Source organism: Pinus tabuliformis, chromosome X (assembly GCF_031772625.1).
Source record: "Pinus tabuliformis cultivar Carrire ecotype Pingquan chromosome X, CPIR1, whole genome shotgun sequence".
NCBI classification, from domain to species: Eukaryota; Viridiplantae; Streptophyta; class Pinopsida; order Pinales; family Pinaceae; genus Pinus; species Pinus tabuliformis.
This window is the reverse complement of record NC_142308.1, coordinates 268,613,604-268,757,782: the sequence shown is the minus strand read 5'-3', so window position 1 is coordinate 268,757,782 and position 144,179 is coordinate 268,613,604. Positions and strand designations below refer to the sequence as shown.

General features: G+C 37.6%; 1 long non-coding RNA gene and 1 pseudogene across 4 annotated transcripts; both read left to right on the top strand.

Annotated features, from left to right (window-relative positions):
• The first annotated feature begins 37,639 nt into the window (after positions 1–37,639).
• LOC149139422 (uncharacterized) lies at positions 37,640–70,160 on the top strand. Of its 3 annotated transcripts, XR_016264613.1 has the most exons (8): positions 37,640–37,997; positions 38,084–38,246; positions 38,339–38,599; positions 38,819–38,951; positions 39,044–39,527; positions 39,663–39,792; positions 39,958–40,131; positions 70,013–70,160. It is a non-coding gene; the product is annotated as an uncharacterized LOC149139422 (long non-coding RNA). The 3 variants fall into 3 exon arrangements; XR_016264614.1 differs by having other exon boundaries at positions 37,640–37,991; positions 38,339–38,951; XR_016264612.1 differs by having other exon boundaries at positions 38,339–38,951.
• Positions 70,161–70,275: 115 nt separating this feature from the next.
• Positions 70,276–92,577, top strand: LOC149139421 (protein TOPLESS-RELATED PROTEIN 2-like; annotated as a pseudogene). The gene is made up of 35 exons (XR_016265046.1): positions 70,276–70,754; positions 70,955–71,059; positions 71,351–71,440; positions 71,531–71,607; positions 71,787–73,948; positions 75,441–76,170; positions 76,315–76,427; positions 76,582–76,756; positions 76,885–76,975; positions 77,135–77,472; positions 79,579–79,713; positions 80,154–80,308; positions 80,457–80,569; positions 80,724–80,898; positions 81,027–81,117; positions 81,277–81,612; positions 86,937–87,135; positions 87,239–87,349; positions 87,445–87,527; positions 87,761–87,828; positions 88,077–88,221; positions 88,361–88,470; positions 88,626–88,674; positions 89,044–89,053; positions 89,310–89,473; positions 89,905–89,981; positions 90,254–90,266; positions 90,364–90,401; positions 90,502–90,612; positions 90,758–90,937; positions 91,199–91,321; positions 91,353–91,428; positions 91,544–91,708; positions 91,812–91,984; positions 92,090–92,577. The product of XR_016265046.1 is annotated as a protein TOPLESS-RELATED PROTEIN 2-like (transcript).
• The last annotated feature ends 51,602 nt before the right edge of the window (positions 92,578–144,179 follow it).

Sequence of the window (144,179 nt, the reverse complement as noted above, 5' to 3'; positions counted from 1 at the left end):
CATAGGTCTTTGATAAGACCTAGGCATCTAAATTTGCTGGAATCAAAGGAATACAAGTCTTTATAAGGTCTAGTAATGTCAAGTCCTAATTTCCCCATAACAACTTTAGGGTCTGTACATTTTTTTGCTCATTAACTCTATGAGAAGAATAGGGATTTTTAATTTCGCTAGTTCATTCTCAATGTTGAACAATGTTTGAATCTTAATCAAGTTGGGAAATTCAGATTGATCTGTGATTTGTTTTTTCATAGGCTCTTTTTGTTGACTGGTGGTTGGGATATCTGTTTGAGTAGTTTCGGAAACACTATCAACGACTTTCTTGACAAGGATTTTTACTTTTTTTCTTGCTAGAATTATCTACATTTTTCTTAGGAAGAGTATCTGTGGTTTTCCTAGGTTCAATTTCAGATGACTTTTTAGTAGGATTATCTGAGTTTTTGGTGTTGAGAGTGTCTGGATTGTTTTTACTCTTAAGGTTATATTGCCTATGGACTTCCATTATGAATTTTCAAACCCTTGTTTATATTCATATGATTCTTCATAATCTAGTTCAGTTTGGGCTAGGAGAAAAAGTTTTTGTTCCTCTTGAGTGATGAAAATTGTTTCATCATCATTTATACCCATCAGATTTATTTGATTATCATCCAAATCTTCAACAATATTCCCCTCATCATCTGTGTAATTTTCTTGAAAAGGAGGCCGAACCTGCTGGTTTAGACCCTTTTGTTCTCTTTGTTTAATTTGGGGAGCATTCCTTCTAAAGTTTTAGTTTCTACTTTGAGGGGCATTTTGGTTCTCTATTACTTGAGTTTGGTCATTGATGTTTACTCTTTGCATCATTTGATTCACTACTCTCACTAGGCCATCAATTTTATGATCAACAACAGGAGTAGAAGGTTCTTCTTTTATGGTAACTCTGCATTCAGACTTCAGTTTGGCCTTCTTATTCAGGATGATAGCTTCAACTTTAATAGCATTTTCTTGCATTTCTTCCAAAGTTGTTGGGTCTCTCTCTCTAAGTTGATATTCCATGTCTACATCGAAACCATTTGGAAAATCAATCAGAACCAGGCCAAGGGATAGCTTGATGTCTTGTGGAATGGAGTTGTAAAAAATATTAAACCGTTCACAATATTATTCCACACTTTCATTTGGTTTTCTTGTCAGTATTTTATATTCATTTAGGAGTTGAAGTGTATTTTTCTTAACCTCCCATCTAGATAAAAAAAGTTTGATGGAAAGCATCAAGGTTCGTTATACTTCCTGCAGGTAAACTCGTAAAGAATTTCTTGACATCACCTCCTAAACTCTGAGCAAAAAATCTCATTTTAATGTCAGCTTCATCTAATTCTTGGAGGTCAAACACATCATTCATCCTATCCATATGTTGTTGAGCAGTGTAAGCACTAGTGTTATCAAAGATCACAATTTTAGATTGGTAATCTCTAGGCATAGAATTTAGCTGGCATGGTAACACCAAAGGTGCATACCTACCTGCCATAACTGTTCTGGAAGATTGGCTTGAAGATGGACCTAATGGAGGTGTAGTTTTGATAACTATGGGGATAGTAGGAATACTAGTTTGCGAGATCACAAGTGAGGAATTTGAAACTATGGAATGAGTAGGACTGGGAGGCTATAGATGAACAGAATGGGAAGACTGACTAGAAAAAGAGTTTGTTGCAACTGTTAAAGCAAAAAATTCAATAGATTGTTGAATAAAAGCTTCTTCAATAGCTTGGTCCAACAATGAAATTAGACCTTGTAATTTGTCAAATTTTTGTAAGGATTCTAGATCAAGATCTGCTTAAAAATGTTGGGTCTGGGGTATATATGGTTGCAATAGGGCTTTATCAATGACAATCTGATCTATAAAAGCCTCAGATTTTGATCTAAACAGACTATGATAGAAAGGAAAATCAAAGTCTATACCTTGAATAGTTTCAAATTTCTCTGGAAGAGAATTAGACCTTGACAAAGGAATATTCTCAGGAAGAGAATTGAATCTAGACAATGGGCTATTACTACCTTGACTCTCTGTAAAAAAAAAAAAAATAAAAAAAAATAAATAAATAATAATAATAAATAAATAAATAAAATAAAATAAAATCTCACCAACTGCTCAGGGTTATCTACAAATTCAATAGGGTTGGGGTCAAGGTGAGATCTAGTGAAAATTATTTTGGGAGCTAGGTCTATTAAAAATCATCACACAAATAAAAATCAAATCAATGACACAGTAGAATATTTACAAAATAACAACCTCAAATCATGTATTTCATAATGATATATAAGCCTTGATTTATAGAAATATTGATTAGATACCAGGGATTAATAATGTTTTAGATTAAAAGGTATTCTTCCCCAGTATGGTCGCACCTGTGTTGTTGTGCTATATTTTTGAGGTTGAGGGAGTAAACACATTGGACAACATCAAAACCACTTTGGAAGCTGGGATCTAGCCCTGCCAGCTTCAGAGAGGGATCTCTCTGTTTAATTTAGCTTAGTGTAAGTTTTAGGATAGTTATGATTGTACTCGTTTGTTTTGTTTGAAAGGTTTGGTTGATTTGAGTGTTATAATTCCATTGGGCCATGGAGTCTATAAATAAAATTGGATTTTGCATCAATTTTTATAGGAGTTCTCACAAAGCAAGCTAGGTTGCTCTAACTAGATCTTTTCAGAAATTAAATGAATTGTGGAATAGAATAAATGTAAGGTTCAGTGGAAATCAAGGAGAAATTAATAATTCCTTGGTTTGACTTCAGTGGAAAACATTAAAATTAACAACAGCCAAAATAGGGTGCTCTAAATAATGAAACCTATTTATCACAGTTTATGTTGATTAATTCAGAAATTTAGAATTACAGAGAAATAGAAACAATGTTTAAAATAGATAAATAGAAGAAACACATCACCGTTTAGTACACCACATGAATCTTGTGAAAGGTCCTTGTATTATTGATGCTCCAGTGCTTTGAAAATTACAATATGGGAAGGAAATTACATTCGGAAATCAACCCTTAATACTTCAAACAATGAAGTACTTATAATGAAAATTACAAAAATACTTTACAAAATCGATGTCACACTGTATTATTAGCCTAATTACAAACTATATCATCTAATCTTGGAAAAAGAATAGGCCACGTAGGCTATTGAATGGAAAGGTGGCCCTGTTTTGATGGTTTCAGTCATTGAGTCAACCTAGAACAGTGTTGCAATGCTGAATTAACCGTCATGTTGGTTGTTGCGCTGACAAGTTATTTTACTGCTCCTAAATTATGCTTCAATCCAATGGATCAACCAATTCTTCCCATTTCTTTTCATATGGCACTGTCAATTTTATTACCCTGCGGTAAATTTCATATACCTCTGTGTATTTGGCAAAAGTTGGTTTTATGGTAAAAATGCGTTTTACCTCATTCTGTACATGGAAATCATTTGACATGGTTTCCATAAATGCCTTTGTTGTCATACTTCCCTTAATTCCACTTAACTTAATGCTTCTTTTAGCCACTTCTTTCATCTTCAAGATATAGTCTTCCTGAGTGATCAATTTATCATTTATAACATAGATACTGGGCAATCCCTTTTGGATTAAGGATTCAATTTTGTTTGTGAATATGTTTACCTACAGCTCTAAGTTTTCACACCTTTCTTCCAACTAATCAATGAGATTTCTCTTTGTCAATACTTTCTTGACTTCTAGAGTGGTGGTAGTTCTATCACTGATTCCCACCCCCTCCAACTCATACTTGGACTTTGAGTTTAATAACTTGATTATATTAGAAGCTTCTGTGGGCATCTCTCCCAACTTTTCCCTTCCTTGCACAATAGTTTATGTAGCCTTCTCTATCAGTTCTTTTTGCTCAAATATGATTTGGATAGAAGGCCAAATCTCATTCATAGAGTCTAATATATTCATCCAAATAGTTTCCTTGGCTTGGGCCAAGGTCTGACCAATTAAAGTGTCTCTCTCTACTTGGCGCAACTTCTCCAACAGTTTTTGGGATTTCTCCAATTCAGCAACCTGAGCAGCTTCAACTTTGGCCTTTTTCACTTCCAAAGCTTTGATTTGGCTCTACAAAGTCTCAATCTCCTTTGACTGTAGTGACATGTTTTGTAGTGTCTATTTTACCTATTCAGCACTTGCATCCTGAGTGGAGGAGATAGGTGCAGTGGTTGCCCCTGTTGATGGAAGCTGAGAAATAGGTATAGCATCCAGGGGGACAATGGCCATCTTCAGACCATCTTCCTTCTCCTTTATCAGTTTCTCCATATATGCCTCCATCTGCCTAATTTGTATATTTTGTTCTATCATCAATTTCACCATATCTGCTTTTTGTGCTTCACCTTCTTCAATGTATTTGGTTATTGGATCTTCTGTGGCTGGCAGCTTGAGATGCTTCCTCAGCTTTGCAATGTCCAGGTTCTTTTTTTTTAACAATCTCTTCAGCAACATTGACATCTTTAGGGTCATAACCTATCTTAATCACCAAGTTTTCCAAAGACTTGATCCTGTTATCTTTGGCCAAGGAGGACACTTTCTCCATTTTCATCTGTGACTAGACATTTGCAAAAGAAACCTACAATTTAGAAAGTGTCATATCAGTGTTAGTTAAAGTAGAGGATATCATTTCACCCATTTTCTTGTGCATCTCCATTTGATCAATGGGATGTATTTCCTTTGTGCTGAATTCAAAATTTGTGCTCTTATAGTCTGTTGTTGACTTTGGCTGTGGAATTTGGGCCTCAAGAAAAGCCATATGCATTTTGCCATGCTCTGTATCAAACACTGACACCAACCTACTTTGTGAGCTGGAGGTATGTTTCCAAAATTGGTTATAAGTACTATTCTTCATAATTTCATTTCTGAGCTTTATCTCCTTGTACCTGTCAAAAACTGTCTTCTCTTTTTCTGTTTGAACATTCTGTGATCCCAGCTTAGTTTCCTTGTGACCTTGTGAAGATTAAGATTCAGAAGTGGATGTTGTGAATTTGGTAGTTGCAGGTGGTGAATCTATGATGATGATGGTTGTCTGCTCTTCAATTTCTTTGTCCAATTATACTCTGGGAGTTACCTTTTCTCTCTTCCTATAGTTGATTCTGAATTCTTTAGCTTCACTCTCAACTGTAGAAGATGATCCTTCCTCCCTCTGTCTTTTACTTGATTTTTCCTGAGGAATAGGAGTCTGCAAACTAGAAGTAGAAACAAGTTGTTCTTCAGCTTCCTGCAAGGTATTTTCTGTCCACTCCAGCTAATTGGCATATTGTTCTATGTCTAGCCTTAAAGTATGAATGTAAGGAGTGTTTTTGTTCTCCACTCTAAGCTTTGAGATGATGCCACAGGGGTCATAAGACCATGTAAATATCAAATTGAACTTCATTTCTTTAAGCATTCTATCTACCTCTTCAACTGTTGTCCGTGTGTTGCACACAAATGGGCCTACCTATGTCTTTATTCTGAATTATGCCTTCTTCTTGGCCACCATGAAGTGGATGTCATCTGAATTGAGCATCTCCCTGATATACTCCAGGGCAAAAATCCTCATTGTAAGGTATTTGGGGAGTTTATAGGGGGGCAGTTCACAACCATATACCTTGATTTCTGTGTAATTTTGGTATAAATACCAATCCCCTGTCTTTGCTTGGTTTGACAAATGAAAAATTATTTTGATTTCCTCACTGATTCTGGGTTGTACTGCACTGTTCAGAATGTTCATGGCTGGATGAACAAAGTCTTTGATAAACTGCTTATAACTGAATTCTTGTTATTCTCTCATGACCAATGAGGTCCAAAAAATTACTGGCTGATGGTTCCCTGCATCCTCCAGCTTCTACAATGCAAAACTGAATTTGTCTCCCTAATAATAGAGGAACGTATAAATCAAAATAGAGGTGTAATTGAACACCTGTTCTATTCGAAACTTTATGAACTGTTCACGGATATTATTAGCCAAAAATTGATTGAAGTTGAAAACCAAGGAGGGCTTGCTCTCTGTGGAAAATATGGAAAGGAATCCTAAAATGGGTTCATCTACCCATTGATCATAATGATAGCCTAAAATGTAAGAAATCATGGAAATAATTTGCTTGGTCTGATTAGGGAAAATGGGAGAAGGATATGGAGGATTCTTTTTAGGTAATTGGGCTTTCTCTGGCAAGAAAATCTAATTTTTTTTGGCTCTCATGGAAAATTCCAACTTTTGATAAAGCTGGGTGAGGACTTCTAGGGAGAAAGGGGCAACATTTTCCACAGTGGGGGCTAGCATCATTTGGTCTATGGATTGGGCTGTAGTGGTGAAAATAATGTCACCTGTAGGGGCAATGATGGCTCTTTGGGTAGAGACATAGCAAGCTTGACACCTTCAGGTAAATTTTGGGGCTTGGAATGTCAAGGGGAAAATATAATGTGGGAGCTTTGACTACCAGAGCCCAATTTCATCAGTTTTGTCTGTGTGCTTATCCTCTAACCAACAATACAATTCCAAAAAATCGCAGTCACAGAGAGTTTCATTTATCCTGTAATCCATATTAGCTAAAGGTATATGATCTAAATATATAGAAGGGGGAATTAAAGGATTTATGGGCTTATATTGAGTCTTAGTTTTAGGAGGCATGATTGTAGAAATCTATGAACAGGATGAATTTGCAGAGGAGGCTTACCGAGCGCAGAAGAATAATGGATCGACAGGCGAAAATGAAAGGGAATTATCATTTTTTGTCGTAATTTGGCCGCAGAATTTCTCTAATAGAGATGTTGTGGGAAACTGTGAATAACATAAAAACAAGAGTGGAAAGGGGTGGGAATGATAGGCTCAGTAGCTTTAAAACGCTAAGAATAGTCCCGTTAAGAATGGCGCAGGACCATTAGGCTAAACAGTTACCCGAGAGAAATCAAATTGAATGGAGAACAGACGTTTTGGCCGCAAATGCATTTAATTGGTTCAATGATCATGCCATGTGGCAAGCGGAGAGTGGTGGAGGGACAGTGGTGGGGCATGGTAGAGTGGATGAGGGAAAGCGGTTTCCGGAGGGGCTAGTAAGCAGTTAATGGTTTTAGTGGGGGGGGGTGAAATCACCAAAGAGTGACATGTAAGGGATGGGGCCCGACGGAGAAACTGCTTTCCGGACCCCCCACGGCGATAAACACAAAATGGAGAGGGGGGGGCGAAAATGGATAAGGTCCATTGATCAATTACGAGATCAAATCCCGATGCCTTCAAACAGTTGAACTTTATCAATAAACGACATACAAGATTTGCCCATTTGCGCCTTTAATATTTATTTTCAAACTTAGGATAAGGGAAAAATGAAACATATGAAGTACGTTGTTCCCAGCGCACATATTTCCCTTTTTCGTATATCCTTAACTTAGGATAATATATATCTATATATATATATATATATATATATATATATATATTTATTTATTTATTTATCTAATCTGCGTACCCTTATCTAAACTAGCATTTTTATTTTTATCTCTAGGGTGCACTTAGACTAGTAGACCCGTTTTTATTTTATTTTATACATAATGAAAAAACTGCCTAACCTATCCCTTATTTCTCCTATTGATCTAGATTAAGCAATTGGATAAATATAATTTTCTACCTAACTAATGATTTACCTAGATTAAATTTTTGGGTAACTCTTTATTCTTTATATCAATTTACAGAAATTTAAAGGAGTTTAATCATGATTATACTGTATGATTAAACTAAAAACTAGTGATTGTGGCATTTGAACAAGCTGCACACAACTTTTATTTTGAGTAATGAAGCAAAACTATCTATGAGTAGTGGCATTTAGACTTGCAACACTTTCAATATTATTCTTTTTTGTTTATTTTTCTTTTGGTGGGGTTCAATCTTTTCTTCTTTTTCAATATTCTTGTTTTTCTCTTTATTTTTCTTCTTTATACCCTCTTTTCATTTTTTAATTCTTTTTTCTTTTTATTTGGAAATCATTGGCAGATTGACAAGTATTTACAAAATAAGATTCCTGAGATAGAATACTCAATTACCTTGAGATCCTATAAATTATAGGACCCTAAGATGAAATACTAAACATCTTTCAAAGAGGAATTTACATCGAGTGAAACCATGCAAAGAGAAGGATTGTTCAAGGGAAACCAAAACTTACTTAGTTTGGGGGGCTTACCAAAGTTGCGAGATCCTGAAATAACCATCAACGAAAGTTGATGTGCCTCAACTTCCTGTCATGTCTCAGAACTTTCAAGGATTGTAAAATCACATTTTGAATATTGAACCAGATCTTGCATGGTGTGAGGATAAATTCTACCACCAGTTTCAATATGACCACTAGTCACCGGATGGCAGCTATCTTTGTCACTGATTTGAGTAGATTTTTCAAATTCAACAAATAGATTACCCAATGATCTGTTGTTGAATGTTAGTTTTGTTGTGCTAATTTCAACTTCAGAATTAAAAACAACTGCTTATCATTTGCTTGATGTGCATAGGTTCCCTTTATGCTGTTTATGAATGAACAGGTAAATTTATGTCAAGTTTTATGTCAAATTCATGAGAAAAATAACATAAAAGTAAAGTGTTGAACAACAACAAACAAATGTACAACAAACCATTAAAATGAACACTCAACTTAGTATTTTGATGAAGGATTTCACTCCTCCTAGGCTACATCTTCTTGGTCCAGCTTCCATGGCTTGGGCCTTTGTATTAGCTCAAAATGGAAAAAATGTTGTTTACAATGCTCTGTTTCTCCTGAAACCTACTTCAATGTGCTCATAACATCAAAATTATCCAGGAATACCTTTTTTCTGATCCCAATTTGGTCGAATTTTGCAAAAGTTATGACCAAAATTGTTTCTCCTAGTAAAACTCCAGTTAGTCCGGCTAATTTTGGAGAAATCCCTGAATTTGTCGGTCCACCAGAAATGCCGCCAAACTAAACTGTAATTTAATTAATATTAAGCGCAATTTAATTAAATGTTAATTGGTGGTTAGCACATAATCTGCAGTTAGGTTAACTGTCAGCCTCCAGGTGTTGTGGTAGTGGTCAAATATGCGGTAAATGCCAATGGTTACGTGGGCAATTTTTGGTTAACTATAACCATTATCCATTAGTTTTTATGGTGGTGTTCCCATGGGAGGGGGATGGCCCGCAGGTTGGCTCCCTCCTCCCCCAACCACAAACGTATTACAATTTAAATATAACATGCGACCTATGATGGTTAAGTCACAAAGCTGTGGTGTAATGATGAAACATGGAGTTTATTCGGGAGAGGTCGCTGGTTTGACTCTATTGACCTACCCATTATTTTTCCACAGTGTGCCAATAGCCTGACCTTTGGGGAGGGACACGTGGTGGCCTCTGAGCTTGCCGCTTGTCCCCTCCTCATTAGTCCACCTCCAACCAATGATATGAAGCCAAATCATCAACCCGTCGACCAACCACAATATGACACTTGGCGAAACCTTACTGGCCCTTGACCATCCCGTTGACCTGCCCAGTCACCTACCATGTCAGCAATACGAATTGTTGACTATGTAGTGACTGTACTTTTTTTCTTCAAAAATTGCGTTGTTTGGCAAAGCAAATAGAATACGATATATTCCTCATATGAGATTGGTTTTGAGTGAAACAAGTTGCATTGGGATCCTAACACTAAGATGGACGCGATCGTTCATGTTTTGAGAAATTCCGAGCACTTTTACTTTTGAGCAATTTTTTGCCCCTAATCCAGATTCCGATCACTCCTTCCCTCTGACAGGATTTTGGACCCACAAAAGCTGGTTATCTGATGAGAGTTGAATACTCTTCTCCTTCCTAAGTTCTATCAATTGATTCTACTTGGAAAAAGCTCCATGACAACCACTTGGGTTCACTGACATGCCTTGCCTTGCAAATGGCTTGGTACTTCAACCAATGTTCTCCTTTTGCTGCTGACCCAATCCAACACTTGCTGGTTGCTTGCTGATTAAACACCCTGTTGTACCAAAGTGATCCCTCGATGCTTAGAAAGCTGAATGATGGCCTTCCCACTGAGAACCATGTTCCTCCTTTACAACACATGCATTCGATCCAAGCTTCTCCTTGGAAACCACTTTTCCAAGTTAAGCCGATCTGAGTGAACTATAGCAATGAGTTCCAATATCAGTAATAACAAGAAAAGAAATGAACATTCTTTTACCTCCACAGTTCTAAATTCCACATATGGAAGAATGCATTCTCCATCTCTTTCGTTTCTTGGCGTCAACACATCATATGGAATTTTTGTCCACTCTCTCTTACTGATTCCATCATCCTCTAGTATTAACATGTTGCTCATGTCATGATTTGAGAATGAAGGCTAATCATGAGCCTCTTGCTCAAGCTTGGACCTTCCAAAATCCCACGACATCTTATCACAAGAAACACACTCATCTTGTTTTCCAAAGTTAATGGTGTTTTAAAAACACTCATGCAAGAATATAACTTGATGATCTCTTCCTTTTGCTTCTTCAAAGCAACAAATGTCACAATCATCGATTAAAAACAAGCTGGAAAAACATGCTTCTTCAAACAACTGACTTTCAAGTCAGCGAAAGCATGTACAACAACTTAACGATTTACAACAAGAATTCCACATTCTCATGAAACAATTCGTCACATTTCCCTTTCATCTTTGGAGACAAAATCAAATCTCCCAAATCGATATAACATACATGTAACAATCAATCGACCACACAAGCCAACACTCATGCATGTTTAAATGATCAACATCTTAAGTTGAAAACATACATGTTAGCAAATCAATCAACCAACACAAGTCAATCACTCATGCATGTTGAGGCATAATGAAACTCTTAAAAATTCTACTGTTCACACACAAAAACTCTCATGCATGTATAACAATTCTCAACTCGCTCACAAGTACAAGAATCCCATTGGTATGTACCAGTACTTAAAGAGATGAAATGACCAAATTTGTTCTAGTAAAGTGAGTCAACATACTCCACTTTCGAACACCTTCCTGGCATAAACATACAAGTTCAAGAATGCAATCATGCATGCAAATTTGTAGTTGCAAATTGCCATCTTTGTTGCATCTAAGTGAGTCAACATAACTCTACTTTTCCAACATCTTGCTTCATGCAATATGCAACATACTTTCAAGAGAAAAGAAATGCATCCAAATAACAAGGAAATGTATCAATAAGGCAATATTTGCATCAATTATCAAAATAAATGCAAGGCCTTAATTTGTTAAGAAATCTAACCATCTCCTTCCAAACCATTTCAATGGCGCTTCTTTTAGCTGCACTTCATCATGTGTATCATCCTGGTGCACATCAATTATGGAATCCTCTTTTCCATTCTTTCCAAAATCTCTCTCCACCTTCTTCAAATATCGTGGATGACTTGTTGGATGCAAAGTCCAACGCTTGTCTACAAGATGACCCTACTTATGGCAAGGAGTGAAAAATAATTGCAACCTCTTTTCAACATGGTTTCTATTATCCAATGGACCTTTGGCTTTCTGTCTCTTTTGTTTTGAAATATTTTTGTGTATGGCTATCCTCTTCCAACACCTCGAAACAATATGGTTATTCAAACCATAAAAGGAACATGTAAATGTTCTCCAAATCTTATGTGAAGATTTACCATGTTTATCATAATCAAAAGAAACTTTATTAAAGGAAGATTTATACCTTGCACATTCACCTCTGTCTCCTTCTTGAGGATGTGAATTTGATGAGGTAGTCACTCTCTTCAGAATACCAACAATGATTTCAATGACCTTAGATCTTTCAACATCCTCTTGTTTTCCATTTCCACTAGTTGCATGCTTATAAGCATGTTCTTGCAAAGTGGGTATAAAACTTTTGCATTCCTCATGAACACAAACTTCACAAGCTTGAGGTAATGAACATGTAATGAAAGTCCTTCTTGGAACACCTTCATGTGCCTCCTTGGCTTTGGAGCATTCTCCATCATTTTGTCCATAACCAAGACCCAAATACCTAAGCATTTCCTTAACAACAATTGGCTCAACTATGCCTTGTGCATGTTTGCTTAACCCTTTATCTTCATAGCCCATATTCATCAATAATTTGGACCCTATTCCTCTAGTGTGTCTTTCAAAAGAACGAAAACATTCATTTTGAGAGAAAATTGAAGATAAACATGAATTTCATACCTCATTTTCATGCACATACTTGGCTAGGGTTTCCTTGGCATCATGGAGTTGAATCTCTATCTCATGCATATTTTCAAGAAGCTCTTGCTTCTCCTCCTTCATGGCCATCAACTACTCTTGAAGTATAGTGTTCTCCTTCCTATCTTCATACAGCTCTTACACCATATCTCTCATGATGATAATATATTGCAACATCTCTTCATCAAAGAGTCTTGCTAAGGAAGATGGATTATAAACATCACTTGTTGACGCTGCCATCACATAAAATTGCACACAGTTAAATTCTCCTTGCACAAATCTCAATAATTAAGAAAATAACCTTTACTTTGATACCAACTTGATCTGTTGTTGAATGTTAGTTTTTTTGTGCTAATTTCAACTTCAGAATTAAAAACAATTGCTTATCATTTGCTTCATGTGCATAGGTTCCCTTTATGGTGTTTGTGAAAGAACATGTAAATTTATGTCAGTTTTATGTCAAATTCATGAGAAAAATAGCATAAAAGTAAAGTTTTGAACAACAACAAACAAATTTACAGAAAATGATTAAAATCAACACCTAACACAATGTTTTTATAAAGGAGTTCACCCCTCCTGGGCTACATCTCCTTGGTCCAGCTTCCATGGCTTGGGCCAATGTATTAGCTCAAAATGAAAAAATGATGTTTACAATGCTCTACTACTCCTAAAACCTGCTTCAATGTGCTCTGAACATCAAAATCATCTAGGAATACCTTTTTTCTGATCCCAATTTGGTCGAATTTTGCAAAAGTTATGACCAAAATTGTTTCTCCTAGTAAAACTCCACTAAAAATGGAGGAACTCTAGTTAGTCCCACTAATTTTGGAGAAATCCCCGAATTTGTCGATCCGCCAAAAGGGCCGCCAAACTAAACTATAGTTTAATTAATATTAAGCATAGTTTAATTAAATGTTAATTGGTTGTTAGCGCATAATCCACGGTTAGGTTAACTGTCGGCCTCCAAAAGTTGTGGTAGTGGTGACATAGGTGGTAAATGCCAACAGTTACGCTGGTGTTTTTGGTTAACCATAATTTCTATCCATTAAATGTTATGATGGTGTTCACATGGGAGGGGGTTGGCTCCCTCCTCCCCCCTACTGCAAATGTATTACAATTTTAATATAACATGCGACCTATGATGGTTAAGTCACAAAGCGGTGATGTAATGGTGGAACGTGGAGTTTATTCAGGCAAGATCATGGGTTCGACTCCAGAGACCTGCCCATTATTTGGCCACAACGCACCAATAGCCCGACCTTTGGGGAGGGACATGTGGTGGCCTCCGGGCTTGCCACTTGTCCCCTCCTCATTGGTCTACCTCCAACCAATGATATGAAGCCAAATCATCAACATGTTGACCAACAACAATATGACACTTGGCGAAACCTTACTAGCCCTTGACCATCTCATTGACCTACCCAGTCACCTACCACGTCAGTAGTACGGACTGCTGACTGTGCAATGACTATACCTTCTTTTTTTTTTTCAAAAATTACTTTGTTTGTCAAAGCGGACATAACGTGATATCTTCCTCATACTAGCTTGGTTTTAAGTGAAATGAGTTGTGTTGGGATCGTATCGCTGAGACAGAATCGTTCATTCAGGTTTTGAGCAATTCCAAGCACTTTTAGTTTTGAGAATTTTTTTCCCCTAATCCAGATTCCGATCACTCAAGTTGAAAGATTCTTCTGATCACAAATCTAAAGATGTATGGATCTGAGAAATTTCATGAGTAAGCTGATTTGAAGAGTTATCTTCATGCAAGAGAAGAGATGATGAGGGATGGAAAGAGTACTCAATGATTTGATGGTTTTCATTCTCATCATGGATAATGTCACCACCCTGTGTCAATTGAGAATTTAACTCGACGAATGAAGAAATTGAAGAGCATGGAGTACCTCCATCGCAAATAGATACATTGCAAGCAATAGAGCACAAGGGATAGTGAAATGAAGAGGAAGTTTGGATAAGGACATCTTCTTTTACCGAATCAGATTCTAGATCTAAACCAAAATATTCATGAGAAACCGAAAGTTAAGCTAATGTACATGGGCATTCATGATCGCATACATCAAAATAGTCATCATCATCGTCAGAATTATTGTTTCCCAAGACTACAGATTGAATGAAAGAATTGATTGCATTTGATTGACCACCAAGATTACCATATTCAATACCAACCAAGAATGAGGAAACATCATCTTCACACAGAGGATTTTGAAAAAGAGAAGAATGATTGAAAGAATATTCACCTTCCTGTTCCTCTACCTATGTAATGTGACCACCTTGAACCTGATCGCAAGTTAGAATAACAACTTGAAAATCAAGAGAGTGTGAAAAATTGGCTGGTGGAGCTGATTAATCAAGAATATCATGGTACAAAGAGTCATGGCATGTAGATGATAGAGGATAACAGAAATCCAAATCATATTCAAGACTAGATTTATGAGTGTTAATATCCTCTTGAGGAATGAAATAATTAGCCCTCACCCTAGGCTTCATGAGCCATTCTAGGGTTTCTTCCATTAGATATGAATCATGAAAAGCGGGAGGAGGATGAAGAGATGGATTAGGAATTTGATTTTTAGATTTCCCATCTTTGTTATCCTCTCGCGAAGGCACCCTCATCGAAACTGGAAAAGGAGGAGGACAAGGAACAAAAGGAGCAGTAAATTCCTCCTCTGAAATTAGAGGTGTCGCATAATTCACAAGAGCTGAGGAGGTACAAACATCAGGGGGTTTAGGTTCACCGTAAAAATAAATTTGAACCAAGAATTCAAACTTGTGCTTAAAGAAATCCCAATCCATATCTTCTTCAAGAAATCCACAACAAAAGTGAAGGAATCGATCACATAAATTCTGAACTGATTCATTAGGCTCCATTCTGAACTAATTAATTCTTTTAAGAACATCTCGGTAATCATACCTATAGAAGGAATGATAAAGGTCCTGGAGGAAGTGATGAAAAGAATGGATGGAAGTAGATGGTAAGGTATGACACCATCGATTAACATGACCTTCAACGGTGAGAAAGAAATCCACACAAGCAAATATTCATCATTGATTTCGTAATATTCACAAAATTTAAGAAAATTAGAAATTTGCTCAGTTATGGATGTTCCATCCTCACCATCAAACTTCAATTAAGACAAGTGGTAAAGAGGCTCATCGAGGATTAAAATTTTACGAGGGAATAGGTTGGAAAAAGACCCAGGTAGTATGATTTGAGGTTGAGCCATTTATGATGAGAGATTAAAAACATATTCAACAGGCACAACTTGTCATATGACCCTCCTTTTAGCGCAATTTTCTTTATAGTGCTGGAAATCCGTTAACCAAGGGGGTATCCTTGATGTGAAGTCCCAATTAGACCTCACAGTATTTGGAATAGGAGCCCCATCTAGAGTATTGGCCTGATTGCCATGTATTCTTACATATTGTCCTTGGCTCTAACTATCAGCAAGAGAGAGGAACGCATGTGTGCCTTCGAAATGCAAGTAAGTGTGCATGGTGAGTGTCCGGTTGTAGGTGTGTAAAGTTTATTCTACTACGTAGAAAAAATGAAGTGATCCTCTAAGAGAGGTAATAGTACCACCCTAGCAGAGACACATGCAACCAAGAAGGATCCATCTAACATCCAACAGAATAGTCCACAAAGATGCGACGATCACTACAACCAAACAACACGAAAGATTGTTCTAGTATCCAGTGGAATAGTCAACAAGGATGTGACAACAATAAAAACCATTTAAACACATTCTGAATATTATAAGTACTAAAATAACCAAAAGCAGTTCAACTACTTTAGCACAGATGAAAGCAAACATGAATTACAAACATCCACATAATAGTCTTACAAATATTCATAATCAATGCATGAAGAACGTGTTGGCCATGAGCCTTCCGACATTAAGTAAAATTTCCAAGACACATGTATACAATGAACACCACTATCTCCAATAGTGGAGCGTTGGAGCCACCACTTGCTCCCCAAAAGAACAAGCTTGTCTCTCTAATGCCTTGCGGGAGGAGCTAAGGTGAAAAGTCCTTTTCTTGTACCATGAGGGTTTATAAATAACAAATGGGGTAATCCTTCACCTCCCTTGTGACTCTTGGGTTACCCTCATGACTATTTGACTTCTCTATGACATTTTAACTTCCTACATGACTTTTCACATTACATGAATGACTCTTGGACTTCCACTTTACATTATATTTCTCTAATATTGAATTACATATTCCACAAAAGTATGTGGCACATGATGACTCCTAACATGACATGACATGACATGACACTGATGACATGGACTTGCATGATGACATGGAAATGTCAAGCCATTAGTTTTTGATTCTTAATTTGTGTCTTCTAAAAGATGGTCATGATCTTCTTCTTTGTCCTCCAAATGGATTAGAGATGAGGAGTCTTCAGTGGAACTTGATCTCCAACTGATGTCTCAATTTGACGTCCCATTTTCTTTCTCTTGATTGATCAACTTATCTTTGCAGCTAATATTGTGTCTTTTGGCATGGTCTCCTTCTCCATATCCTTCTTCATCATCTTTCCATAACATGATAAAGCACCTGCATTTTCAATCCACTCATGAAAAGACGACATCAGTTCGATAAACCCTTAGTCTCAGATGTTGCATGATGATCCACTAATTGAGCTGAAACTGGGTGACAAAATGTGATCCAAACTTAAAAGGGAATGAACAAATTACAAATATAATCATAAACACAAATATGCAGTAGGAAAACACTTAATTTCATTAATAGAAAAATACTGAACTATGCTTACATGCAAAATGGAAATAAGATAGCTCAGGCGATGGTAGCTTATCTCTGAGAAGAGATATGGTGGCTACATGCCTTTGAATTTTGTTACAATGAGGCTCAAGGGCCTATTTATTATTAGAAAACATGAGAAAACCCTAACCCCAAGAGATGTAACACCAAGAGTTTGTGGGCCCCGTTGGGGTTAGTTGGGTAGCCAACTTCCCGGGGTTGTAACTTGGTCATATTATCTCCATTTGGCGCGTACGATACCTTGTTGGAAAGGTCTCGCCAAGTACTACAAGTTTCACCACAGGCCCCTACCTATGGCTATGGGCCTACCCTGAACCCCAAAAAAACGTCGCTTAGGGGGTCAAAACTACTTTGAAAGTTCAGTACCCAAAAAACTGCTAAAAATAAATGTTGAAATGAACAAGGAAATAGATGAAACTGACTGGGGGGTCTAGGTGGAATAGGAGGGTGGCCACCAATATCCACCTGGGTCATTCCAACCCCCTTAGGAAGAAATGGTCCCCATTGCGTGTAGAGCCTCTATGAGGTGAGGAAATTTCTATTGAACCTGGTCCCTGGTGAACCACTTGCACTAGTGAAGGAGTTGGCCTGCTTTGACAACTCGATATAAATGTATCCTCTATTAACGAGTGTTCTTGACCTTTGTGTCCATGATCTGCTCAATTGTGGCCTGTTCCATGCAGTTCGGGTTGATCTGTGTTGGCATGAGTTGTTCTACAATGTCAAATGTGTCCAACAATGGTGGAAAGTATGGCCGAAGGCGATCTACATTGAACATTGGGTGCAAACCAAGGAATGGTGGGATGCTGAGCTCGAAGGCATTATCACTGATGGCCTTGGTGATGGTGTATGTACCATATCGAAGTGAATAAAGATTGCGGTGGGGTCCAGCAAGGCACTCCTTCTGCAAATGTATCCAAACTTTGTCGCCCACCTGGAACTTGTGCAGAACTTGATGTTGATCATGGTGTTGCTTGGACTTAGCATTGGATCTGTCCAATATATCATGGACCTATTGGCAGATGTGTTGAATTCGCTCAATGAATTTGTTAGCCCTTTCAGCTTTAGACTGAATGTGAGCCAAATCTACCTGAGTTGTTGCAAATGGTATGGCCACATCAATGGGGCATAATGGCTAAAATCCCATCCCTACCTGAAAGGGGATGTGGCCTGTTGAGCTGTGGAGAGCTCTATTGTAGCTGTGTTGGACATAGGGGATACTTTCATCCCACGTGCGCGGATGCTTTGAGTTGTACATGTGCAGAATGTCTATGATCATGTTGTTGACAACCTCTATTTGGCCATCCGTTCGGGGATGGAAACTCATGGACTTAGTAAGTTTTGTATCCAGCATCGACTAAAGACTTGACCAAAATGCACTCAAGAATCTGTTGTCCTGATCTGAGACAATGGACTGTGGGATCCCAAAGTGTACCCACACTCACTCAAAGAATAGCTTAGCAGTGGCCTCTGTTGTGATACTCTTCTTGTAGGTTTCCATGATGGCCATCTTAGAGAATTTGTCGACGACCACGAAAACGCAATTTTTGTCGTTCTTAGCAGAAGGAAGGCCTGACATGTAATCCATGGAGACAGATTCCCAAGCCCTATTAGGAGTAGGTAGAGGAGTATACAAGCCTTGCTTCTTGATGGTTGGTTTGGCAATGGTGTAGGCGGTGTAGGATCTAATGTACTTCCCAAAATCCTCACAAAGTTTCAGCCAATAAAAATACTTCTGCAATATAACCATTATTTTCTCTACTCCAAAATGTCTAGCGACCTGACTGTAGTGCGCCTCCCGAATCATATTGGCACGCTCACTTGAAGGAACACAAATGTGTCCAAGTTGGCATAACATTGCATCCTGGAGGTGAAAATTTGGAACTCGCTTCCCTTCCAGGAGTGTCTTGTATATGCTGTTGAATTCTAGATCACTCTTATAAAGATGCAACCACCCTGATGTCTCATGCCTACAAGAGTTGAGCACAATGATTAGCGCCATGACTGGTGGTCGAATAAGGCAATCATCAACGTTATTCATGTTTCCCTTCTTATACTTAATGTTCAAATGGAACTATTACAGATAGGTGGAACATTTCTGATGGTGATCATTTCGCAACTTCCCTTATGTTTGTATGAACTGTAGATTTCGGTGATCTATGTGGATGATCGTTTCCTTCCCCATAATGTAATTCTTCCATTGACAGCAAGTCTACACAATAGAATACATTTCTTTGTCATAAGTGGGGTACTTTTGGACTGTCTAAAAGTGTCTCACTGTGGTAAGCCACTGGATGCCCATGCTGAGTAAGAATTGCACCAATAGCATAGTCGGAGGCATCTGTCTCAATCTCAAATGGTTGTTACAGGTATGGTAATGTGAGCACTGGTGCAAAATAGAGGCGATTCTTCAACTTGAAGAACACTTTTTGTTGGCTTTCCAACCAAAAAAACTTTTCTTTCGCTATGCCCTTGGTGACTTGACTTAAAGGCCAAGTGATGTGAGAGAACCCCAACACGAACCTATGGTAGAAATTGGCAAGATCCAAAAAGTTGCGGAGCTCTGTTAGAGTGGTTGGGGCTGGCTAATTCCGAATGACTTGTATCTTGGATGGGTCCACATGTACACCCTGCTCATCAATGATGTATCCTAGATATTGAACCTGGGTTAGGCCAAAGGTGCATTTCTCCAAGTTAGCACACAACTTGTGTTGTCATAGGGTTTGAAGGACCTGTCGAATATGGTGGAGGTGCTCTTCCCAACTCTGGCTGAAGATCAAGATGTCATCTAAATACACCACAATGAATGCATTGGTGAAGGGTCACAAGATGTCATCCATTAGTCTCATGAAGGTTGCAGGGTCATTGGTCAATATGATCTGCATGACCAGCCATTTGAAAAAGCCCTCGTTTGATTTGAAGGTAGTCTTCCACACATCAGAGGGTTTGATAGGCACCCGGTGATAACTTGACTTCAAGTCAATATTGCTGAAATATTTGGCCCCTTTGAGTTGGTCCAGAAGGTCATTAATCTGCGGGATTGGATACCCATTCCAGAAAGTGATCTTGTTCAACGCTCGATAGTCAATACAGAGCCTCCAGGTCCCATCCTTCTTTTGTACCAATACAATCGAGCTCCCAAAAGGTGATGAGCTTGGCCTGATGTACCCTTTCTGAAATATTTTCTGAATCTACCACTTGATCTCGTCATTCTCAAGAACAGAGCGTTGATAGATTGTTCAATTGGGTAGCGATGCGCATAGGGTCAAATCAATGGAGTTCTTTCCCTGATAGTGCAGAGGTACCCCTGTGGGTGAGGTGAAAATATCCCTGTACTCCTCCACGGCCTTGTCCATCTGTTGTTTCTATGCAGAGGAGCCCTGCCTAGAAGCCATGGCCACAACCTTCTTCTTGCCTTAGGGGTGAATCATAAGGAAAATAAATTTCCTAGTCTAGGAAATGATCTTACTGCATTGCTTTGCAGTGATTAAAGAGATGGCAGTAGGTAGGGCTACCTCTGGTATCTATACAACTTATTAGCCAAAGTAATAATCATAGAGCGAGGTCTAGACTCATATACAACATGTCGCTTCCACAAGTATGGTTGTCCTAACAATACATCACAAACTTCAAGAGGAGCAACGTCACACTGTACCTCATCCATGAAGGGCTTGATGTTGTAGGGAAGCAAAAACTACTGGTTGACGCTAAGATCTTGCCCTTGGTGAAGCCACCCGATGGTGTACGATTGTGGATGTAGTATTTAGGCCTAACCACTTCACGAACTTTCGTGAAATGAGGTTCTTTTGGATCCCACTGTCGACAATGAAGTGAAACAAGGAACCCTTCACCCACATTTGTGAGTGGAAGAGGTGTTCCCCCTCCTCTGGATCTTCAGGCTCAATATTCTAGATCTTGGTGGTGGTCGCGGTGGCAGTAGGTTCCACATCAATGATCTACTTCCCTTTGTCAGTTCCCTTATCCAATTCTGATTCAGAGTCATAACTTGCATCTGATTTGGAAGCCTTCAACTCGACCATCAGTGACTACTTGGCCCGACACTCACTTGTATTGTGAGTGGAGATATTATGGAACTCACACCATTTTATTATGTCCTTCTTTGTCTTCATGGTGTTATTATTTTCTTGTGACTTCGATGGGCTATGTTAGGTAGCCTTGCCTTGGCTTGATCCTTTGTTCTATGGTTTGGGGGCACCTTTTCCTTACTTTGGATTTGCAGATCCAAAGTCTTGCTTCTTTTGTTTAAACTTCTGCTCAATCTTGACAGCGTACCAATACGTCATGCTAAGCGAGGAAAAGTATAGGAACTCCATCTCATCTTGGATGTACTTGTGGAGACAGTCGCAGTACTTGAGCACCAAATGCTGCTCAGTATCCTTGATACCCAACTTCGTGTGAAGGGTATGGAAAATATTTGTGAACTCTGGCACATCTTGGTCCCTTCCCTGTCATAGTGTGGTCCACTTTATGTATTTGTCTTCATATCTCCAAACAGGGTAATATTGTTCCTTTATCATGTCTTGGAAAGAATTCCAAGTGGGTGTGACTAAAAACAGCGAGGTTTCACTCTCATTCTTTTGTTCACAGTAGGTTCCCACCAGTCCTTGATGTGTGGGGTGGCTTTGAGAAGTGCAAAAGTAATATTTTCCTTATTAGAAAAGTCATGAACTGAAAAATATCCTTCCAACAAATTTAACCATTTATCTACCACATCTGCATCTATCAGGCCTTCGAATATGGGAATATCGAAGTTAACTTGTACCTTAAAAGAAGTGGTGCCTCCAAAGTGGTTGTTGGATGAAGATGCATCACTTATGGGTAGCCATCGAAGGATCTAGGAAAAGTTATCCATCATCGCATCCCTCTTTTGCTCAAGGGCTTCCTTGAGAAACATTTTGAAAGGATCTCCTGCCCCCTTGTCTTTCTTTTCTTCCACCATGGGAGGTCGTCAAGTTTTGCAAGGCTGATATTGCAATGGTTCAACTAGATCAAGCCCTAACTCCTTATACCCTAACCTCATTGGGGGCATGCAAAGAGAAACAGAGAAAGAGTAGACCGCTCTGATACCACATATCCAAACTTAAACAAGAATGCAACAACTTACATATATAATCATAAACACAGAGATGCAGCAGAAAAACACTTCGTTTCATTAATAGAAAATATTGAACTATGCTTACAAACAGAATGGAAATAAGATAGGGGCGATGGTAGCTTAACTCTAAGATGAGATGTGGTAGCTACATGCCCCTAAATTGTGTTACAATGAGGCTCAAGGGCCTATTTATTTTTGGAAAACATGAGAAAACCCTAAACAACCAAAACCCTAACCCCAGGAGATGTAACACCAAGACTTTGTGGGCCTCGTTGGGGTTAGTTGGCCAGCTAACTTCCCGGGGTCATAACTTGGTCATATTATCTCCATTTGGCCCATACAATAACTTGCTGGAAAGGTCTCACCAAGTACTACATTTTTCATCACAAGCCCTTCTCTATGGCCATGGGCTTGCTGCAGACCCCAAAAAAACGCCATTTAGGGGGTCAAAACTACTTCGGAAGTTCAGGACCCGGAAAACTACTAAAAATAGTAAATGCTAAAATGAACAAGGAAATAGATGAAACTATCGGGGGGGAGGGGCGTCTAGGTGGAATAGGCAGGTGGCCACCAATATCCACCTGGATGAGACTGAGGGAGAGGCTCAGTGACTGCGCAGTTGCACAACTCAGACAATTGGGGGTGAAGCTTGAGCCTTGAGACTACACAATACACAGTTCATGTTGGACTAAGGAAGAAGATTGTGCAGTTTTGGGAATCAGCGAGCCAGGTTGAGGGGCTTTGGATGGTTTCATCCAACTGCATAGTTCGGGAAGGCAGAGGAGGCTAGGTGACTACATAATTTTGCAAATCAGGAGCTCAAAAAGGAAAAAAGGCAAGGTGATTACACATTTTCACAGTTTAGGGGCTCAAGACTAAGTCTTGAGGACTGAGACTGGGCAATGCGCAGTGTTGGCTTGGCTAAAGAGAAAGATTTCACAGTTTTGGGACTCATGGGTTGAGATTGAGCACCAAAGTTGTGAAATATACAGTTCTGGGAGGCAGAGACTACGTATTGCATAGTTACAAGAGATAAGGTTGTTGTTTGAGGATTGAGACTGCAAAGTGAGCAGTTCAGGAGGCCTGGATGAGGTTGAGTGGCTCGGTCGGGAGTTTTTCCAATTTTGACTAAGTGTTGGATCAATGAGAGGAAGTTGAATAAAATCAAGAATTGAACATGATTAAACACTTAGTTCACTTGAAGAAACAACATTTAAATCTCAAAACACATGAACAACATAATTTCCTCAATGCAACAACACTGCGACAACACATTCCAAGTGCAACACTAAAGATACACTTTGCGATGACAATGATGACACTTGTGCAACAATGCATGAAACTTTGGAAATGAGTGTGAAACATGTATACATGATAAGAACAACTCATTATCACAAATATTTCCCCTTTAAACAAACCAAAACTCAATTTTACATGATAAGTGGAATTCCATGTTGAGAATGCAACAAGATGATGGAGCTTAGTGGAAAGAAGTCGCCTTCACTAAGTGGGCCCGTAGGCTATTTTTGGCGCAAAGTCTATTTTTAGACATATGGATCATGGTCTATGAGTTGTAGGATGCTATTTGTGGATGATTGGTCATGTTGGTAAAAATAGATGGACTTCTATTTTTAGACATATGGGCGGTTTCTATTTTTAGACTGCCAGGCTAAAAATAGAACAGTCGAATATTATTATCTCACAATAATATTTGGACTATAAACATTATCTTATCCTCTTGGAGCACTTCAGTTTAAGCTATAGATGTGGCACATGCAGCTGTCAAAAGGAAATACGCTTTTCTTGTGGGTCAGTTGAGCTATTGCATGTAGGACTTTAGTTAGAACTCATGTGGTTGAGTTTCGGTGGAGTTGATTGTGGATTTGATGGAGTTGTGTTCAGTTTGACTTGGTTGAACTAGTTGTATTTAGTTTAACTGCAAATACACTAGTGATGAGTGATGTGAATTAATTGTTAAACTAATTCACTAATTATTAACTCATAAAGCAACTAAAGAATACATCAGTTAACTCAGTGCATGTACAGTTCAGTGGAGACAGGTGTTAGAGGTTGAGATCGCTATCAGTTGTGACTATAGTTGTGCATGAGATCTTGCACAATCAGTGGGACTGAGTAATGCCAATGAGGATTGCATGGTTCAGCCAAGGAAATACGAGTTTGCTTCAGCCATTCATCATTATTCCCTTGCAGGATTGCGCAGTGGAGGCAGGCAAACAGTGGAGGAGATTTGAGGCATCAGATCTGAGCTAGTTTGTGTGTAACAGGTGGAGATAGTACTGAGTACTTGTGAGGAGTATTGTACTATGTATTGTTACATGTTCTCAATCATTATAATATACAGATAGTGTGGGGTTTTCAGCTGTAAGCTTTCCCTGGGTTACATACTGTGTTAATGTGTGCATGCGATTGATGTTTCATTGTTTTTAATGCTGCTAAATTGATGATCAACATAGAGGAGGTTATGTATTGTGCATGTATTCCGCAGTAGTGTATAATCGGGATAATCTCCGTGAATAAGTGCCATATTATTCAAAATTTCTACATTCCCACCCCAAAAGACGACACTTGCTATAAGAAAATAAAAGTGTGAACGACACTTGAAATATGCAAACGACGATGAAAAAAATACATGTCAGGGTGAACATAACATGAAAATGACACTAATTAAATGGAAAGAAAGTGAAAGTGATAACCAAAAACATGAAAATGACACTTGCAAAAACAAAGGTGCGTGAAGCGACAGTTTGCAAAACCCACCAAGATAGAAGTACAAACGCAGCTAGAAGTGAGAATTTGTTGATGTCATTATGCACTGATTATCGACATGGATTAGAAATGAAATAGGCATAGCCTTGATGTATTGTTCTATGCTTTTTCAAGCTTGTGTAAAAGAGTGCATTCATGCACTTGTTATAGACTGAGCATGTGTGAGCAAGTGACTTCGACACTTCCAATCCAAAAGGGAGCTCAAAGACTTAACAAATCTAGAAGTGACTACGGAAAGGTCGATTGCAAGATCCACGCTAGGCTTTAGAATTCAAGTATAGGCAAAATTTTGGAGGGTTTTTATTGCAGTGACAACACTTATTTTGTTACAAATTCCATCATGAAAATATAGCATGAAAATAAATCTTGTAAACTCAAAAGAAGACAATAGTCTATAGCTATATATTAGTACCCTGTCGACAAAATTTTATAACTTGCTAATATCAAACCATAATTAAAAATAGGTTTTATGTCGGAAGAAAGTTCTAATTTGTGTCAAAATTTAAGGTATGGCATGTAACATGACTTTCTTCGAAATATCAATGGCATCTAAAGGGGGTTATGAGTATATGAATCAACATAGCAACAGAAAGTTATTCCTTTATCCCGAGGATTTTGATACATTCATAGGTTTATAATGTTGATCATGAAGATAATATTTGACATATTTGATCCATCCTTTGCACATTATATAATGGGAAAGGTATAGAACCAAATGTAATAACATATTTTACTCTAATATGTGGTTGGAATATAAAATATGAGAAAGTAATATGTTTGTTCCAGATGAAAAGGAGAGTTCCACCATCTTGTGGCACCATCTGTTTGACCAATAATCACCTGTAAGCACCACATCATTACCAGTTGTAGCCGCTACAAAAACACCCCTAATTTTGGGCATACCCAAAAATTTTGTGTCTGCTCGCCTTAGGCCATTAGGGTTATGATCAAGTTTTATATTGGTCAATATCCCCCTCCTCCGCCTCTCAAACCTTAATTGGTTTTTCCATGTCAATAGATTGGTCAAGATTTCAAAATCCCATTTGTTATCGAACCCCAATGATGCACCCATCTTCATGATGCATATTACACATCCATTTTGCACCACCCTAGTTATCATTCGATTATATATACTAAGGTTATGAGACTCGATCTTTAACAGCATAAATATGTAGGCCCCATGCCTTCATGGGGTGCATTCCAAATAATATACATGTGTCTTATGTCAATAACTATATTCTTCCTTAGTCCTCATGTGCTCGAATGCAATAAGATTTGTCAAGTTTTTATTGTTATGATGCACTCCAAGTATTATCTTCCCGTAAATGTGGATTTTGAATGAAATGCAGGTTTAGTTTCACATTTCCATTCATGTATTCTAGTGTGAAATTCCTAGATTAAAGCCTTTTTCTCGTAGTTCCATTAAGTGCATAAAATATCACCATTTTAAAGGGGCATGGGAGCAATTTCATTTTATATCATTTAGGTATTTTATTAGGGCATCTCTTAAAGCTTGTGTTTGAATTCTTGATCATTATGATGAACCAAAGGTCCGAGATTTTTTTTTTTTAACTGTAGGGCATTATCACATGAAACACCATGGAGACTAATTGATGCTAAGATATGGTGTGCAAGTTGAGTTGTGGGAATCATATCCAACCATATCATGTTGGGTTCGAATATACCTTGAAATATATGATTATATAAAGAGGTGCTAAAGAAATCAACACTACATGACATAAACTAGTTGTCAAGCATACAAATAGTATGTGTCGTATTGGGAACATAACACCAAATGCGCGCATCAAAAGGAAAATTACAAACCATGTATTTGAAGGATGGTGTAACAATGACATTACAAAACGATAACCATCTCATTCTAAATCAAATAAAAGCAAAAGGATATGTATTAAGGCTCGTTGATAACCACACAAAATGTTTGTGATGGAGGTCTTTTCAATGGATGTTTTCCCTTAATATATATTAAAGCACGTTGCATTGCAAAACCATGTGTTGGATACATTCATTCAAAAGCACTAAAAACTATTTTAGAGAAACCACACTAAATTTTTTGGGAAGGTCACTACTGAGATAACCCCATGCAAGTTAGCTATATTTATGATAATACAATGATCATATATTGAAAGGGATTGGTTTAAATATGTAACATCTTGCTATTTGAAAATGATGTGCACACCATCAAAGTGAAGGGAAAAACTTAAATTGCCACAGTTTGCTAAATCCATTCTATATAACTTATTTTATTAATTTATCTTTTGGCATCTAGGTAGCTACAATGCAATGTGATAACGCACTAGAAGTGCAGCTGGAAACACATTGAGGATTGAAACATGGAGGTGACAGAAGTTGGGCATTGAATAGCCATGAGTAACGATGATTTGTTTCAAGAAACAACACTTGAAAACTCCATCCATCTTAGGTGTTATCTGACAACAAGGAAGACAATTAAAGGTCGCATAGATATGGATTAAATGATGTAGCACTTGCATTGAATAATACCTTGGCTTGACACCACTGAAATGTTATGAAGGTGGAGCATGATATCGATCTTTTTTGTCTTTCTAGGAACTATAAAATGGCATTCCATCTTATGGAAAATTCAGTGTTGTGCATACGGAAGGTGAAGTGATACATGGATGGGATGATAGGATTTATAATCATATTTAAGGGTCATCTAGTCTATTTGAGTAGAACATATAGAAGCACCCAAGAAATCATGATGTAAATTTTAGTTCTCCTAACATATTCAGAATATATGGTATGCCTTCTGCAAAATATATTGTAGCTATTCTTGTAGTCCTAAGGAGAAGAGGGGATTTTTTCCTATAGATTTGTCATGGCCAAAGGAGAAATTTTTGGGAACATGTCAATGGTGTTGGAATGCATCAACCAAGGGGTTTTCACTGATGTGAAGTTTGAATTATACCTCACACTATTTGGATTAGGAGCCCCAACCGGATATATGACCAGTTTCCATTGTACTCATGAATTTTCCTTTGTTGTAATTATTAAAATAAGAGGTTATATGACATTCTTTGAAACAAGCAAGTAATATGACATTGTGAGGCATACAATTGCAATGTATATAAGGTAATTTCATGGTAAGGAGAAAGAGAGTGAGCCACTAGAATAAAAGTAATAGTACTATCCTAAAAGAGATACACAAGAGCATAAGAAGATCATTAGTTAACCTACAAAATAGTTCACAAGATAAAAACAATAATAAAACCAAATACAACACATCTTCAATAAGATAAGTACCAAGTCCACCGAAAAAGTTCATTTTTCTTAGTACATATGAACAAAACATATACCACAAACATCTAAAGAATAGTCCTAATATTCATGATACATGCATGAAAATGTGTTGGCTCATCGAGATTCATAAATTAAGTGGAAGTGTCAAGATATACAAGTGCAATGCTACCACACCAGCCCCAATAGCCGAACATTAAGTTACCACTTGCTCCTCCAAAGAAAGATCTTCTCTCCTATGCTAATGCTAGACAATTCAAGGTGGGAAGTTCAAGTACCAAAAGTTCCTTTGCTTGAGTTATGAGGGTGTATTTATAACAAATGAGGTGACTCTCCACCTCCCATGTGACTCTTGACCTCCCTCATGACTCTTGAGCTTCTACAATGACTTTTTGAAATCTTGCATGACCTTTGATATTCTATATGGCTTTAGAACTCAATAATGATTCTTCATATTCCATATGGGACCCTTTGTCTTCCACATATTTTACATTTTCTCATTTCATGAAATTACACCATCACATTCCACAAATGATGTGGCGAACATTATGACACATGTGACTCTTGAGATAATTCTCGACAATGGGACATGGAATTTCATGATGATGTGGCATTTCCAAGCTACTCCTTTTGTTTCTTTCTTTGCATCTTCATGTTGGATCTTGCATGTGCTTTATATTCATCCTCCAAGGGGGTGATTGATATGTAGTATTCACGCGATCTTGATCTTTGATATTCTGTTGGATAACTAAAGCCTCTTCATCTTCTTGCTCGATGACTTCTTCATGGTTCTAGCTTCACAAGTGTCTTTCAACATAATTTCCTTCTCTTCCTATCTAAGAATCATCTTGTCATGTTAAGATATAGTAAATACAAGTGAAATCCACTCATGATAAGACGAAATCAGTCAAGAAATATCCTAGTCTAACTTGCTTCATGAAAACCATTTGTTGACCTAAAACTAGGTACTGGACCGGGAGGAAAGCTCAGCGATTGCGCAGTGTGCAATTCTAGAGCACAAGAGTCAGGGATAGAGGCTTGAAACTACGTAATGCGCAGTTTTGTAGGCCTGAGGAGGATGATTTCAAAGTTGATGGTTACGGTGAGGTAGGATTTCCCACTGTGACCATAGAATGTGTGGTTCTAGATGAAGACTTAACATCTTGATTTCACAGTTGTGCATTTCAGGGATGTAGAAAGAGAGAATGTTGGTTGTAACTACGCAATGCACAGAAGGAGGCTGATTGGAAGGTTGAATTGTGAATTTATGGGGAGAAGGAGGTTGATCTTGAGCACTGTGATTGTGCAGTGCATTATCCTTGGAGGAAATGATTGTGAATTGCATAGTTCTAGGAGGTAAGGGTGCATTCTTGAGGCTTGCCACTGCATAATACACAATTCAAGGAGGGCAAACTAAGCTCAAGTTGGTCGGGTAGAAAATCTTCTAGAATTTGGCTATGTGGGATCAGTGAATCAGATATCAAACCGAGTTAGGACTTGAACATGATTACACACTCATATTAATTGAAAAAACAACATTAAACACTTAACACTCAGAAACAACATGGTCCCATTAATGTGATGGCAAAACAACATACTCCTCCAAGTGCGACACTTAAGGTGCACTTTGTGATGACAGTGACAACACATGTGCGATAGTGCATGAAACTTTGGGAATGGTTCAAATACATGTATTTATGATAGATAGGGCCCATTCTTACCAAATTTCCTCTTGAAATGAACCATAGATCCATTATTTACAACATGCGACACTTATGGTACATTTTGTGATGCAAGTGACAACACTAATGAAACAATGCTAAATGATTTGGGAATCTATCTAATGCATGTATTTATGATGGATAGCACACACTAGTATAAGATAATGCATTAGAAGTTCCCTTCAAGAATGTACAAATGACATCATTTGACCACATACGACACCTCTCTAACCAAAATATGATACTTGCGACAGTAAGAGAAACATGAAAGTGACACTTGTAAAAACTAAAGAAATTGAAAGTGACACATGCTATAGAGAATAGGACACAAAAGTGCCACTTGTAGAAGTGAAATCAAGCAAAAATGAAAATCACAAAAGTGAAAAAAACACTAATGAAAATCAAAGTGCACAAAAGTGACAGTTGAGAAAACTCACCCAAGAGATGATATTACCACAACCAACAGTGGGGAAACTGTCAATCTTGGGATTCAACATTGATTATCCATAAGGATTGTGCAATATATCTCCATGGACTACACAATCATTATCCTCAGAGACTGTGCAAGCACTGCCTCTTGGGATTATGCAGCCATCAACCATAGAGAACTGTGCAATGATTGTTTTCAGCATCTGTGCAGTTACTGTTAGCTAGGATTGTGCAAGGTTTGACTCTTTAATATACACATAGATTGCTAGGTTTTATTGTAATAAAAGTGTTCATGAATACATCTTGACAATTTAGAAACATCAATCAACCCTGAAGTGACTACAAGTAACCAAGGAATGACAGATCATAGGATCACAAGTAGGCTCCAAAATTCAAGTGTAAGCAAAATTTTGGAGGGTGTTTTTCATAATGACAACACTTGGTGACACACTAGTAGAACCCTAGCTTCTTTGTTTAGGTCTTATTTTTAAGTGCAAGGTCTCAGTATTTTGGCAAGTATTGATTCACCATGTATATTTCCCTAGTTTTTCTACTTATGTTGGTTAAAGATATAGTCCCTTTTATTCCTTGCTCAACTTCAAACACATCGACATAAGACTAGTCATACCTCAGCTTTTTCGATAGGGGAGAAGGGCATTAAGTATATTGAGCTTTAAAGTGTATTCCCCCGTGTTGCTCCGCTGCTAACGAGCCTAGACAGTACCTTGACGGAGTCACCTCAAGGAAACAAAAGAATTGCTTCATTTCTAGGAGGCCTAGACAATGCCCCAACAAAGTTACTTGCTTCACTCTCTATGCAGGAATCCTTTCTCTTCTTCACCCTTTATTTTATTTTCTTAAAGATGTGCTCAAAGAATTTATTGAATATTTGTAGTATGGGTGGAAGAGGGATCTCGAGTTATTGAAAGCAAGAGAAGTTGTTCCTTGTTTAATGGATTTGTAAGATAACTGAAGCTAATATGATCATTTAAAAGTTTTTTTTTTCCTTTCCCTTCTCTACTTGGTTGAGTCGACATGTCGAAACGCCATTTAATACAAGGCCGAGTTAGAATAAAGATTCGAATAAAGATACGAGCTTCACAATTTGATCAAATGCTTTCTATCTAGAACAAATCATATTTCCAATCCAAGATATCATTGACTTTAGAGAAAAGTAAACTGAGAGAAAGAATATGATTACAAATTAGCCAAGCATTGTTCATCATCACAATTTCCCTTTTCAAGTTTTGCCACATTGTCTTTTGAGCCAAGTGATATAATTTTCATGAAGAGTCTTATTAAAAGAAATAAAGGCAAGGCATAACAAGAAGACAAAAGCAAAAGTAGAGCAGAAGTAAACCTTAACTGAAAAGGAGGATGGGAAACAAATAAAGAAAACCAACCAAATGCAAGGACTAGCGTGGGGTAAAATGCAGGATCATGCAATGAAACTAGAGGGCTAAAATGCGCCTAGACCTACTCCTAACCTAATGGGCCAAAAGGTGAGGGATAAGTTTAATGGAATTTCTAATGTAGCCATTGTAACACTCTCGACCTGCAAACATAAAGTTGTGAACAATTAAAAGCAATATAACACATTGTGCAATAGTAAATATAACAATTTGAAAAGATTACACGATGAATTGAAGGTATTTCTCATCAACGGAAAGATGTGCCATAACAACGAGCTTTAACCAGCCTCGAGATTTACCTTGTTGATTAAAATGATAATCAAACAAACATTTAAGGTTACTCGTGAGTGTAAATTCATCCGTGTTTTTAGTTTTTGCAAACATCAAGAACAATCAAAACTTATTATTTGCGTTGAAGCTTGCCAAGTAAGAGTGCTCTAACCTTTTGGTGATCAGATCATGATATTCAAAACAATAGATTTGAAAACCTTGAAACTTGAAAGAATATGAATTTTTGATGAATGCATTTGAATCACAAAGAGAATCTTGTAAGGGATATTTTATCTGGTCTTGTCCGGAAATCTTGTTAAGATGGTGGGGACCTAACATAACCATTAGCTCACACTAAAGTGCCTCAACTATCTGACAAACATCTAAATTTTGAAATGATAAACCATGAATATCATTGGGTTCAACAAAATTAATCAATGTAAAACAACTATCATCAGGTATGTTAATGGGAAAATTATTAATTGAGAGATAGTTGTTAGAACCAGTATTATGATCAGATTGGTCAGTTAGCACATAAGATTCTCGATTCACCATTGGTTCCCTTTGTATTTGATTAGACACCATGCCAACAATATGAAAGCTTAAGGCCTTCGGAACAATCATTGACATTGTAAATTCAGGAAACCAATTAGGATACCAGGCTGGTGAAAGATTGGAAGCAAGGGTCAAGTCAAACCAGGTATTTATATCAACGTGAGGGTTTTGATTTGTCGAATGACTAAGGCATTCATTGTTTCTCTAGAAGAGAGATTGTGCCAAAAATATGATTAAACCCTTGACATACACAAAAGGGGTAGGAAGGAGATCGATCTCAAAAGTTTTTTATAGGGAGGAATCTTCCAACCCAAAAAGACCAATGTCTTGACAATCAAAATGACAGGCTTTGAAGTTGTGTGGATATATATTTTGGTTCACGAACTCTGAAGATTGGTGACCGCTACGTCCACAAAAATGCTATTCTAGGCACATCCACTTGAACGGATCACTTCCTGCCATCTCAACCACAGAACCTAACCTTAAGAGCATCGATGAGAGTTGAACTCATGACCTCTCAATAATGAGATGCTTTAACAACCTAAGGGATTCCTGTTAGAACAAAGTTGATGAAAATTTAAGGTGTTTTAAGCAAAGGCATTTGAACATTTCACAAGGAACATAACATGTATGATTAAACTTGTTAGTATGATTGACTAGAGCTTAAATTGTAACTGAATTTATTGGTGAGTTTATGCTTCAATCTTTCATTTTTTGAGTAATCAAATAGTATTCTTCAATTAAAATATTAAAAATAAAATTCTAAATATACCTTTGAAATTATGTAAATCACGTGCTTTACATCTTAGAAATTGAACTTTTGATAATCTTCTTAAAAGCACAAACCATTTTCACCGAGCCTTAAGCATCCACCAAACAACCTTATAATCTTATTTCCTTTTTGAAGCAATAGCAAATGTGACCATACTCATACACCTGTGATATAGAGAAAATGTCATATATACAACTATTAAATGAAGTAAGTGGCTTGAAACTTTTACAAAGATCCTCTTTGCATTTAACTTTAAAGAAAGCTATAATTTGTTTGTATTTTGCAATTTAAGAATAAGCTCAAGGATCTAAATGTTTCTTATCATCGAAAGAATATTTAACACTATAAAAACTAACCTAAATCTATTAGTATAAAATTAGTTAATGATATCTCATAATTCTTACATTAAAATGATAAAAAAGTTGTCTTCAATTTAGATCCATTAAGCTCTCATTGATCTCAAGATGACAAAATCCTCACTTTACTCCATCTAAGTCTCGTTGGTATCTAAGATTATAAAGATCTTGGCCCTTATACCAACATTATTCAATCACATAATTATGATGCATGTTGAAAACAATAATCAATTTCATAATTCTAATGTGCCTTAAAAATGATTTAAAGTCCTTACTATTCCCATGCATTATAATTTATCTTTATTTTTATGAATGCTGAAGATAAGTCGTATGGTTTTTAAGGCACGACCGATGCATGTTGAAAACAATAATCAATTTCATAATTCTAATGTGCCTTAAAAATGATTTAAAGTCCTTACTATTCCAATGCATTATAATTTATCTTTATTTTTATGAATGCTGAAGATAAGTCGTATGGTTTTTAAGGCACGACCGATGCATGTTGAAAACAATAATCAATTTCATAATTCTAATGTGCCTTAAAAATGATTTAAAGTCCTTACTATTCCAATGCATTATAATTTATCTTTATTTTTATGAATGCTGGAGATAAGTCGTATGGTTTTTAAGGCACGTGGTCGAGTTCATGTTGTTTTGTAAAGCATGTTTTAAAAGCCCATAACGGTTATATTGAAAAAAGCAACAAATAATGAAATAAATATAATCACCCGCTCTCCATTCAAACTGTGGTGAATTTGGAGGGAAGATTTGGCCGGTAGAGGTTTTGTCTGAACCTAATGCCATGTGATGCACACAAATCAGGGGCTTTCGTTTGTTGCACCCGCTCTCCATTCAAACTGTGGTGAATTTGGAGGGAAGATGCACACAAATCAGGGGCTTTCGTTTGTTGCACCCGCTCTCCATTCAAACTGTGGTGAATTTGGAGGGAAGATTTGGCTGATAGAGGTTTCGTCTGAATCTAATGCCATGTGATGCACACAAATCAGGGGCTTTCGTTTGTTGTTTATTGCGAGTAGAGTGTGATTTTTTGTTTTTTGTTGGGTGTTTGTTTATAAATATTTTTGGAGATTGTCATTGATTCTTTGGTTATAACTTTTTGTTGTTGCCATATATTTTGGTTTTTTTTGGTTATGCGTTTTTCAAAATAATTTATGTTCTTCTTCTGCATTTTAATAAGCACGGCCATGCTATTTGTGGGTTTGGTATCTCGTCTTTTTTCCCTGCTTGCTTACCAATTTTTTCGTGATTTTATTCCTTGAATTTAATAGATGTGAAACAAAAGCTGCCCTAAATAGCCCATCCGACACAGGTGAAGGTAGGTATGGTTTTCCTATTAGAACAAAGTTGATGAAAATTTAAGGTGTTTTAAGCAAAGACATTTGAACATTTCACAAGGAACATAGCATGTATGATTAGACTTGCTAGTATGATTGACTAGAGCTTAAATTGTAACTGAATTTATTGGTGAGTTTACGCTTCAATCTTTCAATTTTTGAGTAATCAAATAGTATTCTTCAATTAAAATATTAAAAATAAAATTCCAAATATACCTTTGAAATTATGTAAATCACGTGCTTTACATCTTAGAAATTGAACTTTTGATAATCTTCTTAAAAACACAAACCATTTTCGCATTAAACATCCACCAAACAACCTTATAATCTTATTTCCTTTTTGAAGCAATAGCAAATGTGACCATACTCATACACCTGTGATATAGAGAAAATGTCATATATACAATTATTAAATGAAGTAAGTGGCTTGAAACTTTTACAAAGATTCTCTCTATATTTAACTTTAAAAGAAGCTATAATTTGTTTGTATTTTGCAATTTAAGAATAAGTTCAAGGATCTAAATGTTTCTTATCATCGAAAGAAGATTAATCACTATAAAACTAATATAAATCTATTAGTATAAAATTAGTTAATTATATATTATAATTCTTACATTAAAATGATAAAAATCTGTCTTCAATTTAGATCCATTAAGCTCTCATTGATCTCAAGATGACAAAATCCTCACTCCGCTCCATCTAAATCTCGTTGGTCTCTAAGATTATAAACATCTTGGCCTTTATGTGTTATCATAACAAACATTATTCAATCACATAATTATGATGCATGTTGAAAACAATAATCAATTTCATAATTCTAATGTGCCTTAAAAATGATTCATAGTCCTTACTATTCCAATGCATTATAATTCATCTTTATTTTTATGAATGCTGAAGATAAGTTGTATGGTTTTTAAGGCACGTGGTCGAGTTCATGTTGTTTTGTAAAGCGTGGTTTAAAAATCCATAACGGTTATATTGAAAAAAGCAACAAATAACCAAATAAATATAATAACCCGCTTTCCATTCAAATTGTGGTGAATTTGGGGGGAGGATTTGGCCAGTGGAGGTTTCGTCTGAACCTAATGACATGTGATGCACACAGGTCTGAACCTAATGCCATGTGATGCACACAGAGCAGGGGCTTTTGTTTGTTGTCTATGGCGAGCAGAGTGTGATTTTTCTTTTTTGGTTGGGTGTTTGTTTATAAATATTTTTGGAGATTGTCACCGATTCTCTAGTTATAACCTTTTGTTGTTGCCATACATTTTGGCTTTTTTGGTTTTGTGTTTTTCAAAATAATTTAGGTTCTTTTTACCCATTTTAATAAGCATGGCCATGTTATTTGTGGGTTTGGTATCTGGTCTTTTTTCCCTCTTTGTTTACTAATTTTTTCATGATTTTATTCCTTTGAATTTAATAGATGTGAAATGAAGGCTGCCCAAAATAGCCTATCTAGCACAAATGAAGGTAGGTATGGTTTTCCTATTAGAACAAAGTTGATGAAAATTTAAGGTGTTTTAAGCAAAGACATTGGAACATTTCACAAGGAACATAACATGTATGATTAGACTTGCTAGTATGATTGACTAGAGCTTAAATTGTAACTGAATTTATTTGTGAGTTTACGCTTCAACCTTTCAATTTTTGAGTAATCAAATAGTATTCTTCAATTAAAATATTAAAAATAAAATTCCAAATATACCTTTGAAATTATGTAAATCACGTGCTTTACATCTTAGAATTTGAACTTTTGATAATCTTCTTAAAAACACAAACCATTTTTGCCTTAAGCATCCACCAAACAACCATATAATCTTATTTCCTTTTTGAAGCAGTAGCAAATGTGACTATACTCATACCCCTGTGATATAGAGAAAATGTCATATATACAATTATTAAATGAAGTAAATGGCTTAAAACTTTTACAAAAGTCCTCTCTACATTTAACTTTAAAAGAAAGCTATAATTTGTTTGTATTTTACAATTTAAAAATAAATTCAAAGATCTAAATATTTCTTATCATTGAAAAATATTTAACACTATAAAAACTAACCTAAATCTATTATTATAAAATTAATTAATAATATATCATAATTGTTACAATAAAATGATAAAAAATCTGTCTTCAATTTAGATCCATTAAGCTCTCATTCATCAAGATGACAAAATCCTCACTATGCTCCATCTAAGTCTTGTTGGTCTCTAAAATTATAAAGATCTTGGCTTTAAGATTATAAAGAACTTAACCTTTATGTGTTATCATAACAAACATTATTCAATTACATAATTTTAATGCAGGTTGAAAACAATAATAAAATAAAATATCATGTAATTTATGCCAAAAAATCTATCATAAACAATAATTAGTTTGAAAAATGATTCAAATTCCTTACCATTCCAATGCATTATAATTTATCTTTATTTTTATGAATGCTGAAGATATCCGTATGGTTTTTAATGCACGCGGGAGTTCGTGTTGTTTTTGTAAAGCGTAGTTTAAAACCCCATAACCGTTATATTGGAAAAAAGCAACAAATAACCAAATAAATATAATCACCCGCTCTCCATTCAAACTGTGGTGAATTTGGAGGGAGGATTTGGCCGGGAGAGGTTTCGTTTGAACCTAATGCCATGTGATGCACACAGAGCAGGGCTTTCGTTTGTTGTCTATCGCGAGCAGAGTGATTTTTCGTTTTTTTGTTGGGCGTTTGTTTATAAATATTTTTGGAGATTGCCACCGATTCTCTGGTTATAACCTTTTGTTGTTGCGTTTTTCAAAATAATTTCTGTTATTTTTCTGCATTTTAATAAGCATGGCCATGCTATTTGTGGGTTTGGTATCTGGTCTTTTTTTCCTGCTTGTTTGCCAATTTTTTCATGATTTTATTACTTTCAATTTAATAGATGTGAAACGAAGGCTGCCCAAAATAGCCCATCCGGCACAGGTGAAGGTAGGTATGATTAGATTAATTTATTTCTTTTTTGGTGAAATTGTGGTTGCTGACATTAAATCTTGTCTGATGTGTTATAATTGTAGGATCTTGCCGTAGCAGAACCCTCTGGATAATGCTCGCAGTTGCCTTATGGATTATGCTCGCACTGCAACTGCAACTGCGATGACAAGGAAAAAGAATTATCCCTGGAGACAGCTTTTACCTAACGCTAATGGGAAACTACGAATGAAGCTTACAGGTATTAAGGTATGAAAGGGTATACAAGCCTTGCATGAAAATCACTGTATATTATTATTATTTAAATTTGTGGATGGGGACTCTAAGAATCGGTGGAACAGGAGCTTAAACAGCGTAAGACGTGCTGGAGAATGGCTAGGATTCACTATGGATGATGCCGGAAGCTGCTTTAACGGGCCCATACTGAAACACCTAATTCACAAATTCAAGGAAGAAGCCATGTCACGAACTCAATTTGGACGACGGGAATCGCAGAGATGGTGATTATCAGGGCTAGGGTTTGTCGTTGTCTCCCGTGAACCATGGGAAGTCTGCGGGCGCTCAAACGCTAAAAAGCACTAAAAGATATACGACATCTGAAAGTTATTCGACCCTGCAAGCCATAGGCCTCTGCATCTTTGAAATGATTTTTGCTGTTCTGCATTTTTATCTTGTTTTTCTTTTCTGTTTCTTTACCAATTTTTTCATAGTTTTCATAGTTTAATGGATGTAGGTATGCTTTGTTAATTTATTTCATTTTTGGTGAATTTATGAATTGTGGTTGCTGACATCAAATCCTGTCTGTTGTGTTATAATTGTAGGATCTGGCCACAGCAGAACCCTCTGGATTATGCTCACACTACAACTGCGATGACAAAGAAAAAGAATTATCTCTGGAGGCACCTTTTACCTAACGCCAGTGGGAAACTACTAATGAAGCTTACAGGTGTTAAGGTATGAAACGGTATACAAGCCCTGCATGAAAATCACTGTATATTATTATTATTTAAATTTGTGGATGGGGACTCTAAGAATTGGTGGAACAGGGGCTTAAACAGTGTCAGACGTGCTGGAGAATGTTCGGGATCCATTATAGATGATGTTGGAAGCTGCTTTAACAGGCCCAAACTGAAACACCTAATTCGCAAGTTCAAGGAAGAAGGCAAAACCATTTACAATTCGAGGCCCTCAAGATTCCAGTACGATCCTCCAAGTTACGAACTCAATTTCGACGACGGGAATCAGAGAGATGATGATTATCAGGGCCAGGGTTTGTCCTTGTCTGCCGTGAACCATGGGAAGTCTGCCGGCGCGCAAACCCTAGAAAAGCACTAAAAGACATACGACATCAAGCCACATGCCGACGAAAATTATAATGTTCTACATTTTTTAAAATAATTTTTGTTGTTCTGCATTTTTATCCTGTTTTTCTTTTTTGTTTCTTTAACAAATTTGTTCATATTTTTCGTAGTTTAATGGATGTGAAAACAAAGGCTACCCAAAATAGTCCAGCTGGCATAGGTGAACGTGGTATGCTTAGGTTAATTTATTTCTTTTTTTGGGAATATGTGAACTGTGTTGCTGATATAAAATCTTGTCTGATATGCTATAATTGTAGGATCTGGCCGATGATATAAAATCTTGTCTGATATGCTATAATTATAGGATCTGGCCGACCTGATGAAATCCGACAAGCGTGAAGGAGTGAGATGGAGAAATAGCTTAGGGTACTCAAATTCCATGGTGAAGTAGCAGAACGCTCTGGATTATGCTTGAACTTCAATCTGGTGACAAGGTAAAATAATTATCTCTGGGGGCACCTTTTACCTAACGCCAATGGAAAACTAGTAATGGAGGTTGCAGGTGTCAAGGTATAAAACGTTATACAAGCCTACATGAAAATCACTGTATATTATTATTATTATTTAAACTTGTGGTTAATCATGATAATGGTGAACAGGCGGCCAACGCTATGCCATATAGAATGATGGTGCACACAAATATTTCATTCTCCAACTTCGTTAGATCAGTGGAGGAGGTGGAGCTGTTCGGACACCTAATCCTTCATAGGTGCAGTGGGGGCAGGGGAAGGTGAGACGAGATGTGGTTGGGGCAGAGGAAGGCGAAGGAGGAGGTATGCTTCAATTTAACACCTATTCTTCTACATATTTATATCATGCGTGTTTCCGATATGCTATTTATTTACGTCATTTGTGTTTCCAATATGCTATTTATTTATATCATTTGACCCAAGAGCTATATACTTTTCTTTAATCATTTTTTTCTTTAAGCCTTCATTCCTTGTCAAATAGGCTAGGCTTTTTGTTGCGAAAGTTTTTCAAATAGATGAATATTTTTAAATCTTCTACACTCTTGGTTTTGCAAACTTTTTTCTATTAAGCAATGGTATTCCTTCTGTTTCTCTGTTTCTCTTTTTCTTGTCCACAGGAAGCTAAAAAAACTTTTTCCTATTTTTTTCCCAACATTCCTTTTGGTATGTAAGCTAAATAATGCCAACAAATAAGCATTCCCTCCAAAACTAATTTGACCAAAGCTTCATTGGATAACCACCAATAACATGAATTAGTCATCCTTTCTTTGATCTTTTATAGAGCGAATTTCAATCCTTGAATCTGTAGTTAGTGGGTTCAAGGAAGAACTTTAAATATTTGAGGATTTATGAACATTAACCTACATCCATTTTTCCTCCTTGTATAACTCTTTATAGTTTTCTACTTCCCTAATTGTTCCCATGCCAAACAAAACTGTATCACCTACAAATAGTAAATAGGATTAGGAAAATAGTTTCTCAGTTTAACGCCCTCTATAGTACCTTCCCTTTATATGCATTTACCATTTTTCTCAAACCCTTTGTAACATCTCTACATTAGACCCCTATTAGTAAAGTGTAGACCCCTATTAGTAAAGTCTAAAGAAGAAATTGGACGTCGACCCATTGATTGATATGACAAAGGAAGTTGAGATAATGCACCCCATAATCTAGTTTACTACTTAAGATGCACCCCAAGCATCTAATTTACTACTTAAGATCTCATCTCGAATTGAATCAAAATAATCCCATGATCTAACTAGCTCACCTTATTATGGTTAGCTAAGTTTAATCTCATTATCATAGTTGAATTTTTTTACTTTTATTGTATGTAGTCCTCCTTGTGCTATTCTCAGCACATCATGACTTTTCCTATTGTGAAGAAAACGAAACAACTCTTCCGAGATGAAGTTAGGGAAAATTCTTTTAAGCCTATTTGTTGAAATTGTTGTTGAAATGTTGCACAAAGAATTGCATAGTGAGACAGGGCCATAATCATCAAAGTGAGATAGGGCCATAATCATCAAAGTTTTATGGATAATTTTTCCTTGGAATTAGAACTATAAATGTTTTATTTAGTGCACCCAATAGTTCATGAGCAACTCCTCTTCTAGTAAGTCGTAGAAACAAATAAAATTCCATTGTCCAATTGTGGACTTGGATTATTTGCAATCTTAAAAGTTTGTAGAATTGGTTTGAGTCCTTTGGTTACTTTAGCTTCAAATTCCTCATTTTGTTGTTCTTAATTCTCTTTAATGTTTGCCTTAGGAGGTTTTTGGAATACACTTTTGAAGTGCCTTACTATTTATGCTATATTTAAGAATTTTTTTAGCTCCTTCCCATCTTTCTTACTTATCTTCCATGTATTTTGATGCTCTTTTGATGTTTTACATAGTTTTGGAAGAATTTAGTGTTTTCGTTACCCTTTACCAACCAAGTACCCCTATTCTTCATTGTCCACCTTACTTCTTGTTCTAATAGCTTCATTTTTATTCCTTCTCATGTTTTTAGATTGGCATTCTTCTTTTCTATAATGATTCCTTATCTGTTTCAAACAATTTCTTACTATGTTCTTTGGTCTCTGTTACCAAAACAATCTATCAGGCCCACTGTCACCACAACCAAGGTCCCTTGCCATTTATGGACTTTCACTAATGGGAGGAGCCCCGGTAAGATAATAATTACCTTTAATAGATTTTCCCGGGTTTAAGGTGCAAGGTGATGGATTAGGACCAAGGTGCAAGGTGATGGTCTCTCAAGGAATGCTCAAGGTTATGATATAATGCTTCACAAGGTGCTTCACTCCTTGTGAGAGACCTAGTAATGGATTGCAGAAGACCTTGGGTTTTGTGAATTATCGTGGACGAGTGTACTTAAAATATCAAGGCAATGAGGAGAAAGGGCTTCTTATGATATACTTCACCAACTGCTAAACTCATACAACCCTAAAATAAGTCTCCAAGTTAAGGAAAAACTATCTAGGGTTTCCCTCTTAGGGCAACGTCTATGGCAAGAGATTTTATGGATGGAATCCAAGTGGATGTCCACCAAATTTTGAGGTCAAGTAATCAAGATTCAAGACCCTAGGCTTGATGTTTAGGCTCTTGGAATCCCACCAAACATCCTCCTATGCAATTTGTTCTAAGCCCTAGATAGTCGTCCTACATTAAGAGGACCAAAATTTAGAGAGGAGAATTTATGGAGAAAATTTGAGTTTGACCACCAAGGACTTCGATTAGTGCCTTGTCCTTTGGGCATATGGAGTTTTAGGAATTTTAAGATGAGCTAAATTGTCTCTAAGGAGGCCTAAAATTGATGCCCTAGATATCGATTTTAAGCATTTACCCACTTCAAGAGATGGGAGGAGTCCCGATAAGATAATAATTACCTTTAATAGATTTTCTGGGGTTTAAGGTGCAAGGTGATGGATTAGGACCTCTCAAGGAATGCTCAAGGTTATGATATAATGTTTCACAAGGTGCTTCACTCCTTGTGAGAGACCTAGTAATGGATTGCAGAAGATCTTAGGTTTCGTGAATTATCATGGATGAGTGTATTTCAAGATCAAGGCAATGAGGAGAAAGGGCTTCTTATGATATACTTCACCAAGTACTAAGCTCATACAATCCTCAAAGAAGTCCCCAAGTTGAGGAAAAACTAGCTAGGGTTTCCCTCTTAGGGCAACACCTAGGGCAAGAGATTTTATGGATGGAATCCAAGTGGATGCCCACCAAAATTTGAGGTTAAGTAGTCAAGATTCAATACCCTAGGCTTGATGTTTAGGCTCTTGGAATCCCACCAAACCTCCTCCTATGCAATTTGCTCTAAGCCCTAGATAGTCGTCTTACATTAAGAGAATTGAAATTTAGAGAGGAGAATTTATGGAGAGAAATTGAGTTTGACCACCAAGGACTTGGATTAGTGCCTTGTCCTTTGGGCATATTTAGTCGTAGGAAGTTCAAGATGAGCTAAATTGTCTCCAAGGAGGCCTAAAATTGATGCCCTAGGTGCCGAGTTTAAGAATTTATCCACTTCAAGAGATAATGGAGTCTCATTGAGAGTTCAAGGTTTTCCTACACTAAGAACATTCATTACATGCCATACATTGAATAACATATGCAATACTTGACTAGAAAGCTTCTTAAAGTTATTTTTTAACAATTTTGGCACAATTTAGCATGTTCTAGAAGGAACAATTCCATGCATTAGACAAATTCAAGAGAAAATTTTCATCAACATAAAGTACTTACAAGATGACATGCAATATATCCATCTTCTTGGGGTTTCTTCTCATCCTTTTCTAATTGTAGCAATATCGCTAAGTGGACTAAAGGTCTCTCAACCCTTAACCATGAGTTAAAGTCTTTCCATGTCCTCCAAAATCCTTTCTATTACCAAAACCCTATCTAATCTCCTTGATGCCCCTCCCTTCCTTTTTTAAATATCCTTCATGTTGAAACTCGACTAATAGGTTTCACATCATAGAGCCCTGAATCTTTAAACCTCCAAGACAGATAATCTATCAATGGGTCTTGTTTGGGATTCCTTTGCCCATGCACGCACACAAAAGAAAAAAGAGAATATTTATCCAAGCTTCATTACTAGATTTAGATCACTCTCTACGATGTCATAGCTTTGACTACTGCCTGAACTATAAAATTGTCCTAAAACAACTTTCTATCTCCATATGGGCCATAAAGATCGATGAAGGAAAACATAAAAATTCTCTACTAAATTTTGCAGCGGAATAGTAACAAAAAAAACACACCATCACAATAATCAAGGGACAATTTTCTAGGGAACCCAACTGGGAAAACCCTTTGCTTGTTTGAGAATTTTGTTGAAGAAATTTAAGCAATACAACTTGTTTCAATAGAGAATACAATCTGATTCCCTTTGCTTGCTCTAAGCTGAAACACTCCTTGCAAGACCTCTGATCTACTTCTAGATTTCCTCCTAATTCCTTGCTCACAGGCTGCTCCTAAATTCTTGCGCAATTCCCATGGAAACTCCTCTCTCCAATAATGAGCACAAGCTACTCTTGGCACACTTTTCTCTCACAAGTTCCACACATAATCTTGTGCAACCTTCTCTCAAACTCGTGAGCTCTATTATCTAGTCTCACCAACTCATGCTCACGAGACAATGATCAATTTTTTCGTTTCTCCTTTTAAAGCAATTCAAATGGCTCAGTTCAATGAGTTTCTAATTAAGGAGTTTGCTTTTGTGATTGATTGAGTTAGCATGACTTAACTACTCATGCAACTCATCCTACCTCAAATCAAGGATTTGAGACTCAAAAACATGTTCTTTTGCTCAATTATGTCACACTAGAAGACTAATAACTCGACCTTCCACTTTAACACATCAGTTAACTGCTTCTAAACTTGTCTTGATTGTTAGGAATGATTCCTAAATTTTAGGAAATCGTCCCAAATTATAGGAAACTCAAACATGCCAAGGAGAAACTCATTGTGGTTCCTTTGATTAAGGCACAAATCAAGGAACCCTTTCTCGCTATTATTTTCAACACTCCCTCTTAGTGAGGAAGGTGTTCCTGGAAGAACCTCATCCACTTGGATTTGTCTCCAACACTACCTTGTTCTCTGCTAATGCAACTAGAAGACTTCCCAACTTTCTTTTGCAGTACCTGCTTTGAAGGCTTATTCTTTCCCACCATGTTCTGTGAGTCCATCACTTCAGTCATAAGTGCCATGTACCCTGTGTACCTTTGTGACTGCTTCCTTTAGCTGGTAGTGACACTGAAAGATTCAACTTTCTTTTGATCTCCCTTACCCAAAACCTCTGCCCACTTGGCTCGAACTCTCTCTGTACTGGGAGTCACTAATTGGGTGGCTACCTCCTCTTGCCATGGGCTATGCTCCTCATCATCTTGCTAGTCAGCCCAACTCCCAACTAGCTTAGACTCAAATTGAGATATTGGTTGGGGCTCCATCTTGAGAGCTCTATCCTGCTCTCGCTCAACCGCCACTTCTTTACTCTGAAAACTCCCTTCCTTGTTGCTCAAGGCTACGCCTGTCTCAAATTGCCTGCTAGCACTAATATGGCTGCTCCATCATCACCGCTCTTAAGGACTTTTGGAAGTTCCCTCTTATCAACCATATGGCTCTCTTCCATGAACACTGTATTTGAGGTCTTCAACAAGGTTGGCTTCTCACAACAGATAAGTACATCTACCCACTGCATACTCGCCCATGAGAAACATTGTTCACAACTTCCTTTGTGAACAATACTTTGTTTCCTAAAATAAATTTAGGATTGCATTCTCCATGTGCTGGTCTAGATTCTATTCACTGCTCTGATACTATGTAGAAAATACACGAAATAGTGCACTTGCTAATATGAACAATCTGAAAACTACTTTCTTTTCATATAGACCCAAAATTTCTCTACTAAGTTTTACAACGGAATAGGAACACAAATAAACACACCAACACAATAATCAAGGCACAAAATTTTGTAGGGAACCCAACTGGGAAAACCCTCTGCTTGTTTGAGAATTTTATTGAAGAAATTTGAGCATTAGATCTCTTACAAATACAACTTGTTTCAATAGACAATACAATCTCATTCCTGATGCTTGCACTAAGCTGAAACACTCCTTGCAAGACCTCTGATTTGCTCCTTGATTTTCTCCTAAATTCTTGCACAATTCCAAGGAAATTCCTCGCTCCAATAATGTGCACAAGCTACTTTTGGCACACCTTTCTCTCACAAGATCCACACATAAACCCATGCAACCTTCTCACAAACCTGTGAGCTCTATTGTCTTGTCTCACCAACTCGTGCTCACAAGATAATGATCCAATTGTGCCTTTTTTCCTCTTAAAGCAATTTGAATGACTAAGTTTAGTGAGTTTCTAATTAAGGAGTTTACTTTTGTGATTGATTGAGTTAGCATGAGTTAACTACTCATGCAACTTGTCCTATCTCAAATTGTTAATTTTAGGTGTGTTTTATGCTGATAGCAAATTGACTTCAATTTTCCATTTTAGCTCAATATCAATTCCAGATTAGCAATCACATTTAACATGATAGTAAAATGCAGATAGAACATAAACATAAATCGCAGAAGACAAGCCAAGACAAGAGGACACAAGATGTGGTGCTAGCTAGGGACAAACCCTAATGTGCGGAAACCCTTAATCAATCCTTCGTATATGTTCTTCAATAGTTCAGCGGGTACATATACATCAGAAGTCAACCTTTTGACTTATCTAAATAAGAGCAGAGATCTTCTCTAAGAAGATAGCATATGAGGTAGCTGATCTGAGCTTAGGTGAAGGCATATTGCTTCCACTGATCCAAGGTGACTCCATCACCATGCTGCTCCTCACTGTGCTGCATCCAATCATCATGTTGCACCTGTGCTGCATCCATCACTATGTTGCACCTTGCTGGTTGAATCAACCTCAACACAGTCTTTTCAACATCATGTTGCTGGCTATGGCCTGTGGCCTAGCTCAGCAAGACTGAACCTAAATAAGGTCCAAAGTACTGTCTCCTAACAGTCACAAAATCTGCCCAGATTTGTCTGCAATTATCCTCTAAGGGAAGGCTGTCTCCTATGCCTTCCACAAGACCGTTCTCACTTGTCATCACAGGATATGGCATCATGGCACTGATATTCCACACAGTCATAAACCCAAATACTCTCTATCCATTCATTATTGCATGTATATATCTGACATGCCATACATCAGACTGAAGATATCACAGTCATATGTTCACAAGATTTTATTGCTGTGCTTTACTGTCATTAGCACATGAGTTACTATCATACAACATAGTCATAACCTTACACTGAAGATAGTTGCCCACACATGGTAATTTCTTTACTTGACACTTCATTGACCAAGGGCTCTCTGTACTAGCCCAACACAAACTGTCCATCCAAAACTTAGATTAGGGCTCTGACCTCGCACTCCTCCTTGTGCAATCCACTGTCCCAAAACAATGCTAAACATATGATTGGGCTTCCTCTATATAGCATATAGGAGCCTTCTTCAACAACAGATGTAGGGCAACATCTAGTCCTCCTTTTGCTGCTGAGTAAGGCCTGCGGTTAGGGTACACCTAGACTGACAAGGGCACAAACTGAGCTGTGGATTTAGCCTCATACTAGGCCTGTCTTCCAGTGCTAATTAGGCCTCATCTTGGGCTGCGGCTAGGGATCCTAGACTGTGGATTTAAGGCCTCCTCATGATAGCAGATTAGGGCTACCTTGCTGCGAATTGAAGCTCCCCTAGATCTCCCTTTAATCTGCGGCTAGATCTTGCTTTTGCTATGGATCAAGAGCCTCTCTTGATTGCGACCAGGGCATCCCTCTTTTGCTGCGAATAGGGTCTCCTTACTGTGGAATGGAGTCTTCCTTTTCTAGCGTATAAGGCCTCCTAGACTGCTGCCAGATGTCTCCCTTGAATTGCTGCCAGATGTCTCCCTTGAATTGTTGCCAAACCTCCTCACAAGACTACTGCTAGATCTTACTTTCAACCGTTGTTTTAAAAAATGGCCGAGTTAGACCAAGCCAATGCTTGTCCGGGTCGGCTCGGTGGCTGAAACAGAACGGCTGGCTGGGTTGTTACCGAGCCAGTCATTGACTCGGTCGACTCGATTGACTCGGTAACAACTCGGCTGACTCGGTAATGACTCGGCTGGCTCGGTAACAACTCGGCTGACTCGGCTCTTTGGCAAAAATCCTGAAGCACATTTGTCAAAAGTTGTTTTGCCTCCTACATATCAATGGTTGGGTTGTCATTTATTGCATATTTATAGCCCTAAAGTAATCTATCACTGTGAGAAAGTTTTGAAAATTACAAGGTCGAAGTATGGTTATCCTAGTAGCATGAATTAGAAAACTGAAACAATGCATTGAGCCATACAATGTTTTTAAAAAGGCAAACGTTCTGGTAACGGACTAATAAATACATATCTACCTTTGATTGTTTTGGAGCTTGACCATAATTAAATCAAGGGTTTTGAGACTTCATTAGGGGCAGAGAATTGGTATTATCATTGTTGTAGTCTAGTGATTATCCTTAGGCAGAGGCAGAAAAGAATCCTGGCATTGGTGGCTAAGTATGAACTTTGTATTGGACAATGCACTGGGTGCCATTTTGATATAATGGATATATTCATGAGCCTACTTTGATCATATGTTGTCTTCTATCTATATTCGAAAGCTTTGTGTTTGGAAACATGAATGAAAATCTTTAAAATTATTGCTTTTTTATAAAAAATAAATATTTAATGTATTTTTTACAACGACTGAGTCATTGAAATCAAACTGGCCAAGTCGATACCAAGTCGGAGTCAGATTCGACCCTCGGTCGTTTCCAAACTGGAGTCAGAGTTTTAAAACATTGCTTTCAACTGCGGCTAGGCTTCATTATGACATCGACTAGGGCACATTGTGACAACTGACTTAGGGCCTTATAGATCAGCATTATAGGTCTCTTCTAGACCTGCGGTTAGGGCTTCATCCTCTTATATTTCTCTTGCCACTAAAACCCAAAACAAGTGGAGAGAAATCAAGAGTGAAGTGTGTCTAAATGGCTATCAAGCCACCACCTTTCATACTAAAATGTTGAGCACAAGTGGGGGTTATTTGGTTGCTAGCTGACCTTGACGAATTGTCCCATAACACAAATAAATTCATATCTCCATGAATACTTATCGGAATCAGATGATCTTTAAATCAATCCACACCTCTCGATGAGAGGAATCCAAGAAAAATATCAACTGCCATAAATAAGGTGACCCACATGGAGTTTGGCCCTAGCTGCCAATTTTAACACAAATCAAGGACTTAAGACTCAAACACACGTTCTTTTCCTCAATTAACTCGCACTAGAAGACTAATAACTTGGCGTTCCACTTTAACATATTAGTTAACTACTTCTAAAGTCGGCTTGATTTTTAGGAATGATTCCTAAATTTTAGGAAATCGTCTTAAATTATAGGAAACTTGACCATGCCAAGGAGAAACTCGTTGTGGTTCCTTTGATTAAGGCACAAATCAAGGAACCCTTTCTCGCTATTGTTTTCAACACAAAACAACAATGGGAATTGAACAATATCTTTAATCCTTAACAACCTACTATTCTAGGTAGTTTTCACATTCATTAAAACTGTAGTGTGGTAGACACCCTGCTATAGTCAGGTTGCACCTAATGTAATTTTTATGCTTTGATGTAAGCGATTGAGGGTACTATTTTGTAGTTTGGATTGGCGGTCACCTTTGTACAAACAAGCCTTGATTCCAAAAGTGTTAGTGATGCATCACTAGATAAGTCCTTTTGACAGTTTCCAATTTGTTGCCTTCTTAAGTGTTTGAAAATTGTGTATACAATTGTTTTCATATGTTATTTGAAGGTGGAAAGGTATGCAAATAACATACAGGATAGCTACCACTTTCAATGGATCTTTTGGCTTGTTTCTTGATTTGTTACTTTCTTTGTTGTACGACTTGTTTGCGAATTTTCAACATGATGTGCAATTATTTTTTATTGTGCTTGTGCTTTTGCTTTGAAAGTCTCAATACCCCTGCTCCTAATGTAAGGGGCTCATTGAACTTCATCCCAAGGATCTTCCACTGATAATAATCATCTCCAACTACATTAACAATTGTTTGTACCAAAAGACAATCATTGCTTGATGAAAAGGGCACATGGATCCAAACTAGTTGCTCAATGTCCAACGTCAATGTGTCATTATGTTATGATGGAAAACTCTAAAAAAATGCATTGTCTTCTTTTTATTTGACTCCATTTTTCCATTTGCAAGATTAACAAGAAATTTGCTATTGTCTGTGTGCACCAACATAAATCCCTTATCTACTATAGGCACTTCTTGTTGAGATTGGAACCTTGGGAGGTACTCCAAACCCTAGGAATTGGCACCATAAAGGGGATTTGTGGGCTAAGAACTGTTAAGTTATGGTATGTTCTATGCTTATAACAGTTTACTTCTTTTTCTTATTATATTCCACCGATTAGCAATCACATGTACATAAAGTAAAGTGCAGATAGAACATTAAACGATCGACAGAAAACAAGCCAAGACAAGAGACACAAGATGTGGTGGCTAGCCAGGGACAAACCCCACAATGTGTGGGGAAACCCTTTGATCAAATCTTCTTTTATCTTCAATAATTAAGCAGAGAGAAATAGTACAATAAATCTGATTCATATCAGCAGTAGCAAACCCTAGATCAGTAGCATCAGTATTAGCGGCTTCATTATAAAACTAGGGCAGACCATATCTCACAAACCGACAGTCGGATTGACTTCATTCCACCGCCAAAAGTTTCGGCTTCCAAAGGAGGTTCAGATGAACCTACAACGCAGTTCATATGAGGAGATCTTCTAGGCCACGCAAGTCAATCTTTACTTCTGCAGTTGCAGCTTCAGTTTCAGCAGTTTCCGGCTTCAAACTAGGGCAGTCGATATCTTGCAAACCGTTGGTCGGATTGACTTCATTCCATCACCAAAAGTTGTGGCTTTCAAAGGAGGTTCAGATGAACCTACAACGCAGTTCCAAAGAGGAGATCTTCTAGGCCACGCAAGTCAATCTTTACTTCTGCAGTTGCAGCTTCAAATTCAACAGCTTCCGGCTTCACATGTGTGAGAGAGAGAGACCCATTTCAGCGCAGTAGAGAAGAGACTCATATCTGCGCAGTAGAGAGAGAGAGATGTGATGAGATGAGTGAGTCCAAATGAGGAAAGTCCTTTTATATTTATACACAACGTTGGTGGGTGAATAGATGCGACTGTTGGGCTTCTGAGCCTACATGAGTTGTAGGTCGGCTTGATAATAATTCCATAATCAAAATAAATTCATACCTCCATGAATACTTATCGGAATTGGATGATCTTTATATCAATCCTACACCTCTCGATGAGAGGAATCTAATAAAAATATTATTAGCCATGAATAAGATGACCCACATGAAGTTTTTCCCTGGTTGCCAATTTTAACAAGAACCCAAGAGGTGGGTTTTGCACCTAGGCTTGTGGGTTTGAAACCATGCATGGTTTTGTTGATTTGACACCTGGAGATTATAAGGCACCCTTAATGGAGCAAGGCGCTCCCAAGAACACCAAGAGAGTATGTGCTAAATGGGAGATTTTTTTTTCTTTTTTTTCTTGGTTTATGTATGTGTGGGCAAAGTGGCACAAAGAATAAAGTCGGCTTGACTTTATGGAAGCCCAAGAGAGGGCTAGACATTACCACACAATATCATATAAATACAAGTGATGTGAGGCTGATTCTTTATGTTTTATTTGGGCTATGGCTGGGTTGGCACACACAACAAAGAAGAGGAGACTAGGCTGAGACTTTTGAGGATGAAATCTGAGCATAAAAATATAAGTAATCTCTCTCTAATAGGCCGAGAATTTCTGAGGTGTTACAGGTGGGTGGATTTGTGGTTTTTGGAGAGTTTACTTGGCTGCGAAGACTAGGCTACATACACCTAGAGCAGGAGCGAAGAGATCATGGGTTGTTAGAGTGGTTTTGTAGGTAGTTTGGGGCTGCTTCAGGTTGCCTTAAACAGGGTCGAGTTCCTTAGAATTTTTTTCTCAGATCTGAGGTGTTTTGGGAGAGCAGAAACGATGTCTTCAAGGAGAACTAGTGCAGGATTGAGGTCCAGGTTTTGGACTGTAGTTGGAGTAATCAAAGATCAGTTTTGGAGGGTTGTAGTGGCTTGTTCCAAAGCCCTAAGTACAACTTGAAGGACAAAGAGCAGCTGCTAGAAGGGCAAAAGAAGAAAAAGCCCTAAGGGTTGATCCTTGAAGGAATAAGAACCAACCAAGTGGGAAAGTAATCAAGCCCCAAGTTTATTGTTGAGAAGGATTTCTACAGTGATAGAGGAAGGCCTCCATGCCTTAAGCTTGTGTTAATTTTAGGCAACAATGGTATGTTCTATGCTTTAGAGCAATTTTACTTCAATTTTTTGATGAGCCCAATATCAATTTCAATTTAGCAATCACATAAACATGTAAGTAAAATGTTGATAGAACATAAACATAAATAGTAGAAGACAAGCCAAGACAAGAAGACACAAGATGAGTCCCTAGCCAGGGACAAACCCCAATGTGGTGAAGCCCTTGATCAAATCTTCTTTTAGTCTTCAAAAGTTCAACAGAGAGAGAGAGTACAATTTACAAATTTTGATAATTTATAACAACAACAGCAAAAGAGCCCTAACCAGAAAAGTCAAGGCTGGTCAACAAGGCAGATTTGACCCTTCAAGATTCGGTCAACGTCAGTAAAATTCGGCCTCCAAACAACAAGATGAACAACCCTCAAAACAATTGAATTCTGCTCAGTCAAAGTCTAGTCAAACAATCAACCTGCAGTCAACCCTAACCACAGTCAATGCTGGTCAATCAGTATGGATGACCTCGATTTCTGTGCCCAAAAATGCGACATGCCCAAACAGAAATAACCCTCACAAAAATGCAGTCAAACAGGTCAATGGTGGTTGGTCAATGCTGGTCAAAACACTTGTTGAAATTCGGTCAATGTTGAAACAGAGAAAGTACAGTCCTTTCCTTCGCATGTGTGGAGAGAGAAGTTGCCCAGAAATGCGTACCCAATCAAATGAGGAGAGAGAGAGATGTGTGAAGATGAGTGTGTCCAAATGAGGAGGCGTCACGTTTTCATGACTTTGGGCTTCTGAGCCTACATGAGTTTGCTGCTGACCTTGACAATTTGTCCATAATATAAATAAATTCATATCTTCATTTGTACATGTCAGAATCAGATGATCTTTAGATCAATCCTACACTTCTCGGAGAGATGAATCCAAGAAAAATATCAACTGTCATAAATAAGATGACCCATGTGGAGTTTGACTCTAGTTGCCAATTTTAACACTCCCTCTCAACTAGGGAGAACTCCATCTGCTAATCCATCTGCCAATCTGTACTATCTCTGCCATCAATGCACTGCTCTGCTTTGCTGAACTATGAAGAAGAGGAAGTGATTGAGAATGTATCATACCATTTTCTACTGACTCGAAGTCCATCCCAATCAAAAGAGAGTGTCTCATACCACTCTTACTGACTTGTAGTCAGTTCAAATCAAAAGAGTGTCTAATACCACTCTTACTGACCTGAAGTCAGTTCTCATTGATCCCAGATCAATATCAGACATCCTAGCATAGGGAGTATAGTAGTACACAATGCGTCCATCGGTAGTACTATGGTTCCTATCCTCATTTCCCTACTCATTGGCTAGATGAGAGGTACTTCCCATGAGTCCCAGATTGCATGGGTAGGATGTCTCGGCAGGAGAAGGATGAACCACTCGTCCTGCTCACATGTCGCTAAGGGGTATCATAGGGGAAGGATGAACCACTCACCCTGTACACAACAAACCACTAGGGGAATGTTGAACCACTCACCCTATGGTTGCTCATCGCTCTAAGAAGTACCCCAATCCCCTCGGAGCTCCCAGAGCTCAATGTCCATCTCATATAGGACCCTCATATGAGGGTCTCTCCATGACTCCAAGTCGTTCTCGGAAGGTCAAGAATTTGACCTTTCCCAGGGGCTTTGTCAGAATATCAGTGACCTGCTCATCAGTCCCAATGTGATGGAGCCTTATTGCTCCTTGTTGTACCATATCCCGGATAAAGTGGTACCTGATATCTATATTCTTGGAGTGATCATGAAACACGGGATTCTCTGATAATCGGATCCCACTCTGGTTGTCGCAGAAGATCATGGTGGTATCCAACACATGTCCAAACAACGCACTGAAGAGATTCCTCAACTAGACAACTTCACAGGAGGCCATGCTAGCAGTTATGTATTCGGCCTCGACGGTGCTCAAGGCAACCGATTTCTGCTTCCTGCTCATCCAGGATATCCAAGCAGAACCCAAAGAATAACAACATCCAGAAGTGCTCTTGTGATCCACCACACTACCAGCCCAATCAGCATTAGAATAACCATGCAACCTCACATTTCTGTCAGTGTATCTCAGTCCATGAGTGATTGTGCCCTAAAGATATCTCAGAAGATTCTTGTTGGCAATCCAATGCATATGATGAGGCTCAACCATGTATTGGCTCAATGTGTTAACTGCAAAACATATGTTTAGACGAGAGTTCACCAAGAACATCAGTGCTCCTATGAGTTGACGATACTCAGAAGCATTTCCCAATTTAGGTCCAACAACACTACTTCATAACTTCTTAAAGTTAAGTTCCATCGGAGTAGTCACAGGCTTGCAGTCCACCATCCCAAATCTTTCCAATATCTTCACAACATATTTTTCTTGAGAGAGGAAAATTTCACCTGGCTTTTGCCAGACCTCCAAACCTAGGAAGTAGTGAATCGGTCCTAGGTCCTTCATCTCAAATTTAGAAGCCAACTCCCTCTTACATTTGTGAGTGAGAGGGCCTGCACCTGTCAGAAAGAGGTAGTCCAGATAAAGTACCAGAATGAGAGGTTTATCATTTTCAACCTTAAAGTAAAGGTTTAGATCGGCTTCACTTCTAGTGAATCCCAACTTCATCAGATAGCTATCGATCCTCTCATACCAAGCTCGGGGTGCTTGCTTCAATCCATAAAAAGCTTTCTTCAACCTGCATACATGAGATTCCCGATAATGAACTTCAAACCCCTCGGGTTGTTCCACATAGACTTCCTCTTTGATTGAACCATGCAACAAGGTGATCTTGACATCCATCTGATGTAGGTTCCATCCTTGCGAGGTAGTAAGGACTATGATCGAGCGGATGGTGGTGTATCGGGCAATGGGTGCAAATATCTCATCGTAATCTACACCTTCTTTTTGAGAGAAGCCTCGAGCAACAAGGTGAGCCTTGAGCTTTTCTGCACTTCCATCAACTCCATGCTTGATTTTGTAGAGCCCCACTTAGAAGTGACAACTGATTTGTCTTGGGGCCTAGGGACCACATCCCAGACATCATTCTTCATAATTGACTCGTATTCTTTATTCATAGCATCCTTCCATACTTGTTGCTTCACGACTTCTTCGATACCTGTTCAACTTCTTGCTTTCACGGAAAGTCCCCCTTGGTGCAATGTGCCTCTCAGCATCTTCGAGAGTCTCCATAAGCCATGAGGGTCTCCTCTTGGAGGAGGAAGGCTCATGAGGGAGTGGATCAATAGGATCCATAGGTTCATCAACATCAGGCATCATTTCGTCCTCTTTTTCACCTTGATTTCCTGTGTCAGCTTCTTTGTCCTTCCTTAGGAAGGTTGTTGATGTTCTTGAGGGCCATATCTTCGTCGAAGGTGACATCATGACTTATCTCAACTTCCTTTTGACCAACCACATAAATTCTACACCCCTTATAATTTTCACTATAGCCCACAAAGATTCCTTCCCTCCCAGATGCACCCAATTTGCTTCTTTTCTTTTTTGGCACATGAAAATATACGGTGCTTCCAAAAATTCTAAAATGAGAGACATCAGGTTTCTTACCAGTGAACATTTCTTCAGGAATCTTGGAGTTCAATGCTTGATAAGGGCATCGGTTTTGAACCTTGATCATGAAGCATGGCACAGACATCTTCTACAATAGAGCGATTCTTCCTTTTAGCCACACCATTTTGTTCGGGAGTGTATGGGGTTGTAGTCTCCCTCTTAATGCTTGTTTCTCTGCAAAAATCTTGGAATTCATTGGATTCATATTCGGTCCCATTATTAGTCCTCAATATCTTGATTTTCTTATCGAATTGGTTTTCGATCAAGGCTTTGAAATGTCGGAACCAGGTAAACACTTCATCCTTCTTCTTCAAGAAGTAGATCCAAGTCTTGCGAGAATAATCATCCACAAAGGTGAGATAATATAAGTATCCTCCCAAGGATTTTACAGGCATCATACCAGATATATCGGAGTGGATCAATTGCAATATGTCTGTGGTCTTGCTATTACTTGATGGGAATGGTTCCCTTGTAAGTTTTCCTTCGGCACATCTTGGACATACACCTTCATGCTCTACTTTGAACGCGGGCATACTTGTCATCATCTATCTCACATTGTGTAGGGCCTTATAATGAAGATGGGCGAACCTCCGGTGCCATAGTTAAGATTGTAGAGATGTGTCACAAGACAAGGCTCTCAATGGAATTCCTCCAACTTGATACTAAGTGTCAACCCTGAACCCAAGAGTAAAAGCATCCTTGAAATTTCTTTTCCAAACACGTACCTTTGCATCGATAAAAGCCACCTTGAATCCTTTATCTTGCATTGCTGAAATGGACACCAGGTTCTTCTTGAGATTGGGTACATATAGTACTTCTTGCAAATGAATAGTGTTACCTTGATTCAATTGAAGGGTAACATTCCCTACTCCCTTAACAGGATAGGTGGCATCGTCTCCAAGGATGATCTCTAAGTTTGTCTCTTTTTCTATCAGATTAGAAAGCGCTTCCTTGTATTAGATGAAGTTTCTTGAGGCACCACTATCAATCAGCCAATTTCCCAAAGTGCTCGGAGGAGAGGCAATGGAGAAGGCCGATATAAGATAGTACTCTTTTTGCTTATTCTTAACAACATTGGATTCATCATACCTAGAGTTCCTTGATTCTTGGAGGGTCGACCATTTCCTTGATGTCTCGCATTCCTCTTTCCTTTGCCATTAAACCTACCATTCCTTTGATCGTTGTTGTTGAAGTTGCCCTTGGAGTTGTTATGATAGTCATCATCTTGAGGTGTATCCCTTCTATTAGGACACTCCCTTGCATAGTGGCCAAACTTATTGCAAACAAAGCACCTGCCCTTCCTTCCTCCCTTAGATCCAGGCTTTCCATGAAAATGACCTTTAGACCTTGCATTATTCCTCCTTTTGGTATGAGCGGAGAATGCAGAGGGGTTGCTTCTATTAGGAGGCATTTCTTGCTCCACCATTCTTGTTTCTTCTTGAATGCATCTCGACATCAATTCTTCAAACCTTGGAATTCGATCATTGTTGAGTATAGTGGTTCTAAATACATGCCACTCAGGTGGGAGTCCTCCAAGGTTGGTGCGAGTAAGTTCCCTGTCAGGAATGACTTCCCCAATTGAGAGTAGATCATTCTTGATCTCAGTAATCCGACACAAATAGGATTGAATGTCCTCGTCCTTGCCCTTCTTAATATCCTTCAACTTATTCTTGAGAAAGAGAATTTGATTAGCATTACTAACCTTAAACATGCCGACCAACTTGTTGTATATCTCCTTGGAGGTCTTCAATTTAGAGATATAGGCCACCAGATGCTTGTCAATAGAATCCGTAATAATCTTCTTCGCTTTGACTTCAACCTTATTGTACTTGGTCTTTGTGGCAACCAGTGCATTTGAAGGAGACTCAAGGATTTTACCCTGCACATAATCCATCGCTTCCTTCTCTTCCAAGGTCAAATCAAGAGACATCTTCCATCCATGATAGTCAGATTTGACATGGAGCTTGTCTTCAGACGGGAAGTAGGATGAGGAACCCATTGAGTCTTTTGTCCTTGCTCAATTGTCTTTGGTGATTGCTCTTTCACTCTTGCTTGGGCTTTGTTTTCCCCTCAGATCTGATACCATGTTAATTTTAGGCAACAATGGTATGTTCTATGCTTTAGAGCAATTTTGCTTCAATTTCTTTATGAGCCCAATATTAATTTCAGTTTAGCAATCACATAAACTTGTAAGTAAAATGCTGATAGAACATAAACATAAACAGTAGAAGACAAGCCAAGACAAGAGGACACAAGATGTGGCACCAGCCAGGGACAAACCCCAATGTGGGGAAACCGTTGATCAAATCTTCTTTTAGTCTTCAATAGTTGAACAGAGAGAGAGATAGTATAATTTACAAATTCTGATAATTTATAATATTAGCAAAAGAGCCCTAACCAGAAAAGTCAACATTGGTCAACAGGGCAGATTTGACCCTCAAAGATTCAGTCAACTTTAGTCAACTTTGGCCTCCAAACAACAAGATGAAACAACCCTCAAAACAGGTGAATTCTGCTGAGTCAAAGTCTGGTCAAATAGTCAACTTGTGGTCAACGCTAACCACAGTGAATGCTGGTCAAACAATATGGATGGCCTCAATTTTTGTGCCCAGAAATTCAACCTTCCCAAACAGAAATAACCCTCACAAAAACGCAGTCAAATAGGTCAATACTGGTCAAAACACTTGCTGAAATTTGGTCAACATTGGTCAATGCCGAAACAGAGAAAGTACAGTCCTCTCCTTCGCACGTGTGGAGAGAGAAGCTGCCCAGAAATGCGTACCTAATCAGATGAGGAGAGAGAGATGTGTGAAGATGAGTGTGTCCAAATGAGCAGGAGCTATCCTGTATTTATAGGCAAACGTTGAGGATGAATAAATGTGACTATTGGGCTTTTGAGCCTACATGAGTTTACTGGCCAACCTTGACAATTTGTCCATAATATAAATAAATTCATTTCTTCATATAGGCAAACGTTGAGGATGAATAGACATGACTATTGGGCTTCTGAGCCTACATGAGTTTGCTGGTCGACCTTGACAATTGGTCCATAATATAAATAAATTCATATCCTCATTTGTACATTTCAGAATCGGTTGATCTTTAGATCAACCCTACACTTCTCGGAGAGAGGAATCTAAGAAAAATATCAGCTGTCATAAATAAGGTGACCCATGTGGAGTTTGGCCCTTGTTGCCAATTTTAATAGCTTGTCTTCATATAGCAGTAGAGGAAGGCAAAAGTGGGAAGTCCCAAAGTGTTGTGTTCTTGAAGGACTAAAGAACAACAAGTGGGTAGTTGATGAAGGCCCTATGTGTTGACTCATTGATGGACTAATGATCAGCTGGGGGTAGATTGGAGTTGTGTTCAGCAAGATTCATTGATAGAGGCAGATTGGTGGTGTTGCGAAGTGGGAGCAAAGGACCAACATATGTGTTTAGGGTACATGGGCCAAGTGGAGTTGTGAAGTGCACTACATCAGCTACTAGGTTGGTTGGTATCTTGTTAATGGTTTTCAAAGGACTGACACCAAACCCTAGTTGTATTTCTTGTATCATATATTGTATGATGGCCATGATCCTTGGTACGGGAGCCCTAGATTGTTGTATTAAAGATTGGTTAATATAACGAAGTTGGGTTGAAAAATTGTAAAAAGTGCACATGTTGATTTAATGTTGTGTTTATTCCATTGTGCAAAGTAGTTTGTTGTGGCATTTGAGTTGGTTGTGTCAGAGATTGTAAGACCCTAACCTAGATTCTCTAGTGCCGTGGAAATTTAACACTTCTATCCTTATATATAGTTACATCTGGAGTTTGTGGCCATGCATAACATATATGTTTAACTTTGCTTCTCTACTTATGGGTTTGTTACAGATAGCCATAATACATGTTTCATTTTTGTTAGGTATGGTCCAACATCCTTCATGCTTACCCAACAAAATAATGGTTAACATCTAGCTCCAACTTGGGGACAAGTGGTCCTTTCGGGAACACTTGGAAATCAGGTAATTTCATCTTTTCTTAAATATGTGGTTGCTAAAATGGAGTTTGTAATCATGTGAAGCCATCTCATGATCTCCAAGTTGTAATGACCTTTTCCCCTATGTTTGATTTCCAAAGAAAAGAAATCCATGTCAAAATGTGATTTGCTAGTATGCTAGATTCTCCCATTTTTCTTTTCAGGGACAACTAAACATTTGTCCATGTGAACGACGATATCATCAAACATTACAAATTGTGCCCTTGACATGTCTAGCTTGTACCAATGGCTTTCTTTAATTAACTGGAGGTGGAGGAAGAGGTGAGTCCTTTTGGTGCAAATACCATGTCATGATTAGTTGTGAAGACTTCTTTATTTCAAATACATTAGCTCTCCCACCTTCTTATGTAGTTAGGGTTTATGATTTTTGATGTTTCTATAAGATGTATTTACTTTTGCATAAGATTTCTTATAGGATTTTTGGTCTCTATTTAAAATTTCTTGTAGGATAGTGTGGCCTTTGTTTCATATTTCTTTGAAGATACTTTGTGTGTATTTAATATTTTTCATGAGATTTTTCGGTCTCTTTTAAATAATTTAATTTGCGTTATGCAGGGATTTCCCAAAAGATATTTTATTTTTTATTTAGTATTTTAGAGTTTGATTTTTGTTTGGTTTAGTGGGTGGGAGATAAATGTTGTTCTTAATGCACCAAGATCTTGTTGATTTTCAAGACTTTCTAGATTGATAATTACTTCCAATTATTCATTAATTTAACTTGTGTTACATTTATCATTAATCAACTATACATATAAAATCTTTAACAAGCCAGTAGGATCATAAAGTGATAGCCAAACAGGACACAAACTTTATCTTGGGAAAAGCCCAACAACCTTTTCTTAGAGTAAATGCCCAATTCAACAAGAGATACAATTTGATTTCCCAGTGAAAAACAAAATTAAACTGACCAGTAACCAAACTTGGTCAGACAAAGATAGATGCATCCCCCTGAAATTTTCGCCGCCTGCCCAAAACTTCGGTCTACTACCCATAAACTCGTCCTGTTGCCTAGAATTTATGTCCTCTTATTCTACCTTAGATTTTTCCTCTTTGTGCCTTAGATCATGCCTCATATTTGTTCCTTATGATTGGAATTGGATGTGCAAATGGAGAGGACGAATGCCAATATATAGATGTTGAATGAGTTGAATAGGTGTGTCCCATCACAGGGGCCAACTTGAACCCGACCTTACATTTGGAGGAAAAAAAAATCAAAAATCAAAATTTAAAATTCAAAATTTTATTCTTTTGAAGCCGACTTGAAATCCACATGTATATGACTTTTCTAGATGTTCTCTTTTTGAATAAAAATTTCTCTATCCCAAGAAAAGGTTGAATGAGCTTAGTTATGTTGATGAATCCATCCACTATATGTGGAAAGCATCCCGCATCAACATAATTCAAAGGATCTAGTTAACCACTAGTCACATATCCTTTACAAGGGATCTAGTCATCCATAATCCAAATACCCTTTGGCTAGTTAGGTACCCCCAGATAGTCCTTGGATCACCAATCTATGTTGGTTTGTTGGGGCCTGACCCAGGTTCGGAGTTAAATAGCCACACAAATCCCTGTACTACTAGCCCTTTCGGCAACAGTCCGTAGAGCGCGGACTGAGGTCTCACTCGAAGTAGTATGGGAGGGTGTTGGAACTAGGTTTCCACACCCTTGAGATGTCTGAGAGGTTGAACTGGTCCAACTGTTATTCTCTTCGCGCACTTCCCAGGCCTTCGTAGCCTGATATACTTGCCGGAGCAGTGCTCTGTGCTATTTTCTTACGTCGCACCTGAGATCTTACTTATCTTCCTATGCCAGTCAATTATCTTCGCGTAAATGGATGTCTTACGTTATATTTATTTACACAACACATTCATGTGGGTTCGCGCAACAATTAAATAGTACACTTTCTATTTATACCCAATCATACATTAAAACAGGAAAAGATACATAGAAATATGGTAAACTTCTCTTTATTAATTCTTCCAACGGTTACAGACTTGACTTGCCCTGCGCACTCAGTTGCAGGGGTCCGTGCACTCAGTTGCAGGGGTCCGCGCACTCATCTGCAGACTACTAGGACTCTACGCCCTCAGTTGCATCGCCTTCTCCTACTCTATGACCCAAAGACACACTTTACCCTTCGACTCAGTCTCTTAGACTTATCATGCTTCCATTCTATTAGTTATGCTATCTTTTCCCTCTTCTACACTTAGAGTCTCGCTCTGTTTATACAATCCCATGGTCCGCAGACCATGGGTAGGTCTATCACGCTGACATTACATTACAAAAACAAGGGCGAACAACCTTGTGACTCTATTATGATTTCGCGCTCCACACCTATAATTCGCAGAGCTTTTACAAAAGGCTTGGTCAATACTTGGGCTTTAAGCCCCAGAACATGCCTTGGGGGGGATTCCATGCCCAACAATCTACCAAGTTGTCACTTGGGGTCATGTTAGGTACCCCCTGCATGCAGACACCTTGGGCCCATTTACCATTCCCACATGTCATCACATGTCATTGAGTGGTAAAAATACTTGCCCGATGCTATGTGACACTCACTCAACCCACTAGCCAAATAACCCTTGGCAATATGATTAGGTAAACCCTGTTCGGTGGGGCACTCAGGGCTTTGATGCTCATTGGGCCAATCTCCTTAGCCCACATTACATGGCTCCTCGTCGCTACCCATCACTTGGTCAATACCCTTGATCTAGGGAGAATCTGAACCCCTTGATACTACAACATCAATGCTCCCTCTAATAGAGGGAAGCATTCTCAACTACTCCAAGCTTGTCCCACTTCATCCAGGGACAGTGAGAATAATAGCAAACAAATCAACTATAGAAACACATAAGAGCCTCACTACTACTTTTGTGCATTTATCATCATGATTGTACCTAATCAAACATCATGAAGCTACCTTGCTTCTCAACTTGCCAAGAAAATTGCAATTGGAGTAGATGTCATCTCATAGTCCTCTCCCTCTTCTTGGGAGAATCCTTGCTTGCACTATGCTGCCAATAATTGCTTGATCTTGAAAATCCTTTTTGAAGTCATCACCGACTTTCCACCAAATTCAGTATAATGACATCCTTCAAACTTGCTAGCTTGTCGGGTCCCTCTAAACTAGGATCCCTTCTAGATATCAGTACAATTTCTTCCTTTTGAACACTAATCGCCCCTGGAAGAGTCTTCATTCATCCAATACTTACATTTGTTTCCAAAGCCTTGGTATCCTTCACAATGTACCTGTAATCCTCAATAGGATACCATGGAAGAATGATACAACCCAACAAAAAAAACAAAGGCAAGAGGCTAACTAATAAAAAACAATAATAATCAAGGAAGACAGACATAAAGTACTTATCTTTTAAGCATTGAAGGGAATTGGCAACTCCCTCTTGGTCCTTGCTTTCTTGCAAAAATGAAATCCATCTGCAAACTAATCATCCTCATCTTATTAGCATGTTGTTATCCTTTCCTTCCTTACATGAGCTAGGGTTTCTCCTTTCAGCGGAAACATTGATCTAGGTCTAGCTCTAGGGTTTTATTCGCAAACCCTATGGATTTTCAAAACTTGTCTTCTAAGGTTTACAAATCCCAAGACTTCCAAATGTCATAGCATTATTGGTGAAGAAACCTTTCTTCTTTGGAGTATCTTACTTGATCACATCTCAAATACTTTGAAGGAAGATTTTGCCATGTACTAATATGTTCTAACAATAGTTAGACTCAAGTAATGGCACCGTAATATCTAATCTAAGCCACAAAAACAATTACAACCAATGCTAATGCATTTGTAAATTTCTTGTAAATTTCCAACTTGGCTAGCCACCTCCTTGCTTGGAGATTCCCAAGTGTCTTAGAGAGAGAAGTGAAAATCCAGAGTATAAAAAATGCATCTAGAATTACAACTAGAAGGACAAGGAACATTCTTGTCTTCCATGAAAGATCATCGATTTGTCCCAACATTCTCCAGCATGTCAAGTAATTTAGAAGCGAGGAAATATGTCACACCAAGAAGATGCACCTTTGAAGTAAGACCACCAAGAAGAGTAGGCCTAACCACACCATAATCCATTGAAACAACTGAAAGAAGACAAGCTACAATTTTCATTGCCCCAAATGTAACGACCCATAATGTAATTCTTGATTACAGTTGCATTTGCATACTCAATGTACCACAGGGTCAAACATACGAAGAAACTGCAGTACATCCTTCCAAAGTGTGATATGCTGAGAAAAGCAACTGACTCCAAGTAATAGGTATGCTAGTGACATAAAAATCATAAAAGGTCATTAGGGGTTCCATCCTACCTGGTAAATAACATGTGGGATTTTTTCAGAATAGTCTTTCCATCCAACAACCACCACTTGAGCACTCGTTCACAAAATATAAAATTCCAGTCTTAGGAATTGTAACTGACTATGTTGTCATATCGATGGAAATGTCATCTTCACTAAATTCAATATCTAATGCATAAGGCCATTTGGGATCTTCTGCATAATGGTGCCGGATGACTTCACCTTGTTTGCACCCCTCCATCTTGGCAAGGTCAAGAGTACAATAGATACTTGGGAATACTAAGAGGGGGTGAATCAATATTTCTTACCAATTAGTATATTTTTTAATTCCTCAGAGCATTAATTGTTATTAGCATCAGATAAACATAAACATCATCGACACTATTCAACAATGCATAACAAATAGAGACAATAGACACAAATATTTTTAGGTGGAAACCCCTCTAGGACAAAAACCATCGAACGCTTCTTAATATTTGTCTTCAAACGATTTACATCAAGTTTTTAGCCCAACTGAAGGAAAGCTCCAACCCCTTGATTTACAGGCTTCAGCTTGTTGGACGCTCCTACACCTTGTTTACCAACTGCAACAAGGACGCTCCAACGCCCTAGTCTTCAGGATCCAACCTGATGCATGCTCCAACACCCTATTTACTAGTTGCTACGACAAACACTCCAATGCCCTGTGCAGGCTAACCTTGCCGCCCTGAAGTGTTCTTAGGCTCCAAACCAAAGGAGACGACTCCACTCTCTTGCCTTGCACCACCCCTGCTGCCCTGTTCAGCCGACGGACCATGTTTCACAGTTTTCAGACTAGATCCACTTGTGCTCTAAATTAATATAAAGGAACTGCAATACAAGAGAACTGCAATAGAAACTATGTCAATCAAATGTGCCTCGGGCTTGGTCCTACATCTAGAAAACTTGCACAAAAAGTTTGTAGAGATATATTTGATACTTGAGGACTATCCACAAAATGAAATCCTCACATACCTTTGCAATTTCACTACTGCATTACCAACTTATAATCCTGCTTGAGATGCCCTTGACAATATTTGCAATCAATCCCTAGAATGTCTGCTACAGGCTTGTCTCATACACTTGGATTGCATTTGAACAGTAGGGCAAGCAAGATGCTTAAGATTAATGCCAAAATTACCAAATCTGATGTAAAGACAAGGTCTAAAGTCTAATAGATGCCCTTAGAACAAGCTTTGTTTGCTTAGCGAATAAGGCCACAAAAGCGCAAAGATACTCTCAGTCCTAAGGCTCCAAGGAAATTATTTGTCTCCCACTAATTTGGACCTTATAAGGCTCTCGTTAGAAGAACGAATAGTCTCTACATCAAAACTTTACATGAAGTTTTCAGCTCCAACTGAAGGAGGCTCTAGCCCCTTGATTTACAAGCTCCACCCTGTTGGACACTCCTATGCCTTGTTTACCAACTGCAACAAGGACACTCCAACGCCCTAGTCTTCAGGCTCCAACCTGATGGATGCTCCAACACCCTATTTACTAGCTGCTACTTGATGAACACTCCAATGTCCTGTGAAGGCTATACCCTATCCTAGCACCACCCTGCTGCCCTGAAGTGCTCGTAAGCTCCAACCTGAAGGAGACTCCACTCTCTTGCCTTGCACCACCCTTGCCACCCTGTTCAGCCGACGGACCACGTTTCACAGTTTTCAGACTAGATCCACCTGTGCTTTGAATTAATACAAAGGAACTGCAATACAAGAGAAATGCAACACTAACTCTGTCAATCAAATTTGCCTCGGGCTCGGTCCTACATCTAGAAAACTTGCACAAAAAGTTTGCAGAGATAGATGTGATACTTGAGGACTATCCACAAAACGAAATCCTCACATACCTTCGCAATTTCAATACTGCATTAACAACTTATAATCCTGTCTGAGATGTCCTTGACAATAGCTGCAATCAATCCCTAGAATGTCTGCTATAGGCTTGTCTCATACACTTGGATTGTATTTGAATAGTAGGCCAAGCAAGATGCTCAAGATTAATGCCAAAAATATCGGATCTGATGTAAAGACAAGGTCTGAAGTCTAATAGATGCCCTTAGAACAAGCTTTGTTTGCTTAGCGAATAAGGCCACAAAAGCATAAAGATACTCGCAGTCCTAAGGCACCAAGGAAATTATTTGTCTCCCACTGATTTGGACCTTAAAGGTTCTCGTTAGAAGAACGAATAGTCTCTGCATCAACTTCATAATTTACATCCAACCTTGCCTTATTTTGATCCATAAAGAAGCTTCAATTGCATAATAGAATGCCTCGAAAACAAGCTGGCCAAAGTATACACAAAAATTTGAAAAGTGCTAAATCTGACCTCAGTGAATTGTAGGTCCAAGCCTTGTGATACTTGATTAAAAACCTCAAAAGAGGGCCGAATTTGGGCCAGTTTCAGAGGGCTGAAAATAGAGATAATCATGCCTTAGGATACCAACGAATGAACTTAGATGACCTCAAACAATTTTAGAACTTGTCCTTTCAGATTATGGAGAATTCTGTCCAAAAGAAACGTTGTCTTAAATTCTTCATTGAAACTCGCATTAGATTTAGAGATGTAACCACAAAGAACTCACATTATATCTCAGAACTTGTCAACAGAAAAACCTCAACGAATTGCATATCCAAACGAATGAGCTTAGATGCCAATATATAGTTGTTCAAAGATGTGAAGGGTCACGTCTATTAGGTGACCCGACTTGGAGTTTTTGGAGGGAGCCAACATGCATATATTGAAGGAGAATTTAATTTTAAATTTCAAAAAATGATGGAGCCAATTATTAAATAACATTATCTTCCTTTCTATTAATTAAATAGAATTATTTTCCTTCATAGTTGGTCCTTAAATTTTATATATTAACTTTGACTTCCTCCATGGTAATTATTAAATAACATTATCCTCCTTTCTATTAATTAAATAGAATTATTTTCCTTCATAGTTGGTTCTTAAATATTATATATTAACTTTGACTTCCTCAATTGGACCAAATTAACTTCGACCTCCAAAACTTAAATTCATCCTTTTAATAAAAGCTCTTCTTAACCTCTCGACATATTATATGCTGCCATGTCATCAACTATATTGGGGCTTTTGACCATGGAGAATGCTATGCCACATGATCAAACTTTGGGGTTTTGGACCACTGACTCGGGATTCAACTTCAATTAAGCGTATTTCTCAAACCATGAGGGCTGTTGGGTCATATCGTATACCAGTGGAATTGATTTGACAAGGAGAATCCAATGATGATGATATTGAGATTGAATTCACTGATAATCATCCTCAAAATCCTCAACAAATGTGAGGCTACTAGGGTTTCCAACCATCCTTCCATTGGAGCTTCCAACTTGATGTAATTCAAACAAATATAAGAGTGTTCATTAACTAAAACTGGCATCAATGACAACACCATTCAACACAAATATCCATTTTGGCTACCATATAGTGAACCACCAATATCATCTTGATCAGATGCCTCAAAATTAACAACCTGGATCAGTCCAATGTTGTGGTTCCATTCGAATGTTGAGCAAAAACTCCCCTTGTTCTTCGTAAAGGAATATCTTCAAACTTGAAGGAAGCGTCCTTGTATTTATGCACTGACCCTTTAATTCCCATGTTCACTGTAATCATCAAAAAGAGCACCACAAACATCCAAACCAAATTCATCTTCACTGCGAAGGATGCCTTCACACATCCAAATCCTTCAACCCACCATTGTATTACATCGACTCTTCTCAGTGTGTTTTGCTGCCATGAAGATATCCTTTTTGTCCATTAAGATATTGAAAACACAAAAAAATGCCATTGCCTTGTCAAATGTAGATATGTGCTGGTACTTTGAATCACATTATATGCTATGCTTGAATCTCAAGAATTTTGACTCCATATCAATTATAGGTCCGTGCTTAAATTGATTGAAGGAGTTTTGGTCATATTTGACAAACTTTCTTCAAGTGCATCATAAAAGGTTCATACTTCGTATTAAGGCAAACCTAATCAAGTCGTCTAAAGTTTATACATTCAGTCTTCCTTCCAACCTATCTTCAAGAAATGGCTCTTATATTGATTTAACTACCTTATTCATAAACTCGTTGGCTTTTCCAAGGTTTGAGGCAACTTTGGATTCTTTCTGGTCACCTTCTGAGGCTTCTCAGCCTTTGTTACTATCAACCTTGAGGCCTTTCAACCCTCAGCAACTCGGATTGCGGCTTTACAGGTTTGTGGCTTAAATCTTTTCCTTCACTCAGCTGCCCAAAATCTATGTTTCTTTCTGTTTGTAAACTAATGCACTTGGCCTTCTTGAGGACTTCGGTCCTCCCATAGACAGAAGAATAGAGATATTAGTAGGTGATCATCCTTCTTTCAATCAGATTTTAGGCTAGGGAAGAGCTTGGCCTTCATAGGACAAAAATACTTGGCAATTTCTCTTCAATGTTTGGTCTCTTGGCCTTCTTCAAGTCTCTTTGGTGGCTGCTCTGACACCATACCTTTAAAACCATGTTTCTTTTTTAGGGCTTTCTAGACTAATAACTACTTTTAATGATTTCATTAATTTAACTTGCGTTATTACATTCATCATTAAGCAATTATACATTCAACAGTAAAACAATAAATCTAGTAGGATCATAAAGAGACAACCAAACAAGAGATGCAAAATTTATCTCGAGAAAAACCCAACAACCGTTTCTTAGAGAAAATTTCCAATTTAACAAGAGATACAATTTGATTTCCCAGTGAAAAACAAAGTCAAACTGACCAGTAACCAAACCGAGGTCAAACCTGATCAAACATAGATAACACCGTCCTCCTGCCTAGAACTTCGGTCTACTACCCAAAAACTCATCTTGCTGCCTAGAATTTCGGTCCTCTTATTTTGCCTCAGATTCATCCTCTTTCTGCCTTAGATCATGCCTCAAATTCATCCTTCTTATGATTTGAATTGGATACCCAAATGGAGAGGACGAATGCCAATATATAGATGTTGAATGAGCTGAATAGGTGTCTCCCTTCATTGGGGCTGACTTGAAGCCGATCTTACATTTGGACGCAAAAATTCAAAATTTTCTTTTGAAGCCAATTTGGAATTCACATATATATTTATCATTTTCTTGTATATTTGGAGGGATATAACTTGATTATGAAGACCAACCATAGCTACAAAATTCAACATATCTTTCATGAGGTTTTTGATGTCCTTTTAAGATTTCTCATAAGATATTTTGATCTTTATTTAATATTTTATGGTTTAATTTTTGTTTGGTTTAGTGGGTGGGAGATAAATGTAGGTCTTAATGGTCCAAGATTCCATACCTTTACTAGGTAAAGGTTAATGTTGCAGTTTATCTATGGTCCCATACATGCCTTTGTTTAAATTAAAGGCATCTTACACTATTGGTCATTTGTTTGTTTAATTATAAATACAATGCAATGTAGGTAAAAAGAACATAGAGGATCACTAACGAAACTACTTAAATATCTTCATAGGAGAGACAATATAGTGTAGTGCAGGGACAAAGGTGGAGGTAATTTTTCTTCTAGTGCAAAATCCATTCATAATTTGCTATAGAATCTTCTCGTTGCAAACACTTTAGTTCTTTTCCCTCCTTACCTATTTAGGTTTATGATTTTTGGTGTTTGAGTAAGATGTATCTTTTGGTGCATAAGATTATTCATAAGACATTTTAGTCTTTGCTTAGGATTTCAGATAAAATATTTTGATCTCTGTTTCATATTTCTTACAATATTTTGTGTGTATTTAATATTTTTCATAATATTTTCTAGTCTCTATTTAATACTACTCTATTTTTTGATGTGCAGGGTTCCCTTGGTCAGTGATGGACTCTTTTGGGGTTGTAAAGCATACTCTTGTTTGTCTTGTTTCCCTTGGTTATCGATGGACACTTTTGGGGTTGTAAAGCATACTTTTGTTCATCTTTTTTATGTTATTTTTGTTTTTTCTTTTAATTGTTGGTCCTATTTTTTGCTATTGTCGTTTTTTGTTTTTTGTTTTTGTTTTTTTTGTTTTTGTTTTTCGTTTTTTTCTTTTGTTTTTTTCTTTTTTCTTTTATTGTTGTGACTCTATCTTTGACTTTATGAGCATGGCCATGCTAATTTGTGGTTTAGTATTTTATTTTTCTTGTGTCTTTTGATTTATTTTTCTTTTTTGATTCAATGGGTGGAGAAATCAAAGAAGACCTTAACAACCCATAATGTGGGTTGACGGATGATGTGGAGTCTATAGTGTAGTGGGCAAAGACAAAGAGGTATGTAATTGGGGAATTTACTTGTTTATGGGCAAAGGCAAAAGAGGTATGTATAAGGAGAATTTACTTGTTTGTTACTACATAATTATATGGTTTCATGCCCATTTTAATTTAACTCATTTGTTGGTTCATCATTATATCATGTGTCTATTGAAATTTAGATGCAATATAGAGTTAGAAAGGTGAATGAACATAGACGAAACATAGAGTTAGAAAGGTGAATGAACACTGATGAAACTATTGAATATCTTTTTGTCAGGAAGATGTGGAGCACTATAGCAGAAGTAGAAGCAAAGGTAGAGGATGAGTTATCTTTTGGTGCAAGACTCATTTATGTTCTACTATAAAATCCTCTTAGTTTAGATACAATGGTTCCCCAACCTCCTTACCAATTTGGGGTTTATAATTTTTGGTAGCATAAGATGTACTTCTATTTAAATTAATGCATCTTATATTATTTGGGATTCTCTTATTTATTAAATGTATGCAAATGCAGGTAAAGGAAGATGGACGAGCAAAGGTGGAGAAGCAATGTTGAAACTTTTGAAATATTTTTATGTGGAGAGACTTGGAGTGATGTAGGAGAGTTCAAAGATAGAGTGTGAGTTCTCTTTTGGTTCCAATATGCATATCTTCTCCTCTTCAATACTATGGTTCTCCTCTCTCCTTCCTTATGTAGGGTTTATGATCTTTGGTCATTGAATATTCAATAAAACATGCTTTTGCATAATATTACTGATAATTTTTTTGTCTTGGCTTATGATTAAGAATTCTCATAATATCTTTCAGTGTTTGTTTAAACATTAATATTTGTTATATGACTTTTGTTGTTTGTCTTAAAACTTTTTGGTCTTCATTTAATATTTTATGGTTCAACTTTTGTTGGATTTAGGAAGTGGAGATATAAAGGTGGTAGGTGTTAGTGATGGTGCAGATTGCATAGGTGCATTTGGTGAAGGGGAAGACTAAGCAAGAGGAGGAGGTGGGTACGGTATCATGTGTGTTTGTTTAAATTAAATGAATTCTATATCATTTGGGATTTATTTATATAGTGAGTGCAATGCAAATCTAGGTAAAGGAAGGTGGAGGAGAAATTTAGTTTTGTGAGCAGGAGAATTGGAGAAGCGTAGGAGAGTGCAAAGGTACAAGGTTAGTTCTCTTTTAATTCCAACATGGATATTTTCTTGTTTGAATACAATGATTCTCCCTCCTCTGTTATTGAGGAATTATGATTTTTTGTTTATGCATGGTTCCATCTATATTTATTTAAATTTTAGGCGTATTACATTATTTGTCATTTATCTTGTTATTGACATAATGTAATGCAGGTATTGTAACATAAAAGGTTACCAACTAAACTACTAAAATGTTCTTTTGACGGAGAGATTGCAATAGTGGGCGAAGATAGAGGTGAGTCCTTGTGAGGGAGAGATTGCAATAGTGTGTGAAGGTAGAGGTGAGTTCTTTTTTGGTGCAAATGTCCATATATGATTTGTTATTACCTATTTACCTATATATAATCCTTCCTCCTTACCTATTTAGGATTTATGATTGTTTGTTTATGCATAGTTCCATCTATGTTTATTTCAATTCTAGGTGTCTTACATTATTTGTCATTTATCTTGTCATTGACATAATTCAATGCAGGTAATGCAACATTAAATATTACTAACTAAACTATTAAATTGTCTTTGTGAGGGAGAGATTGCAATAGTGTGCAAAGGTAGAGGTAATTCTCTTTTGGTGCAAATGTCCATGGGTTTATGATTTTTAGTGTTTACATAAGATTTACTTTCTAGTACATAAGATTGATCATAATACTTTTGGTCATTCTTTGATATTACTCTTAAGATTTTCAATCTTTATTTAATATATCTTACAACATTTTATATTTCATATATCTTACAACATTTTATGTGTATTTCATATTTTTGCATGTTATTTAATTCAATACAATATAAAGCAGTTAGTGTAGTATGGAGGATCATCAATGAAAACACTGAAATATCTTTATGAGAGAGGTAGAGGTAAAGGTAGAGGTAGAGGTAAAGGTAGATGAGAGTTTTTTTTGGGTGCTAAATCCATGTATGATTTGCTGTGAAATTCTTCTATGAAATATGACAATTATCCCCTTCTTACCTATTCAAGGTTGATTTTTAGTGTTTGCATAAGTTGTATTTTCTAGTGCATAAGATTACTCATTATATTGTTGGCTCTAGTTAAGATTTCTCATAAAATATTTTTGATATTTGTTTAATATTTCACGCAACATTATATGTGTATCTAATATTTTTCGTATGTTTTTGGTGTACAGGGTGTCCTTGGTTGGCCATTGACACATTTTAGGGTTGCAGATCAGAGTCTTAATCTATTGTTTCTCTCAACTTGTTTTTTTGGGTTAATTTTGGTATTTTTTGCAATTGTTGGTTGCATCTTTTGCTATTGTTGTATTTTGCCACTTTTATGGATTTTATTTTTTTGCATTTATGAGCATGGCCATGCTAACTTGTGGCTTGATATTTTGTTTTCTTATGTGTCCTCATCTATTTTTTTTACTTTCATTCTTTTTTCTTGGGTGGGTGAAGAGATTAAATAGGTCCTACTCCTTATAACCCATTTTTTGGGCTTTGAGTGTAGTGGGAAAAAGCGATGGATGTATGTATTGAGTAATTGAGTGATTTACTTGTTCCCTACTACATAATTATATGGTTCCATGCTTATTTTAATTTAACTCATTTGTTGCTTCATAATTATATCATATGTGTTCCTTTAAATTTAAAGGAAATGCAGATTAAAGAAGGTGGAAGAGCATTGATGAAATCATTGAATATCTTCGTGTGAGAGATGTGGGGCAGTATAGCAAAGGTAAATGGCTTTGAGGGTGAGTTATCTTCTAACATAAAGGGTGAGTTCCTTTCTTTCGTTTTTCCATTGATATTTCTTATTTTTTTTGCATTTGTGAGCATCACATGCTAATTTGTTTTGCTATCAAGTCCTTTCTTTAAGAACATTGGTTTGCCTCCTTTGGTCACCTATTTATTGTTGACCATTACTCATCATATCTATGGTAAGATTTCTCATAATATTATTTCATAAGACTTTTGTTGTTTCTCTTAAGATTTTATGATTTATGTTTAATATTTTTTGGTTTGGCTGGGTAGTTTGTGAAATAAAGGCGGGTCCTAGCATTGATGTAGATTCCATAGGTGCATTAGGTGAAGGTGAAGGCTAAGAATTATGAGGTATATATGATTCCTTGTGTGCTTATTTAAATTAGATGCATCTTATATTTTTTGTGATTTGTTCATTTATTGAGTGCATTGCATTGCAAATAAGGGAAGGTGTAGAAGCATTAATGAAACTATTGTTTATTGAGTGCACTGCAATGTAGATAAAGGGATGTGGAGACACATTGATGGACCTATTGAAATATCTTTGTGTGGGAGAGGCTTGGGACAATTTACAAAAGTGCAGAGGCATGAGACAAAGGGTAAGTTCTCTTTTGGTTTTGTTATGAATTTCTTTTTGTTTTGATGGTTCTCCTCCCTCCTTATTTATTTAGGGTATACAATATCTCGCCTTGAAAATATGATTTTTTAGATTAACTTATTGATAAATTTGTGATTTCTCACACTACATTCAATATTTCTAATGCAAATTTTGTTTCCATTTTAAGACTTTTCATAAGATTTTTTGGTCTCTATTTAATTTTTCTGGTTTGGTAGTATAGTTACTAACAGTTGTAACAAAGTAAACAATATGTTGAATGCTCTTTTCAATATGGTTAGGCATGTTTTAGGTTGAGGGAGAATGTCTCTAGTAGTAGGTGAGCCTGCCTTTCTAATTGATGGATGACTTGATGCCCAAGAATCCAATGTACCCCTGAATGTCAGTGGATATAAAAAGTGTCTCAAATTTGGACAATATTGTGGATGTCTAAATTTCTAATTTAAACATATGAACTAACACCCCTTTCCAACTGGAAATATTTCTTGTATTCCATACATCTAGGTGTCAGTTTCTCCAATTTATATTCTCGCTCATCCAATTTCTCAAGCAGGACAGATTGTTTAAAATTTCCCATAGCACATTTACCTTTGGATCTAAGAATTCAGTGGGTGGTTAAAATAAGTGTTTTGATAATATCAAGGGACAAATATATCTGCAATAGCAATCAAAGCAACATCTTTCATATGAGCTGGATAACACTGCAGAACATCAATTGTTATGCCCAAGAATCCAGTGTACCTCTGAATTTCAGTGCATAAAAAAAGTGTCGAGTTTCAAGAATATCATGGATATCTAAATATCTGATTTAAAGATCTGAACCAACAACCCTTTCTACCTAGAAATATTTATCGTATTACATACATCTAGATGTCAGTTTTTCCAAAATATATTCACTTATCCAAATTTTCAAGTAGGACAAATTGTTTAGTTCTTTTTTCTTGTTCTTGTCTGACAATTTGTTTTTCAAAATTTTTGGGTTTTTTTGCAACTTTGTAAACTATATGTTTTTCTGTATCATTTCTTAATTGGGACATGTCATAGCTATATTTTTTTATGGGAAAACAGTTTTCTTTCTTGGAAGGTTGGACTTCTTTTCAAGGTTTATTTAATTATTTTTAAATAGTCAGGTTTGTCATCCCAATTTGAAGCAAATAGGAAAAGTTGACAAATGTTTAAACTTTAATTTTCTAAATTCATATTTATTTTCAATTCACAAGTTATTTTCACCACATTGATATCAACATTTTTAGGAGGGGATGGAGATGGGAGTAGACTGAACTTATAAGACATTAGAAAGCATGCAAGAAGATATTAGCTAGTATCTATATAATTTATTTTTGGTTTGTAGGCTCACATTTTTCAGGTTTTTTTTTGGTTCAATTTAGTATATTGTTGGGGATGCATATTGTGATTAGTCCAAATGCTGTAAATACAACCTTTTGATGATTAGTTATATTTACTTCCTTGTGTAGACTATTGCGATAGCATGCATGTTCCTTTATGGTAACGTTGAAGAAACTTTTGTGCTTCCTTGAGATGCTACAATGTTGGCTTAGGACATTCAACAAAAGAGGAACCCTACTGCTGCTGAAGGTATTGGAAAAAAGGTATGGTTTAGAACGTTGTATAAATTGATGTTGCAACATGTTTTATGTCCTTTTTTGCTAATGAACTTTGAGGAGCTAACATTTTGGATGTGCTTTAGGGATTCAATGTTTGTGTAGCAGTATATATATGCAACTTGCTTTGGTTTTCAAGAGTGCTATGAATAACAGTGATAGGTAGGGATAGGTGGTATTCGTGGCTGAGCAGGTTGTTTCTATGCTGACCTTTGCTTTATCATGCAACATCCATACAAACATATTGTTTCTGCAAATCAAGATTTTTAATGCTGCATAAAATTCTTTAGCAAAAATAGCATGGAATTTTGTGAATAATGGGTGAGTGTTCCAATCTCTTATCCTTAGTCTTCAATATTTTATGCTTTTTGGATTGCATGCATCTCTGCATTTTCAACAACATTAGAAAACTGCTTTATGTGTTACAGGGATTAAAACATATTGGTGTTGGAGCTATCTTTCTTGCTGCCATTAGATGGAGAGAGGTCTTGGTGGGAGGATTTTCATGTGACTCTTCACTAGTGTGAGGGTTAGCTAAACTTATCTGCTTTGATATACTTTGGAGTTTTTGCAGAGTGTTCAGGTTTGTAATATTGCTCAAATTTCGCATAATGTCATCATATCTAGATATGTTTTTTCATTGCACACATCAATTGTTGTTAGGCGATATATATTAGGAAGTAGGGGACTGACTGTTATAAGTGACTTGTCAATTTGTGACATGTAGGAATCTACCCATTACAATTGTTAATTTCTATGCAGAAGTTAGCAATCAAATGTTGGATCTATATGAACAAACCAAGTCAACGTCCACTTCAAATTTCATCAACTCTCCTTAAGGTGTGAATAATAAATTAAAGTCTTCATATAATAATATTATACAGATTTAGTTGAGTGAAAAGATCATATCAAAAGCAATTATTGCAGTAAACACTTGTCATTAATTTGTTAGAACTATTTTCTTCATAGTAGCTTGAGTTTGATGATATTGCAGGTAAACACCAAATATAAATCCATGAAATGAGAAGGCTGCAAGTCATACTATGCTTGGGCATGTAAATCAAGGTTCAACAATTCCAAAGTCTGTTACAAACTGATAAAAAAAAGCACATCTGAAACAATAAAGAATTCAGCTACTGAGAGTAAGCTAACATCAATGGCAATTTCAGGTAAAACGAGTAACATGGATATACAAGAGCATTTTGTCAATACAAATTCTGGGGTTATTTGTGTTCATTTAAATTAGAGGCATTTTAATTTATTTGTTTATTTAAATATTGAGTGCAATGCAATGTAGGGAAAGTAACATGGAGGATAATTGATGAAACTATTGAAATATCTATGTGAAAAACACTATATTATAGTGCAGTGAAGAGGTAGTGGTAGAGGTGGGTTCTCTTTTGGTGCAAAGTCCATGCTATCTGCTGTGGAATTATCACATTGTCTTTGTTTTATATTTATCATAAGATATTTGGTGTGCATTTAATATTTATTATAAGAATATTTTATAGTCTCTATTTAACACTCTTCTATTTTTGGATGTGCAGGATGTCGTTGATCGGCCACGGGCAATTTTTGGGATTGCAAAGAAGAGTCTGTGTCTACTATTTCTCTTTGTTTGTTTTGTTTTTGCTATTGCTTGTTGTTTGTTATTTGGTTTTTTAACAACTATGGCTGTTATTTTTTTACATTTTTGAGCATGGCCATGCTAAATTGTAGTTTGATATTTTGTTTTTCATGTCTACTTTCCTTTTTTGTTTATTTGTTTTTTGTTTTTCACCTTTGTTCATGGCTTTTGTTTTGAGTTCTATGAGTGAGGAAATTAAGGCAAGCATTAACAGAGCTGATGACGATTCAACAGATTTAATGGGCAAAGATGAAGGAGGTATGTTTGTTGCCACATAATTTAATGGTTCCACTTTGGTTTAATTGAACTCTTTTGCTACTTATTACTTGCTTCTAATTGAGTAGAGTTTGTAGATATGGATGAAACAAAACAAAAGTTTCAATCGAAATTATGACCATACTAGTTTTCATCTATAATTGGGAGGGGTACTAAGCATTATGACCATACTAGTTTTCATCTATAATTGGGAGGGGTACTAAGCATTATGACCATACTAGTTTTCATCTATAATTGGTAGGGGTACTAAGCATTATGACCGTACTAGTTTTCATCTATCTAGAATTGGGAGGGGTACTAGTTTTCATATCTAGAATTGGGAGGGGTACTAGTTTTCATATCTAGAATTGGGAGGGGTACTAAGCATTATGATCATACTAGTTTTCGTCTATCTATAATTGGAAGGGGTACAAAGTGCACTTAGTGCCACTAGAGGGTGTGGGTTTTTTTATGTGTATTTGTTGCAGATATGGATGAAACAAAACAAAAGTTTCAATCGAAGTTGTGGCCATACTATATTTCATCTATAATTGGAGGGGTACTAAGCTATTGGGAGGGGTACTAAGTATTATGACCATACTAGTTTTCATCTATCTATAATTGGGAGGGGTACAAAGCACTTTGTGCCACTGGAAGGTGTGGGTTTTTTATGTGTACTTGTAGATATGGATGAAACAAAAAAAAGTTTCAATCAAAGTTATGGCCATGCTAGTTTTCATCTACAATTGGGGAGGGGTACTAAGCACTTTGTGCCATTTGAGGGTGTGGGTTTCTTATGTGTGTATTTTGATCTCAACATTTTTAGTAAAACATGACACATTAGTATTTTCAGCTAGATAAAATCTACAACTTTCTTATATGGCTCCTTCATGTTTTTATGAAGGAGCCACAAGCATCATGGACTTCTTCCATCTTTCTATCATAGAGGAATGCATGTTTTTCAAGAACTTACCACAGTCAAGCAATGTAATGAACATAAAAAATTTGGCCTTGCACAAAGCTGGGAAAGAGTGCAACCAACTTTGGTATCTGTAGGGTTTATGTAGGGGGTTTGATTTTCTGCTATTTCTTCAATCAACTTTAGTTGGGCCTTAATTTGCAAACTAACTTATCTCCTATGTTGAGATGAAGCCTCATACCTCATCCTATGTACATGTTTTTGCCATTCTTCAATCAACTTTCGTTGGGCCTTAAGTCCACACACTAACCTGTCCTGAGACCACACAATAACCTAGGAACATAGACTAGCTAAAACCAAAGAGGGTCTCTAACTCTAACTAGACAAATAGGAGATGAAAGTGAGCCTCAAAAGAAACAAACACATTAGAAGATTGAAACCATGGCATTCTTTTCATTCTCAACACCGTATTTACTTGGCACTCCCTATCATTCTTCCATCTTGCCACTTCACACAATAATGTGACTTCTAGTGGTTAATTCTTATAGAGGGTCAAAAAATTTCTGTTCCTTCTCTTGGGGTTAAGATCCATCATTGTCATATCACGAAGCTTTATGGTTCTTCACGTTACCATGTCATGCTGGTTTGAGGTGGAGGTCCCACACATTTTTGAACTTCTCTACTCATGATAGGTGTGACTACTTCCAAGCTTTGCTACTTTATAATGTTCTCATTACCCTAGGCATTAACATTAACATTGTATATCTAAGCAACACCCTTAGAATAACCTAGGGTAAGGTTGGACTTCTTTTCAAGGTTTATTTAATTATTTTTAAATAGTCAGGTTTGTCATCCCAATTTGAAGCAAATAGGAAAAGTTGACAAATGTTTAAACTTTAATTTTCTAAATTCTTATTTATTTTCAATTCACAAGTTATTTTCACCACATTGATATCAACATTTTTAGGAGGGGATGGAGATGGGAGTAGACTGAACTTATAAGACATTAGAAAGCATGCAAGAAGATATTAGCTAGTATCTATATAATTTATTTTTGGTTTGTAGGCTCACATTTTTCAGGTTTTTTTTTTGGTTCAATTTAGTATATTGTTGGGGATGCATATTGTGATTAGTCCAAATGCTGTAAATACAACCTTTTGATGATTAGTTATATTTACTTCCTTGTGTAGACTATTGCGATAGCATGCATGTTCCTTTATGGTAACGTTGAAGAAACTTTTGTGCTTCCTTGAGATGCTACAATGTTGGCTTAGGACATTCAGCAAAAGAGGAACCCTACTACTGCTGAGGGTATTGGAAAAAAGGTATGGTTTAGAACATTGTATAAATTGATGTTGCAACATGTTTTATGTCCTTTTTTGCTAATGAACTTTGAGGAGCTAACATTTTGGATGTGCTTTAGGGATTCAATGTTTGTGTAGCAGTATATATATGCAACTTGCTTTGGTTTTCAAGAGTGCTATGAATAACAGTGATAGGTAGGGATAGGTGGTATTCGTGGCTGAGCAGGTTGTTTCTATGCTAACCTTTGCTTTATCATGCAACATCCATACAATCATATTGTTTCTGCAAATCAAGATTTTTAATGCTGCATAAAATTCTTTAGCAAAAATAGCATGGAATTTTGTGAATAATGGGTGAGTGTTCCAATCTCTTATCCTTAGTCTTCAATATTTTATGCTTTTTGGATTGCATGCATCTCTGCATTTTCAACAACATTAGAAAATTGCTTTATGTGTTACAGGGATTAAAACATATTGGTGTTGGAGCTATCTTTCTTGCTGCCATTAGATGGAGAGAGGTCTTGGTGGGAGGATTTTCATGCGACTCTTCACTAGTGTGAGGGTTAGCTAAACTTATCTGCTTTGATATACTTTGGAGTTTTTGCAGATTGTTCAGGTTTGTAATATTGCTCAAATTTCGCATAATGTCATCATATCTAAATATGTTTTTTCATTGCTCATACACATCAATTGTTGTTAGGCGATATATATTAGGAAGTAGGGGACTGACTGTTATAAGTGACTTGTCAATTTGTGACATGTAGGAATCTACCCATTACAATTGTTAATTTCTATGCAGAAGTTAGCAATCAAATGTTGGATCTATATGAACAAACCAAGTCAACGTCCACTTCAAATTTCATCAACTCTCCTTAAGGTGTGAATAATAAATTAAAGTCTTCATATAATAATATTATACAGATTTAGTTGAGTGAAAAGATTATATCAAAAGCAATTATTGCAGTAAACACTTGTCATTAATTTGTTAGAACTATTTTCTTCATAGTAGCTTGAGTTTGATGATATTGCAGGTAAACACCAAATATAAATCCATGAAATGAGAAGGCTGTAAGTCATACTATGCTTGGGCATGTAAATCAAGGTTCAACAATTCCAAAGTCTGTTACAAACTGATAAAAAAAAGCACATCTGAAACAATAAAGAACTCAGCTACTGAGAGTAAGCTAACATCAATGGAAATTTCAGGTAAAAAAAGTAACATGGATATACAAGAGCATTTTGTCAATACAAATTCTGGGGTTATTTGTGTTCATTTAAATTAGAAGCATTTTAATTTATTTGTTTATTTAAATATTGAGTGCAATGCAATGTAGGGAAAGTAACATGGAGGATAATTGATGAAACTATTGAAATATCTATGTGAAAAACACTATATTATAGTGCAATGAAGAGGTAGTGGTAGAGGTGGGTTCTCTTTTGGTGCAAAGTCCATGCTATCTGCTGTGGAATTATCACATTGTCTTTGTTTTATATTTATCATAAGATATTTGGTGTGCATTTAATATTTATTATAAGAATATTTTATAGTCTCTATTTAATACTCTTCTATTTTTGGATGTGCAGGATGTCCTTGATCGGCCACGGGCAATTTTTGGGATTGCAAAGAAGATTCTGTGTCTACTATTTCTCTTTGTTTGTTTTGTTTTTGCTATTGCTTGTTGTTTGTTATTTGGTTTTTTGACAACTATGGCTGTTATTTTTTTACATTTTTGAGCATGGCCATGCTAAATTGTAGTTTGATATTTTGTTTTTCATGTCTACTTTCCTTTTTTGTTTTTGTTTTTTGTTTTTCACCTTTGTTCATGGCTTTTGTTTTGAGTTCTATGAGTGAGGAAATTAAGGCAAGCATTAACAGAGCTGATGACGATTCAACAGATTTAATGGGCAAAGATGAAGGAGGTATGTTTGTTGCCACATAATTTAATGGTTCCACTTTGGTTTAATTGAACTCTTTTGCTACTTATTACTTGCTTCTAATTGAGTAGAGTTTGTAGATATGGATGAAACAAAACAAAAGTTTCAATCGAAATTATGACCATACTAGTTTTCATCTATAATTGGGAGGGGTACTAAGCATTATGACCATACTAGTTTTCATCTATAATTGGGAGGAGTACTAAGCATTATGACCATACTAGTTTTCATCTATAATTGGTAGGGGTACTAAGCATTATGACCGTACTAGTTTTCATCTATCTAGAATTGGGAGGGGTACTAAGCATTATGATCATACTAGTTTTCGTCTATCTATAATTGGAAGGGGTACAAAGTGCACTTTGTGCCACTAGAGGGTGTGGGTTTTTTTATGTGTATTTGTTGCAGATATGGATGAAACAAAACAAAAGTTTCAATCGAAGTTGTGGCCATACTATATTTCATCTATAATTGGAGGGGTACTAAGCTATTGGGAGGGGTACTAAGTATTATGACCATACTAGTTTTCATCTATCTATAATTGGGAGGGGTACAAAGCACTTTATGCCACTGGAAGGTGTGGGTTTTTTATGTGTACTTGTAGATATGGATGAAACAAAAAAAAGTTTCAATCAAAGTTATGGCCATGCTAGTTTTCATCTACAATTGGGGAGGGGTACTAAGCACTTTGTGCCATTTGAGGGTGTGGGTTTCTTATGTGTGTATTTTGATCTCAACATTTTTAGTAAAACATGACACATTAGTATTTTCAGCTAGATAAAATCTACAACTTTCTTATATGGCTCCTTCATGTTTTTATGAAGGAGCCACAAGCATCATGGACTTCTTCCATCTTTCTATCATAGAGGAATGCATGTTTTTCAAGAACTTACCACAGTCAAGCAATGTAATGAACATAAAAAATTTGGCCTTGCACAAAGCTAGGAAAGAGTGCAACCAACTTTGGTATCTGTAGGGTTTATGGAGGGGGTTTGATTTTCTGCTATTTCTTCAATCAACTTTAGTTGGGCCTTAATTTGCAAACTAACTTATCTCCTATGTTGAGATGAAGCCTCATACCTCATCCTATGTACATGTTTTTGCCATTCTTCAATCAACTTTCGTTGGGCCTTAAGTCCACACACTAACCTGACCTGAGACCACACAATAACCTAGGAACATAGACTAGCTAAAACCAAAGAGGGTCTCTAACTCTAACTAGACAAATAGGAGATGAAAGTGAGCCTCAAAAGAAACAAACACATTAGAAGATTGAAACCATGGCATTCTTTTCATTCTCAACACTGTATTTACTTGGCACTCCCTATCATTCTTCCATCTTGCCACTTCACACAATAATGTGACTTCTAGTGGTTAATTCTTGTATAGGGTCAAAAAATTTCTGTTCCTTCTCTTGGGGTTAAGATCCATCATTGTCATATCACGAAGCTTTATGGTTCTTCACGTTACCATGTCATGCTGGTTTGAGGTGGAGGTCCCACACATTTTTGAACTTCTCTACTCATGATAGGTGTGACTACTTCCAAGCTTTGCTACTTTATAATGTTCTCATTACCCTAGGCATTAACATTAACATTGTATATCTAAGCAACACCCTTAGAATAACCTAGGAATACAACAACTAAAATGGAACATGGTCTTTTACTAGACAACCGGGAGAAATAAGTATGCAACAAAAACAACAAATGCATAAAAATATTGAAGTTATTGCTTTATCTCCATTCTTAGGACCTTATCCACATGCACTTGCTATGATGCTTCTATTATGCCACTCCACATAGTAATGTGACTTCTAGCCATTAATATTAGTAAAGGGGGAAATAACCTATTTTTGATCCTTCTCTTTGCAGTTAAGATCCATAACCCTCATATCATGAGGGTGCATGGTCCTTCCCTTACGTGATTGTGACGGTTTGACGTAGAGTGATTGCATTTATTTGCCTTCTTTGGACTCTGGTTTGACGTAGAGTGACCACATTTATTTGCCTTCTTGCACTCATGACATATTTCAAGCAAACAAATCAATTATTCATAATGAAGTTGGTTATAAGTAAATTTAATATTAAATAAGGCCAATTAAGTTCTCTTTGTAAAATTTGGAAAATATCAGTTTATGATGTTTAATAATTGTATGGTGACATTTTTAGTCCCTCCCTCTTGTCGGGGACTATAGTTTTAGCGCAACAGTCAAAATCCTTTGAAGGTTATTAGTTTGCTCAATTCGATCATCGGCAAGCCCATTATGGGAGCATCCCCCAATTATTACATTCCATGAGGATTCATCCCTTTTAGGCATGATGTCAAACAATTGCAGAGCATCCCACAATTTGCATACAAAGTAACGAAGGCATTCCATATAGAGATATCTGAGCAGAATCTCGTTCCCATGACATGGGCATGGACCTCCTTGCCTTCTTTTAAGGCTCCTAAGCTGGCACATCCACTGACAACAGTGGGAAAAGTGAATTTGTTTGATTTCATGCTAGCTAGCAGCATTTGGCGAAAGAGTTTCAAGGCATTTTCATCATCTCCATTTTGTGCATATCCTGCATAATTGCATTCCATGAAACACCCATCGCTCTCTGGCATCTTACCTAATATTTTAGATCTGCCAGGCCTTTTGGTGTAAAAATATCAACCTTTAAGCACATGGCTACCTAAAATTATCCATAATGCAAACAATTGTAGGGTGAAGTCCATCATCTCTTACAAATTCGTTATAGAGCTAACTCTTTATCAGAATGTCTTCACAGATTAAGACTAAAGATTACTGGCAGCAGATAATGTTATCCATAAACATTTGCTGCTTTGAACATAGTTTTCTGTTAATGATCGTTTTCCTTCATAGCTGTAGACTTAAATGTGATAAAGACAGTTTCTTAAATAGCCTTATTTTCAAAACACTTTGCAAAACCAATCATTTATCTTCTCACTTGTGATTTATGATTTCTAAATGTTAGGCATTTTTTGTTTGTAACTTTATCCACAAGCAAGTACCAGAGTATTTTCTCATTTAGAAGAGTTTTAACAGTATCTTTGGTCTGGGGGCTTTATTTTGAAAGAGAGCATGATTCTGGACCATACATATTTTCCATGAGATGTATTTTGGGATGTCCTTCCATGCTTTCACCATCATTGGTTTGTTGTTTAGTTTTCTGGCCATAGGATTTTTTTCCATGAAAGGCTTAGTTGCCTCCAATCCTTTGCCTACTTGAATGCTGAGATCCTTAATGGTGTAGTTCTAAACATGTTCGGTGAAGAGACAAACTAAAAATAGCTGTGGGGCAATTTCTTCCTCTGATTGACATAGAGTACATTTGGCGGGCACTTGATTACCTCTCTTTCAGAGATTCTCCACTATCAAGATTGGGTCCACCTTGGTATTTAGTTTGACTGGTTGAATCTAGTGTTGCAATAGCACTGGAAATAGTCTCCATTACTGAAGACTCTTAAGTGAATACAAGCATTTTGTATACCACTTCCATTTGCTAATTCTACTACAAAAAGAATAATACGAGGAGTCTTGTTGGTTCCTGGCATTTTCTGGTGGTAAAAAAGATGAATCCACTATGTTATCAGATCCCATCTGAAGCTTTAGTTTTGCATCATTATCTTCACCAGCAGGAGAAATTTTTGAGTTGCTACTTAGCAACTTGTTCCCCATTTTCTTATGTGAAAATCTCAAACTGTGCTCAAAAAAAGAAATGAAAACTTCACCACTGCTTTGACTAACATGTGAAATGCTATCCAAAGAATGAATATTGAATGATAGCCTAATTTTATCAACCTCTGTTTTGTCAACTCCATCCCTACCAGTGGATTTCTCAGCCACCACTAAGAGAAGTTGAAGATTTAGCCTTTGATCACACGTAATGAGTTTAGTGTATTTTCTTCACAAGAGCTGCATCCTAACAAAAAGACTTGGCTTCACATTGCACAATATAGTATAGACATACCAACATGAAAGATGCCACAACTTGATCTACTCTGTTGCAACTTACAATCAGAAAGATCAGCTACATGACTTTGTAGAAGGAGGCTACATATGGCCTATATATCATTTGATGATTAGAAGGTGGATAAGTTAACAATTCTTGGCAATCCTTTATTGTGCCATTTTAGAACTGAACAAACTCATGTCATATGCAATATGCTAGATAGAAGATGCTGATAAAACATCCTGAAAGCTAAAACTATAGTGTGTCCATTCCATTTTTTGAAGCACAGGTAGCAACAAGCATTATATATGTTGTATAAGTTTCATCCTTAAATTTGAACCTTAAATGGTTGACAAAGTATCCACTAGTCAAAACAGTGTGTGTGTGTAAACTAGCATGGACCTGTTTCAAATAGTTGACACCAATATATGCATAAGTCACTCTATATATTTTAAGGTTATTTTTGTACCACTGAACTGATCTTTGTGCCTAATGAACTTGCTGTGGATATCCACCACCTAGCCTACAGGTTTGATTCTCTCTCTAGATTCTTTACAAGAATCCTGACCATCAACAATATTTACTTGAGTTTCACATAAATTGCCACTCTCTACATGCTTAAATGATTTCATAGGTGCTGTCATTACATGGCCATCCACACTCAATAAAATGACCTCCAATTTACCATTTTCAACTTTTCTCGAGTTTGGCCATCCACACTCAACAAAATGACCTCCAAATTACCATTTTCAACTTTTCTTGAGTCTGAAGTATCTTCTAAAGGTGGAAGATCCATATTTTTGTAATCATAAACACTATTGCCAGAAAGGAGAAAAGCATCAGTTTGTGGGGTATTTCCTGCAGAGACATCTTAAGTGCCTGAGCTTCCCTCCATTGAGAGCACTGAAGCCTCTCTATAACAATCACAACCATTGTGTTAACCTCCACCTTGATATTTAGTTTGACTGGTGCATATTTCTCTCTGGAGTATTGACACAATATATTATGAATAATGATAGATGTTTCAAATCACTAATAGACGCTGGGATAGGTACAGAGAATAACAATCACAACCGTTGTGTTAACCTCCACCTTGATATTTAGTTTGACTGGTGCATATTTCTCTCTGGAGAATTGACACAATATATTATGAATAATGATAGACGTTTCAAATCACCAATAGATGCTGGGATAGGTACAGAGAAGTTGTCATGAAATGTCTCTGAGTATTTGTAGTGATAACTAATGAACAGTAAATGCAACAGTGAAATTGTTCACCCTGCAATATATGCTATTTATTCCAAGACTACATTGTTTAACTCACAACCTATCTAAATTGATGACATGCAGCAATATCGCCTTCACAACAGCTGCATCCTAACAAAAAGACTTGGCTTCACATTGCACAATATAGTATAGAGTCTATAGACATACCAACATGAAAGATGCCACAACTTGATCTACTCTGTTGCAACATACAATCAGAAAGATCAGCTACATGACTTTGTAGAGAGGCTACATCTGGCCTATATCATTTGATGATTAGAAGGTTGATAAGTTGACAATTCTTGGCAATCCTTTATTGAGCCATTTTAGGATGTTTTTTCAGCATCTTCTATCTAACATATTGCATATTGCATCTTCTATTTCAGGCTTTCCATCCTGCTGGTGCTTCTTCCGGCAGTCTTTCGGGATGGATGGCAAATTCTAATCCTGCTGCTCCACACTCTGCTGGACCAGTGTCTCTTGCACCACCCCCAAATGTAGGTGAGTTTAATTTATTATATTTTGTAAAATGCTCTTTGGTAGGCTAACACCATGTTACCTCTTGGAAAATTTTTATGGCATGCTTGAGCAGTCTTTCAGGATGGATGGCACATTCTAATCCTGCTGCTCCACACTCTGCTGGACCAGTGTCTCTTGCACCACCTCCAAATGCAGGTGAGTTTAATTTATTATATTTTGTAAAATGCTCTTTGGTAGGCTTGAATGTTATGGCATGCTTGAATGTTATTGAGTAGGAACAGTGGAATAAGAGAGAATAGTTTATGTCCTTTGAAGTGGGATGATTTAGTAGGCCCTTTCTGTTCATATATGTCAGAAATATTTTCCTTTTTTCTATAACACGAGTTTTCCAAATAGAGCATATTTTGACTTCTCATCAAATGGTCCAGCTGTAGACTATCAATCTGCTGATTCTGAACACCTCATGAAGCACATCCGGGGTGGTCAGTCCGAGGAGGTACATACAGAGCATTAATTAAGATTGATATTCGATGATATGATGGATTGAAATTGTCTGTCTGCAGTCCATGTGTTGATTACCAATTTAATGCTAAATTCTCCTTTAGTTTTTGTTTTGTTTTGTTTCTTAGCTTTTCTACCAGGTCCATTGACTGTTGTATGTGTTTGATTTTGAGTAGGATTTGTCAGTTATTCTACAGGGCATTGCTTTTCTACAAACGAAGAATGCTTACTTTCTAATTGTAGGTGACCTGCCCAGGCCCAGGCCCAACTCATCCTCTTAACATGTACTCACAAGATGACCTGCCAAAGAGACAGGCAAGAACTCTCAATCAGGGTTCAAATGTTATGAGTATGGATTTCCATCCTCTGCAGCAAACAATTCTGCTAGGTGATTTCAAATTCCATTCAATACAATTCTTCATTCAAATAAATTCCTAAAGTCAACTTGGAAGATGTACCTTTTATCTTTGTAAGTATGTTCACACTGGCTAGTGGTTCAACTTTGCATTGCTGACTTTATCGATCAGTTGTAACAAATGTTGGTGACAAAGCAATTTGGGAAGTGGCATCTCGAGAAAGATTAGCTTGTAGGATCTTTAAGGTTTGGGAAATTTCGGCCTGTTCGATTCCAATGCAGGTAGATGATTTTTTCATAAATTAGTTCTGTGATCTAAATTGGGAAAATTGTACCTATGAATTGATCTTGAAAAGATTTTAGAGTTCTTTACTGGAGTTGATTATTAGCACAGGCCTTAGGTAAACTCTTATATGTGTTTTTTTATGTTTTCATAGGCTGCTCTTGTGAAAGATCCAGCTGTATCAGTGAATCATTGTATTTGGGGTAACTTAATCTATAGTTTGTATTCTTTAATAAGATGATTGGTTATCATTTCCTTCTTTATACAACAATGTGAGTGATTTGTAATAATGCCATCTACAATGTCTCTGGTCTCCATTTGGTTGGTTGAGCACCAATACAATGGTGTGCTATTCCCTCTATTTATATTCTGACATGCCTGCATTGAATTGCTTTTCCCAAGCATATAGTTCACATATATTCTTATACTATGGCAGGCAATTTACATTGTGTGAAGTTACATTGCATATTCTATTTTTGTTTGATGTTTGGCTTCTTGTGATTTTTTTGCCATATGAGAAATACTTTATTGCACTAAAGATAGATGGATTATGACTCTTTGTTTGTATGCAGATTATTTTTTCTACAACTATTGATGGAAAGATCAAAGCCTGGTTGTATGATCTTGCGGGATCTAGGGTGGACTATAATGCTCCGGGCCTCTGGTGCACTACAATGGCTTACATTGCTGATGGAACAAGGTAAAATGTTAAACTTGGAATGGTGTTTAGTTTGTGAAGTGTCTTCATGGGGATCTGAGTTTTACTTCAATTTTTTATATGTACTATGTCAAGACAATGCCCTTTCTAAAGTATATAATTATTTGTATTTTTTATTAGGCTCTTCTCTTGTGGAACCAGTAAAGATGGTGATTCGTACCTGGTTGAGTGGAATGAAAGTGAGCGAACAATCAAGCGGACATATTTGTGGACATATTCTGGTTTTAGGAAGCGTTCCTTGTTTTGCAAATTTGATAAAACTAGGAATAGGTTCTTGGCAGCTGGTGATTAATTTCAAATAAAGTTCTGGGACATGGATAACACCAATATCCTGACAACAATTGATGTTGAGGGAGGGTAGTTCGGTAAGAAGTTATTTTTGAAGACTAGGATGCCTTATTTTTAGAGTTTGAGAGAACGATTTTGAGAAAAAAAAAATGTTTCAATACATTATTTCAAGTTTTCTTAATCACATCTCAATGTATAATCCTTGTGTTATTTTCCAAAAAGTTCCATTCTAGTCCTCACCTTCGTTTCAGTAAGGACATAGCATAAAGATCTTAGCCAATGCAGAGGAATTTCGCTTGGCAACAAAGGTAAATTGCTTCCATGAACATTTACTATGTACATGCACTGCTAATTAATGGTAAAGTTTAAACTCTAACCAGATCATTTTTATTATGCATACTTCAATTGTGAATGCCATGTCCTGCAGTCACTGCTCCTGGTTCCCTCCCTGGTGCTATAGACCGTTCAGAGAGACTTCCACCTGCAGTGTCAATGACCAAGTTTGTAAGAGCTTTCTCCTATAATTATTTCTTTAGATTCTAGAATATTTGTCGAGCCATATTCAGTTTAGTTTGTCACATATATCTTATCAGTGTCTAAACTTTCACTCCAGAGTACAGATATTGTTGTTTTCAAGTTTCCATATAGCATAGGATTTTGTTTTTCCCTTTCAAATGCTCTATTAGCCATTATTTTGACATATCTTTTATAGGAATAGGATGATATGATCAGTGTATTCTTACAATTATCTGACACTTGAGACAATATGTGTGCAGAGTATAGACAGCAGTAGGACCCCAGATGTTAGACCAAGGCTTCTAAATGAGGTTACAGACAAGAGCAAGAACTGGAAATTGACTGAGATCACTGATTCGGGTCAGTGTAGGTCCCTCAGGTTGCCTGAACACAATGCATGCAAGCAAGGTATGCAATCATCCTTCTATTATAGAAAACACTAAAAGTTGACATACATTACAATTTTTTGTGCTACAAATCCAAACAAATAATGTGCTATTTCTTGCAGGTAGTAAGACTGATATACACCAATTCCGGTGTTGCTGTTTTAGCACTGGCATCCATTACTGTCCATAAGCTATGCAAATGGCAGCGGAGTGACCGGAATCCATCTGGAATGGTGGGGTTCTTTGGTAGTTGTTTGATTTCATTTTATTTTAGTTTGTTTTATTTATTTATTTGTTTGTTATACTTTTGGATATATAATTTGCAGCTTATGTAGTAATGATTGACAAGGAACTAAGAGTTAGTATTTTATTCCACAGTCTACAGCGAGTATTCCACCACAGATGTGGCAGCTAGCTAGTGGGATTGTTATGAATAATGACATTGGTGATACAAATCCAGAAGAAACCGCTGCTTGTATATCTTTGTCTAAGAATGATTCCTATGTGATGTCTGCTTCCGGTGGCAAGGTCTCCTTATTCAATATGATGACATTTAAGGTAAGAGAGCCTTCTACCTAAAGAACATTTTAATGTTTCCGATGATGTATATAATTCCAGTTTTGGTACATTGGTCTGCTTAGGGGTTTATACTCTAATGTCTCACCTGCAAATATAACTGTTGTGTTTTTGAACTTTAAAATTATGTGATGTTAGAGTTGGTTCTTGTGTAATGTTCCTCACAATAGGCTAAGATTTCAAAGGCTCCCAGTTTATCCAAGTCACTGGTTTCATGGCATGCTAATTAGTGATTCATTGCAGGTCATGACAACTTTCATGCCACCTCCTCGTGCAGCCAATTTTCTGGCTTTCCACCCTCCGGACAATAACATCATTGCAATTGGCATGGAGGATTCGTCAATTCAAATATACAATGTTTGAGTTGTGCCCTTTTACCAAAAATGACCTTTTACAGGTGAAAACAAAGCTCAAGGGCCACCAAAATAACATCACAGGCATGGCTTTTGGTATCTTCTGGAGCTGATGCCCAGGTATATGGTGTCTTTTATTATTATATATAGTCTGACTCCGTGATGTTCACTTTAAAGCTCACACGAAACTAGCGAGTAGAAATGTTCCTGTACTCACAACCACGTCCTTTGGCAGTTATGTCTCTGGGGCATAGATGGGTGGGACAAGCAAAAGTCAAGAGTTGTACCGGTACAGCCAGGAAGATCATCGCCACCAGTCAGGGATACAATTCACTTGTTGGTTGTGCATGAGAGCCTGCTTGCTATATGTGATGCTTCCGAGTTGGAGCGCTTGCGCTATGTAAGTACTTGTAAGCAGTCTTGAATTCAAACATAGACAGTTATGTAATGTCACTTACTTTCTGTATCTGATTGGATGACCTTGTTACATGGTTGCATTGCAGTGGTCTCCTCATGATTCCCTATCTGCTCCTATTTCAAGTGCCATATACTCATGTGACAGCGTCCTAGTTTATGCGAGCTTCTGTGATGGTGCAGTTGCCGTGTTTGATGCATAAAGCTTGAGGCCTCACTATCGCATTGCACCTTCTGCATATTTACCATTGGGAATGAACAGGTAAATGGGCTTTTTCATTCTATCAAGGTTGATACATCTATTTGTCAGATTTGGCTTTTGGCAAGGCATATTATGATTTAATTTGTTGTTTTGTTATTTATGCAGCAGTAATGCCTATCCTTAGTCGTTGCATCACATCCATCCAAACCGAATAATGACAGATGGAGGAGTTCATGTTATTGAGCCTTCAGAGTCAGAAGGGAAATCGGGTGTTGGACCTCCCCCAGATAATGGAACTATCGGATCAAATCCAACATTAAGTAACCAAGGTTCGGAACCACCCTTTCGGTAGTTCAATGGGAACATAAGAACAATTTGAAGTGCATTGTACCACTTTGTGTATACCGACTGTTTATTTACAAGAATACCATGAATAATGGTAGTGCGTCTTGGCAGTGAAATTGCTCAGTGCTGTAGATGGAGGTTAAACAACTGTAAATGATACCTAAATGAGTAAGTATGTAGGTGCAGTGAAATTGCTCAGCGCTATAGGTGCAGTCTGTAATTGGAGCATAATTCATGAATCTTCTTTCTGAAGGTTTTTCGGTGTATTTTTAAACCTTTCTTTGTACCACGAGATTTTTTCATATGTTCATGTGCAGTCAAACAAACCTGGTTTATGTGGAAGCTTTGTCAGACTTTGGGGAATATTATATTTATAAACTGAATCAACATTTTTGGATTGACATTAACTGGAGCTCAAATTGAAGTAATTCAATTGAGAAAACATTAATTATGCATGAGTCTCTGCAATTGAGTCAACGAGCTTTCTTGTTTGATGACCATTGCTTGAACATATTGATACAGATATTTATGTAAAGAAAGGATCTGTATAGAATTTGTATTTTGTTTTCGATGGACTTGCTGAGGGAAGGGATCCTTCCTCTGAAAGTTGTCACGCATTTTGGATGTCGATGGACTTGCTGAGGGAAGAGTTCCTTCCTTTGAAAGTTTGTAAGGTCACGCGTTTTGGATGTCAACTTAATAGGAGGCTACATTTAATTGTTTGGTAGGTAGTTGCTAGAGTTATTGGCAGATTTTCGTTATTGTTTCACTGGGAAGCAATTGGATAAGGTCATTGTTGTTAGTCACGCATTTCGGATGTCAACTTAGTAGGAGGCTACATTTAATTCTTTGGTAGGTAGTTGCTAGGGTTATTGGCAGATTTTTGTTATTGTTTCGCTGGGAAGCAATTGGATAAGGTCATTGTTGTTAGAATATGTTGGAAGCTTTGATACCATCTACATGTCTGTAATGGGACATTTTGATTTACTACCCATTATTTCTTTTTTCCCCACTTGTTATGCCATGCTTTATAGCATACATAACTTTGTTTTTAGCACACACCAAATGGAAATAAATAACGTCCGTGTGCTCAGTTACCTTTTTTCCCACTTGTGCCCTGCTTTATAGCATACATAACTTTGTTTCTAGCACGCACCAAATGGAAATAAATGTCCTTGTGCTCAGTCACCTTAGTTAGTGGATGCTCCTAGAGGGTTAGATAGAAAATTTCAGTCACCCTAATTAGTGGATGCTCCTAGAGGGTTAGAAAATCTCAATTGATGAAAGCATACATAACTTTGTTTCTAGCACACACCAAATAGAAATAAATAATGCCCTTGTGCTCAGTCACCCTAATTAGTGGATGCTCCTAGAGGGTTAGATAGAAAATCTCAATTGATGAAATGTTGATTACTTATTGATAGGGTTAAGTAAGATTTTTTTATTCTTCATGAATTACAGAGAAAAACTAAATTTGCATGATCATGAATGAATATTTTTAACTCATATTTAATTAAACATTTATTTCCATTTCATACGGATATTATTCAACTCAGATTTAATTAGCATTTATTTCCATTTCATGGGTATATTTTTCATGACCTTCGTGAATGGAAAGGTGAAGCAAAAGGGGCTTCTTTTTTCATGAAAACAAAATATCCATTCAAGTTGAGTTGTGCTATTGTTATGAGTAATGAGTAATTTTGATAGGGAATTTTTTTTTATGGGTTTGATTATTTTAAACTCCAAACCTTTTGCTAAGCTCGTTTCCATTTCTTTGTAACACAAAAGGTATTGGTGACTGATAATACCTCCTTTAGAAACAAAAAATGTTAATAATATAGAATCAATGAGCCAATTGATTCCATTTTACTGAGTTGAAAAATTAATTATGGTTCAATTGCTTTTAAAATTGCAGAGTTGTATAAATAGGTTGTTTGTTTTTGCTTCAAGATCTATAGAAAAATGATACATTCCACTTAGAAAGATGACAAAGGTTTTTGACATTGTTACACATCTTGACCAAATGGTCGAGTACTACCAAATCAAACTTTTCCCTACACAGTTTTGAGTGAAAACTTTTGTTGCAACCAAGTTCAACTTGGTCTTGGCAGCACCAAAACTCTTGCCTTTTGAGTTCTTTTTTATTTTTCACAGGTTTTATGAGGTTGACGTCCTGAGTGATTTTATGGATTCTTTTAACGAGTTTGAATTGAAATCCTACTCTCCAACATAGTCGAGTTAGTTTGGTAACTATGGTTTCTAGCTATTTCCATTTCCATCTATCGTAGAAAAATACTGCATCTACTCACAATTATTAGATATTCCATCTAATTTTTCTAACATTTTGAGTTTTTCATTTTATTGTATATCTTCTTTTTAACTCCTTTCAAAGGTGTCATTAGCTGAGTGATTTTATGGATTCTTTTAACGAGTTTGAATTGAAATCCTACTCCAGCATCGCTGAGTTAGTTTCGTAACTATGGTTTCTATCTATTTCCATTTCCATATATCTTAGAAAAATACTGCATCTACTCACAATTATTAGATATTCCATCTATTTTTTCTAACATTTTGAGTTTTTCATTTTATAGTATGTCTTCTTTTTAAAATCATTTCAAAGGTGTCATTAGATTTTTGACAGTGTATTTTTTCTATTTTACTGTAATTGGCTTTTTACCTACCTTGTTTCATAACTATGGTTTCTAGCTATTTCCATTTCCATATATCTTAGAAAAATACTGCATCTACTCACAATTATTAGATATTCCATCTATTTTTTCTAACATTTTGAGTTTTTCATTTTATAGTATGTCTTCTTTTTAAACTCATTTCAAAGGTGTCATTAGATTTTTGACAGTGTATTTTTTCTATTTTACTGTAATTGGCTTTTTACCTACCTTGTTTCAATGGTGTAATTTTGATTGTTGTTTAACTACTACCTAGAGTGTGCTCATGAGCAAATCCTTTTCATCTCATTAAAATAAGAGTAAATTCTTTCAATTCCATTAAATAAGTCAATTCTTCCAGAGGTTTGTTTACAATACTTTGAACCCCTATTAATATATAAGTTATCGAGTTACTCAACCAATGAATTTTCTTAGATATGTCATATTAAAATGACCAAATACTAGAAATTATGGAGTTAGATATAATAATATATATGCAAATATAAATCCAAACAATAATATGCGCTTATAAGAAGTAAATTCTAATCAGTTATATATTTATTTGTTTCAACTATATCACATCTTCCATTATGGAGTTATATAATAATATTTATGCAAATATAAATCCAAACAATAATATGCACTTATAAGAAGTAAATTTTAATAAGTTATACTTTATTTGTTTCAACTATATCACGTCTTCCATTACTCAATTCAACAGTAATATAATAAAAATCATGAAATCAATTTGTTCTCAATTTTTGTTGGTTTGATCTGCAAAATTGAATCCTTGATGATTGGGCTGGATGTTTTTAAGATTAATATAAGAAACTTTGATGAATTCAAGTCTATAGATTAATTTAGGAATAGCAAAAGCTTACATTTGCACTTCTAATTTCCCATCATTCAAATATCTAAAATTGCTTTGCAATATTTGTCTTCATTTATGCTCTTGCAATTGCTAGTGTATTCCTCTTGTTGAATTGTTTGATTGATGTAACTCTTTGAACCAATTATTTCCTCGTCCACTACTTGGAGATTACTCGTACACCTATCTCTCATTCATTACAACCACATGGACAAACATCCATTTGTTTGCAAGTATCAAGAGGACAATTAGGAGAAAGAATTGTTCGATAAAACATATGTTGTTTCAATAACAAGACATACAAAAACAAAACATCTATCCCTTCCTAGAAAATTCAATGCATTTTATTCCTAACATAGTTTTCTTTAAAAATCGAATTGCATTTGAATGAAAATATTATGTTGATCAAATAAGATTTAAATGAAACTGTTATCCTTGATTTTTTTTTACGGACTCGGTTACTGATTTTCTATTCCAAAAACGAAAAGGGAGGCATGCTCCTTTACATCAAGTCAAAATGGATAGAGGCATCTTGGAAGAAAAATAGAGGGTGAACAGTCCCTTTCTTCCATGCCCTTCCCCCTTTGTTTCTGATAATACCAATCGCACTAGCCTTATAAATACATATGAACTGATTCAACAGAAATTTACATTTACATAACATAGAAAACTACTAGTGGAAGGACTTTGCAAAAAGGAGTGGGATGAAGAAATAGCAACTAATTTTTGTTCACTAAAGGCTCCTACTGAGAATGAGGCTGGTTCTTGCTGCTTTTGTAGTTAGAATTTTCTCCCGCCTGATTGATTAGTAAACTCTTCAGGTAGATGATAGTGTCCTCCATGTGCTTGCACTTGTGTTTTAGTGCTGCAATTTCTTTCCTCTGCTCGTCTAGCTGTCTCTTGAGGAAATAATTCTCGGACTTGGCCTCAAATTTTAGATCCTTGACCGTTTCTCTTATCTGATCGATCATGTACTTGTTTGCTCTGCAAACTGCACAACTCTCACACTTTGGAACATTTGCCAGCGGATTCCATTCCATTATTATTGAGGGAAGTGGGCGACCACACCAGAAGGGAAATACAAGGGCAAGAGGCAGCAGAGGGGAGGGACGAAAACTTCCACAAGAGGTACCTACTGAGATCGACAATAGCAAATGAGCGGAATACAGAGAAACGAAGACTAAAGAGTCTCTTGAGAAGCAATGGATTAAGCCAAGAAGTTATCCTTGATGATCACTTAAAATGCAAGTAAAAATAATTTATTAAAATGAATTAAATTTAATAATAATACATATACTAACATACCTCAAAGCATGGTTTATTTATATGATTTCAACTATATATATATTTTGCAAGGGAATGAAAGGATGTTTTGATGCTTGGTAGATGGAACAGCGAAGGAAATGATGGAGCTCAGACGAAAGTATTGGCTAAATGATGCTTGGTAGATGGAACTGCGAAGGAAATGATGGAGCTCAGGCGAAAATATTGGCTGCAGCCTGATGTAGGCTAGGGTTAGGTCACTTGTTCTCTGCTGCGACTGAACCGTCTGTTCTGGTCAAGACCTTGCCTGTTACCACTATCGTCATTACCATCTACTCCCAACACACTCGAGGCGGCCCTCTTGTCCGTTATTGTTTTTTTGGCTTTGCAGCGAACCTCCGGGGAACGACATTTCGTGGACTCCTGGCAGTTGGCACGTCGTTTTTGCTGTCGACTATGGTCATGGAGCTTGACCAGGTAGACTATACCGAGGATCCTTTGGACTCTGTTTCCATCTGGACGACATCTCCTCCCCCGATAACGGAAGGGACATTTCCCCAACATCCCGATTTGCATGATGTCTTCTCCTAGACGGTCCCATTGCCCTCGCCATTTGTTTTGCGACCCTCCTGTCCGGCTGCACCCTTGCCAGAGGACCCTCCCTCATGGCCGATTTCCACTATCCTCCACCTTCGCCGACAACCCTACAGTTTATGGCTAACTGCATTAGCCTGGACCCCTCCATTTACCCCCCGGGTTACTCGCTATACCCTCCGGTTGACATCTCAACCCATTTCCCCTCTTCTGCTCTTGAAGGGTGCTCCCCTGTTTTACTCGACGGACCACCTCTCTCGCACTTTTTGATGCCTCCCACCTCTGGATTTTTTGAAGGCAGTTCGCTGGAGATTGAATCAAATTTATCTGAGCACCACTCGGATGAACAGAATCCTCCTCTGGGAACTCCTCGGCACGACGAAAGCGCAAAGTGCAATAAGCAAGGGAAGAAGACAAAGTGTGTGAAGGCAAAATACCAGAACATTTCTCTTCGTCTTAGCGAAGGCATACAGATGGATGAAGCACTAGATACAATTGATAGGGTTTTAGTTGGCCACGTGTGAGGACAAAACTACTCCAAGGCCAGGCTCAAATAATGGATTGCCGAAATATGGGGGCACATATTGACAAAACTCCCTTTTGTTCAAACACTAGTCAGGGGGTGGTTCGTGCTCCGCTTTGCAATGACTGATCACACAACATGGATCCTATCCAAATTCTGGCACATTGAACACACCCCTGTGCTGCTCAAAATATGGAGCCCTCTTTTCGACCCTAAGAGGGAGAAGCTTGGTGCTGGGTCACTGTGGGTTAGACTCCCTGGACTGGCCCTACACTTCTGGTCCGAGGATATATTCCGCCGTATTAGGAACGCCTTGGGAACCTATCTGGAGCATGACAACTCATATCTATCTTTGGGCAATATGTCTTTGGCGAGGATTCTGGTTCACCTCGACACAAGGGAGGGCCTGGAAGAGCATATTACTGTGCACTGGAAACACTACACGTGCATCACGAGGGTGTTTCATTCCAGTGCAGGAGGTTCCACAAGGTCGAGCATTTATTCAAGGAATGTCCATTGAACAAGTCAACCAAATCTTCCGATCACTGGATGACGGAACCCATCATAGACATAGAGGTACCTGATCATTGGGCCATTACCAGCTATGCTCAGAGTAAGGCGGTCAAAGAGACTCCGAAGAAGCGTGACAATGCTCCCATTCGGCCTCCCTCTCCTCCTATGACCAGGACCCGGGGGACTGCTGTTGCTATGCTCTCTTCGGGTATGTCTACACCTTGCTCTTTCGCTTTTTCCAATTCGTCTAGTGCATCTGCATTTGTCTCATCTGGACAACATTGTTTTGTTTCTACTATTCCCTCCCCTCACTCTTTGGCCTGCCCTCTGAATCCACCCCCTCCGACTATCTCTAGCACCCCTCTCTCCTTCCCTGAGTCGACCATCTCTTCAGATCACTCCACCAACTCCGATACTAGAAATCGATCTCACCCCTATAACCTCCGATCACTACACCAGTCTATGCCTCTGGACTCCATTGGCATCAAGATTATATCCCCCTCCATCCCCCCTAAACCACCTCGAGGCAGACCATCATCCCTCTCCAAGGCCAAGCAACAGGCGGGCATGGATGTCGTCGCGGGTCGTCAACTAGCAATTGACCAGGTTCTTAGAGCACAGAGCACCTTGGTGTCTTCCCCCTCATGAAGCTGCTCTCTTTCAACTGCAGAGGGTTAGCTAGTCCAAAAAAAAAACTAGCATTCTGTAGGCTCCTATGCATTGAACGGGTGGATGTCATATTTCTTCAGGAGACTCTGGGTTTAGCGGAGCCCATTTCACACCTTCTTGAATCCATGCTTCCTGGATGGCATTTTCATGCCCTTGATGTTAATGGGAGGTCCGGAGGCATCGCAATGGGGTATAACTCCAGGACTATTAAATTGATCAATATCTGGGGGGGATCTGGATTCATTGGGGCAGACCTATTCACATATGAACTAGGTATTGAAATCAGAATGATCAATGTATATGGTCCATGTCAAAATCGGGCTTTCTTCTGGGAGCATCTGCTCAGATCTAGCCTCCTGCAAGTGGATAATCTTATTCTGGGAGGAGACCTTAACTTCTCCATTGGATATTCAGAATCATGGGGACAAAACACGCAGATTGATTCTCTATCGGATTTCTTCGAGAATGTGCTGGAGGACCATGGCCTTATAGATATTCCATCAGCCAGATTACAACCCACTTGGAGGAACATAAGGACTGGGGAAGCAAGGCTGGCTAGAAGATTAGACCGCTTCCTCCTAAAAGAATGACTCCTGGGAATGGGATGTAACTATCGGCAGTGGGTTGGGTCAGGGGGTTTGTCGGATCATTCGCCCATATACCTTGATATTAGTGGTCGAGTCAACAAGCCCAAAGCACCATTTAAGTTCAATGCTACATGGTTAAAAGATCTTGACTACATCAAGCTTATTAGAAACTATTTCCTGGTGCGGGAGGTGACTTATCATAAGGTTTTGCTCACAATTTAAACAATCTGAAGCGCCTCTCCATGAGATGGGCTCATAACAAGAGACTGTGCGAGGATGAAGTCTTGAGAAACACTAAAGCAGAGATTACTACCATGGAAGATGAACACGGGAGGGGATATCTAACTCCAAAGCATAAGGAGAGGCTCACATCCCTTGTCTCCCAAAGGGACAAGATCCTTAAAGACAGAGAAGAGTCATGGAGGCTTCGACGCAGAGCCATCTGGCTTCAAGAAGGAGATGACAATACTAAATTCTACCACAAATTCGCCAATGGCCGCGAAGCAATCAACACCATATGGAAAATGACTAATGCACAGGGCATTAGGGTACATTCCTTTCAGCACTTGGCCCCTCTCGGTACCTCACACTTCATGCAACTCTATAGGGCCCCTCCCAATGCAACACTAGCTGAAATCATCGGGGTGGCACAAATATTCCCCCGTTTTGTTAATCAGGAGGATGCTGAGGATCTCAATAAGCCTATTTCAATGGGAGCTTGAATATACTTTGAAATGGTTCAAGAAGGACAAGAGCCCTGGCCCAGATGGATGGTCTGTTGAGTTCTATACTGCTTTTTTCGAAATCCTTGGAGAGGACCTCCTCAAAGTCATTGAAGAGTGTCGAATCTCAGGACGCATGTACGAGGCCTTCAATTCCACTTTCATTGCACTCATCCTAAAATTTGACAACCCCAACCCTTTCAATGATTTCCGCCCTATCTCACTCTACAACTGTATTTATAAAATCATTGCCAAAATCATTGCGAATCACCTCCGCCCCATTTTATCCTCCCACATCTCCTCTGAACAATTTGCTTTCCTTTAGGATCGTCAGATACATGAAGTTGTAGGTACAACACAAGAGGTCCTGCATTCCATTAAGACAAATAAGTTGAAAGGTATGATACTCAAGGTAGATCTCTCAAAAGCTTTTGATCGTGCTAGTTGGTTATATATCAGAATGCTTTTAACTCATTTAGGTTTCCCCATGGCGTTCATCAATTGGATTATGTGTTGTATAACAAATTTATCTTTCAGTGTCCTCATAAATGGATCGGCTTCTCCCTTCTTTCACTCGGAAAGGGGACTCAGGCAAGGATGCCCCCTCTCCCCTCTATTATTCCTGCTTATCATGGAGGGTCTTAGCAGGCTCATTTTGGATGATCACAGGATGGGGCGCTTACAGGGAATCAAGATCTCAAATAACTACACACTGACTCATTTACTCTTTGTAGATGATGTCCTACTATTCCTCAATGGTGGTATTGGGGACCTGTCAGGGTTACAAAATATCATGGCCATATCTGGTACCGCAACGGGTATGAAGATTAACAACATAAATTCTACCATCACCGTTTTGGGTTGCTCGCCTCATGAAATCCAATATGATCTCCACAGGTTTCCATTCACTCTCCATACCCTGGATGATGGACTAAGATATCTTGGATATAGACTAAAACCCCACTGCTACAAAATTGCTGATTGGATATGGTTGGTGGCCAAGATTGAGAGAAGACTAAGTATATGGCATCACAAATATCTTTCCAAAGTAGGCCAATTGGTCCTCATTAAAGTTGTTCTGGAGGCCACACCTGTCTACTGGATGTCCCTAGCATGGATCCCTAGGGGCATTCTCTCCAGGATACAAAACCTATGTTGCAGATTCCTTTGGAAAGGTAAGCAGGAAGGAAGGATATTTGCCTGGGCTCGATGGGAATTACTAGCCCTGCCCAAGAAGTGGGGTGGTTAGGGTATCAAAAGTCTGACACAATTCTCAACTGCTCTGGCTACTAAACAAGATGGCAACTAATCACCTCTTGCACCCTATGGATGAGAGTGGCCTATTCGAAATAATTTTACCCCCACAACATTTTGGAATGGATCAGACACCCCTCATGGAACAAGACATGTGTGGCCTGTTTGAAATACATTTACCCCACAACATTCTGGAATGGATCAGACTCCCCTCATGGAACAAGACATGTATATCCATCATATGGAAAGCGGTACTCAACTCCCTGCCTCTCATTAGGGACGGGATTACTTGGAAAATACACTCTGGATCCTCGGTGTGCATTGGCTTGGATCCTTAGATTGACAGTGGAAACTCACACAGGCTCCCATAGGAATTAATCACGATGCTCAACAATGCTGGCATCACACATATAGATCACATTGCGGATCCTGAAAGCACCACCCTCTTCCAACAAGCGTGGAAATCTGCTCATCGGCTAAATCTCCCTCAAATTTGGCATCACAATTGGGATTCATACCTCTCGACCCTTGTTGAATCACACATCAGGATCACAAAGGGTGATGACGAACTTGTTTGGGCTCTGGAAAAACATGGACTATATTCTCCCAAAGAAGGATATCTCTGCATGTACGCGGACCATCGACCACCGATATTAGAGCATTGGTGGAGCTAGCTGTGGAAACTTAAGGCACCTCCCAGAACACGACTGTTCATGTGGACAGTGCTCAGGAACAAGGCCCCCACGGGGGACAATCTCATGAAGCGAGCTTTCCACGACCCATCTTGGTGTTGCTTCTGCAAGAACAACTCAAAATCCATCGACCACCTCTTCCTTTTCTGTCCAGTCACTATGGACCTTTGGCTATCGCCTCTCCTCGCCACCCAAATCCCCAGTCGATGGCACGACATATATGTCTAGGATGCTTGGCAATCCTGGTGGGCATTGGCAAACCTGATCAAAACTCAGAACCTTCCTCTCCGCATCTGCTGGGCCATCTGGTTAGCCCGAAATCAATTCATTTTCACAAATAACATACCAAACTGGCACATCATCTCTGCCCGCATTCTGGCCACCTATCATCTCATCCCTGATGATGACTATACACCATCTTCTAGGACTGTTATACTTGAAGCTATCAACAGAGACTACCCTTGGGCATACTTTGACGGGTCAGCTCAAGAAGGAGGGTGTGGAAGGGGAGGGGGGGAGCTATACTTTACCTGTCAGATACACATTTTTTTAAAATACAAATGGGGTTGGGAATGGGTACAAATAATTTTGCCGAGCTCATTACTCTCAGACATCTTCTCCAATTTGCATTAGAAAAACATTGCAGAAATATACAAATTTTTGGGGACTCAAAGATTGCTATCAATTGGATCAACAATATTTCTACTTGTCATGCTTATACCCTGAGGCACATTCTAGAAGAGGCACAAAGACTCATAGCTCATTTTGACTTTTTTGTTTGCCGCCATATATACGCGGAACGTAACCAGATTTCCGATCAGCTTTCCAAGGAAGCTGTGAACCGACCTAGAGGTACATGGATGATACATGAACAGAGGGACGGTGAACACTATCAATACTATCACCGACCATACATGGAATTCAGTATAAAGCCCCGAAGGGGCCTGTATTTTTAGATGGATACTTTTTTGCATATTTATCAGTACATATTTTCCGTTTACTTGATGTATATAAAGGCAAAACAAAAACTGTACTCCCTGTGTGGAGCATTTTTGAACTTCGATATTTTTTGAAAAACTATATTCCCTATGTGGAGCCTTTCTGAACTTTGATATTTTTGATGGGCAACTCACCCCATAGTACATCATATGCTACACACCATCTACAATATGTAATTTTCTTACTATCAATGAAAATTGCGATTTTTCCTTAAGGGAAAAAAAATATTGCAAGGGTGTTGACAATTAATGAACATTTCACCTTAGTGTAAAGAAACCTATTCAAATTAGAGATGTGAGGTTGGTGATTTGATTAAATATTTCTGTAGCTATGCCAAAAATATCCAACGCTTCTCAAGCATTGAACAACCACTCTTCCAATATGTTCTCATTGCGTCTTAAGTTTTGCTTAGTATTATCTAATTATTTTACTTCATTTGTGGCTTTGACCACTGCATAGGGATGCAAACTCTTATAATCCCTTCTATCATAGTTATGCTTCATAGGCACTCACAAATTTTGTTTATGAGAAACTTATTCATATTAGAGATGGGAGGTTAATGATTTGATTAAATATTTCTGTAGCTATGTCAAAAAAATCCAATGCTTCTCGGACATTGAATGACTATTCTTTTGATATGTTCTCGCTACGTCTTAAGTTCTGCATGCTGCTATGTTACTCCATTTACGACTTCAATTGTTGCATAAGGAAGAAAACTCTTACAACCCCTTCTTTTATAGTTATGCTTCGTATTTCTACTCCTTGTCTGCACATATAAATCTCAATCCCCCTTGTTTTTTAATTTATATGGTTCATATTTCTTGCGTCTTATATTTTAATAGTGCCTTCCCCAGCTTCCGTTCCTTTCATTTCCTATCAAAATGAATTAAATCACCATGTGGGAGCCATCTGATGGGTAGATCTAACAAATGTTGAGACACTACATGGCATTCATTGGATGGCTACATCCAACAACTATTGAAACACCATGTACTTGCCATGTCATGGCTAGACCAATTGGTTTGTAGGGAGCCACATGATGACCAACTAACAAATAGGTCCAGTGGTTGCAATGGTGCTATGTGTCATATGTCTGACGTCTAGATAGGGTGGTTGTGGAAGCGCCACCTAGTAGCCATTGGACAACCAAATCTGACTGCTTGTTGTGACATGTGTTAGCCATCAAATGGGTAGAGCATCTGCTCTATAGGGTGCTATGTTGCAACCATATGATGGCCAGATCAATTAGACCACTAGAAATTGCGTGGAAACTAGCAAGTGGCCAAAATATGTGGTTGCAGTGGTGCCATGTGGTGTCCATTTGGTGGCTAGTCGGGTCATTGTTGAGGCACCACTTGCCAACTTTACTACTAAGATGTCATCATTGATTTAGTACATAACAACCTCTAGCTTATTTGGAGGACTAGCTCTCTACAAAAATGTTTGAACTTGATTGAAATACTACTTTGAACTTCTTACCTTATATTAACCTCCTACCTATGCCTAGGAAAGCACTCTCAAGTTCTACTCTAATAGAAAATTTGTACGATTACTTATTATACTCTACCAAATTAAGTTATACTCTAATAGAAAATGTAACCAAAGCGCTCCCAAATCTTTGGAATTTACTTTGTTCTTGGTCTCTAGGCTTGGCATCTTAATGGATTATCGTGACAAACATTATCAATCTTTGAAATCTACTTGGTTCTCTGCGTCTAAACTTGGCATTTGTCTTGGTAAGAGATCCTTCCAATTTCTTGAGATATAGCTATTCTCGTTCAACTTTATTTTGGATCCTCAATTTTGGATTCATAAATTCTATTATTCATTTGCTTAGGGTTTTTTTAGATCTAGCTATTTGCACTAGCTTTCTTGGATTCTTTTCAAATTTGCAATGACTCATCATTAACATAGAAGCCTTTTTAAATTAATTGGATATTGTCAGGTCACCAACATCAAGATTGTATGGTGTACTGTAACCTTAATATTTGGTAGGGGAGACTATGATAAAACCATAGAAACAAAATTCTATATGTAGACCTATCAGCCCCATAAACAAAATCTATGTACAAATCTTAAAGGTGAAGGAAACATAAGAAAGCATTTTCAAATACAAGTAGACATGTGACCAGAAGATAAGTAGAGGCAACAAAAGAAACAATTTTAGCCTATAAGTAGATATTTGACTAGAAGATAAGTAGTAGGAAACAAAATAAGAAATTTAGCATATATGTTGACATTTGACTAGCAGATAATATAGAGAGGTTGCCATGACAATGAGTTATTTTTGCAACATTTGGTGTTTTCAAAAAAAAAACTGTTGTCCTTATTTGTTGCACTCTATAGTTTTACCACCTTTGCTTATCGCATATTTTGCATTGGAATGTCAAAATCACCTTGTTTGCCACAATTGTTATGTAATTCAATTTCTTCTAATGCATTTGACATTCTATTTTAGTCTTACACCTCTTGTGTAGATTGACCATTCATATCCAATTCCAGGATCATATTTGGATAAAAAATCATCTAGTCCCATTTACTCATTGATTTCCATCTCTTTTTACCTCCAATGACTAAGATTTAATGCCCTTCTCAATTAATTGATAATGAAAATCTACCATGTCTCACAAATGAAGGCTATATCTCACTTTGGTTGACTAGGAATACTTAACAAACTGAGAAACTAAATATGTTGTTAAAACTCTTATTTAATAATTTGGGGAGGTGATAGTTGAAAGACTTGATGTTGTACTCAATGACCAAGGGAAATAGCTTGGGAATTAGACAAGGGTAGTGGCAGAGTGATTCTCTGCAATGGAACATGAGATAGAAAGCTAGTGGAAGACGATCCAATTTCTATAGGAATAACTAGCAACACAGAGGGTAGTGTTATATGAGAATTGGATAGGGGTAGTGAAAGTGGATGTCACATGGGTTTATTTGCTAGCCTTATCACCTAGGCAAGGATTGGATAGGGGTAGTGAAAGTGGATGTCACATGGGTTTATATGCTAGCCTTATCACCTAGGCAAGGAGAACCCTTCTTCTCTACTCCAATCAGCGAAATTGTAGTTAAATAAACTTGGTACAAATTATCTTCAAAATTTAAATTACAAGGAAATCAAAATCTTCAAGTACAAATTACAATAAAATAAATAAAAAATCCATAATATAGATCCATCTTTTAAACTTTAAAGAGATGAAATGTGAAGCAAAAATTTCAATGTGACTTATTTTTTATATCATTTTTTTCTTAGCTATTTTAAATTTTGTTCTAAAAAGCAATACATATATTTTCTTTTTCCAAACTTTAAAGAGATGAAATGTGAAACAAAAATTTCAATGTCACTTATTCTTTATATATTTTTGCCTTAGCTATTTTAAAGTTTGTTCTAACAAGCAATAAATCTATCTTAATCCACTTCAAATCCATAATCCAACTTAACCTTAAAAAGAGCCTCAATTTCAATGCTTTTTATTCTTTGAATGCTTAAATTGCAAAAAAGTGTTAACATAATTAAGATATTCTGTAACATAAGGGTGAAGCCAAATTATAATGAATTGACAAAACTCCAATGTAGAAAAGGAACGGACTTCTTCATACATTAACTTCATAGTAAATATAGTGAGGAATTCATGCCAAAAAAATTGCAAATTCTAATGTAACATAAGGGTGAAGCCAATAATGCATTGACGAAACTCCATGGGCTTCTTCATATGTTAACTTCATAGTGAATGTATTGACCCACTCACAGTGAGGCATTCATGCCAAAGAATTGCAAATTCCAATCCAGTGAAAAATCCACTTAAATTGCTTAAATAAATCATATATATTATTTCTTCCTTAATATAATAAATCATGACCACCGAAAAGAACATAGTCATCTTCAAAAAAAATCTCAAATTCTCATCATATTCCTTTACATTTACAGAAGAGAAGTTAAGATCATGATAAATCAACTTATTTTGCCACAAATTCCACTAATGACATACATTCTACCAGTGGCATACATTTTGATACCAACTTCACATGGCAAGACAAAAATGCTACAACTATTAAGTCATGACCTTTGTTTACCAATGGCATACATTCTGATGCCAACTTCACAAGCCAAGACTAAAACGCTACAGCCATTACAGCCATTAAGTCATGACCTTTGTTTATTCATCTCCAACTTCTCAAACCTGAAAATTCATTACGTCATTGAGTTCCTTATGCATCCATACATAAAAGCAAATCGAAGGCTCAACCATATAAGGATCATATCTACAAATAACGAATTTATAATTTGTCTATTTTCATAGCCACATATTGTTGCGTGAAATTGAATGGTTTTCAATTATAATTTAGTAGTAAAATGGATAGTAAATTAATAAGATGAAAAAAAAATCATATATCTAATCACTGCAACATAATAAGAATGAAATGGGAAAATAAGAAAGCTTAAACCTACAATATCTGAAGTCATGGTCCTTAGTTCCACTCTATCTCTACTAAGCATATGCGTTGTTTCACTTATAAATCAAGTATGTAGACGGAAATTTCCTTGCTGCAGCAAGACAGAGGAAGCTCTACTCACACACAAGTACAAGATCTCCTATTATCATTCTTCAAAAGAAGAGTAGGTCATGATTTGTTGAATCATTCTTGCTCTCTTTTCAATGTTGCACTTCCATTTAGGGAAACATTGAGGTGAAAAAAAAATTAACGTTGTCAGTGACACTTCTTGTTTAGAAGGCATTCACTGAAGGGGGTCTCCAAAGATATTCTTGCTCTGAGAATCCATAATGTCGTCTTCTTCATTTCTTTAGCTTTAAAATCACTTGTCTTTACAAACCAATTAAATTTAGTCTTCATTCAGGCTAGACAATGCGAAAATCTGGTTGAGTTATTTTGTCAAACAATTGACCTCATATTGGACAATTAAAATCTCTGAGAGGGCAACCTCAGAGCTTATAGCTGGGAAAAATACCCCTTTCAATTTGAATCTTACATATTGAATCTTTTATCACTGGAGAAGACACCAGAGAGGCCATAATAATATGTTACAACAAGAACAGGGGAGGCTGCAAAGGCAGCAATCCATGTCTGCAGTTCCTAAGTTTTTGACATTAGATCACCTTAACGGCGTTGCATATAAGAGCTTAACAGAGAGGTCAGAGATCTTGACAATGTAAATGCGCATTGAATCGTTGATAAAACAAAGAGAAAAAAAAATAAGATCTAAAAGCCTTGCATCACCGGGGCGTTATAGTCTATATTTCATCCAGGCAGACCAGTTGCAAACATGTGCTTCGAAGTGTATGGATATATCAGCATAACCCAAGCCCTGACATTCTTGCAAGACTTAAAATTGGGTCATTATATTCAATCCAGTCATACAAGCTAGAAAATGGGAAAATCCGGTTGAGGCATTTTGTCAAACAATTGACCTCATATTGGACAATTAAAATCCCTTCACAGAATGAGAGGGCAACCTCAAAGCTTGCATCTGGGATAAATACTCCTTTTAGTTTGCATGACGCGTTACCTTAATCTGACCCTGTGATCGTTATGATGGCCAAACAGTTCCCGGTGGGAATGAGGGGTTCACGGGAATCGGGACCTCCTGGGCCTGATGGACTATTGGCAGACTGGCATTAACCGAGAATGAGGTCCTCTCGGTTGACAGGCATTGACCATGTCGTAATGGCTCCCGGGTAACATCAACTGGGTGTATCGGCTAGTGGGAATCGGGACCTCCTTCCAGCGAGAAGCCCAATTGTGCTTTCACATGGTGGGTCGCAAAAATTGTGTCGCGGGCTATCAGGCTATTCATCCTCCCAAGCGTTTCAAGCAACATCAAACTTATTTATCTCAAGCGAGCTGTACTTATTTACGGATATCTGTATGACTGATTGCAGATGCAAAGCCTTCGCCCACAGACTGGAGAGGCATCCAATCTGCAACTTCTTCAAACACTGTGTCGAATTCTTCCAAAGAATTTGGGCAGGAAGAAACTTGTAACACTCTGGATGCATCATTTCTTTTGGAATTCCCGAAGGAAATCGGTGTATGGAACATAGGACATCCACTGATTCACTTCCTACCATGTCCATTTCAATTGGATCGCTTCAAGTGGCAAGAGCCGACACAGTATTGTCGCCTCGTTAAGTGTTATAATCTGTCTTGTTATCCTCTGAATCTGAGTTACACCTGATAATTGATCCGTTTCTATGGGCTTCCTGAGGCATGGAGTACGAAACCGTAGGGATCTAAACCTATCAGAAGATAAGTTACAGCTGAAGAAGTTATCGACAGATAAGTCAGAGAAGTTATGCTGGGTAACTTATCAGTAGATAGGCGATCATAGAGAAGCTATTATTAATAAGTTATGAAATAGAAGTTATCATAAATAACTTATCAGTACATAGGCTATCATAGATAAGTTATCAGTTATAGTCTATCATAGATAAGTTATCAAATATAATTTATTGGTAGATACGCTATCATAGAGACGTTATCAAATATAACTTACCAGTAGATGGGCTATCATAGATAAGTTATTATTAATAAGTTATCAAGCATAACTTATCAGTTATAAGCTAGCAGAGATAATTTATCAGTAGATAAGTCCATGGAATATAAGTTATCAATAGATAAGTTCTCTTCTGAGGTCTTATTTCTCGATATGTTATCGTGTATAACTTATCAATGTATAAGTTATCAACTAGAACTTATCGATGTATAACCTATCAACATAGATCTTATCGATGTATAAGCTATCAAAAGAGAACTTATCACCCGATAAGTTAGTATGAGAGCTTATACAACGATAAGTTATCTATGATTGCTTATATATCGATAACTTATGTGATAACTTATTGTATAAGCTATCAATGATAACTTATTATGTATAAGCTATCAATGATAACTTATCATTATAAGCTATCAATGCTAAAATTATCATATATAAGATATCAATGATAACTTATCATATATAAGCTATCAACATAACTTATCATATATAAGCTATCAACGATCACTTATCATGTATAAGCTATCAACATATAAGTTATCAGCCGATAAGTTATTAATGATAATTAATTGACTACTTCTATTCTGATAACTTATTCATGATAAGTTATCTATGATAACTTTTCACCGAATGGAATTGCACTTATCCATCAGATAACTTATTTGACAATAACTTATTCGCCGAAAACGAACTGCACTTATCCTTCGGAGAACTTATTCGCCTGAAAACTTATCGGAGGAAAACGAATATCAGTTTTCCCCAAATAACTTCTCGGCCCGATATGTTTTCTGCTGAAAAGGATAATCTGGCAAGTTTTTTTGCCGCATTCGGCAAACATTATCGAGACTGCAATTACTACTTCCCCAAAAATGGTTGGAAAACGAAGTGGCCACCAGATAATGATGGCCGCATGAACAGATCTGTTGCAGTTACATCTTCGTTTTTTTTTTTGTGTCTGTGTGCTCCAGGTAAAATTCCCATCCTCAAATTTAATTTTCCCCATTGTTTGTCCTGGCAATGCTGGCCAATTATGTTATTGTCTTTTGTTTATTAATTTTCCTGAATTAATGCAATACGAGGGAAAAACCAGAGTCGCCATTGACGGTGCTGAACGGTTGCAAATTTTCCGTGTGGCCTGCAACTGTGGGTTCAACTAATCTTCCTCCTCCTCAGATGTAAAAATACCAGCTGGGGTCTCGTATTCATGGAAGACAGATCCGTTCTGGTCGGGATCCGTTTGGGGGAGAACTGATTCCGTCTCCAATTCACAGGAGTTGGGAAGCTGCGATCCCTGTGACTGTGGAGAAAATCTGCAGTGCAATAACGCCGGAACCGTGTTTTACATCGATATGTTTTTTTAGAAAATATATAATTTTTACATGGTAAGATAATCTTCGGCAAAATCACATAGCTAATCTTTTGTCGACGCGTTTCGAACCAACCAGTGTGGTTCATCGTCAGGACAAGTTGAAGAACCAATCTAGCTTAGCGTGAATAAATAGAGTGTGCAGAGATCCCAACGGCTACATTTCTAACGGCTAATTTTGACCAAGAGACCTTGTTCAAACTACTAAAATTTTTTATTATATTTTATTCTATTTTATTTTCTTAAAAAAAATTTATTAAAAAATTCTTTATTAATTTAATATTTCTCTAAAAAGCTAAATATAGGTAAATATTTGGTAAAATTTAAAAATTAGGTAAATAATTAGGTGTATTATTCTTATTAGGTACATATTTGATTAAGATGGTTATTATATCCCCTAATATAAATCATATTTAATTGTTATTCCAATGTCAAGGGACCAAACCCTATTTTTCTACTAGATCAATCAGTTATATAAGTAATTAATAATCTAAATATTCTTGGAGAATTAGCTATATTAGGTGAAATTATAACTACTATTATGGGAAATCATAATTACCTAGTAATAATTATTCCAAGGTAAACTATTATTACTAATAATTTGAGGTCGATAGTTTATTATTAAAACTAATGTAATGGTACCTAAAGGTTAAAACGGTATTTATTGAAAAGATATTTAAATTTATTAAAGTTAATAATGTCATTATTATCTATTATAAGTTAGGTTTATATCATATTTATTATTTAAATAGATTGGTCCAATAGATTAAAAGTTTATTACCTAATCTAAACCATCTTGATAGATCTAAACAATTTGTTCATCTATTATTCCTCGAGTTTTATTATATTAGGTAAATATTAGGTAAATCATAATCCAAAATCTATTCTTACTTATAATCCAAGGTTTTATTAATATTAAGGTATCTTTAAACCTATAGGTTAAATCACAAATTTATTCCAAAATCTTTATTAAGGATATATCAATATTATTAATTATTGATATTTATAGGAATTCGTTTAAGGGAAACTTAATTTTAAGGTTAACCTAGAGATACTTAAATAGTAATATACTAATATGCCCCATAGATACAATAATAGCCTGAAACAAACTCAACCGTTCCAAGATCATAGGACAAAATTGACAAAAGAAAAATAGGGGAGGGGGAAGACAGAAACCCTAAGACATAACGAAAGGAGATGAGAAGGCTAAGAAGACAAGGCTGGGACCCAGCAACTGCTAATCTTCCAGCCATCATCCCTATTAAGGTTGACCGACCTTTTTTCGATCTCCAGGGCCTCCCTAAATTTTCGATGGTGAAAGTGCGCAATTTTGGCAATGACTTGAGCCTCCTCTATACACACATGATGCATAGTCTTTCCCGCATGCTCAGCCAGGGCCGAGGACTTGGTCCTTCCATGTCTTAAGTCAGCCAAATGCTCGCTTATCCGATAACATATATAATTTTTACATCGATAACATATATAATTTTTTTTCAATCGTAAAGGAAAAGTGAATTTAATTAACCATTTAAAAATATTTAAAATAAAATAATATAAATAAGTTATTTAAAAATAATTAAAATAAAATAATCTATATAAATTATATATATTTAATATAATGCAGTGAATGTATATTAACATAGTGCATTCAAGTTTTTGAAAATTTATCAAAGTAATTAAAAACGCACACAAAATAATAAATGCATATGAAAGCATCAACTTTTTTTTTAAATTTTATATTAAAAAGAGGTCATGTATCTCATGCTAAGATAGAACAATAACAATATAACTTTGTATTACAGAACAATAACAATATAATAGAGTGAATATATAGCATTAAAATTTCAAAATTTTGTGTTAAAGAAAAATAACATTTTATCAATTAACATTGTATTTCATATATATATATATATTTTTAATTTTATATATTAATTTTTCCTTTAAAGTATTAGTAATTCATAAATATATTTTAAAATGTATATATTATAATTATATTTGTATTTTCATATATAAATTTTTAAAAATTTATATATAACTTTTTTTTCTTTAAAGTATTAGTAATTCATAAACATATTTTAAAATATATATATATATATATATGAATATTGACAATTCATAAACATAGTCACATCACAATTAATCAATCAATTTTAATAATCAATTCATGCTACTAGAAAACACCATTACCTCATGTCTATTTCCATTGGGATATTAAAGCTCATATGTTGATGTGAGTCATATCTCTCATCCAATGTGGGATAATTTTTTATTTACCAATGTGAGATAATTTTTAAAATAAAAAGACACTTACATAGTAGAAACAAAATTGTAAGAGATGGATGGTCATTTATTTATGTTGTTTTTAAGGTCATTTCATGCCTAAGACCATACTAGAAAGTAAGTACTGCTTTAGGTAATTTATATTACATTCTCATGCACAACCCATTATTCAACAATATGTTTTGGGACAAGTAACAATATAGTTAAATTCTAATTTGCAAACAATCTAGATTGGAGGAATTAACTTACAAGGACATTTTAGCGGTAAGTCCTAGTTGAAAAAAATTGGGCCTTGAAACTTTCAAAGTCATTTTGAGGTTTCAAACGAGAGTTTTGTGCTTGCAACCTTTGGATCTTTAACTCACACCCCTGAAATTGACCTATACTTCAAGACCTTTTCAATGATGGGATAATCGCCTCAATCGAAGGCTTGCATCTGCAAGTTATGCCCCCAGAAGTTGACCTACCTTATTGACCATCGTGGTACAATTGGAGGCCATATCAACCCCCATTACTCACAAATGTGGGACTAACAACATGTGGACTTTCAAGAAGATTCTAGAAGGTTCAAAACCTTATCACAATTTAGGGTTGAAAAAAGTAAAAAACCTATTCCTAAATAGCTATCGAGCAATGTTAAATACCAAGCCGCTTTGAAGAGTAGGGGTTCCAATCTTTTGGATTTTACTTGTTCCATAGTTAAGCAAAACATTTGAGAGTGGTATTTTCAGAGCATAAGAAAGCAAGAGGATCTTGTAGAATCCATTTAGGCCACAATGTCAAAAAGGCAACTCCATACAAGTTTCAATGCCTTTGGACGTTCATTTTTATAATTGAAGCAAAGAGATAAGAGAATAAGCCTCACCTTCTAGCCACGTTCTCTCCTGTGTTGGGTTTCACTAAATAAATCTTATGTTAATTTGTGTGGATGGTGGTTTTATGTGTCTGTTCTTTCCATTGCTTATTCTAGTTATTTGACCAATTCAAACAAAGTTAGTCTCAAATCTAAGGAAATAAATCTATATAGTCTTATAATATATAATATTATGAGATCCTTTCTAAAAAATTTCCCAGTGGACTATTCACAACAATTTTTTTAGCCTAGCCTTTCCATTTCCTCATAGGTTTGATGAGATGGGTTATCTCATGCGGTTTGTGGGGGATGGTCGGATTGGATTCGAAGCTGAGCGCGGTGGATCTTCGAATTGAGAAACACATGGTAGTAGTGGTCCTTGAACCAGACTGAGGATGCACGAAGCCGCTAGCCTAGTAACCCCTAAACTGGAATGTGGGTTGCAGTAAAGCCATATTGTGTGCCTCGGTGGGCCTAGGAATCCTTGTCGGTGAATGACGGGATATAAGGTAAATCCAAGAGGTGGATTTTCTCTCCATTGGGCCTAGTTATTATGGGATGGAATGCATGGTAAATCCTGGAGAGTATGTCTCGGTGTAGGTGTGATGCAGGTAAGTTCCCTCTACGGACAGAGACAACCCCTCTAGCCCTAGAGTGGGTCTAGTCACAACAAGACAAAGATAATAACTAATTCCTTAAATAGTTATCGTTGAAGAGGCCTACCTTATACCGGTGTTTGATGAAGCCTTCGTCACGTCGCTCTAGCTATTGCTTTCTTCTCCTTAATGAATGATTCACCTGAAACAACATATGAAAACGACAAAACACATAATAGAGCACAACAACGAACTATCTACTTATAGAGTCAAGGAACCATAAGATATCAACATACATTTCATACATGATATAGGAAATAACCATTGATTGTATTAATATAAACAACAGTAAAGCTTACAACCACGCCTTGACGTCACAAGCTTCCTTGAAGGGTCCGATCAATATGTCTCCATAATCATTCACTCTCAAAGGTCTCCCAGAAATACTGATGACTCTCTCTCTCACCCAAAAGCACAAGTATGAAACTAAGGGAATCACAACAAGGCTTCCTTCTTACAAAACCATCTTACACTCTCAATCCACAACACGAAAGGCAATCCAAACTGTAAGCTATCAATCCAACAAGCTAAGAAGTAGCACACCAAAAACTCAACTAGCACTAGCTGATCATAGTCATGGATGATGCTTTTATGAGAGGAGGAGCCTCCATAAATGAGGGGAGAGGAAGCTTATATTCAAGGGAGGTTACTCAAAAGGCGGAACCACCATCTCAAATGAGGAGAGGCAAACTTCTTTGACCCAACAACCAGCTCTAGAACCACCCAAAAGTATTTTGTTTGAACTAATTCGCCATATCTGGGTCGTCACAGACCAAACACTGAGACTCAGAGACAACGTCGCAAGGTGTTATTGCATTCTGGGCTATCCTCGCAGGCAGGACACTGATGTCCTGTGACGATCCCCAAAATCCGACCGTCATTGAGAATAGATGTACTCTTCCGACGGTGTCACGAGGTTCTCGTTCACTCTGAGCCATTGTCGCAAGCAGGATACTGATGTCATGCCAAGATCTTGAAACATAGGTAAGAAGGGTTAACTTTAGGATTAATGAGCATGGCTAATCTTTTTGAGTGATATGGAAGATGTGGACACACATTTTGATGTATGACACAGAGCAAATGCCATTCAGGGACTGACTCTACCTGAGATCAGGGGATGCGGGGTTGGTGACAAAATACTGTGTAACAGATGCCCCATAAAGCATGAAGGCTGAGAGAGTGGGAGGGGTGAAATGCTTTACCAAACCATAACTGAACGGGAACACCATCGCAGAGAACCTACAGATGCAAGTACAACTTTTATCTCTGATATTGAAAGAGGTACATGTAGTCGAGGTATGGGCGTAGCCATCCAAAGATAAATAGAACTGGTCTGTGGTATGGATGCAACCATCCAGTCGAAAAAGATGATATGAAAACACAAGTATGGTCGTAGCCATCTAGAAAGACTCAGGTATGGTCGCAGCCATCCGATCAAAAGAGTCATGTATAAATAATCCACGCAACGTGGACTTATGTAATCTAAGCTCAGGGTCTTGAATCTCGACCTGTCCATCGTACAATTTCTAATATGCGAATAAATGTGCTGAAGTCGAGCATACTAGAAAATCTCTTGATTACTGACCAATGATGTGAACTGTTAACAAGCGTGAGAGAGACCACCAGTAATGTCAATGGTTCTCAAGGTACTGCTAGTACAATCCACAAAGTGTGAAGAATGATCTGGAGTCGAACACTTGTGGAATCACCCGATCGAAGACCAATGATGCAAGTCTGTCGTCGAATGCGAAGAACTTGCTATTGAGGCATGTAAGCTCCAAGGTACCCGAAAGGAGTCTCTAGATCAACTTCCTGGATAATGAGTTGATGTTGACAAGAAGGGATCCGTCGCAGGAGGGCAAAAATGTTTCCCACATCAACGACGCGAGACAATGGAACAAGATGTAGATGGATGAAATAGAGAATCAGAGGAAGATGTAAGGGTGCAAACTGCAGAAGGATTAAGCTCTTGAACATATCGGCGACACGACTCCAGAATGTAGCAAAATTTTGGTACCAAGGGATCTAAGGTCAGGTGAAGACAATAGGGATCGAATAGAATGAAGCAAAATGAAGAACCCAAGCCCCGGAAAGCCAATGACGAAGTGAGGATATCCCAAACCCAGCGAGAAGCAAAAAAGTGTTGATGTTCAAGAGCGAAAAGCTGTCGTAGGTAATCAACATAATATTTCCAAATTTCCCCCCACCATTGCTGGCGAGTACCCAAATTATTTTTGAAACACAAGCTTGAAGGGGATAACATATGATTGCAATATAAGTTTGTCCTTCGGACAAATCAAACCCAGTGAAATTTTGACGAGCCTTAGGGAGGAGAAGCTCGGGTCTCATCATGGCGACGAGTCCAATGTCGTTAGGGTTTAACGAGTCCGACATAGGTAAAACTCAGAGTCTTTTTCATGTTTAGAGAATTTGAAAAAGACACGGAAAATAAAACTCCAAAGGGGCCCTTTTCGTATGTTGGTGTCTCTCAAGCCCGAAAATGTAGAAAACGATACTTGAGAGAACCTGTTGACCATGATAGATCAACATATAACTTTTTCGTAAGTAATCTATCCCAGCCCGAAAAAGGGGTAAACTTATACTTGGTAGATGACACTTTGCAGCCTTTAATGAGTTCAAAGCGACAAGAGCTCAACAATCTTTTCATTTTTAAAGGGTCGAAAAAGAGCTTGAAAGTAGACCCCCCATTTTATTTCCTTTACGAGTCAAAAGGGAAAAATACTCAGCAATCTTTTCAGCTTTTATGAGTCAGGAAAGAGCTTAAAGGTGACTCGTCTTAGAGGAGTGAGTGGTATAAAGGGTAGCAACTAGTTCCAGCAATGGTGGAACTGCTCAAAACATGTAATGGTTAAGAGGCTGGCTAATAAAAGCATTCATCATTGCGGTCGCTCAGGAAAGGAAAAACAACCAAGTGAAAGCATATGATTGGCCAAAGAGATGGAGATGATGGAATGAAACAACTAAGGCTCATCTAGCAAAAATCAGCTGATCAAAATGACAATCACGAGACATAAATCAAGCACAGGTTCATTTTTACACAAGCTTGAACCATGGAGAACTCTACTTGGATTCAGTTTCATGTTTTATACAAGCTTGAAACGAAAAACTATGCTTGAATAAGCTTCGCATGCCCTTAACATAATGATTCAAATCGAGGTACATGCCCCCTAAGCTTCATGTCATTCAACTAGGTGGATGGAATGAAGGTTCACTTTCGAGATCTTGGAAAGACTCAACTGGGATTTTACAAGATCTCAATCAAAGACTCGATTGGGAAAAGGGAGTTGTTTCATTTTTTTAATGAGGTTGACACAGTAAAATAACTATCCTCAAGACCCTTGGTTCATTTTTTAAGGAGCTTGACACAAGACAAAAATATGCTCATCACTCCTTGTTTCATTTTTTTAATGAGGTTGACACATGAACAAACTATCCTCAAGAGGAAGAAACTTCGAAGAGGCTGGGATACTAGATTGAAAAGACAAAGGGATAAAAATCATAAGTGATCTTTGGAAGGTGAGAGAAGGGATCGAGATACTTAAAAAAAAGGTCTTCCCTCCATGAAAGAACAAAATATCTCCCTTAAAGGTATAGGGAATCACTTTTATTGCATCCAAACAAGGGTGGTTGAGGATGATGTTCTACTTCAAGTCTCATGGGAGAAATGAGAAATGGGTATTCATTATCTTACATCCAAGGAATTAGGGGATTTCAATGACTTTGATAGGTCTTGTCATAGATCTTTTAAGACATTGGAGGGTCCAAGGAGTGGTTGAAAAGTGAGTAGTCCCAAGGGCATGACATACATGAGTTGTTATGATATTACAATGACTCATTTGACCATGAAGGCGTTGTAGCAAAACTCAATGAAGAACAAATTTACTACATTGACCTTTCATTTATTGAAAAAGGGGATGTTGGGAAGGTTAAAAAAAACAAATTGAGCATATTCCTGAGAAATATTAGGGGAGAACTCAAAGATGGAGGCTTAAAATATGACGTAACTTTGATTAGGACCTGCCCTAAGGACATCTAGAATTACCTTTGGGAGGAGTGAGAAGAGAGGAATTCGGCAAAGGAAGGAGGAGGGAGTTGAGGAAGATATGGTGAAAACCATTGTAGGATGAGAGAGGATACAATGGTCAAATTTTTTTTGTCGACCTTGAGAAATTGCTTCAATCCAGTTAGAGGGAAAGGTGCCTTCAACACCAATCAAGATAAGAGGGGGATAATGCATGCATTGGTTTGGAGAGATATCTAACTGATGAACTAGGAGATTGGAAGGAAAGTCATGGCATGGGTACCTTGTCTATCTTAAGTATAACATTAAATTATTCTACAACCATTGTTTTGGGTTTGGGAGTGTGATTGGTCTAGCATTTTTCTTCATTAAATTACTTTATTTTTGTAACAGCCCTGGTGAAAATTCTATGTAAAAATATATAAATACCACAGATGATGGGACACGTATTCCAAACTGAATGGTGGGCAAGACATCCTAGGGGGTGTTCATTTGGTTGTTTATGGATAAGGAAATTGGAAAAGGCAGTGGCTAAGGCATTAAAGAGGCAAAAATGTATTTTGGCACATTTATTTATGAAAATAATGGAAATTAGGAGAAAAGGAAGGTGAAAGGTCATGGGTTGCATGTGAGGAGGAAATTGAAGGAAAATAATGGAAAATGAAGAAAATAGAGGCCTCAGTAATAAAAAGGCTTCTAAGGATCAATTGACAAGCTTCTTCCTTTCAGTGTGAACCTTTTGTTAGTTTAGCTTTGAAGCTATCTCATTATTCTCTCTCTCTCATACTCTTGGACACTTAGAGATTTCTTGGAGCACTTTGGCATTGGAGCAAGAAAGGCAAAGAAAGCAAGAGGAAGCAAGGATCAAGAAGGGAAAGGAAGGATCAAGCAGCTACAACAGGCTTCATTGTAGGTATCAACTTGCATGTGTATTTTCCTTGCTAGATTTGGCATGCATGGGATTGCATGCGTTTCTTTTCTACCATGGCATGGGTCTTGCCAGGTGTGACAGTTTTTTTAGCCTAGCCTTTCCATTTCCTCATATCTTTGATGAGATGGGTTATCTCATGCGGTTTGTGGGGTATGGTCGGATTGGATTCGAAGCTGAGCCGGGTGGATCTTCGAACTGAGAAACACATGGTGGTAGTGGTCCTTGAACCAGACTGAGGATGCACGAAGCCCCTAGCCTAGTAACCCCTAAACTGGAATGTGGGTTGCAATAAAGCCATATTGTGTGCCTCGGTGGGCCTAGGAATCCTAGTCAGTGAATGACGGGATATACGGTAAATCCAAGAGGTGGATTTTCTCTCCGTTGGGCCTAGTTATTATGGGATGGAATGCATGGTAAATCCTGGAGAGTATGTCTCGGTGTAGGTGTGATGCAGGTAAGTTCCCTCTACGGACAGAGACAACCCCTCTAGCCCTAGAGTGGGTCTAGTCACAACAAGACAAAGACAATAACTAATTCCTTAAATAGTTATCGTTGAAGAGGCCTACATTATACTGGTGTTTGATGAAGCCTTCGTCATGTCGCTCTAGATATTGCTTTCTTCTCCTTAATGAATGATTCACCTGAAACAACATATGAAAACGACAAAACACATAATAGAGCACAACAACGAACTATCTACTTATAGAGTCAAGGAACCATAAGATATCAACATACATTTCATACATGATATAGGAAATAACCATTGATTGTATTAATATAAACAACAATAAAGCTTACAACCATGCCTTGACGTCGCAAGCTTCCTTGAAGGATCTGATCAATATGTCTCCATAATCATTCACTCTCAAAGGTCTCCCAGAAATACTGATGACTCTCTCTCACCCAAAAGCACAAGTATGAAACTAAGGGAATCACAACAAGGCTTCCTTCTTACAAAACCATCTTACACTCTCAATCCACAACATGAAGGGCAATCCAAACTGTAAGTTATCAATCCAACAAGCTAAGAAGTAGCACACCAAAAACTCAACTAGCACTAGCTGATCATAGTCATGGATGATGCTTTTATGAGAGGAGGAGCCTCCATAAATGAGGGGAGAGGAAGCTTATATTCAAGGGAGGTTACTCAAAAGGCGGAACCACCATCTCAAATGAGGAGAGACGAAATTCTTTGACCTAACAACCAGCTCTAGAACCACCCAAAAGTATTTTGTTTGAACTAATTCGCCATATCTGGGTTGTCGCAGATCAAACACTGAGACTCAGAGACAACGTCGGAAGGTGTTAGTGCATTCTGGGCTATCCTCGCAGGCAGGACACTGATGTCCTGTGACGATCCCCAAAATCCGACCGTCATTGAGAATAGATGTACTCTTCCAACGGTGTCACGAGGTTCTCGTTCACTCTGAGCCATTGTCGCAGGCAGGATACTGATGTCATGCCAAGATCTTGAAACATAGGTAAGAAGGGTCAACTTTAGGATTAATGAGCATGGCTAATCTTTTTGAGTGATATGGAAGATGTGGACACACATTTTGATGTATGACACATAGCAAATGCCATTCAGGGACTGACTCTACCTGAGATCAGGGGATGCGGGGTTGGTGACAAAATATTGTGTAACAGATGCCCCATAAAACATGAAGGCCGAGAGAGTGGGAGGGGTGAAATGCTTTACAAAATCATAACTGAACAGGAACACCATCGTAGAGAACCTACATATGCAAGTACAACTTTTATCTCTGATATTGAAAGAGGTACATGTAGTCGAGGTATGGGCGTAGCCATCCAAAGATAAATAGAACTGGTCTGTGGTATGGATGCAACCATCCAGTCGAAAAAGACGATATGAAAACACAAGTATGGTCGTAGCCATCTAGAAAGACTCAGGTATGGTCGCAGCCATCCGATCAAATGAGTCATGTATAAATAATCCACGCAACCTGGACTTGTGTAATCTAAGCCCAGGGTCTTGAATCTCGACCTGTCCATCGTACAATTTCTAATATGCGAATAAATGTGCTGAAGTCGAGCATACTAGAAAATGTCTTGATTACTGACCAATGATGTGAACTGTTAACAAGCGTGAGAGAGACCACCAGTAATGTCAATGGTTCTCAAGGTACTGCTAGTACAATCCACAAAGTGTGAAGAATGATCTGGAGTCGAAAACTTGTGGAATCACCCGATCGAAGACCAATGATGCAAGTCTGTCGTCAAAGCGAAGAACATGCCATTGAGGCATGCAAGCTCCAAGGTACCTAAAAGGAGTCTCTAGATTAACTTCCTGGATAATGAGTTGATGTTGACAAGAAGGGATCCGTCGCAGGAGGGCCATAATGTTTCCCACATCAACGACGCGAGACAATGGAACAAGATGTAGATGGATGAAATAGAGAATCAGAGGAAGATGTAAGGGTGCAAATTGTAGAAGGATTAAGCTCTTGAACATATCGGCAACACGACTCCGGAATGTGGCAACATTTTGGTACTAAGGGATCGAAGGTCAGGTGAAGACAATAGGGATCGAATAGAATGAAGCAAAATGAAGAACCCAAGCCCCGGAAAGCCAATGACGAAGTGAGGATATCCCAAACCCGGCGAGAAGCAAAAAAGTGTTGATGTTCAAGAGCGAAAAGCTGCCGTAGGTAATCAACATAATATTTCCAAATTTCCCCCCACCATTGCTGGCGAGTACCCAAATTATTTTTGAAACACAAGCTTGAAGGGGATAACTTATGATTGCAATATAAGTTTGTCCTTCGGACAAATCCAACCCAGTGAAATTTTTACGAGACTTAGGGAGGAGAAGTTCGGGTCTCATCATGGCGACGAGTCCAATGTCGTTAGGGTTTAACGAGTTCGACATAGGTAAAACTCAGAGTCTTTTTCATGTTTAGAGAATTTGAAAAAGACACGGAAAATAAAACTCCAAAGGGGCCCTTTTCGTATGTTGGTGTCTCTCAAGCCCGAAAATGTAGAAAACGATACTTGAGAGAACCTATTGACCATGATAGATCAACGTATAAATTTTTCGTAAGTAATTTATCCCAGCCCGAAAAAGGGGTAAACTTATACTCGGTAGATGACACTTTGTAGCCTTTAATGAGTTCAAAGTGACAAGAGCTCGACAATCTTTTCATTTTTAAAGGGTCGAAAAAGAGCTTGAAAGTAGACCCCCCATTTTATTTCCTTTACGAGTCTCAAGGGAAAAATACTCAGCAATCTTTTCAGCTTTTATGAGTCAGAAAAGAGCTTAAAGGTGACTCGTCCTAGAGGAGTGAGTGGTATAAAGGGTAGCAACTAGTTCCAGCAATGGTGGAACTGCTCAAAACATGTAATGGTCAAGAGGCTGGCTAATAAAAGCACTCATCATTGCGGTCGCTCAGGAAAGGAAAAACAACCAAGTGAAAGCATATGATTGGCCAAAGAGATGGAGATGATGGAATGAAACAACTAAGGCTCATCTAGCAAAAATCAGCTGATCAAAATGACAATCACCAGACATAAATCAAGCACGAGTTCATTTTTACACAAGTTTGAACCATGGAGAACTCTACTTGGATTCAGTTTCATGTTTTATACAAGCTTGAAACGAAAAACTATGCTTGAATAAGTTCTGCATGCCCTTAACATAATGATTCAAATCGAGGTACATGCCCCCTAAGCTTCATGTCATTCAACTAGGTGGATGGAATTAAGGTTCACTTTCGAGATCTTGGAAAGACTCAACTAGGATTTTACAAGATCTCAATCAAAGACTTGATTGGGAAAAGTGAGTTGTTTCATTTTTTTAATGAGGTTGACACAGTAAAAGAACTATCCTCAAGACCCTTGGTTCATTTTTTAAGGAGCTTGACACAAGACAAAAAATATTCTCATCACTCCTTGTTTCATTTTTTTAATGAGGTTGACACTTGAACAAACTATCCTCGAGAGGAAGAAACTTCGAAGAAGCTGGGATACTAGATTGAAAAGACAAAGGGATAAAAATCATAAGTGATCTTTGGAAGTTGAGAGAAGGGACCGAGATACTTAAAAAAAGGTCTTCCCTCCATGAAAGAACAAAATATCTCCCTTAAAGGTATAGGGAATCACTTTCATTGCATCCAAACAAGGGTGGTTGAGGATGATGTTCTACTTCAAGTCTCATGGGAGAAATGAGAAATGGGTATTCATTATCTTACATCCAAGGAATTAGGGGATTTCAATGACTTTGATAGGTCTTGTCATAGATCTTTTAAGACATTGGAGGGTCCAAGGAGTGGTTGAAAAGTGAATAGTCCCAAGGGCATGACATACATGAGTTGTTATGATATTACAATGACTCATTTGACCATCAAGGCGTTGTAGCAAAACTCAATGAAGAACAAATTTACTACATTGACCTTTCATTTATTGAAAAAGGGGATGTTGGGAAGGTTAAAAAAAACAAATTGAGCATATTCCCGAGAAATATTAGGGGAGAACTCAAAGAGGGAGGCTTAAAATATGATGTAACTTTGATTAGGACCTGCCCTAAGGACATCTAGAATTACCTTTGGGAGGAGTGAGAAGAGAGTAATTCGGCAAAGGAAGGAGGAGGGAGTTGAGGAAGATATGGTGAAAACCATTGTAGGATGAGAGAGGATACAATGGTCAAATTTTTTTTGTCGACCTTGAGAAATTGCTTCAATCCAGTTAGAGGGAAAGGTGCCTTCAACACCAATCAAGATAAGAGGGGGATAATGCATGCATTGGTTTGGAGAGATATTTAACCGATGAACTAGGATATTGGAAGGAAAGTCATGGCATGGGTACCTTGTCTATCTTAAGTATAGCATTAAATTATTCTACAACCATTGTTTTGGGTTTGGGAGTGTGATTGGTCTAGCATTTTTCTTCATTAAATTACTTTATTTTTGTAACAGTCCTGGTGAAAATTCTATGTAAAAATATATAAATACCACGGATGATGGGACACGTATTCCAAACTGAATGGTGGGCAAGACATCCTAGGGGGTGTTCATTTGGTTGTTTATGGATAAGGAAATTGGAAAAGGCAATGGCTGTTTATGGATAAGGAAATTGGAAAAGGCAATGGCTAAGGCATTAAAGAGGCAAAAATGTATTTTGGCACATTTATTTATGAAAATAATGGAAATTAGGAGAAAAGGAAGGTGAAAGGTCACGGGTTGCATGTGAGGAGGAAATTGAAGGAAAATAATGGAAAATGAAGAAAATAGAGGCCTCAGTAATAAAAAGGCTTCTAAGGATCAATTGACAAGATTATTCCTTTCAGTGTGAACCTTTTGTTAGTTTAGCTTTGAAGCTCTCTCATTATTCTCTCTCTCATACTCTTGGACACTTAGAGATTTCTTGGAGCACTTTGGCATTGGAGCAAGAAAGGCAAAGAAAGCAAGAGGAAGCAAGGATCAAGAAGGGAAAGGAAGGATCAAGCAGCTACAACAGGCTTCATTGTAGGTATCAACTTGCATGTGTATTTTCCTTGCTAGATTTGGCATGCATGGGATTGCATGCGTTTCTTTTCTACCATGGCATGGGTCTTGCCAAGTGTGACAGTTTTTTTAGCCTAGCCTTTCCATTTCCTCATATCTTTGATGAGATGGGTTATCTCATGCGGTTTGTGGGGGATGTTCGGATTGGATTCGAAGCTGAGCGGGGTGGATCTTCGAATTGAAAAACACATGGTGGTAGTGGTCCTTGAACCAGACTTAGGATGCACGAAGCCGCTAGCCTAGTAACCCCTAAACTAGAATGTGGGTTGTAGTAAAGCCATATTGTGTGCCTCGGTGGGCCTACGAATCCTTGTCGGTGAATGACAGGATATACGGTAAATCCAAGAGGTGGATTTTCTCTCCATTGGGCCTAGTTATTATGGGATGGAATGCATGGTAAATCCTGGAGAGTATGTCTCAGTGTAGGTGTGATGCAGGTAAGTTCCCTCTACGGACAGAGACAACCCCTCTAGCCCTAGAGTGGGTCTAGTCACAACAAGACAAAGACAATAACTAATTCCTTAAATAGTTATCGTTGAAGAGGCCTACCTTATACCGGTGTTTGATGAAGCCTTCGTCACGTCGCTCTAGCTATTGCTTTCTTCTCCTTAATGAATGATTCACCTGAAACAATATATGAAAATGACAAAACACATAATAGAGCACAACAACGAACTATCTACTTATAGAGTCAAGGAATCATAAGATATCAACATACATTTCATACATGATATAGGAAATAACCATTGATTGTATTAATGTAAACAACAGTAAAGCTTACAACCACGCCTTGACGTCACAAGCTTCCTTGAAGGGTCCGATCAATATGTCTCCATAATCATTCACTCTCAAAGGTCTCCCAGAAATACTGATGACTCTCTCTCTCACCCAAAAGCACAAGTATGAAACTAAGGGAATCACAACAAGGCTTCCTTCTTACAAAACCATCTTACACTCTCAATCCACAACATGAAAGGCAATCCAAACTGTAAGCTATCAATCCAACAAGCTAAGAAGTAGCACACCAAAAACTCAACTAGCACTAGCTGATCATAGTCATGGATGATGCTTTTATGAGAGGAGGAGCCTCCATAAATGAGGGGAGAGGAAGCTTATATTCAAGGGAGGTTACTCAAAAGGCAGAACCACCATCTCAAATGAGGAGAGGCGAACTTCTTTGACCCAACAACCAGCTCTAGAACCACCCAAAAGTATTTTGTTTGAACTAATTCGCCATATCTGGGTCGTCGCAGATCAAACACTGAGACTCAGAGACAACGTCGCAAGGTGTTAGTGCATTCTGGGCTATCCTCGCAAGCAGGACACTGATGTCCTGTGACGATCCCCAAAATCCAACCGTCATTGAGAATAGATGTACTCTTCTGACGGTCTCACGAGGTTCTCGTTCACTCTAAGCCATTGTCGCAGGCAGGATACTGATGTCATGCCAAGATCTTGAAACATAGGTAAGAAGGGTCAACTTTAGGATTAATGAGCATGGCTAATCTTTTTGAGTGATATGGAAGATATGGACACACATTTTGATGTATGACACAGAGCAAATGCCATTCAGGGACTGACTCTACCTGAGATCAGGGGATGCGGGGTTGGTGACAAAATATTGTGTAACAGATGCCCCATAAAGCATGAAGGCCGAGAGAGTGGGAGGGGTGAAATGCTTTACAAAACCATAACTGAAGGGGAACACCATCGCTGAGAACCTACAGATGCAAGTACAACTTTTATCTCTGATATTGAAAGAGGTACATGTAGTCGAGGTATGGGCGTAGCCATCCAAAGATAAATAGAACTGGTCTGTGGTATGGATGCAACCATCCAGTCGAAAAAGATGATATGAAAACACAAGTATGGTCGTAGCTATCTAGAAGGACTCAGGTATGGTCGCAGCCATCCGATCAAAAGAGTCATGTATAAATAATCCACGCAACCTGGACTTGTGTAATCTAAGCCCAGGGTCTTGAATCTCGACCTGTCCATCATACAATTTCTAATATGCGAATAAATGTGTTGAAGTCGAGCATACTAGAAAATCACTTGATTACTGACCAATGATGTGAACTGTTAACAAGCGTGAGAGAGACCACCAGTAATGTCAATGGTTCTCAAGGTACTGCTAGTACAATCCACAAAGTGTGAAGAATGATCTGGAGTCGAACACTTGTGGAATCACCCGATCGAAGACCAATGATGCAAGTCTGTCGTCGAATGTGAAGAACTTGCCATTGAGGCATGCAAGCTCCAAGGTACCCGAAAGGAGTCTCTAGATCAACTTCCTGGATAATGAGTTGATGTTGACAAGAAGCGATCCGTCGCAGGAGGGCCATAATGTTTCCCACATCAACGACGCGAGACAAAGGAACAAGATGTAGATGGATGAAATAGAGAATCAGAGGAGGATGTAAGGGTGCAAACTGCAGAAGGATTAAGCTCTTGAACATATCGGCAACACGACTCCGGAATGTGGCAACATTTTGGTACCAAGGGATCGAAGGTCAGGTGAAGACAATAGGGATCGAATAGAATGAAGCAAAATGAAGAACCCAGGCCCCGGAAAGCCAATGACGAAGTGAGGATATCCCAAACCCGGCGAGAAGCAAAAAAGTGTTGATGTTCAAGAGCGAAAAGCTGACGTAGGTAATCAACATAATATTTCCAAATTTCCCCCCACCATTGCTGGCGAGTACCCCAATTATTTTTGAAACACAAGCTTGAAGGGGATAACATATGATTGCAATATAAGTTTGTCCTTCGGACAAATCCAACCCAGTGAAATTTTGACGAGCCTTAGGGAGGAGAAGCTCGGGTCTCATCATGGCAACGAGTCCAATGTCGTTAGGGTTTAACGAGTTCGACATAGGTAAAACTCAGTCTTTTTCATGTTTAGAGAATTTGAAAAAGACACGGAAAATAAAACTCCAAAGGGGCCCTTTTCATATGTTGGTGTCTCTCAAGCCCGAAAATGTAGAAAACGATACTTGAGAGAACCTATTGACCATGATAGATCAACGTATAACTTTTTCGTAAGTAATCTATCCTAGCTCGAAAAAGGGGTAAACTTATACTCGATAGATGACACTTTGTAGCCTTTAACGAGTTCAAAGCGACAAGAGCTCGACAATCTTTTCATTTTTAAAGGGGTCGAAAAAGAGCTTGAAAGTAGACCCCCCATTTTATTTCCTTTACGAGTCAAAAGGGAAAAATACTCAGCAATCTTTTCAACTTTTATGAGTCAGAAAAGAGCTTAAAGGTGACTCGTCCTAGAGGAGTGAGTGGTATAAAGGGTAGCAACTAGTTCCAGCAATGGTGGAACTGCTCAAAACATGTAATGGTCAAGAGGCTGACTAATAAAAGCACTCATCATTGCGGTCGCTCAAGAAAGGAAAAACAACCAATTGAAGCATATGATTGGCCAAAGAGATGGAGATGATGGAATGAAACAACTAAGGCTCATCTAGCAAAAATCAGCTGATCAAAACGACAATCACGAGACATAAATCAAGCACGAGTTCATTTTTACACAAGCTTGAACCATGGAGAACTCTACTTGGATTCAGTTTCATGTGTTATACAAGCTTGAAACAAAAAACTATGCTTGAATAAGTTTTGCATGCCCCCAACATAATGATTCAAATCGAGGTACATGCCCCCTAATCTTCATGTCATTCAACTAGGTGGATGGAATGAAGGTTCACTTTCAAGATCTTGGAAAGACTCAACTGGGATTTTACAAGATCTCAATCAAAGACTCGATTGGGAAAAGGGAGTTGTTTCATTTTTTTAATGAGGTTGACACAGTAAAAGAACTATCCTCAAGACCCTTGGTTCATTCTTTAAGGAGCTTGGCATAAGACAAAAAATATGCTCATCACTCCTTGTTTCATTTTTTTAATGAGGTTGACACAGGAACAAACTATCCTCGAGACTCCTTGTTTCATTTTTTAACGAGGTGGACACAAGAAAAGAACTATCCTCGGGACATTTCTTTCATTTTTAACAAGGTTGACACAAGATCAAGAACTCTCCTCAAGATGCCTTGATTCTTTTTTTAACGAGCTTGACACAAGACAAGGAACTATGATCCATACTCCTTGTTTCATTTTTTAATGAGGTCGACATAAGAAAAGAACCATCCTCGAGACTCCTTTCATGGACCATATGAGAGCAGGGCTCCCAAGAGGTCTTCACTAGATGGAAGGACCACGCTCCGGGAGGAATACAGATCATTGGGTACCAATGACAGATCGGGTCCTAATGCCCCCAGTACATGATGGACTAGATCATCTGCGTGATCATCCATGGAGGCGGAACGGGTAGCCACATAATTTACCTGTGGCGGGGAAGGGATTGCTGGAAAATAAGAGTCGATAGGGGATGATGATTGCAAAGGAGGTACCTGGTGACCAAAGAAAAAAATTGATCTATAGTCACAATTCTTTCGTCATGTGGAAAACAAACCACATGGAAAAGCGAAGAAACAAGAGCTCCCATGACATAAATATAGTCGCGGCCAAGGAGAAGATTGAAATTCAAGACACCTTGGACGACCATCACGTCTATATATAGGGTTTTACCTCCCAAAGTAATAGGGAACTTCAGAAGGATCCCTAAGGGTTGACTGGTTCCTCCGTCGAAAGCCAATAGATTCTGGGTGACTGACACAAGCTGTGGGGAGCCCAAAGCTTGCCAAGTAGTGGAAGACATGAGGCTAACAGATGCACCTTCATCCAAGAGAGTTCCAGGTACTTCCATATTATAAGCATGCACTGTGATCTAGAAAGGCACATAAGATGGGATACGAAAAGCAGTCAAGTGACTCCAATCGAAGGAAACGACAGAACTACTTGGTGGGGGTATCATTTTATTTCCCCCATGCTCTATAGGGATAGAAGAAGGAATCTCTGGAGCAGCAGGGACAGGAGGGTCACCTTTGGATTCATGAGAATCTGAAGAACCAGAAGCACATGAGCAGTATGATCATTATGCTCTTCTGGAACAAAATGAACAACTGGTGGCGAAACCAAGATGACACTCTCTTCGACCAATGATTGGTCGGGAGCAGACATAACACAGTCAGGCTCAGGAAGAGCAGGATGGGCAAGAGATGAATCCAAGTCAATATCTTTACCAAACTGGGGAGGATCAGAAGAAAGCCTCTGATAACCAACAAGAAATTAGGGTTGATGAACTGCCAGGTTTTCCAACATTTTGGAAGCTTTATCCATGAGAGGACAAAGGTGAAGAAGATGTTTGCCTTCACATAACCTACAGGGAAATCTAATATTCCCTTTATTCTTACCATCGCTGGCCAAGAGCATAGCATCAACATGATCTCCAAAGGTCGATGAGGATGGTCGATCCAAAATCTGAGACCATACCTCCAAGACTCTAGGAATTCCAGGGCAGTCTCGGAGGAAATGGTCACCCTTTCACAGCTTACAAGGAAATTTAAGCTTCCGTGGAGGATCAAAAGGTTTTTCTACCAGAGGTGCACTCAGAGTAATAGTCGCACGGTTGGCCTCTCGCTTATCTAACTTCTTGTTCTTCGTATTCCTCTTCTTCTTCTTAGCCTCCTAGTTACTGGATTTGGAACTTTCACCAAGAGAGGTAGAAGAGGAGGGTGAAGAAATAGGGGAAGAAGGCAAAGGATCAACCCTAGAATCATTGTGATGTGATTCAAATGAAGGAGATGGCGGAACAGGAGTTGGGATGCTCGGGACCACCGAGGTTGAAAACAACCAAACATGTAGACCAATGGTTAACCCAAGCAGGGATAACATTGCCATATAAGGAGCACCAGCATTTCCAAAAGAAGGAAAAGGACCAAGATTCCCATCCAGGGGGAGACCTTGATTGGTAGACTCTGGAAATGTTGCCATTGGAGACTTGAAAGAAACGCTAACTGTAACCAGGAATATTTCGTGGGTAGTTAATTTTTACAACATTGGAACAAAACTGTGCCTTTTCATATTCTAAGAGTCGAGAAAAAGGATGAAAGGTGACTCCATCTCTTTCAAGGTTTAATGAACTTGAAAGGACAAGTGCTCAGATGAACCTTTTACTTTTAAAGAGTCGAAAAGGAACGAAAGTGACTGCTCTAGAATTCTAGGCAAGAGGTTTACCAGACAAATCGTAAAAATGCATATACACCTTGGTAATAAAATGAAAGAGAAATGACCAAGGACTTTCCATACGACAGTCAATCTTCCCGAATGCTGTGTTCAATGCGTTATGATTTGTAAGGCGATAGACTTGGCTTCCTATGGATAATAGGATGATAACCTAGTGGGGTCTCCCAATATGTACGCGACGGTACGGGGAGCACAAATCCGTACTAGAATCTATTGTATCACAAAAGGAGGAATCACCCAACCTTAGTGAGAACAATAGGAACTAGGTTTAATGATGTTGGAACACGTCTCTAGCCTAGACCTCTAAATATGTGAGTGTTAGGTTCCAATGCTTGTTTAAGTTCATTCAATAGATTTTAACAGCTAATCTTGAATTATGTCTTGATTTCAAGGCCTTATCGAATGTATCTTTAACACTCCTAGAATTCAACTAGATGAGAAAAAACCATTCCTTTCGATGAACGACTACCTAAATGAGGGTAAGGAGTTCATTTCCAAGTGAACAAAGACAATAACAAGCAAATGCAAGAACAACAGTGCAAGCAAGTAATCCAATCAATAGGAAACACAATGCATCGATTTCCACTTATCTCACAACTACTATGACGAAAAATGAAAGATTTGAATGTCACTTTTCAATTCCTAATCATAAAGAATCTACTAATGCAAACATACTTTCATTTTCGTATACTATATGAGTGCAATTGTTTTTTATTTTTGGAATAAATAACAAACAAGCTAATGCACAACTTGACTGATCAAAAGGCAAATGTAATCTATGCTTCAATAGTGAATGGAAATCAAATCAACACAACAAGCTAGTTTGATGACCAATTACTACGGATCAACCAAGAAGATGGGCAAAATAACAACTTCAAACAAATCAACAAGACTGTTGTGGATGTAGCTCAGAATCTTGGAAGGACAAGCAACCCAAAACAAGTGAATTCTTGATGAAACCCTAAAAGACCTAGGTCACACAGTCCAAAAAACCAAAACTCATACAAACGGAACCAAGAAGGATATGCCTTAGCAAACACAGTCAAAACAAGCTTAATAAGATGTAAGAGACAACAAAGGACAAGCTACACTAGCCTATTTAGGAGGCCGAGCTGTAAAAAGCAACCCTATAGGAATCGTCGCAAGGGTAAGACTGACAACATGAGACAATCATCAAATCGTCGTAGCGACGTTGTCGCAAAGGTACACCTGTTCTCGGTGATGGTGGGGATTTCAGGAATCGTCGCAGCTGTATGACGGGATATCCACGATGTACAGCTTGGATAAAGAGGACAGGAGCGATTCGTCGCAACTGTTAAGAGCTAAACAACAACGATCTTAATTAAGAGGCAACACAAGGCAAAGACAACTAAAAGACACTAGGCTTATCACTCAGACAGTGTGGTGGGATACTAGATATACTCAAGTGATCCAAAACACTGATGGCTCAGTCCCAAAACAAAGAGACACTATGTAATTCAATAAAAAACAAATCAAGAGCAAAAACAAGAGACAACACACAAAGGATCCCCAATGGAGTCGCCAACTTGTGATGCAGGTAAGTTCCCTCTGCGGACAGAGACAACCCCTTTAGCCCTAGAGTGGGTCTAGTCACATCAAGACAAAGACAATACTAATTCCCTAATAGTTATTGTTGAAGAGGCCTACCTTATACCGGTGTTTGATGAAGTCTTCGTCACGTCGCTCCAGCTATCGCTTTCTTCTCCTTAATGAATGATTCACCTGAAACAACATATGAAACAGAAAAAACACATAATAGAGCACAATAATGAACTATCTACTTACAGAGTCAAGGAACCATAAGCTATCAACATACATTTCATACATGATATAGGAAATAACCATTAATTGTATTAATACAAACAACAGTAAAGCTTACAACCACGCCTTGACATCACAAGCCTCCTTGAAGGGTCCGATCAGTATGTCTCCATAAGCATTCACTCTCAAAGGTCTCCCAGAAAGACTGATGACTCTCTCTCTCACCCAAAAGCACAAGTATGAAACTAAGGCAATCACAACAAGGCTTCCTTCTTACAAAACCATCTTACACTCTCAATCCACAACATGAAAGGCAATCCAAACTGTAAGCTATCAATCCAACAAGCTAAGAATCAGCACACCAAAAACTCAACTAGCACTAGTTGATCGTAGTCATGGATGATGCTTTTATAAGAGGAGGAGCCTCCATAAATGAGGGGAGAGGAAGCTTATCTTCAAGGGAGTTTACTCAAATGGTGGAACCACCATCTCAAATGAGGAGAGGCGAACTTCTTTGACCCAATAACTAGCTCCAGAACCACCCAGAAGTATTCTATTTGAACTAATTCACCATATCTGGGTCGTCGCAGGTCAAACACTGAGACTCAGAGACGACATTGCAAGGAGTTAGTGCATTCTGGGCTATCGTTGCAGGTAGGATATTGATGTCATGTGACGATCCCTAAAATCTGACCATCGTTGAGAATAGATGTACTCTTGCGACGGTGTCGCGAGGTTCTCGTTCACTCTATGCCATCGTCGCAGGCAGGATACTAATGTCCTGCGACGATCTTAAAACATAGGTAAAAAGGGTCAACTTCAGGATTAATGAGCATGGTTAATCTTCTTGAGTGATATGGAATATGTGGACACATATTTTGATGTATGACACAGAGAAGATGTCATTCAGGGACCGACTCTACTCGAGATCAGGGAATGTGGGGTCGGTGACAAAATACTGTGTAACAATAGGGTCTAGTGATCCCTGGATCAGACATCGGATGCATGGTAAAGCCTGAGAGACTAGGAGGCACTGAAATTGCTCACGGTGTAGGTGGAGAACTCTGGTGGAATCCACATTGATTGGTGTTTTTGATGTGTTCTATGAGTCCCACATTCATGCTTGGAATATGGCATGGGGGTGATTGGTTGAAGAGAGACTTGGCTCAACCAATCTATGGTTGGCTGGAACGTGGTAGTCCCATCACTTGTTGGTTCATTGCATTTATTAATGAAAAATTCATTCCCTTGATTTTCATGTGCAAATGTACTGATACATATGTGGATTTTGATGGCTGATATGTTTATTGTATTTATTTTCCTATTATGTTGGTTTATATGCACAGTTACCCTAGAGGGTGTTGCAGTGTGGTATCAGAGCATGGTTCAAAAACTTGGACTAGATGGGCTCTATCATAGGTGAAATGAAGAACAAAGGTTTAAATTTTAGACCTTTCTTTCATATCTACTATAAATTTATTCAATGGCATATTAGAATTTGAAAAATTGTCCATATTGAAGATAAATCCCACTGATAATGTGGTAAAAATTTCATATATTGGTTCACAATACTTTAGGAATTATGATCTAAGGAAGACGACCTTCCTGAATGCACCTTTAAACAGGTCATGTTGGAATTTCTGAAATAACTCATCTTCTGTAGGCTTTCAGAAGCTGAAAAATGGTCCACATTGAGGGGAGATACCACTGATTATGTGGTAGAAATTTCAGATATCGTGTCGCAATATTTTAGGATATATGGGTAGAGGGACTCGAGCCTTCTAAATGCTCCTAAAATTAGTCCTCAAATAGGTCACACTGACATTTTTGTTATAACTTTTCTTCTGGGCACTCTCAGGAGTTGAAGTTTTTTCTACAATGAGGGGAAGTCCCACTGACATTGTGATAAAAATTTCAGACATTTATTCACTATATTATAGGATATATGACCGGTGGAAGTCTAGATTTTTGGATACTACTAGAATTGTGCACCAAATAGCACTGTGTAGGTATTTTTGTTATAAATTTTCATATATGAAATATTAGAAGTTGAAACTTGAACCATAGTGAGGGAAAATACCGTTGATCATATGGTTCAGTTTCCATAACTTTTACTACTACATTTTAGGATATATTCATTGAACCATTAGCTATATTAGTTTGCATGCGAAGTGTTTCATGAAATGCTTAAATGGTTCAATGATTAATTGCATACAAACTGTTTGATAAAATGCCCCAATGAGTATGTTGTTTGTGGTTGGGGATAGTATTGATGTGTAATAGTATTGATGTAGTTGATATATGCTTACTTGTATGCAAATAGTTTTCTATATTAGTTTGCATGTAAAGTGTTTGAAGAAATGCTTACATGCAAATGTAATAGTATAGTAGTTGTTTGAAGAAAATGTAAAAGTATGGTAATTGTTTGAAGAAAATGTTATTTTTTTAGATGGGATAGTATTGTAGTATGATAATATGGATGTAACTGATCTATGCCTATTTTCATGAAAATAATTTGAAGAGTTGCATGTAGGGAATTTGAAAGGTTGCATGCAAGGAATTTGAAAAGTTGCATGTAAGGAAATGGGAAGGTGGCATGTTTTAGTTATTATGTTACAAGTGGGTGCTAGTTTTAGTGTTATGACTATGATTGTGAGTTTATTTCCGACTATGACATGGTTTTTAGTATTGGTGAAAGTTGATTTCAAATTAATAGACACGATGTCTTGATTTTTGGAACATGTGACTGGTTACATATGGATTATATGTCGCTTACATGTTGATTTTATGTCGCCTACTTACATCCTTGTATGTTAGGTTACATTCTTGAATATTTTGGATTATATGTATTAGTATTGTAGGTTGATTACAAGATTTGATCGCTTATGTTCGACTACATGCATTTATGCGTAGGTGTAGTTGATTTGACATTGCTTATGCATATTGTTGGTTGCATGTGGCAATGTGTACAATGGAGTAATGGTTGTTGTCATGCATGAGGTCATGGTTTGTGTAGTTGATATGGTCATGCATTGATGACTGGACTCTAGCTAGTATGACATGTGTATGGTTTGGTACTCATTTGTTATAGGTCTATATACAATTGTTATGCATGTATGGTCTTGGTTATAGTTTGAATATTAGGTCAAACATGCCTTGTGAAGTCATTGTATGCAATTTAGGTCATCATGGTGGTATTGGTTATTATGATGTTAATGAGTTGGTTGAGATAAAGTAAGAGATGCAAATCATCGTAGTGAGGTTGCAACATTGGACCTCGAGGCAAGGGTAGATCATCATACAAGTATCTCATGTGGGCATGAAGGTACGTAAGTTAAGGATTTTTATATGCATCAGGGTTATATACATTAGGTTTATGTACATGCATTTGATGTTATGGTTACATTCATGATAAATGTTAGATGATTAGTGTATTTATGTGCACATGTGTCAGATAGTCATGAGTAGTAGTAACATGTGGTTGTATGCATTGCTTTTGTTGTTTATGTTAGATAAATTGATGATTATGTTATATATTGTTGTTGAGTATGTTCAAGGATAGTTAGCTTGATGATTAGGTTTTATGTGTTGATGAGCATGATATATAGCTCATTGTTTTTATGTGTCATTAACTTGATCATTAGGCTTATTTCATTGAGATCTTGATGTTGTAATTTAGATTGGTCATATGCGTGATGGTTATGTTCACTGCATTGAAGATATTGATGTTATATGTATTGTGCTAACCTGTTTTGACCTATGCAGAAGGTTATGGTCGTGAAACTCAGGTATGAGCTGACATATTTGTGATATGGTATCGTACTAATCTAGATTGGTCGTATATATGTGATTATTATGCATGAATGACATATGCTTATGAGCTTATAATGTGAACATGTTAGTTAGGTAATGTTATGGATATCATGATTTACATTGATATGTTGTGAAGTTTTATCGTGCTAACCTAGATTGATTGTGCAAACAAGATCACCTCCCCTAAGATGAATTAAGGTATAAGCTTGCTAATGTCATCTACCTGGTGCTTGACTATTTGATTATGACATATATTTGGTGTTTGAGTGTTTGGTGTCTAGTTGATTTATTGAACATGGTATGTTTGCAAGTGGTTGAATGATTGATGAATTTCTTAATATGAGTATGTGTTTAAATGATTTTGTTTTAAGATGATTGTACTAGCATGTATGTGTTGAGACAATTGATATGTACTTGAATGTAGTTGATAGTTGTAGCATTATGTCTAATGAATATGGATTATGACATGATTGTTTGTAAAAGTTGATTTCAAATTGATAAATATGATTGTATTGATATTTGGAACATGTGGTTGACATGTGTGAGCAGTTGCAGGAAACATGTTGGTATTAGCCTGACAAGGTAGCAGTTGATGTGTTTATATCACTAACAGTTGGTGATGTGGCAACACATAGTAAGCCTCGATTGCAGCAAGGAAAAATTCAAAGAAATGAATTGGGAAAGAATTCCTTTGCCCATGTTTGGAAACCCTAATTCCAAACGAATGAGTTATTTGCCTATAGGAAGTCTTATTAACCTTAATCTACTCTAACATTATGTGGATACATGATATATTCATCAACATGTACTTGACATGTATATTAGCTAGTCTTTAGTTATAAGAGGATCTGTCAAAGGATTGGAGTCCCTTGAGAGATGGCGTGGATGTGTTCAGTTGCAAGCAACGTGCTTGACACAACAAGATGAGCTAACTGGTGTATTGTTATGTTTATTTATGCACTAACAATTATGTGTTAATGAAAGCATGATGCAGGGAATTTCATGGTAAGAGAGGTTGCCATGAAATCTTGAAGAAGGCTCGAGTTGAGCTTTCCCTGGGAACCATGGGGAATGAGTCATGGTGTTTGTTGTTAGTCTTGTGCTTTTGTCTTTTATGAAAATTTTAACTTGATTTGCAGCTTTGTTTATCTCTAGTGTATGGCCATACCACTTTGTTTGCAAAGTCGTGTCGTTATTGGTTTTTATGGTCTTCTTCTTGTTTGTTTCTTGTCTTTCCTTTTTTATGTTTTGAGTCTTGGAAATTGGTTGGGAAAGAGGAAAGTTGATGGAAATTGGTAGAGATGTATGGTACCCAACCGATGATATAAGACCCAGATGAAACTCTGTGCATGAGTAAGCACAGCGGAAGGTAATACTATGATAGTCGGTTGGACTCGTTGGGTCCATTGTGGTAAATGGATAGTAGCAGTGCAGACACAAGAAAGGTAACCAGAAAAGGTAAAGTAAATGGATCTAAGGTGTCAGATTCCTTGGCTATGATGGGAACTGTTTCTCTCAATTCCTGTGCATAAATAAATAAGTTCTCTTAACCTTGACCTTATGTTATATGGAAATTTTGTTATGATCATGATTATTTTGATGTTTAGATATGTATACATGTATGTATGTATGTATGTCGTTGCATGACAGGATCATGATTGTTTTACGCTAACGTTTATATACGTATGTATGTATCCATGTATCTATGTTACTGTCTGACAGGGTTGTCAGGGATCATTCTTGTGGAGGAATGATTGCTTATGCAAGAGAACAACATGAAGAGGTTCATGGTCTTACGAGGAATCAATTGGGAAGAGTAGTCACAACAAATATACGAGGTCAGTATCATGTGGATATGATTTGATATTGTATACTTGTATTATGCCTATGTTTATGTTATGATAGGTAATGTTGAAGGATACATCAGAAAAGTGAAAGTAGTGTGGTCTGCAACATGCTAGGATAAGCATGGATAAGACATAAGAAACAAGGTTTCTTGGTAGAGTTATTGTGGTTTCGGATGTGTGGAATTACTGTTGTACATATACTATATATGTTGTACATGTTGCATCTATGACGTGTGCACATGCGATGTCGTGTATACATAGTGTGTGTAAATGTTGTTTATGCAGTGTTATGTACATGATGGTACAAATTGTGTTGTATGAATGTTGCATATTCAATACTGGGTATATAAATGGTGCAATGTACATGTTGGATATGTGGTACTATGTACATATGGTGTGGTGTGCATGATTGTACAAGTGGTTCCGTGTGCTTGTGGTGCTGTGTACATGTTGTAGAAGTGGTGTTGTGTGCATGTGTTGTTATGTACATGTTGTGCATGTGGCGCTGTGTACATATGGTGTCGCGTACATGTCGTGTGTGTGGTACTATGTACATGTGGTATTGTGTATATGTTGTACAATGGTGTAGTGTACATCTGGTGTTGTGTACACATTGCGCAGGTGGCACCATGTACATGTGATGTTGTGCACACGTTGTGTAGGTGGTGCAGTGTACAAGTGGTACTGCGTACATGTGGTACATATAGTTCATATGGTATTGGTGCACGTGTGGTATTGTGTGCATGTCATACATGTTTTGAAGGCATGTGGTACTATGTATGTGCATTATGTAGGTGCATGTATTGTGTTATGCACTAGGTGTATGTGTATGCGTTGTATGTCAGGTATAGGTACATGCATTGCATGATGTTGTATGGCATGTATGGTTATATGTGTGTGATGAACACTATGCGTATGTGTGCACCTAGTGGAGGAGAAGGCATTGGGTGTTTGTTGGGTGTGGAAACCGATCCAATGTGTGTATGAAAGAACAAAGGTAGAAGTAAGGATCGATGGAGGATAAGTATTGGTATTGTATTTCAGTTTTATTATGCATGTGAATTATGATTCTGGCTTATGATGGTTACATGTGATTTATGATTTTTATGGTTATGTTTTGGCTAACCTGATGTGATATTTTTATACATGTTGATTTGGTCAAATATGATACTTTGACTTGTTGTGATAGGAAGCGAATAGGATTGCAAATGTAACTTAGAGACGAGATACTAATGAGGTATGATGTGAATTTATTTCAATTTATTTTGAATCTAATGGAAGTTATGTGCTTGGTACATGAAGCATGAAAATGCCTGATTGGGTGGTTAAAATCAACTGCAAGAATTGGCAGCAACAACAAAATAAATTGGAACATGCAGCAACATGTTGGTAAAGTATTCAGGAGCAGGGCCATTGTGGGATGCTGGTACCCAATAGTGTCCATTTATTTTCATGAGCATGCTATGACCAGTATGATGTGTTGAGGTAGGTATATGACTTGGTTTTTGTATCTTCCGATGTGAGGAAGCCTTGCCAAGGGATGGACTTCCTAGGATGGGGGTGCCAACATAACTTGGAAGGTGAGTGACTGCACGGAAGGGGTGACCAGATTCCTGAGGGACTGTGTAGCAGAGAAGGGAAGGTCATGAATGTATTTGTTTTGGTCATTAGCATTGCCAGATGGAATTAGATGCACATTGGGAGTGACCTTGGAATAATGAGGCGATAACTATTCATTGAGAGGACAAGTGGTGCAGGATTATAGCATTGGACATTGGATGCAGATTTGACTTTGCAGTGGATTTTGGACTTCCTGGGAAGGAGGTGAATCCCAGTATTACTTTTAGGGTGGAGGTGTGAGCCTCTGGATTCCCTTGTTGCAGATGCAGACATATATTATTTTATTTGCTGGTTGAGCAAATATGCATATGTGTATATGTGGCTATTGTAAATACTGTAATGAGATGTGTTATAAAGCTCCAATATACGATATGGTTTTTATCTGGTCATGTTGTTATTATGTTTTTCTTTTGAGCGGGTCATTCATTGTAAATACTACAACGAGTTGTGTTATAAAGCTCCATGGGCAGTATGTTTTTTTTTTTTTTTTTTTTTTTTTTTTTTTTTTTTTTTTTCAGCAGTCATGTTGGTTATAGGTGTCATTGAACACTAAGGAAGGTGTTCCCCCAAGGGGGAGGGTTTTGTACCAACCCACATGAAAATTCCACGTAAAAATATATAAATACCACGAATGATGGGACACATATTCCAAGATGAATGGTGGGCAAGACATCCTAGGGGGTGTTCATTTGGTTGTTTATGGCTAAGGAAATTGGAAAAAGCAATGGCTAAGGCATTAAAGAGGAAAAAAGGTATTTTGGCACATTTATTTACGAGAATAATGGAAATTAGGAGAAAAGGAAGGTGAAAGGTCACAAGTTGCATGTGAGGAGTAAATTGAAGGAAAATAATGGAAAATGAAGAAAATAGAGGCCTCATTAATAAGAAAGCTTCTAAGGATCAGTTGGAAAGCTTCTTCCTTTCAGTGTGAACCTTTTGTCAGTTTATATTTGGAGCTCTCTCATTATTCTCTCTCTCACATACTCTTGGACACTTAGAGCTTTCTTGGAGCTCTTTGGCATTGGAGCAAGAAAGGAAAATAAGGAAGAAGGAAGCAAGGATCAAGCAGGGAAAGGCAAGATCAAGTAGCTACAATAGGCTTCATTGCAGGTATCAACTTGCATGTGTATTTTCCTTGCTAGATTTGGCATGCATGGGATTGCATGTGTTTCTTTTCTACCATGGAATGGGTCTTTCTAGGTGTGACAACATTTTCAGCCTAGCCTTTCCATTTCATGATAGCTTTGACGAGATGGGTTCTCTCATGCGGTTTTTGGGGGATGGTCTGATTGGATTCGAAGCTGAGTGGGGTGGATCTATGAATTGACAAACACATGGTGGTAGTGGTCCCTGAACTAGACTGAGGATGCACGAAGCCACTGGCCTAGTAACCCCTGAACCGGATTGTGGGTTGCGGTAAAGCAAGTTTGTGTGCCTCGGTGGGCCTAGGATCCTTGCCAGTGAATGGCAGGATATACAGTAAATCCAAGAGGTGGTTTTTCTCTCCATTGGGCCTAGTGATTCATGGATGGAATGCACTGTAAAGCCTGGAGAGTATGTCTCAGTGTAGGGCCTAGTGATCCCTGGATCTGACAGAGGATGCACGGTAAAGCTTGAGAGTATAGGAGGCACTCAAATTCCTCACGGTGTAGGTGGAAAACTTCGGTGGCATCCACATTGATTGGTGTTTTTGATGTGTTCTATGAGTCCCACATTCATGCTTGGAATATGGCATGGGGGTGATGATGAATTTGGTAAATGGGGATAGGGGATAGGAGGCCATGCATTATAACCTCAAGTGCAATTTAGGCCTCAAGGGAAATAAGGTTCAAAGTTAGTATTATGAAGTTATTTAACTAGGAAGGGGAATCACAAGCATTAAAATGAACTTTCCCCACTATGAGTGATGATTCAAGCTCGATGTCATAAACATGACAAAACATTCATGAAGTTCAGGCCATCTGGCCTACCATGCGCCTCCATCCAAGCCAAGATACAAATCGTTAATTCCTAGGTAAAGTGAGCATTTACAGTCTTCATAGTCTCTAAGTGTGAGTGCTCTTAGGCATGCACTCTCATAATGGTTGGGTATCATGCCAAGGAAGGATTTCTCATGTGTGTGATAGAGCCCATCATTGTTCGATGGTGTATTCCTTCCATAGATATGCCCCTGCAACCCCATAATTCAAATGCCACATTTGTTTCGAGCTTTGATATGTGGATTGCAAGAATTCATGCCAATTTTCATCTCAGTGTTGATGCATTCACTGGTTGGACTAGTCGTGGGAATTGATTGACATTCTTAGGAATGGAGTATTTCAATGGCTCTACATTTTTTGCTAGGGACTCTTTCTCCCAATGAATTTTCATGGCTGTTATGGGGATCAAGTTAGAATACTCATTTGTTGTTGTTAATACACCTATCTCATAAGATATCCTGCTTAATTTCGGTGCTAAAGCTGCTTTGAAGGGTTCCCCTCTTAGGACTGCCTTCGAATTAGACAAATTCCTTCTTTCGACTGGTTGGTAGTTCACCTCTATGATCGACTTTGGCTCAATCTGCATGGCTCATCATCCTCAAGGTAATTCAAGAGTGGGTCGCCATGTTAAGGTTTGTCCACAGTCCTGTCGTAGGGTACGCTTTGTGTTGTGTTGGGTTTGCTTGTGGCTGGCAGTATCATGGGTCGTGATACAGAGGTTCATGGCTCTTTCATTGAATGGCCCATGGCATGCACAACCTAGGTGTTGAGGAAAATTAATCACCTATCATTTAATTGTCAACCCGGGGGTTTCGTAAAACTTGCAAAGCATGTGTGCACTATATATGCTAGAAATTAACTTCCAATTTAGATCAATCTAACTACTAAACCAAATAATACAGTGTTTGGAATTGAAATATTAATCTATCACACTTTCAGGAATTGAAATCTTAATCTACCACACTTGCAAGAATTGAAGTCTTAATCTACCACACTTGCGGGAATTGAAAAGCACACCACTCTTTCAAAAATGAAATTACATGAAACGAAATCTACTCTAAGGGATCAAGTGAGAATTATCAAATCAGGATGCTATGAAATGAATAATCAAAACCACATGATATGAAATGAAAGCAAAAACAATAATTCTTAACCTCTAGATATGAAAGAAAATAAAAACAATCACTCTTAACCTCTCACATA